Source organism: Elgaria multicarinata, chromosome 12, assembly GCF_023053635.1.
Source record: "Elgaria multicarinata webbii isolate HBS135686 ecotype San Diego chromosome 12, rElgMul1.1.pri, whole genome shotgun sequence".
Taxonomy (NCBI): Eukaryota; Metazoa; Chordata; class Lepidosauria; order Squamata; family Anguidae; genus Elgaria; species Elgaria multicarinata.
The window spans coordinates 37,483,148-37,623,179 of NC_086182.1; the positions used below are offsets into that span (position 1 = coordinate 37,483,148).

Genomic DNA, 140,032 nt, shown 5'->3' on the forward strand with positions numbered 1-140,032 from the left:
TCTCCCCTGCTAGGAAGTCACTTCCTCTTGGGGCAGACTTTGAGGGTGCCCACCCTGCCCACAGGATGGGGCTGCTGTCCCTGGGGAGAGATCGCAGGGGCTGCTGGTGGTGTAGCGCCCGCCCTGCTGCCCAGCAGCTGCCCGCCCTGAGCTGGCTGAGTTGACCTCGAGGGTGGTGTCAGAGGGGCTCTGGGCAGTACTTCTGGGTGACTTCAGTATCCTCACTGAGGTCGCCTCTGGATTAGAATCATAGAATCATAGAATAGCAGAGTTGGAAGGGGCCTACAAGGCCATCGAGTCCAACCCCCTGCTCGATGCAGGAATCCACCCTAAAGCATCCCTGACAGAGGGTTGTCCAGCTGCCTCTTGAATGCCTCTAGTGTGGGAGAGCCCACAACCTCCCTAGGTAACTGATTCCACCGTCGCACTGCTCTAACAGTCAGGAAGTTTTTCCCGATGTCCAGCTAGAATCTGGCTTCCTTTAACTTGAGCCTGTTATTCCGTGTCCTGCACTCTGGGAGGATCGAGAAGAGATCCTGGCCCTCCTCTGTGTGACAACCTTTTAAGTATTTGAAGAGTGCTCTCATGTCTCCCCTCTCTTCTCTTCTCCAGGCTAAACATGCCCAGTTCTTTCAGTCTCTCTTCATAGGGCTTTGTTTCCAGACCCCTGATCATCCTGGTTGCCCTCCTCTGAACACGCTCCAGCTTGTCTACATCCTTCTTGAATTGTGGAGCCCAGAACTGGACACAATACTCTAGATGAGGCCTAACCAGGGCCAAATAGAGAGGAACCAGTACTTCACATGATTTGGAAGCTATACTTCTATTAATGCAGCCCAAAATAGCATTTGCCTTTCTTGCAGCCATATTGCACTGTTGGCTCATATTCAGCTTGCGATCTACAACAATTCCAAGATCCTTCTCGTTTGTAGTATTGCTGAGCCAAGTGTCCCCCATCTTGTAACTGTGCATTTGGTTTCTATTCCCTAAATGTAGAACTTGGCATTTATCCCTATTAAATTTCATTCTGTTGTTTTCAGCCCAGCACTCCAGCCTATCAAGATCACTTTGAAGTTTGTTTCTGTCTTCCAGGGTATTAGCTATCCCACCCAATTTTGTGTCATCTGCAAATTTGATCAGCGTTCCCGGCACCTCCTCGTCCAAATCATTAATAAAAATGTTGAAGAGCACTGGGCCCAGGACTGAGCCTTGCGGCACCCCACTCGTTGCCTCTCCCCAGTTTGAGAAGGTTCCATTGATAAGTACTCTTTGAGTCCGATTCTGTAGCCAACTGTGAATCCACCTAATAGTTGTTCCATCTGGCCCACTTTTAGCTAGTTTGTTAATCAGAATGTCATGGGGTACTTTGTCGAAAGCTTTGCTGAAGTCAAGATATATGACGTCCACAGCATTCCCACAGTCCACAAGGGAGGTTATCCTATCAAAAAATGAGATCAAATTAGTCTGACAGGATTTGTTCCTGACAAATCCATGTTGGCTTCTAGTAATCACTGCATTGATTTCAAGGTGTTTACAGATTGACTTCTTTATAATCTGCTCCAGAATTTTCCCAGGGATGGATGTCAGACTGACTGGTCTGTAGTTCCCAGGTTCCTCCTTTTTGCCCTTTTTGAAGATAGGGACAACGTTAGCCCTCCTCCAGTCATCCGGCACCTCACCCGTCTTTCATGATTTTGCAAAGATAATAGACAAAGGTTCTGAGAGTTCTTCTGCTAGCTCCTTCATTACTCTAGGATGCAGTTCATCGGGCCCTGGAGTTTTAAACTCATTCAAGGAATTTAGGTGTTCTTTGACCATTTGTTTATCAATCTCAAACTGCAATCCTGCCCCCTCAACTTCTGTTTCAATTTTTCCAGGGGGGTCATAGACCCGCTTTTGGGAGAAGACCGAGGCAAAGTAGGAATTGAGCACTTCAGCCTTTTCTTTGTCGTCTGTTATCAATTTGTCATCCTCATTAAGCAGTTGAACCACCATTTCTTTCCTCTGTCTTTTACTACTCACGTATCTGAAGAAAGCCTTTTTATTGCTTTTAGCATCCCTCGCTAATCTCAGCTCATTCACAGCTTTAGCCTTCCTGACGCCATTTCGGCACTTCTGCGCCACTTGTCTGTACTCTTCTTTTGTAGCCTGGCCTTCCTTCCCAGCTCAGGACTCTGTGTGTGTGTGTGTGTGTGTGTGTGTGTGTGTGTGTGTGTTTGCTTGCCACTGAGCCGTAAGGCCAGCCCATTTCCTGTCTTGCCCTGCAGTGGGAGGGACCTCCTCAAATGCTCCGCCCCAGGAGAGGGATGGAATCCAATGGATCCTTCAGTCCTCTTGGGGATTTTCCACTGGAGAGAGCCGTGGACTTGACATGGGATGGCGAGATGCGGTGGGACCTCGACTAGATCACACCTGAGTGCCCTCTCCGGGGTTGTGGAGTCTGTCCTGCCCCTTGGCATACCAGGGAGCTTCAGACAATGAAAGGAGCCAGGCGAGGGTGCAAATGGCAAAAGACATGGGCTGAGGATGACCAAACAGGCGTGAAAGCCCATCCTTGCACGTGGCAGGGCAGGCGGCAAAGGGAGCTGAGTTGGCTGCCTCCATGACGTCCTCAGGTAGCCGCCCAGCGGAGCTGTTCGTAGAGGTTCAGAGGGTGATTAACGCACCCTCCTTCAAATGGCCCCTTCGCCTTCTTGAGAGCCCATTGTGATCTTTCTGCAGAGCACTTTGGGGATAGAAACCACTTGTCTTAACAGCAAGCCTGCTGCTGCTGCTGCTGTTGTATCATATCCTGTTGGCGTTTCTGATGCTTCCACCCGGCCATTCTTGTGCGATCAGTCTCAGTTGATGCAGCCTCGTGAAGTGGACTAGGTGCTTGCAGCCAGTGCAGAGGGGACAGGGTGGGGTGGGCCCAGAGGGTGATCGGCCCATCTTCACGTGAGGGAGTGGTGACTGCTGCGCTTAAGGAAGCTGCTGGGCAACCGCTCCTTTGGTTTGGGATAACTCTCTCCCCGTCCCCCTTTCGGCTAAGGCTTCCGAGAGGGGGGTGGGGACGGCAGGCCAGTTTCAGGTGCTCTGGGAGGGTACCAATGATCTCAATCCATTTCTGTTGGGTTTCAGGCCTGGTTTTGGGGCCGAATCAGCCTTGGTCACCCAAACAGATGCCCTTGACTGAGAAAGAGGAAGAATGTCCTGGCGTTTTCATTCTTCGATCTCCAATAGGCCTTTGATGGCATCAGCCATGGCACCTTCCTGGGCTGGCTTTGCAAGTCGGGCGTGGGAAGCAGGGCACTGCAGCGGTTCCACTCTTGCCCCCGTGGCCCATCGGGTGACTTTCCCTGGACCTGTTGGCTCTTCAGTCCTTGGGTCCCTCAGGCAGGCAGTCATGTCCCCATTGTTATTTAGCATCCATAGGAAGCCTTTGGGAGAGGCGGTTAAGTGCTTTGGACCAAAGTGTCACCAGTATTGCCATGTGACATCTGCATCAGGTGTGGCCATGTAACTGGTGCTTGGGCACAGGAATGGGCTGCTGGCCAGTGGACTGCCCTTGAACCTTTGTAAGACAGAGACAGTCCTGCACTCCCCGTGAAGGAGCAGGGGCTGCACAGGCTGGGAGTCCTCCGAGGTCCATTGCTGTCACTACAGGTCCAAGTACTTTGGCGGTTTGCAATGCCTGTTTCCAGCTTCCTCTTGGTACACCAGCTGTGCCCACTCCTGGATGGGGAGAGGGTTAGGAGGTGCAGGTGTTGTTAACCTCAAGGCGGGGTGACTTCCGTTTGCTCTATGAGGAGGGGCTGCTGCGCTTGAGGCTGAGCCGGAAGCTGCAGCCAGTGTGGAATGTGGCTGCCCAGCTGTTGCCAGGCGTCGCTCCGCATCTACGTGTCACAGCTTTGCTGAAGGCTCTGTGCAGCTCACCCACGTGCTGCTACTGGGCCGGTTTAAGGGTTCAGTGCTGGTCTACACCCCCGAGCCTGGGAGCAGCATACTTGAAGACGCGCCCTTCTCCCTTGGGCAGGGTGCCCAGTGGCTGAGGCCTTCCTGCAGAGGTGGGCCTGGTGCCACCCCCACCGCCTGTGCTGGAGAAGTACTTGGAAACCCCAGGGCCTGGAGGGCCTGGAGTGTCAGGATCAGGCATGCATCTACATGGCTTTGTTTGGGGCCTTTGCTGAATACTTTTTAGCAAGCACTTCCTGACTGAGGGGTAAAATTCCAGCCACTGTTTTATTGATGTATTTGTTTTTATCGTAACCTTTTTTTGTATTTATTTGTATTAATGTGTTGTAATCTGAAATCTTTTGAGGTGGAGTAGTTTATAAATCCTATAATATAAATGAATAAATGTTCTTGTACAGCTATGTAAAACCACAGTATACATTAAAGTATAATGTTTTTCCCCCAAGGAAGGCGAAAAACATGCCTATTCTCACCCCGTCTGGATGTCATGAAAAACTTCCTTCGTGGCCACCAGCAGCTGCCTAGATTAGATCTTACTCTAGGGGTGACCAACGCTTTTGTGTTGCCTGGGGGTTGGGAGGCTGCTGGGGTGTGCATGGTCCGTGTGCTCTCATGCAAGATCAGAGATAAGGAAAGGGTTTCCTTTCTAGCACTGCTAAGGGAAACCCTGGGCCTTCCCTAGGCAGCGCTTAGCTCTCATGGTCGGAATGTGGGGCGGGGCCCTTGCGGATCCCCAGGCTGCACTGCGCGTGGCTGTGGGGTGCAGGCCGCTCACCGTGGCCTTGCTGCAGGAGAGGGCAGGGACGTGGCTTGCTGGCTGAAGAATGGGGCACCTTAAAGACAAACAAAGGTATGGTGGCATAAGGCACTTCTGTGGACTCCAGATGACATGTCATCCTGTGCAGGCAGGCAGGCAGGCATGTATACGTATAATTGCAGAGGTAAAAAGACATAAACGGTGAGGTCAGCAGTCACGAAATGCAAAAAGCACAGCCTGTGCCCATTCAAATGAAGTTCAAAGCTATGCCACAGCAGTGCCATGGCTGTTCAGAACAGCCGTTCTTGGTGATTACTCCTTCGTCTTAGCCTTGGAGGGAGCAGTCAGCCGGTCGTCGTCCTCCTTTGTCATCACTGGCTCTGGCTCTGGCTCTGGAGCAGCCCCTGTTCCCTGCCCAAGAAGCCTCCGAGGGATGACTTCACCCTGGCTTGCTCCCCTTGTTCCTGGGACTGGGTTTCATTTCCATTCCTGCTGATGATTACATTCCCTGTTCAACCCTTCCCGCCGCCGCCTCCTCCTCCTCCTCCTCCTCCTCCTCCTCCTCCTTTCTTTTCTCTTCATGCCCCTTTTCATCTCCCTCTCTCAGAGAATCCATTTAAATGCAATTCCATTCTTCAACCCTCTCCTTCATGCATGTCTAATGAATGTCAGGGAAATGCTATTACAATGCAGCCGAGTAGGATCCAATCTTGCAGAGTGTCTACAAGTCATCTGGAGAAAACCCTGGGAGCGCTCCCAGTTTTATTACGGCGTAATTAGAAATAAAATCTCATTGCAAGAGTTGAATGAGAGATGGGTGTTAATCCTTTAACGGGGAAAGATAGAGCTGTACTTAGAGAAGAGATTAAGGGCAGGAGGGAAGAGAGGACACACACACACACACACACACACACACACACACACACACACACACACACACTCTTGGCGTTTGTGAGTTCAGGCTGCCTGTTCCTTGGCTTACAAAAGGGGAAACCCCGGGCAATGGGGTGGGGCGGGAATGACTTTGTGAATGGGGATCTCTTTTCCTTCCCTGGTTGGCTCTAAGGCTCTGTGTGTGTGTGTGTGTGTGTGTGTGTGTGTGTGTGTGTGTGTGTGTGTGGTGGTGGGTCATTTCTTTGCTGTTGCATTTTTTGCGGATTCCTGGGGAGCAAAGGGAGGCTGAGCATAGGGCCACACTGAGGCCTGTTACTGGCTCCTGGCTGGAGCTCAGTCCAGAGTGGAAGTCCAGGAGCGACAGCTGGAGATGCCCGGCGGGAGTTCTGTGCCGCTGGCCTGGAGAAGCCGCCCCGTCCCGCCGGCCTCAGAGCCCTGTCTGTGGGAAAGCAGGCGCTCTGTGTCCTGGCTGGAGCGCCCTTGTGGCTGGCTGCTCCCCCTTGCCATACAGCCAGGAGGCCCTCTGAGCAATTGCCACTTTCGCCCTCCGAGCCGGGAGATGCAGCCCCATGTTGATCCCCTCGCTGGTAAAAGGCGGACGTGTCAGGGAAGCTGCCCTCGGAGGGTCAAGGGGAACGGCCCCATTAGCCTGGTATTAACATTTAAAGCCCTAAACGGCTTGGGGCCAGGTTATCTGAAGGAACGCCTCCTCCCATATGTACCTGCCCGGACCCTAAGGTCATCTTCAGGGGTCCTTCTCCGTGAGCCCCTGCTAAAGGAAGTGAGGCAGGTGGCTACCAGGAGGAGGGCCTTCTCTGCTGTGGCACCCCGGCTGTGGAATGAGCTCCCTAAGGAGGTTCGCTTGGCACCTACATTATATGCTTTTAGACGCCAGGTGAAGACCTTTTTATTCTCCCAACATTTTAACAATCTATAAATTTTAAATAACATGGTTTAAATTTGTAATTTTGCATTGCTGCTGTTTTTATCTGGTTGAGCTTTTATATTGTATTTTATATTATGGTTTTATACTGTTGTATACTGTTGTTTTATACTTTGAATGGTTTTAATTTTTTGTGAACCGCCCAGAGAGCTCCGGCTATTGGGCAGTATAGAAATGTAATAAATAAATAAATAAATAAATAAATAAATAAATAATAGCCTTTGGAGCTGCAGAGCTCTCCTCCTGCAGCCGCTGCAATGCTGATCTCTGTTGGGGGAGCAGGCAAGCGGGCCACCCTTCTCGACAGCTCCGGGCAGGTGGGCGATGCCAGCATGTGGCCTCCTGCCATTGCGGCCAGGAGGTGCTCGATGGTGTGGCTGGCTGTGGTCCACGATGTGTCTCCTTGAGAGTTTGTGAACCCTGCCTCATTCTGCTCCTCTGCACCCTTCCGTGGCTCTGCTCCTTGCCGCTCCCTGCTGGGCCAGCAGTCAAGACCCATGAGAGAGTCACATGGGGGAAGCTGGAAGCCCAGCAACGGAGAGCACGTTTCGTTGCGTGAGGAATGCCAGCCCTGCCTTGCGCTAAAGCACACCTTGGGCCCATGGCAAGAGTGGCAGTCAGAGCAGTGCGAGAGTGGCAGCGGGACTGAACGGATGGGGTTTGCCTGGCTGAGTGCAAAGGACAGGCCCACGGGACCAGGAAACGATGTGCCTAGAGAGCGGGTTCCATTGCCAGGGTGGCACCACAGAAGAGCCACACCTCCCTCCACAGCTACCTGCCTAACGTCCAAAGATCTCAGTTGACAGGAAGGTTCGTGAGGCACATCGCCCAGGGCTACCTCTCGACAGATCCCGAAGCCCAGAGAGCCCGGCAGATCTCACAGGGCACAGGCTAGGCCAGGGGAAGAGATCTCCACCCCATTGTAGAGTTGTGGGAGCCGAGGGACACAGCAGAGGGTCTGGGGCCGCTGGCAGCCCTGTGGACCAGCCCTCTGTCGGATCTCTCCCGCTTGATGTGCTTCTGTGGCCCGGAGGAGGTGGCCCAGAGCCAGCCAGGCAGCCGAGTGCGTCTCCCAAACGGGATGCTCCGTTCACAGCCCGTGGGGCCACCTGCCTGCCTGCCAGGAGCCGTGGAACTCAGTTGGGCTGAGGGCATTTGCTTTGCGAACACTGACTCGCAGGAGGACCTGGAGGGGCCACGCGGCTGTGGAGTCCGACCTGGAGTGGGATCAGCAGGCCACCCTTGTTTCCTTCAGATTCGTGGCTGATCGATTTGCGGTGTTTCTCGTTTCCCCCACCCCACATCCCCTTACGTGCCCATTTTGGGTAGATGCAGTTTTGGCTGTGACTTTCTGGAAGGAGGACTTCACTGGGAAAATCACACACACCCTCTGCAGCCCCCAGCCGGGGGCTGGCAAAGTTCTCCCTTGAGCAGCAGCGGTGGCTTGCAAAGGCCTTTGAGACTTGATGCTTCTGAGAAGCACCATCAATTAAATGTGCACACAAATTGGGAAGGGGGAGGAGCAGCAATTTGCAAAGCAGCGGTTGCCTGTTGCCATAGCAACTGCAGCCCCTTTCCCTGCCCTTTCCTTAAAATCCCAGTTCAGCCAGGCCCCTGGGTACTTGATGGTGGGCGTCTCCCCCCTGCCCTGGGCACGATTTGTACTAGCTCACCCCTCTCCACACAGCTGCCCCTGGGGTGGCTGCTTCTCTGGCCTGCAGGGGACCACGAGAGAGCCTGGAGATTGCCCTTGCTAGCCACAGAGCCTTCTGGGTGGCCCCTGCCAACCCACCCATGGGCCTGGCCTTCTCCAAGCTCCCTGGGGCTTATTTGTTTCCACAGGCTTCTAAGTCATTTGAGCTAACGATCCACATCCTTTTCATTGTGAGGCGGTTGTTGCGGGGAGGCGCTGTGCTAGGTTGCAGCCAGACGCCAGCCCACATTTGGGGTGCTGCTTCTTCTTGGGTGGCTCTGTAGGTCTGTGGCGGCTTCCCTGAAGGCTCCGCTGTTGGCCTCCTTAGATGGGAGGACGGGAGGGGCCGTGGCCCTCATGCTGCTCTGTCGCCCCCTTGGAGGGCATTGACGAAGTAGCCCCCACCCCACCCCACCCCACCCCGTGGCAATCCCATCTGGCAAAATGTTAGTGCTCTGGAGCATCACTGCTGCATCACCTCTTCATCTGACCAAGGAGGCTCATGCCACTAGAACTGGGTTAGTCTCGAGGTGCCCCAAGACTCTCCAGGAAGGGTCTGCCAGGCCTTTGAGCGCCGTGTGGCCTGTCACGGGGAAGACCTTCGGCTGGCTTGTAGGGAGCATTTGGGGGCCTCCTTGAGGCTGAGCTGCCGGCCAAATGCATGCCCCCTCTCCCAGCCGCCTCTCTGCCTTTGCCATGGGGGCCTGGGCCTGCTCAGCCGCCCCTGCCCTTGGACAGCGGGGCTGACTCAGCCGTGCCCTCCGTCTTCCTTCAAGTGGTTCCTCAGGGCATGGGTGAGGCGGCTGACGTGGCTTCCTTCTCTTGTCCCTTCCAGAAAATAGGTTTTTCATTACTTTCTACGGTGGGTTGTACATATCAGACGTCCAGAAGGAAGATGCCTTGTCCACCTATCGCTGCATCACCAAGCACAAATACAGTGGCGAGACGCGGCAGAGCAACGGAGCCCGGCTGTCCGTCTCGGGTACGTGCTGCTGCTGCCATGGTGCTTCCCCGGAGGGGCCCAAGCGGGAGCCCAGCTGTGCCGCCTTCTTCCAAGGAGAGGACTGCACATGGCCTTCAGGGGTGGGAGGGGGCCTTGTCCTGGGCTCAGGCCCTCCCCCCTGCTGCTCCCCCCTCCGCCTCCTTCTCGAGTTCTGGACGGACCGGACCAAGGCGGGTGTGCCTGAGCTGTGCCTCCTGTTGCCACAGCTGTCCCACACCTAGTATTTGTCTTGGGAGGCACCTTGGTGAGGATCTTGACTCAAAAGATCCCACTTGGAGTGTCGTTGGGTGTGAACTCGTAAATGGATGCAAATCCATGGAAGAGCGCTGAAGAGGCTGGAGGGAAAGGGGATTAAGGGGAGGGAAGCCTAAATCCTTAAAAGGATTTGAGAATTACCAGCTTGCTTCACGTATTCCATTCAAGAGTTTGGGCTTGCTGATCCCTGGGCTTGCCTGAGCAGCCTGAACTCAGTCCCTTTTCCTGTTCTCAGACCCTGCAGAATCCATCCCCACCATCCTAGATGGCTTCCAGTCGCGGGAAGCAAAGGCAGGCCAGCTCGTGGAGTTGCCGTGCATCGCCTCCGGCTACCCGAATCCGGCCATCCGTTGGGTCAAGGATAGCCGGCCGCTGCCTGCGGACAGTCGGTGGACCAAACGCATCACAGGGCTGACCATCAGCGACCTGCGCGTGGAGGACAGCGGGACCTACATCTGCGAGGTCACCAACACCTTTGGCTCTGCTGAGGTTACAGGGACCCTCGCCGTCATAGGTAGGCGGGAGTGAGCCAGGCTGGGGGGGCTCTGTCTCGTGCCCAGCCAGTAGCTGGCAGCCCTGGCCCCGGAGGGAGGGAGGGAGGGGAGGTGGCCCGGAGCGGCACAGGATCCCGGCACAGGGAGGGCCCAGCAGACTGTCCCGGCTTCTGGCTCAGGGGCCGCTGGGGAGGGGGATGGGAGTTGCCTCTGCCAGATCTGCGCTGCCACCTCCAGATCACCAGCTCTAATCGTGGTGTGCGAGAGGACGGCTGCCCTCCCGGCCGGGCTGCTTTGCTGGCCGTTCCCCTCCCTCTGCATTCTGCCGGGGGAGGGTGGGGTGGGGGTGCTCCAGCCAAGCTAGCTAGTAGCCAGAGACGGGGCTTCCTTCCGCTTGCAGGCTTTTGTCCTGTCAGAACCCTCTTGGAGAAACCACACGCACGTCCTTGCAAGGCTCCTGCGCCTCTGGCCCTCTGAAAGGCCGTGCTTTTGTGCGGCTGCTCTCTGGAGATGGCCAGCCCCTCTCTGAAGCCCCTCTCCCTCTACCCCACCCCACCCCCCGGTGCCTGAGGGGCCAAAGGGCCGGGCGGGTGAGGCAGCGGTGTGTGTCCCCAGCCGATCCATCGCACCTTGTATGTCAGCCCCAGTGTGACGGCTCCGTCCTTCTGCATGCTGACAACTCCCTTGTAGCCTGAGAGGGAAAGTGATACACAGAGAAGGTGCTGCCGGCGCCCCGTGCTCTTGGCAGGCAGGTGCGAGAAGCAGAGTGTGCACCTGGGTTATTGTGCAGTGACATTTCCCTGCAGACGGGCGCAGTGGGTGTGCGCTGAGCCTCTGCTTCTCAGGCGTGCCCTCGGCTTGCCACCTCCTTGGCTGTAGGAGGCCCCCCCCCCGAGGGCCTCGGATGCTGGGGAGGCCCAGCCAAGGCCGCTGCACACGCCAGGTACAGGCTGTGGGAAGGGAGAGAAGTAGAAGATGAGGGCGCGCGATTTGATGCATTGGGGTGTGTGTGTGTGCACGTGTGTGATCCTTGTGGATTCTCCCCCTCCCCCAGCCCAGCCCTTGGTGCTGCGCCCAGTGGTTTCTAGCTCCAAGCCAGAGGCAGGAGGGGCGGCCTCTCGGGAGTGCCAGCTCTGGGGTCCTGCTGGGCCTTGGTGTCTCCGTGGGGTGAGGTCCTTTGTGTTCTGGGGCCTGCTGGAGGCCAGAGGGGTCTGCCCACACTCCCCAGATGGTGCCGGCCGGTGTGCGTGTGTGTCTGACTCCAGCCCATTCCCTCCCCCCTCCAGACCCTCTGCACGTCAGCCTCACGCCAAAGAAGCTGAAGACAGGCATTGGCAGCACGGTCATCCTCTCCTGCGCCCTTTCGGGCTCACCAGAATACACCATCCGCTGGTACCGCAACACAGAGCTGGTGGCGCCGGATGACTTCATCTCCATCCGGGGCATCAACAACGAGACGCTGCTCATCACGGCCGCCCAGAAGAGCCACTCTGGGGCCTATCAGTGCTTTGCCACCCGGAAGGCGCAGACGGCGCAAGACTTTGCGGTCATTGTGCTGGAGGGTGAGCCGATCTCCCTGACCCGGGTGGGGGAGCTTGAGGATCCTCGGCCCACTGGGGCGGGGCGGGGCGGTGTGTGTGTGTTCCTCCTGAAAGGCCCGCCCGCCCGCCAGGAGCCTCCCTCGCGCCCACCTCCCCCTGCCTCTTTCTAGTCAGGTGGACGAAAGAGAGACACGCTCTGGTGCCGTGTATAGATAAACGATGAACTTTTTATTTTTGTAATGATGTGAAAATGCTCTGATGTTTCGGATTCAGAGGAGTCCTTCCTCTGGAGCTAAAACAAATAGATTACAAAACCATTATTTAATATAAAAGGTTAAGAACAAGAACAATACCCATACAAATATAATTGAAATTTGGATATCTGTGATATTGTAATTTTTTGTTCTAGTAGCTACAATATTATGCATATCTATCGATCTTGGCTCCTACTGAGCAGATTCTTAACTAAAAAAACTTGATAAAAACTAGTTATCTACTGTCATTTATCTAAAAACTACATGTAGTATGTTTAAGAAACAAGTAATACACAACAAATTGAAAATCATAAACTACTGTTTTTCAAACATGTAATACATTCTGGTCCTTCTTTTAAACTGCTTCATTAGCTGTTAAGACCATAACAGGAAGTAAACTGTGGAAATTTAAATAGTTATACAAGAAGGCAGCATTTTCACATCATTACAAAAACAAAAAGTTCATTGTTTATCTATACACGGCACCAGAGCTCGTCTCTCTTTCGTCCACCTTCCTACAGGTGCCAATTCCCTTCACCTACCAGTCTCTCTAGTCAGGCCTTTGGCCCATCTCGCTGAGTCCTGCCCGCATGGTTACCGGGGCGCTCTAGGGCCAGGCCTCTGCCGCTGGGTCACAGCCCTTCCCCTCCAAGGCGTTCTCCTGGCCTGGCTGAGGAGATGGCTCGTCCAAATACCTCGGGTGGGGGACTCTAGCCTTGGTTTGAGCAGCCTGCCTCAGCAGTTTCTGGGGCGAGCACGAGGCGGGGAAAGGCAGAAGGGCAAGAGCAGGCAGGCTGGGCGCCTCTCCTGGCACTGGTGGGGCTTCCTGCTGTGAGTCCTGCTGCAGCCTGGGGCTCCAGGGAGCGCCAGACACCGTTGGGCACTGGAGAAGCCTTCGCTGGTAGCAGCGACGGGACCAGTGCGCCTGGGAAGTGCGCAGATTGGATTTATACCCCTTTCGCCCCCCAAAATGGCGCTCAAGGCGACTAACAGTGACGAAACCCTTTGCGTGAAGAATCCGCCCAGCCCCGGGGCCTGTTGGAGTTCAGCTCTTGTTCGCAGGCAGCTGGACGTGGCAGCTTGGTGCGGAAGGCAGCTGCTTCTAAAGGCCACGTTTGGCCTGTGGCCTGTGCAGCTTTCTGTGGCTGCGCTCAGGCATACACACGAAACATAACCAGGGCCCCCATGGGACGCCCATGGCCAGGGCAGGAGCGAAACAGCTCCCGCCGGCCCACCCTCTCGTGTGCAGAGCCTCCCCCCCCCCTCCATGAATTTGTCCAACGAGTGATCGACACCGTATTTATTTTATATCCCGAGATTCTGCTGAAATGATCTACTGCAGTAGTTTTTAAGGACTTGGGGCATTTTTAAGTTAGGAAGACGGGCTATTGGGGGAGCGGTTGACACAGCAGGAGGGTTTGAACCGATGCCTGGTTTTATTTATTTATTACATTTTTATACCGCCCAGTAGCCGAAGCTCTCTGGGCGGTTCACAAAAATTAAAACTGTTCGGAACACAATAAAACAGATCCAACAATCTAAAAACCCAAACACAAAATACAATATAAAAAGCACAACCAGGATAAAACCACACAGCAGAAATTGATATAGGATTAAAATACAGAATTAAAACAGCAAAGTTTAAATTTAGGTGTTAAAATACTGAGAAAATAAAAAGGTCTTCAGCTGGCGACGAAAAGAATACAGTGCAGACGCCACGCGGACCTCTCTGAGGAGCTCGTTCTACAGCCGGGGTGCTACAACGGAGGATGGCCAGCTGGGGTGCCACCGTAACTCTAGACCCCAACGGTCCTGATCCCATGAAGCTGAAGAGTGTGTGGGGGGGGTTCAGGACAGATGAAAGGAAGGACTTCTCAGAGAATGAATTTATGGAATGGGCTGTCCCAAGATGGAGTGGTGGCTTTAAAGTCAGGGGGGGTAGGAGGTGACTACTGGCCCTGATCCTTCTATGCGGCCACTGAGTCCCAGGGAGGGAGGGAGGCCGCTGGCCTGTGTGGCAGCTTCCGAGAAGCCCTTGAGGAGCCGCTGCGGGAGACAGCCGCGGATGGCTCTGACTGGCCCCTTGTGTCTGGTCCAGCAGGGCTTCCTGTTCCCCGCCTTTTGTTGTGAATTTAACAAAACAGAACAGAAAATAAATCCAAGAAAAGAAAGAATAAACATTACATACATAGGAATGATATAATTACCCCCTCAGGTACACCATTCTTAACCAAACACCCATGTATTTATCCACTCACAAGTGGCACCTGTATAACACTCATTCAAATGTCGAGAGCGTTGTTAAGTCCTCAGTCCACTGCATGATGGGAGGTGGACATTTATCCTTCCAACATCATAATAAGAGCCTTTCAGCTGTCATAAGGGCTCAGAAAATCCCTTTGCGCTGGCCGTGTGTTGACTTCCAAGAAACCGGCAGGTAGCTTAGGAGGACCTGAACATCGTTCCATATTAAAGACTGTTCCAGTACAAAGTTTTTCCTTATTATGACCTCCTCCCTAAAGGGGGCAATTACCGGGCATTGCAAAAACATACTTTGCCTGGTCCAGCCGGATTGCCGCCTGTATGTTCTTGCTGGGTGGAAAAGGGCATTTGGCGAGCAGGCTCTGCGTGTTTCCACAGCTGGTGATGGGCTGGACGTGGGTCCAGTCATCCAAAGACTCTTGTCCCTCCATGCTCTGGCAGGCTCAAGGTGGCGGGGGTGTGTGTGTGAGAAGGCCACGTTTGTTCCTGGGGGAGGACATGGGAGGTGTCCTGGCGCAACATTGGCCCCCTGCGTGGCCACTGCCTGAGCACCGTCATCATCATGGTGGGGGTGGGGGTGGGGAGGGCAGCGCCCCCTCCCTTCCACTGGCTCACCCTTCTTGTGGGCCTCTCCTAGATGGGACCCCCCGGATTATCTCCTCCTTCAGTGAGAAGGTGGTGAACCCCGGTGAGCAGTTCTCCCTGATGTGCGCTGCCAAAGGGGCCCCTCCGCCCACCGTCACCTGGGCCCTGGACGACGAGCCCATCCAGAGAGACAGCAGCCACCGGACCAACCAGTACACCATGTCGGACGGCACCACCGTGAGCCACATGAACGTGACGAGCCCGCAGATCAAGGACGGAGGGGTCTATCGCTGTGCCGCGCGGAACTCGGTGGGCAGCGCCGAATACCAAGCGCGAATAAACGTAAGAGGTGCCTGTCTACTTTTAAATATTGGCATCGGCTCTTCTTGCCCGGGGGTTTGGCTCTGGTTTGGTCGAGTGGCCCCCCACCCGCTTTTCCCTTCTGTGCATGTGGACCAGCAGCAGCTGATGGAGCCAAATGGGATCAGTCCCAGACTCGGATCGCCCCTTTGGCTCGGGCGCATGCGAGAAGCGCTGAGCAGCGTGGGAAGGGCGGCAGGCCAAGGGCAGCGGGGGACCTGCTTTCCAGCGAGCCTGTGGGCCACGAGTGGGGGATGAGGGCCATGGAGAATTCCCGGAACGAGACAACGTTCCTTCTCTGTTAGCTTTAAAAATAAGCGTCTGTCCTCAAACAGAGGGGTGTTTACAAATATAACTACTGGGAAAAGGTCTTTCACGTTGAGCTGAGGATACCAGAGGCCAAGTGTGGTTTCAGTCGAAGGAATGTGAGTTCTGTTGTCACCAGAGAGGCCAGAGGCCACTGTTGCAAGACAGAACTCGTGCCCCACAAGAGAGGTCAGAGCAGCCTGCAAGGTGGCTGATTCTGGAGGAGTGGGGTGGGGTGGGGTGGGGTGACGCAGGGTTTGGTCCTCCCCTCCACCTGCCACCTCGATCCCTGCAGTGCACCTCTGTCACAGCCTAATGTTTTACTGGACACGGCGATGACTCCTTCCAGGGAAATAAGCAGGGCCACGGCCCATCCCTCTTCCGGGTCTCCCAGCCCCAGCCAGCTCAACCAGCAATCACAGGCTGCTGTGCTTCAGAAGGGGAAACACCAAGGGGCAGCTGTTGCAGCTGGCCGGGCAGCTGCTCCGCTCGGACAGTTAAAAAGGGCTCCGCGCACGTGCTCGGTGCTCAGCCTCGGAAGGTCCAAACCAAACACCAGCACAAAACGGGAGTGCACAGGGCGGCGGCGGCGGCGGGGGGGGGGGGGCTCCTGCTCTGTCCCCTTCATGGCTGGGTAGTGGGGGCAAAAGGGGCCCTTCCCTAACAGCGAAGACCAGAGCGTGCATGTGCGCATCCCCCCCCGAAGAGGGTGTCCTGCAGGGTGTGTGAGCCCCCCTGGAGAAGAGGATCCTGGGAAAGTCTGGGTGCAGTACCGCCCCCCCCCTCCGTGTTCCCTTCTCCCCAAGGATGAGCAGCTGGAGCTCCGAGGCGCCGCTCCATTTTCCCTGTGCGCAGAGAGCCCCTTGCTCTTTGGAAGTGACCTAGCCTGCCCCCCCTGCTCCTTCCCCTCTTTAGGCCCCCCCAGCATCCGTGCCATGAGAAACATCACAGCCGTGGCGGGGCGGGACACCTTCATCAACTGCAGGGTGATTGGCTACCCCTATTACTCCATCAAGTGGTACAAGGATGCCCTTCTGCTGCCGGACAACCACCGGCAAGTGGTCTTTGAGAACGGCACCCTCAAGCTGACGGACGTCCAGAAGGGGATGGACGAAGGGGAGTACCTGTGCAGCGTCCTCATCCAGCCACAGCTCTCCATCAGCCAGAGCGTCCACGTCACGGTCAAAGGTGAGCCCTGGCCAGAGTCAGGAGCCCCGGCAGGCCCGGCCCGGCTCTTGGCCCTTGGCCGGCGCCCAGCTACCACCCCCTGCTTGGGCTTCTCTTCTGGTGGGCAGCAGTCATGGCCAGGAGTGGGGCCTCCAGCTGGCTGGCTGGCGTGGTGGGGAGCCCTTCCTGGGCCTTGGCTTCTGGGCCGTGGACGTGGCTCTGAGCACCGAGGGCGGGCTGCGGGCTTGCTGGGGCTTTGCAGCCCTCCTGGTGGGCTGTGTAAGGGCCAGGGTGGGTCGCGAGAGACCTGGGGCTCATCCCCCTCCATCTGTCCATCCACCCCAAGTGCCCGGGGCGGGGCGGGGCCCTGGCCGACAGGAGGCACGGGCTGGCTCCAAGAGGCTCCTCCCTGTGGCCATTTCCCGCCTTGAGGGATCGTTGTCCTGAGATGTGGCCTAGGAAAATGACCGCGGAATCCATCTGTTTGGCTCCTGTCTGTGGTGAAGCTGCAGCCCCAGCAGCGAGGATCCATTTCCCGTGACAAGCGGCGGAGCGGAAGGCGCGGTGTAAACATGCTGCATTAAAACATCTGACCTTTGCTCAGAGCACCTTTGTTGGTGGTTTTCCGCCGGTGTCGCTCTTTAAAAAATCATCCTCCTTGTCTTCCAAGCGCTCCGAACATCGTAAAAGCTTCCCCAGCCCATCAATTATTCAGCCCCATTCAGGGAGCCATCAGCCCTAATGAATTGCAGCGGAGGCTGGCCTTGTCTTTCCATCCCAGTGGCTGGCTGAGATTGAGCGCCGGGCCGGGCCCCCTCCTGCCTTCCGGACGCGCGTTTCGTGGGCCAAAGGGTGGCTTGTGGCTTCTGCCTCCCCTTCCCACGTGGCTGGTCCTGGAGAGGGGCTGCCTGGCGGGCTTGGCCTGGCCTTGGAAGCCCTCTGCCAGGACCTCGCTCAGCCTGGGCTCAGGGAAGGGAAGAGTCCTGGAGCTTTGGCCAGTTCCTTTGGCCTCGAGGCCAGCCGAAGGCTTTGCAGGTGCTTGTGCACAGGGACCCCAGCCCAAGCCCCCCCTCCCCAGTTTTATTTCTCGAGTTTCTTTCCCACGTTTCCTGCCAGCTGACTCCCGAGTAGCGGCCGCCCTTCACTTCTGCACCCCTTCATTGTGGCGAGTTTTGCTTGCTTGGGTGTCTTCTCCTGATGGCAGAAGAACGATGAGACGCAAGCCTTCCCCGTGCGCAGGCTCATGTTCTCGGGCGTCCCATCGCAGAGGCCTGTGAGTGCAGCTCTCCTCAGCACCGGGGCACAGAGGAGGCCCTCAGGTGACGGAGCGCTGCACGTCCTGCTGCGCGCTTGTGGCCCTGCGGCGCAGTGAAGGGACACCTGAGCAGGGTTGCTGTGGCAGGGGAAGAGTGTCTCTCTGGAGCCCAAGAGGCCCGTGGGCTCGGTGGCTTGGAGCAAGAGAGGCAGGCAGAAAAGCCTCCTGTCAGGCCCGGCAGGGCAGAGCGCCGCCTCAGCTGGGAGGCTTGAGTAGCAGAGGGCTCTGTCTGCCTAAGCCCGGGAGATCAAGCATGAGCTCACCAGCTTCAAGGCTCGAAGTATGGAATCTGCCATCCTTAGTTCAGCAGCGGTATTGTGGTCCATGCGGGTTCCAGCCTCCAGCGCTTGGGGTCTCTTTGGATCCAGGACTCCCCCTGGGGGCGGGGGGGGCACCAGTTCTACTGTGGTTCTGAGGCTTGGGAGCTTTGCTGATGGGAAGGGCTGGATGGTCCGCAGGCGGGGTGGGTGGGCTGCTGCCCCTGGGATGCTCTCGGCTGTGGGGGCAGAATGGGCCTTGGCCTCCGCTCTGCGCAGGGGGCAGGGGGAGGTGTCTGCGTGCCTGGTCCCCTCCCTGGCAAACACATTTCAAGAACCCTTGGTGAAGGGAAAGGGGGTATTTCTGGTGGATGGGCGAGTGGGGGCAGCCAGTTCTGGTCGGTGGAGGTGGGGCTGGTTCGCCCCAGGAAGGAACCCAGGAGAGTGAAGTCTCTTCCCAGTGCGGACGGGGGCAGGCCGAGGGTGAGGGAGGCCCGTAGCCGATGGCTCGATGGCGTGGCCTTTCGATGTTAGTGGCCCAGCAGCAAGGATGTGCAGAGCGTTCCTGCTCAGCTACCCTGACACGGGGGCAGTAGAGCAGCAGATAGCGAGGGTCGAGGGTCAAGGCGGGAAGCGAGCCACGTGGCGAAGCTTTGAGCTGGGGGGGGGCTTTCCCAGCGTGCTTCCGCTCTCCCTCGCTGTCACTCAGCACAGCCCACTGCCCGGGGCTGTGCTGGGTCGCCGTCCCGCCCCTCGCAGCCCTTCGGGGCCCCGCTCACTGCGCCCCTCTCCTTGGCAGTCCCTCCTCTGATCCAGCCCTTCGAGTTCCCTCCGGCCTCCATTGGGCAGCTCCTCTACATCCCCTGCGTGGTCTCCTCGGGGGACATGCCCATCCGCATCACCTGGCGGAAGGACGGGCAGGTGATCATTTCTGGCTCGGGCGTCACCATCGAGAGCAAGGAGTTCATGAGCTCCCTGCAGATCTCCAGCGTCTCCCTCAAGCACAATGGCAACTACACCTGCATCGCTACCAACGCCGCCGCCACCGTCAGCCGGGAGCGACAGCTCATTGTGCGAGGTGAGTGCGCCCGCGGGGAGCTGCTCAGAGAGGCTGGGGGAGGCGCGTGCCTGCTGGGCGGCCGGCCCACCCTCCCGGTTGCCCTCACAGGGCAGTGGTCGCTGGAGGGGGAGCCTGGTCTCGGGGGCTGGATGGAGGCAAAGCATGGCCAAGGGAGGCCGGGAGGCCCAGCGAGAGGCCTAACCTGTGAGCAGGCAGGCAGGCAGGCAGGCGTAAGCCACAGCTGAGTCCAAGGGGACGGGCCAAAGGTCCAGTCCAAGCCAGGTGGCCCATGGCCAACGTAATGAGTAGGCTGCAGGAGATGACTGGTGCACGTGAAGCCCGCCTGGGGCTGCCTGCGGGGCTGGCCAGATGAAGGGTCTTGTGGTGGGTGGGCCGGGAGGCTGCCAGGGCTGCTGTTTCTGGTGCTGCTCATGGGCTCCCTTCTCTACAGTCCCTCCTCGCTTCGTGGTCCAGCCCAACAATCAGGATGGGATCTATGGCAAAGCAGGAGTCTTGAACTGCTCCGTGGAAGGCTACCCCCCGCCCAAGGTCGTGTGGAAGCATGCTAAAGGTATGAGGGGCCCTCCTGGCCCCCTTCCTCCCGCTCCTGCTCCTGCTCCCAAGGCTGCATTTCGCCTCGAAGTGCCCGTTGCCAGCGCTCCTGGCCACGTCCCCTTGCAAAGCCTCCTGACCAGGAACCAGGGGGCCTTTCCAGAGGCGGCTGGTGCTTCCGCTGGGCCTGTCTAGGAGCAGAGCCTTTGGGCAGGGTCTCCTTGGCCCTGCGGGGTTCCGGAGGGGGGCTGCGCCCACACAGACAGCTCCCTCCAGGGGGTCCGGCGCCCTCGCACCCTTCCCAGGGCTCTCTCCGTTGCCTCCTCCCAGGCAGTGGGAACCCACAGCAGTACCATCCCGTCCCCCTCACTGGCCGCATCCAGATCCTGCCCAACAGCTCGCTGCTCATTCGGCACGTTTTGGAAGAGGATATCGGCTATTACCTGTGCCAGGCCAGCAACGGAGTCGGCACCGACATCAGCAAGTCCATGTTCCTCACGGTGAAAAGTGAGTAGCCGTCGGCCGACTGGGCCTGTTGCCCGCAATTGTCCCCCCCCCCCACTCACACACTCACATACCTCCCGCCTGGACCTTGGCTCGGTCCCCTTGCTTCTGTCACCCCAGCCCTGGCCTGCTGCCGCCCCTGCCAGTGTGCTCGGACTGTCTGGAGCCCTAACCTCGTTGCCCGGCCCCCTGGCCGTGGGCATTGCATGTGTCTTGGCAGGCTGAAGGCCTCTGTGCCGTCTGGGGGCTGCCTCCGTTGGCGTTGGGGGGTCCTTCAATGCTTGCAGAGCCTGAGCTCTCCTCTGCCGGACCCCAGCAGTCGACGTGCAAGGAGCGGCGCGCTGGATTGATTCCTGTTCCCTTGGGGATCTGATTCCGTCGCACGATCAAAAAACACTTTGTCTTTAATAAAAGCAAGCAATCAATCTACATTGCGGTGCTGTAGAGAGAGGCGGCAGGGCGGCTAATTCCACACACACTGGCCTGGAAGTGCTAGTCAACCTTGCTCATGATTGGATCCTGCTTGGGCCACCCACGGCAGGATCGATGCTTTCCAGCTTCTGCCGGAGCTGCTGCAGTGACCATGAGGGGCCCCCAAAGCTAGTGCAGCCTCCTGGGTGAGCTCTTGCTCCAGGCTGATGGGCGGGAAGCGGCCAGGCGTGTGCGGGGGATGAGGCAGGATCTGCACCTCAGCCGTGGCAGCCTGGCTCCAGCTAGAGGGAGATCCAGCCGCCTGTCCGGACGACTCCTGTGGGTGTCACAGGAGGGCCCCCCCGGATAGCCTTTCTCCTCCAGCCACAAAATGGGCTGAGCTGGCCCTCTGTCCACACGCCCCGAGAATGGGAGGGAGAAGCCGAGGCCTGCTGTGTGGATGAAAAGTCGAGTCCAGGGCAGGGAGCTGCATTTTCAGGGTGTCGTCTCTTTGCGTCAGGCGAGGCATTGATGGCACCGGGAAAGCGAGAGAGCAGCACCCTTTGCCGCCTGAATAGGCAGAGGCGGGAGGGCCACCGTGGCATGCGGCTGGCCAGCTGTTCCCTCTCGGCACGTGCTGCTGCTGTGCTCGCTGTGCTTCCAGGGGGGCTGGGAGATTTCAGCAGGCAGAATGCAGTTGCCCAGCGGCTTGTAGGTGCCCAGGTGGCCTGGTCCTGGCACACTGGTCCTGTGTCAGCTACACTGGCCGCCGGTTTGCCTCCCTGCTCAATTCAGAGCATTGGGCTTAACCTGTCAGGTCTCTGTGCTTTAGGACCAGCGTATCTGAAGCCAACTTGGACCTGAAGATCCAGCCGTGAGGAGAGGCTCCAGGAAGGCCAGGGACAGGGCCGTCTTGGTGGCCGGAATGGAGATGCCGCCTGCCCTCCCCCCCAGCCTTTCTGTGGTTCTGCTACTGCTTTTCATTTGTTTCCCTTGCTTTCGTCTGCTGCTGGTGTTCAGATTTATTATGCAGCTTTGCAGCGTTGTTTCGATTCATCTTGCATGCCAGCTCAGGAGGGCTTTCCCTTCATAGTGGCTTATAAATAACGCAGAGAGTCCTCTCGTTCCCACCTTTGGGCCGATGATCTCCAGAGCCGCCCGAGGCAGACCCTTCGGGTTGGGCCTGCCCAGATGGCACCGGATGCAAATTGCCCTAGATGGAGCTCCGAGCGGCGCAGAACTCTACCCTTCGGGCCCCTCCTTCTCGGGCAACGGCCCGGCCACTCCTGGGCTTGCACCCGGGGCTTGCTCGTGCCCTCCTTGCTTTCAGCAGGTGCAGCGAGGCTGGCCGGGGTGCCTCAGAGGCACCCTTGCCACTCCACCAGTGTGGCTGATTGCTTCCATGCAATTTGAATGAATCTCAGGCTTCAGGTGAAACACAGCTAATCAGGGTAGACAAGAAGCTGAAATGGGTGCAATCAAATTAACATCACAGAGCTGGCACTTCAGAAGCCAGCCCTCCCTGCTTCCCTCCCCCACCCCCCTGGCCTCCGCTCCTTCCTTGGTTGCTGCTGCCACCGCCGCCCGGGCTCGGAATGGAAGAGCAGCCGGCATCGCGAGAGTTGCCGCTGCCGCCGCCGCCGCCGCCGTATCTCTGCCTCCCAAACGGGATCAGCCTCTTGTCTGTGCGGTGTGAACAAGGCACCAAAGGCAGATCTTGAAAGGGGAACAGCGCTTGGCTGGGCGGGGAAGGTGCCTGTGGGCAGGGCTTCGGCAAGGAGAACTTTTCCCGAATGGATGGGAGGGAGGGGACTGGGGTGCTCCACTCCACCACAGACGTGGCAGGCAAGGATTGCTGTGTGTGGCACTGGGAGAGTTGGCTCAGCTTCAGGGTGCAGAGTGCTGGGAGTCCTGCTGCGCTCAGGTCTCCCCAAAACAGGTGGGGCAAAACCCCTGCAACACCAGGCAGCCTGTCCTGCTCCGCTCTAAAGGATGGCTCCCACCCATCCCGACATGGTCCGCTTCCCGGCAGGGGGCAGAATTCATGGCAAAGCCTTATCTCAGCCCACCAGGGCAAGGATTGGGCCTGTGCCGAGGGAGGCTGTGGTGGCGGCGCCCCTGTTGGCCCACCTGCTGTCGGCGGAGGCTTTGGACTGCGTTGAGGCTCCCTCCAAGAGGCAGGGATTGTGGCCCCCAGGCACTGCCATGTGGAGGAACAAGTTGAAAAGCGTTGGTCCCAATACAGGTCCCTGTGGGACCCCGCTGTTTACTCCCCTCCGTTGGGATCCACAAGACGGCGTCTCCTCTTATTCCATGACTGCTAAGTTTGCTCAGGAGTCTTTGGTGAAGGACTTTGTCAAAAGCCTGTTGACATGTTTATTAATACAGTCAGAGAAATCTGAAAAGTTAGTGAGACAGGAGTTACCTTTGCAGAAGCCATGTTGATTCTTTTCCAGCCTGTCCTTCTATATGCTGACTAATTTTATACTTAATAATGCTTTCAATCCGTTTACCCGGAACAGACGTTTAGCTAACTGTTCTGTAATTTCCTGGATCCCTTCCCTAGCCCTGGAATCCTTTTTAAGAAATTGGTGCTAAATTGCCCATTCTACAGTCCTCTGGTACAGATACAGATTTTGGGGAAATGCTATTATTATTGTTAGAAGAGGATCAGCAATTTCATATTTGAAGGTGTGTTTGAGCTTTTGTTTCGTTTTTTTGGTTTTTTTAAAAAGAATCCTAGGATGGATACCACCTGGGCCTGGTGATTTTATTGGTTTGTTTGTTTGTTTGTTTATTTATTTATTTATTACATTTTTATACCACCCAATAGCCGAAGCTCTTTATTAACTTTCATTTTGTCAATAAGGTTGAGAGCTTCATGTTTTGTCACCACTATTTGCCTCAGTTCTCCAGACTGCCTTCCTGAAAACATCTGTTCCGGCACAGGCATCGCTGCTATTTCCTGCGCAGGGGAGGGCCGCTGCTAAGAATCCGTTCAGCTTCTCTGCTATCAGTTTGTCCTCCTTTAGTACTCCTTTATCACCGTTATAGCCCAACAGTCAAACTGCCTCCCTCTCTGGTTTCCTGCTTCTGATATATTTAAAGAATTATTTCATTGTCGGCCTTGATATGATTAGCGATGTGCTCCTCAAAATGCTTTTTTGCATCTTTTATTGTCTGCTCGCATCTCCTTTGTGCCAGCCTTTTGCTTCCTTTTCTTTTTCTCCTCCTGCTCATTTTCTTGACTCCCCCTTTCAGCTCCCTTTTTACCAGTTCCCTCATTTTAGAAAGTTTCCTCTTTTGACGCTAAAAGTGACTATTGTACTTCCTTGGCAATTTCCTACTTAAATATATATTAAATCTGATAGCACTGTGGCCACCATACCAGTTGGTTCTACAGCACTCACACCTCATACTGTTGGGCCTCTTAAGAGCCCCCCCACCTTTGGTCCATGACCCATTGTTCTAGGGCATTGTCTTTTAGGGCTTTGAGAAATTTATCCTCTTTGCCATGGATGGAACACACACTTTGAAGTCACCATTATTAGAATGCTTCCTTGTTTGGAGGCCTCCCTGACTTTGTTTCCATCTCAAGGTCACCCTGATTCTGGTCTGGGGGCGATAGCACATTCCAGGTTCTAAATGACCTTTGGAGCTCGGTATTGTCACCCACAGAGCTTCTGTGGAGGATTCTGCCCTTACACACTGCTGTCTCTGACAGAGTCACACCGCCCCCTGTCCTTCCTGTAGAGTTTATATGTAGAGAGCACCCCACTGGTTCTTTCCATTCTAGGAAGTCTCCATTTTAAAGTAGGGTGAGGGTTAATCTTCAGGTCAGGGTTAGGGTCGAGAAGGCACAGCGCTCTGGGCAGGAATGAGGGCCAAGGAAGAGCCTAGCAGGACCAGGCAGACGCCATGGACCAGGTTTCCGTAGCATTTTCCTGCTTCCCTCTCCCAATCCAGGCCCCGTGACTGTGACTGCTTCTCTAGCACCCATGTCCCTTCAAGGCAAGCCTGGCACTTCCTCAAAGGGGGCTCCCTGAGAGCCTAAGAGGACCCCTGAGGCTGGATCAGGCCCGACTGAGCCCATCCAATCTAGCATCCATCCTGCTTTCAACAGTGGTCAGCCGGAGGCCCATGGGAAGCCTTCAAGCCGGGTACAAAAGCAGCAGCTCTCTCGTGCTGTGGCCCCTCAGCAGCTGGCATAGAGCAGCAGGGGCTCCAAACTCAACCAAGAGGCACGAGAGTTGACACCTCCTCCTCCTCCTCCTCCTCGAGTCTGTCCAATCCCATTTTAGCGGTGTACCAGTCAGTGGCCCTCACAAATGCCATTGCTTAGTGAGGTGGTTCATCAGTCTTGAACCATCAAACCAGCTTCATTGAATGCTCCAGTTTCTAACATTGCGAGAGAAACATCTCCCTACCCACCGTCTCCATGCCACGTGTGGTTGCGTACCCCTCTGTCATGTACCGCCTCCTGCAGTCACCTTTCCCTCCTAAACGATATCTGTTGAGAATTAGCTTCTGGTGGCCTACTTGAAGCGGCTTCTCCAGAGCTGTGGATCTGTGAGGGAACCAGAGCGCCCCCCCCCTCTTTTCTTCCTAGCACCACCTGCCACCATTCTCTATGGCAGGCACAGCACCGGGGGGAGGGGGTCCTGAATGGATAGGCCTGCTGGAGATTGTGCATCATTCTCCATGGAAAGTCTGTCCCAAATTCTTTTGACGGTTGAGCTGAAGTTAGTTCACCCGGTGAACAGCTCCACTTTAGGCATCTACGGTTTGGGGCTGGCTTTGCCCCAAACCGTAGGAGGTGGTGGGCCGGTTCTCTGCTCCTCCCACTTGCCTAACATCCTGGCGATGAGAAACCCCCCACCACCACCACCAGCAGCAGCAGTGGTGAAGGAAGCCTCGCCCTCGGCCATTTTGCATGATGCGGCTCCCCAACATGTCCTCCATTGTGTCCACACGTGCCGGCCGCCAACCGGAGTCACCGGAAAGCCAAGCTTCCCCCGGCTGCTAATTGAATTACATTGCTATGGAAAGCAGAGGAGCTGTAGCTCATTAAACCCTCTTGCGCCCCATTAGAACAGTGTGTGTTGCCTTTGTGGATTGCCATTACCATATATTATGGCACGGTTTGTGTATGCCATGCATTTTTTAATCCCTGCCCCCTGAGCCTGCTTGGCTGTATACTCAGCATCCTACCCTGGTACTCTTAGGATAAACCAGAGCCAGGATGAGGGTGCTTTCAGATGGCTGCGTTGCCTAGTGGGTGACTGCAAGAGCTCGATGTAGAAGCAGCCGTTGGACGGGTTGAAGAGGACGTGTGGTCGGAGCCTTCCCAGTGACGTCTGGGCCTCAGCTGGGGAAAGAGCCATGGAGAAGCCAGCTGGCGAACTGACAGCAGGCCACCCCCATAGGAGGAACAGTACAGCACTGGCTTTCGGCATCGTGGGAGCCGGGCCGGGAGTGAGACGGGCTGCCGGAGCTCAGTGGTGGAGTACCTGCTTTGAACGCAGAAGGTCCCAGGTTCGATCCCTGGCATTTCCAGGTAAGGCAGGAAAAACTCCTGCCTGGAACCCTGGGGAGCTGCTGCCAGTCAGTCGACAATGCTGGGCTACATGGACCAAGCTAGGTCCGGCTCCAGCAACTCCCTAGGTTCCTAGGAGGTGCCCATCAGAGCAGCCAGCCCAGGCCTGGCTTCCCATCCCAGGCCTGGCTTCCCATCCCAGGCCTGGCTTCCCATCCCAGGCCTGGCTTCCCATCCCAGGCCTGGCTTCCCATCCCAGGCCTGGCTTCCCATCCCAGGCCTGGCTTCCCATCCCAGGCCTGGCTTCCCATCCCAGGCCTGGCTTCCCATCCCAGGCCTGGCTTCCCATCCCAGGCCTGGCTTCCCATCCCAGGCCTGGCTTCCCATCCCAGGCCTGGCTTCCCATCCCAGGCCTGGCTTCCCATCCCAGGCCTGGCTTCCCATCCCAGGCCTGGCTTCCCATCCCAGGCCTGGCTTCCCATCCCAGGCCTGGCTTCCCATCCCGCCGGGGGCTCTGGCTGACCTGGCTGGCTTCTGCGTTCTTTGTGTACCTGAGGAGAGGAGGAAACTCATCCCTCATGCAAGTGCAGAGGCCTGCCTACGTGAAGGGTGGGGCTGCTGAGCCGTGCTGTTCTCACAGGCTGCCACGGTCTCTCTGGACTCTTGGCTCCTTTCCCAGAGGGCGGAAGGAGCGTTTGCCATGGATGGGAAACGGCGTCCAGGTGGGCGTGTTTGGGAACCCCGGTATTGATTGCGTCTCCGGTCAGAGTGCGGCATTCAGCGGTGTCTCCGCTTTGATTAACTGGAGCAGGAGGGGTCGTTTAAGGCTCGTTACTCTGGGCGGCCTGCCAGGGGCTCCACTCCTTGGCGGAACCTCTCCAAGATGGGTTTTGTGCTGCTGTGCCAGTGTCGCAGGCAGGTTCCTTTGCTAGTCAGAGCAGCGGGGAAAAGGTGTGGCCATCCAGTAGGGTGTCTGGGCATGTGCGTTGCCCCCTTGCGTGGACCAGCCCGGGTGACTCAAGGCTGCTTGTGGGCCGAAAAGCACGTCTTGAAAACAGCAATGAGCAGAAAGGAGAACTGGAGCCTTGCCTCCCCTTTCGTTCTTATGTTTCTGTTCCTGAGAGTGCTTTACTATTCTTGAGCAAGGTTAGGCTGAGAATGGCTGCTACTTAGGGAAGCGTGTGGCTGTGCTGGGCATTTGCATCTCCACCCACTGCACCACGCTACTGCACATGCACTTCGGCTTGAACAGTCCTTGTGTGTTTGGTGGCCTTGCATTTATTGCTGCCCCCCCCCCCGCCCTGCCCGGCCCTGGTTGGTTGCAGCAGCGCCATTGCGCGCTCGCCACCTGCCCGCTCCATGCGAGCCACCTGATCCCCCATCTCAGCTGACACTTTGAGGCTCCCCGTGCCATCGAGGGCTGCGTGCAGCAATGCTAGGGTGAGCCTCAGCGGCACGTGTGGATTCCCAGGTCCGAGTCCTGCCACGGCAGGAGAAGCAGCACTTGGCAGGGTTCCCTCTACTTGGCCAGAAGAGGCAAAGAGGGTGGCCTTTGGCCTTGCCTGGTGGAGGCTTCATGCCCGCAGGGCTGGGCGGGTCAGGGTGGGTCTCTTGCCACCCTTGGGCGCTCGTCCCAGTCCCCTCTTCCACCTCTGCATCTCAGGCGCTCCTCTGTAAACTTCCCTTGGTGGTATTGGAGGGGTGGAGCAGGTCAGGAAGGCCTCCTCCTCCTCTGGCTTTTGTTTAAAGAACGAGAGAGAGAGAGAGAGAGAGAGAGAGAGAGAGAGAGAGAGAGAGAGAGTGTGTGTGTGTGTGTGTGTGTGTGTGTGTGTGTGATCTCCAGCGTTTGCGATGCAAAACCAGGCTGGCTCGTTGATGTCAGCCCCCCCCCCCCCCCCGTATTCTGCCGAGGCTCCTCTGAGTGAATTATGCAAATCGCTGATGGAAAAATATTCCAGGGCGCATCCTTGAGAGTGTAAAGCCTTAGTCAATAATTCATACTCGCCTGTCTCTGGCTGTGGCTTTTTCTTCATTATAACTTGCGCCTGGTTATTTGTCTTTCACATTTTATTGTATATCCGGGTGTAATACTATGCATTATAAAATTTATCTGCTTCATTATTTTATGATCCTGAGTTGTATAACGCAAGGCAGCGTCTCCACTTCTGGCTGCAGAACCTGGCTGCTGATAGTCCCTGCCTGAGCAGGAGGCATTTGGCCACGGGGCCCGAGCTGCCGTTGTCACCAGGAGACTGAGGAGTGGGGCCCCGCCTGCCCCACCCCCCCACCCCGCCTGCCCCACCCCACCCTCTGGGCTGGGAAAAGGGATCAGATGGACATCTTAGAGGGCTGCCTGGGCACCTTCCGCAGAAACCCGCTCAGCTCTCCAGGAACACAATTGCCTTCCAGCCAAATGGATGCAATTTGTGCCGGGATGGGTGAGCCCTCTGCTGCCCACATTTGTTCCCTGGGTATTGCCTCTGGAGTGGTGACTCACACACATACACTGGGCCACATGGCGTCACAAGTGTCAGCCCGGTCTTGACTGCTAGAGAAACTGGACAGGTGTGTGGAGCCAGACACGGGGGCTGGAAGGGCCACGCTTCGGGCCAGCCAGGAAGGTGGGTCGGTGCTGGGCGGTGAGCAAAGGGCCTGGGAGCAGCCAGCTATTTTTCTTTTTGATTGATGTGTTTTTAACTTACTTATTTTTACGTTTTAAATATACTTTTGTATTTTATGCTCCATTTTCGTGTTGGTCACCCTGAGCAAGATTACTCCTGGAAAGGCAGGGCTGTGAATTCCATAAACCCATAATAAAAGAGTCCTCTTTGGGGCCCCTGCTGATGCCTCTGCCCTCCCAGGGCTCGTCTGCCATTAGTTCTCCTGTGGTTCCCAGGCGGCATTCCAGGGCATTTGGCAGAGCCCAGCCTCCCCACCCCACCCCAGAGCAGAAGGCAGGTCCAGTCCTGTCAGCCTAGTTTTCAGCGAGCTACTCAGAGCTCCCCCTTCCTTGCAATAAAAGAGAGAAGGGTTCTCCTGGTCTTTGCCCATTGCGCCTGGGCCAGGGCCCCCCACCTGCTAGACTAGGGACGGGTCCTCACCCCCTCACCCACCGCAGCCCATCAGGATCAGGTTGGGATGCTGCTGGGATGCCGCTGCCCTGCTCCTCCTGGGATTCAGGCAAGGAGGAGGAGGATCAAAGTGGGACAGGGCAGGGAGAAGAGCAGTTTCAGCACCACAGCCAGCACCACAGGCTTCCGCCCAGGCTGTGGAGAGCGTTCAGGACCACGGAGAGCGGCCCTGCAGTGGCCGGGACCACTGGCTGGGGTTGGAAGCCAGGCTAGAGGGGGCCCTTCTGGGAGCGCTGCTGCTGCTTCAGGCGCTGCGGCTGCTTATTTTTCAAAGGCTGGTAGGTGGAGTTTGGGGAGGGCTGGGCAGCCAGTTGGGGGAATGTCCCCCAGGGGCTCCTGCTCATGGGAGGCCTGACTGTGAGGGCAGCAGCGCCTCCTGCAGGTCAGGAGGAAGAGGGCGGGGGCCCAAGGCGGAGGGAACTGGAATGCCCGCCTCGGAGGGCTCTCGGGCCCAGGCCGCCCAGGCAGTAGCCGTGGGTCCACATTGGTCCCGTCAGCACAGCACGGGCTCTGCCTCTGCCGCTTCCAACTTCCTTCCCCGGCGGTGGCTTTGGGAGATGGTGGCGGTGGGTGGAGTGAGTGATTTGGGGACTCCCGGATCTCTGCATGGGATTCTTTAAGTGGGGAATGACTGCGACGTTGCATGCAGGAAAAGGGCCTGGGCCCCCCGCTTCAGAGGCCGGGCTGAGAGTGGCTCCCGGCGCAGATCCAGAGGCAAGTTCCTCATCCCGGGTTCTTGGAACCGGCTTTGCTCTCCCAAGGTCTGCAGGAGTTGCTTCCTGGTTTGCTCGGGCAGGATTTCGCCACGGGGTGCGGGCGGCAGTGGGCGGTTCTGGGGCGTCCCTTTGCTGGGCTCTCTTCCGTGAGCCCCCCTCTCATGGCATCCGGCCTGCTGCTGCTTCTTCTGCAGTCCCTGCCATGATCACCTCTCACCCCAACACCACCATCGCCATCAAGGGGCAGCCCAAGGAGCTGAACTGCACGGCCCGGGGTGAGCGGCCCATCATCATCCGCTGGGAGAAGGGCGACACCGTCATCGACCCCGACCGCAGCCTCCGATACACCATCGCCACCAAGGACAGCGGCGACGAGGTCATCTCGACGCTCAGGGTGAGAAGTGGCGCTGCAGCTCGGGGGCCTTCTCCGCGTGCAGAGGGCGGCGGTGGGGGGCTGCCGTGGGCAGCGCTGCCCTGGCCAGTGCGGTGGGCCCCAGGTGGTAGGGCAGGAAAGACACCCTCCGGGCGGCAGGGGGGCAGGGGGCAGGAGAACTTGATAATGTGACCGTTCCTTCTCCGGTGGTGAAAAGTCTCAGGGCCGGCCTGGACGAGTGGAGGGCTTGTCCTGAGGTGTTGTCTTGCCCACAGCTCAAGCCAGCTGACCGAGGGGACTCCGTTTTTTTCTCCTGCCATGCAATCAACTCCTATGGTGAAGACAGAGGACTCATTCAGCTTACTGTCCAAGGTATTGCATTTCCATGGGACTGTGTGTGTGTGTGTGTGTGTGTGTGTGTAAAAAAGTGCCGTTTTGGGGGAGACTCCAAAGAGCATCACTGGGAAATGATGTTGGTGTCTTTTCCAGCAGGCAGAGTTGCTGTGTTGGGAGGGAGGGTGAGGGGCTGCTGCGCTCCCCCCTCTGACTCCCTGTCCTTCCTGTCCTTCCTGTCCTTCCTGTGCTTAGAGCCGCCAGACCCTCCCGAGCTGGAGATCCGGGAAGTGAAGGCCCGCAGCATGAACCTACGCTGGACGCAGAGGTTTGACGGCAACAGCATCATCACCGGCTTCGATATCGAGTACAAGAACAAGTCCGGTGAGCCGCCCTGCAAGCAGCAGAGGTGTGGCCATGCTGGGCTGAAGGCGGAGCAGTGGCTGGGGGGCCTGTGGGGGGGGCGGCCGCACTTCCCTGGCAGGCGCTTGGGGACGCCTGCAGCAGCTCTGCAAGGACCTCCAGTGGCTGAGCCTGATGTCCATGATTTGCAGGGCGCGGGAGCTCGGGCTCAGGGGGGGGGGGGAGGAGGAGGAGGAGGGGGGTACCTTGAGGCCAGGTACAGAGTCCCTGGCAGGTGAGCAGTTTGCACTGGGGACGTCCTGCCTTGCAGGGCTGTTGTAAGTCACTGAATAAGGTGGGGATAAGTGAATAAGTGTCTGGCAGGGCAAAGTGCTCTGGGATCCTGCCGGCTCTGTGGCATGTCAAGGAAAGGGGCGCCTTGCTGAGGCGGCCCCAAACACGGCCCTCCAGCCCCAACACTTCCCGCACTTTGGAAACTGGCTCCTGCCTTCTCAATGTGGCATTTCTGTCTTATTGGAACTGCTGGCTCTCCACATGTGGACCAAGGACATTAGGGTGACCCTATGGAAAGGAGGACAGGGCTCCTGTATCTTTAACAGTTGCATAGGAAAGGGAGTTTCAGCAGGTGTCATTTGTATATATGGAGAACCTGGTGAAATCCCCTCTTCATCACAACAGTTAAAGCTGCAGGAGCTATACTAGAGTGACCAGATTTAAAAGAGGGCAGGGCACCTGCAGCTTTAACTGGTGTGATGAAGAGGGAATTTCACCAGGTTCTCCATATATACAAAGGACACTTGCTGAAATTCCCTTCTCAATACAACTGTTAAAGATACAGGAGCCCTGTCCGCCTTTTCACATGGTCACTCTAAAGGACGTGAATTGTTTGAGGCCTTGAGGAGGCGGCATGGGAGAACTCTGTTCGCACACCCTGCCCTGCCCCTGAGCACGAGGGCAGGCAGCCGGGGTGAGGATGAAGCTGCAGGCCGAGCGGGGGCTTTGTGCCAGTAGGGGAGGGGGGCAAAGGGTTGTCCTGAAAAGTTGAGGCTGGAGGGGGAGGAGGGAGCAAAGGGCGTGGCACTTCCAGGTGTGATAGCGGCAGTGGGGAGAGGGCCGTAGTCCTGCGGGGGTGGGGTGGGGTGGGGTGGGGTGGAGGAGCCGTGGTCTTGAGCAGGGGGTGCCTCTGGGTGTGAGGGCACAGAGAGAGAGTGAGAGAGACGGGCGTGGCCACGGAGGGCCTTGGAGGCGAGTGCTGGATCTGGGAGAAGGCAGGGAAGCAGGAGGGGTGCCCCGGCAGCGTCAGAGCAAAACGGGGGCAGATGATTTGGGCGGAGGTGACAAGGCCCCGGGGTGGCAGAGGGTGGCTGCGTCGGTGGCTACAGTGAAGGAGGGAAGACAAAGCGCCTCGGGTTTGAGCGCATGGAGAAGCTGCTCCGTGGAAATGCTGGGCCAGCAGTGGGGAATGCCGTGCTTCCTCTGAAGTAGGGCCTCGTGGCTGCTCCCGAGTGCCTCGTGGCAGGACGCCGTTTCCCTGAGCTGTTTCCTCTTCCTTCCAGATTCCTGGGATTTTAAACAATCCACCCGCAACATCTCCCCCACCATCAACCAAGCCAACATCGTGGATCTCCACCCGGCCTCTGTGTACAGCATCCGCATGTACTCCTTCAACAAGATCGGCCGCAGCGAGCCCAGCAAGGAGCTGACCATCAGCACGGAGGAGGCAGGTGCGTGGCCTTGGGGAGGGAGGGGGTCTGCCTGCGCTGCAGGGCCTCTCTCTCTCTCTCTCTCTCTCTCTGCGCATGTGTGTCCCCCCCATCCATGTGTCCCCCCCACGACCCACTGCTGCACTGCTTGTTGAGACCAAACAGGGGAACTTGGGGCCTGGCTCCACGCTTTGCTAAATACGTCACATGCATCTGATTTGCACCACTGAGCCCATGTTGGTTCACCGTGGGGGGAATCCGGCCTGGATTGTGACCAGCACACATGGGTAGGGGAAGTTTAACTCCTCCTCCCTACCCACCTGCCCCAAACTCACCCCCACCACCTGGGCAGGGGCTAAAAGAAGATGGAGCTGCGTAGCCGCCAGTGGAGGTTTGGGAGGGGAATGAATTTGGGGGTGGGGGTGGGGGGGAGTGGCTGGGGGGGAAGGTTGAAGCTTCCTTCCCCGCTCAGAATGGGAAAGTGGAAGAACGGATCACGCCTGGGCAGCAGGCAGGAGCTGCAGGAGGGGGCAGCCCTGGGAGACCGGCCCTCCCTGCTCTTGGCACCTGCCCTTGGTCCCGGGTGGATGGGAACGCCCACGCTCTGTTCTAGCAGCCCTCCTGCAGCCTGGTTCCCTCGTCAGCTCCATAGCGACCCTGCAGCACCCAGGCCCATGGGAGGGGCTGGAGCCATGTTGAAACGGTGTGCGGGCGCGTGGTTTACTGCAGCCGCAGCCACCGCTTTTGGCACACTTCTTCCATGTGGCAAAGATCCCCGTCGTCTCTCAAGGCAGGCTCCGGCATGCCAGCGCCCTTGTGCCCCATGATGCCCGGGCGAGTCGTAGTCGAGAGGGAGTCCTGCTGGTCAGCCATTTCCAGAGGCGCAGCGGCCGTGGCAGCAAGAGCAGCAGAGCGCCTGGTGGCACCTCAAAGCCAAACCCATTCCTTGGGGCAGAAGCTCCTGCAGGCTGGAGTCCGTCGGATGAAGCGAATCGTGCCCCAACAATTGGGTGGTCTTTAAGGTGCCGCAAGGCGCTCTCTCGTGCCCCCTAGTCCTTGGGCGTCCGCCTCCTCCTCGCGCACAGCTGGCGCTCTGGCGCCCTGTCCGGCCTGGCCTGGGAGCCCAGGAGCCCGGGGTTGGGGGCAAAAGGGGAGCCTGCCCTCTCCCTGGGGGTGGGGGGGCTTGTGCTTCCTCCAGCCCCTTGAGCCTCGGCCACTGGCCCTCGCCCCCAGCCATGGGTCCGGCAAGAGCATCCCCTGCTGAGGCCTGTTGGGCAAAGGGCTGCTGGTGTGTTTGAGTCCTGGGGATGACATGAGCAAGAGCAAAGCAGCAGCAGCAGAGGAAATGGCCTCGGAAGTGTCGTGGCGCTCCACTTCCACCCACCCACTGCTTTTCCCCGCCTCTCCTTGCGACGGGCAACGACGCCTCTTCTTTTGCAGCTCCCGATGGGCCCCCCATGGATGTCACCTTGCAACCGATGACGTCCCAGAGCATCCAGGTCACGTGGAAGGTAGAGGCGTGCAAAGTGTCTGCTCAGTGCTTGAGCCGGAGCGGTGGGTTGGGACAGTCGGTTCGAACCGTTTCTATGCCTCTTTCCTGTTGAGCAGGGGGTTGCACTCGATGGCCTTAGAGGCCCCTTCCAACTCTACTATTCCATGATTCTATGACTCTAAGGCAGCTGGCACTGAAGTCAAGCCAGGCCCATGTAGAACAGGCAAACGCTGCAACGGCCCCAAGTGGCAGCTACTGCTGCCTGCTGAAGGAAGCTGCGGCCACCTTTGGGAGGCGCTGGTGGCCCCCGGGATGGAAGGCCAGGCGTCCCTTGAAGAAGGACGCCCAGGAAGGGGGAGCTCTTGGCCTCGCCCGGGACATCCTGGGAATGGAGGGTGCCGGCACCCCCACCTCACTTCCCTGCGCCCCTTTCAGATTCTGTATTTGGCACCAGGGCGGCGGCGGCGGCTGAAAATGTCCACTTGACTCAGGGTAGGCTGGGATTGGGACCGTTCCCCCCACCCCACCCCGCCGGTGCCCCCAGAATCCTGTTCACAGTTCGAAAGTGAAGCCCAGCATTCGGCAAAAGGCGGGATACAAATAATAATAATAATAATAATAATAATAATAATAATAATAATAATAATAATAATAATAATAAAAGTCATGAGGAGTGACGCTGCTGCGTTCATTAAAAATGGGCTGTGTGTGTGCGTGGATCCTCAATTAATACCGCCCCCCGCTTGCATGTTTATCTTACACTTGTTCCAAGGTGCTCCAGGCAGAACCTGTGCTTCCCCCCTCCCTCCCCCTTCCCTTTGTCCTGATCACTTCAGCCCTGGGCATCGGGTTAAGCTGAGAGTGAATGACTGGCCAAGGTCTGGTGAAGGCTCTGCACCCAGGCCTCCTCGGCCATTCTCCAGCCACTGTCCCGTCACGCATTCTGCCAGCTAAGAAGAGCCGGACCTGTCCCATGCAGCGGCCCTCCTTCAGCCTCTTTTGCCAGGTCCTGGCCCCTTCATGGAATGCCGGTGTGCTTGGGATTGGGGCCCAGGGATGGTGAGAGTGTATACAGGAAGCGTCGAAGGGCTCGCTCTCAGCATGCCAGGCAAAGGTCGATAAAATTTAGCCCCTGATTTATTTTCCAGAAGCTGTATAATGAAAAATAAAATTGATTAGCGAGTTAGGAGTCAGAATGAAATGGCCAGTCGGTAAATTTAGGGTCCAGCGCGTCTTGCTGCTTCCGCCTCTGCAGCAGCTGATTCAGTGATGAAAAACAGATTAATGAAAAATAAGATTCACTTGAAACGTAAGTCACTCCGTTTTAAGGCTATCTCAGCAAGACGGATCACTCCAGCTTTGTAACATAAATTTGCAATCAGCCCTATTGATTTGTTAATGCTTCAAAGAAATATTGTTAAGATCGATTTAGACCTGGACTCCTGCATTTTTTAGGCTGGCAGTCTGGGTGTATTTTTGGGGTGGGTGGGTGGCTTTTAACCCCCAGCTTCATTCATCTGATTTTGGAACTATTTCTGACCCCTTCATTATCAATCACAGCCTCTTTACAAGCTAATCCCAGCCAATTACCTTCCTGGGCGGCTCCGGCCTTCCTATGATCAAACACGTGTGATTACTATCTGAGTGCAGCTCAGGCAGAATCTAAAACATAAAAGCATCCCTTCTCAAACCCGAGGCCGCCCCCGAGGCCACTGCCGGCCACGTGACAAAGGAGCGGCCACCCAAAAGCGTGAAGCAGAGAGACAGTCGCCAGGGTGCACCCCAAGGGCTCCCCTCCCTCTGCCATCCTTGGAGCTGTGTGTGCCGGATGCTGTCACGGCTCCAGGTGGGAAGAGGCAGAATGAAAAGCTCTGGGGGGCGGGAGGGGGGGGCAGCGGCAACCGCTTCTGCATCCCCCCCAACCCCTTCCCAAAGGAGTAAACAGGGCCTGGCTGCACTCTCCCCTGCTGTTTTGGCCAAGGGGGGGCAACCTCCAGCTGGGGCAGGGGGTCATATTGGTTCCATGGACCCAAGCGGGGGCTGCATCCCTGTGCCCATTTTCCCTGCCACCGCTGGGCTGAAATTCACCAGCTGTTCCACAAGGAAAATTATCAGTTTGCCACCACTTTTCAGCAGTGTGGTGGTGGTAGCAAAAAAAGGAGCTATTTTGCTTTAAAATCGCCCATTCTTGCTGCTGCTGCTGCTGCTGCTGCCGCCGCCGCCGTGCCACCAAAATTTGAAAGGGTCTTTCCCCTCTGCTCCCTCAGCCCCCAATTTCAGCAGCAGTGGGGCAGGTGGGGGCTGCAAAAGGCCAAGTGGGCTGCATGTGCCTGGGGAGGGGGCTCCCTGTGTTGCTGGCCTCTGCCCCAGGGACCCCTGATGGCAGTGCCGAAGAGAACGCCGGTGCAGCGCCCAGCTCCCCCTTGACCGTGGCGCAGCCGCCTTCCGCCCCCTGCAGAGGTGGTCTGGGACTCTGGCTCCCTCCTGACTGGCCGGCATGGCCAGAGGGAGGCCAAGGCCTCTGGCAGGCAGCAGGGTGGGGCAGGCTGGTGCAGGACGCTCCTGAGCTAGACAGTCCGTGGCCCCTGGCTGTGAGGGTGAGGCGACTCTCTTGACCGTCTTTAAAAACAAGTCTCTTTCCCCTTTTTAAAAAACCCTCACTCAGACAAAAGCATGCAAAGAGAGCTTCTCTCTCTCTCTCTGTCTCTCTCGTCCTCATGGAACCTGAAAGCACAAGGCTTGCAAGATGGTGGCAGTGCATTGTATTGTGGGAAGGGGGGGCGCAGGGAGGCCTTTGCTTCCATCTGCCCCTTTCCACTGGAGTGACATATCCCCGGAAGTGCTCTGCCTCAGAGGCCTTCATAGGGACGTCCCCTGGCGAGGGTGCCAGCACTCTTGCCCCCTCTGCTGGGACTGAGCCTGGGCTCCCCTGGCTGCAAGGCAAGCGCCCCTGCCGCCCAGCAAAGAGGGACCCCCCGATGTCCCCATCGGAGTCTGGCCATTCCCACATGTGCAGTCCAAGTGGCACTTGGGCCAGGTTGATGATGTGGGATGAGAACGGAGCGGTTCTGAATTTACCTAGCATGGTTATGATCGGATGAGTAACTCCCACTGGGGTTGGTCGGTTCGCCATCCTTCTATAGTCCAACCTGAGTCCTGGAAAGAGCCAGGATTTGCCACCTTCCAGTTGTCCTGGGACGCTCTTCTGCCCCATCTGGCTCCCCCTTGCCAGTGTCACGCAGCATTTCTATGTCTCTGCAGGCTCCAAAGAAGGAACTCCAGAATGGGGTGATCCGTGGCTACCAAATTGGCTATCGGGAGAACAGCCCTGGGAGCAACGGGCAGTACAGCATTGTGGAGATGAAGGCCACGGGAGACAGCGAGGTGTACACCCTGGACAACCTGAAGAAGTTTGCCCAGTACGGGGTGGTGGTGCAGGCCTTCAACCGGGCCGGCACGGGCCCCTCCTCCAGCGAGATCAACGCCACCACGCTGGAGGACGGTGAGTGCTGACAGGCACCTGGGCTGGGGCGAGGTTCTCTTGCTGCTGGGCTGGCAGTTCAGAATGTGGGGAGGGCCAGACGCCACGGCCCCCTGTCCAGCAGTGCTGCCTACCCAGAATGCTTGCTCTTCACGGTGCATGTCTTCCCCTCACGCGAGGGGACGTCAGAGTGCCAGCCAGGTGTGGGAGTGTCCGCCTCGGTGTCCGTTTTGTGCCTCTGCTGCCTCCGTGCCCCCCCCCCATGTCAGCCCTCGTCTTGCCAAGGCCCCCTCTCTCACCCCCAATGTGTTCAAGGCTTCTCTTTGCCCCGCTGTTAGACATGGAGAACCCCGTCTCTCTTCCTCAGTCAGTGAGCTTCTCAGGCTCCTGTGGCTGGCCATGTGGGTGGTTCCACGGCCGCACCTGTGGGGCTGGCCGCCCCGCCCTGTGGGGGCCGTTCTGCTGCTGCATGAGGGATCAAGGGGCTGCTCTTCCAAGCCGTGGGGTTGGCAGAGCGCCGTTCTTTGCTCTGAATGCACAAGCCGTGAGGTGGTTGGCAGGGCAGCTCTCCTGAACTCACATGGTGCTAATTCCAGAGGAGGAATGGCGTGGGCAGGCACGGGGGTGCTGGCACGGTTGCCGCCTGGCTTCCGATGGATGCCCTGCAGGCAGACAGGCAGTTCGGCATGGCTGCGGAGCGCCGTTGGTGGACGGTCTTCCTTAGCCCCCGAGCTCCTCTTCCTTAGACCTGCAGCAGCCTCAGTGACTGCTTGGGATCTGGCAGGCTGTGAGCGAGGCCAGTTTGGGCCAGCGAAGGCTTGAGCCCAGCGGCCTCCTGTGCCACCTTCGAGGGCTTCGCCGCTACTGTGGTAGCCCTGCCCCCATGTGCTCTGCCCACCTGCAAGAGGTGCAAGGAAGTTGGGGGGCTGTCGTTGGCCAGGCTGTGGCTGCTGCTGCTGCTGCTCCTCCTCCTCCTCCTCCTCCTCCTCTGTAGCCCAGAGTCTTGTCCCAGAGCGCCTCCTCCTAGCCTCCGTGGGGGAGAGATCAGCCCTGGCCTTGGAGTCGTGTTGGGAACAAAAGGCAAGATTCTTCCTCCATTTGCTCAGTAGTTTTTCATACTTAATTAAGGCCCTCGTTAGCCTGTCAGAGCACAATCATTTTCTGGCTGGATTAGCACTCCTCCTGGGGTATTCAAGGGCCCCTGTTTTAGCAATAGTGCCTTTCCCATAATTATATTACCTTCATTTTGTTCAAACGGACGCTCTATTCGTTTATAGCACCCGGCCCCTAATTACACAGTGCTTACAGCTTTACACCTAAGTAATATGAAACAATAATCATTTTCAAAGTGGATCATTAGGATGATGTATCATCATTTAAATGCTCATAAAAATTAGAGTTCTCTCTTTGGGGGCAGAGGGATCTCATTACCTTCATCCGTTCACTGGTTCGTTCAGCCTTCCTTTCCCTTGAAGCCATTCTGCAATGGCAGGTTCCTCTCGAAAGCGTGGGCAGGCAGAAGCGCCAGGGGACGGGCATCGGCACCGGTGCCCTCCTTGGGCTTTGGGCGTGTGGGTGCCGACGTTGCCAGCAAGTGGCTGGCTGGCTTGGAAGGGAGGAGGAGCCGGGTTCCAGCTGCCAACTCTCTCTGGAATTAGGCAGCCTGGAGGGACTGTCAGGAGGGAGTGGCTGGCAGAGGGGAGGGCGTTGTGACAGTGGGTGTTGCCAGGGCTGCCCTCCGCTCAAAGCACTTTCCCCTTCTCAGTGCCCAGCCAGCCACCGGAAAATGTGAGGGCCTTGTCTATCACCTCGGATGTAGGCGTGATCTCGTGGTCGGAGCCCCCACGGAGCACCCTCAACGGAGTCCTGAAGGGCTACCGGGTCATCTTCTGGTCTCTCTACATGGATGGCGGTGAGTTGGTAGCATGGTGCTTTCAGAGCCTAGCCAGGGCAGCGCCTCACGTACTGCAGGCAGGTCTGTCCTCCGTGGAGGACTTTCCCCCCACTGCCTTTGTTACAAGCACGGTGACCTGCCCACCACCACCACCACCTGCAGCCCGTGCACTTGAGCCTGAGCCAGTGTCACATCCTGTTGGCTTGTGACACGGGTGGTGCCATCCTCACTCCGTTTTGTGGACGTCTTCAATCTCCTGTGCTCATTTTATATTTTGCCCTTAGTTCTTGAGAGCGGAATACCACTCCAGTTAGGGAATGTTAGCGTAGAAAGCCCCATGCGTGGTGACCTTGTTTCCTTGCAGGAATGCCTCTGGCCGTTTTGCGAACCTCCACCTTGTCGTCGTCACACACACACACACACACACCCGGTGTACAAACACACTACCCCTGTTCAGACAACACACTAAGCCACAGTGGTTAAGCATTTTGCGCTAAACATTTTGGCTTAGCGTGTCATGTAAACCATGATTTAATGTGATGTGTGAACCATTCCTACCCATGGTAGCTACATAACCATGATTTAAACACACTCACTAACCATTTGCTGCAGAAGGGTTAGCTCATGGCTACTCATCGTTTGAGGGACTCTGACACACGCGGTGCTGCTTTTGCCTCCTATAGTTGCACAGCTGGTGTTGGATCAGGGCCGGCACGCCTGGAGCACCAAAAGGGGAATTTTCTGCACATCTGTAAAGTCACAAAGGCCCTCTCAGTCTGCGGTCTGTGTGCCACTGGGATTGGCCACGCTGAGACAGAGGAACTGGGGGGGGAGACCCCCGTGTCTGAAGCCCCCCAGCAAGGGGCTGGACAGCAAGGGGCTGCACTGCCCTGGCCAAGGCCCTAGCCTGCTCTGCTGCTGCGCTGAATGTGTGGCTGCCCTCCCCGCCCCGCCCCGCCAGCCCTGCAGGGGCGGTCTGCGTTGTGACCCGGGAGCCTGGCTGGGAGGTGGCGCCTGAGGGTTGGGGCAGTGGGCAGGCTGCCTCACCCACCCCCACCATGACTGTTCTTCTCTCCCCGCAGAGTGGGGTGAGATGCAGAATATCACCACCACCCGGGAACGAGCAGAGCTGCGGGGCCTGGAGAAGTTCACCAACTACAGTGTGCAGGTCCTGGCCTACACCCAGGCAGGGGACGGTGTTCGCAGCAGCGTGCTCCACATCCAGACCAAGGAAGACAGTGAGTGCGAGAAGCTGAGAGGCCTGTGTGCGGGGGGGGGGGGGGGGGGCGTGTCCCTACTGTGGCCGCCGTAGCAGACTGCCCTCCCTCCCTCTGGTGGGTGCTGCTGGCTCATGCAGCTGCGTGCTTGTCCATTGGTGCCGTGCTGTGCGGCCTTTGCTTGGATCTTGCCCCACAGCTGGGGCAACCCTGGATCAAGCTGGCTGATGGCTGGCACTGCCCTTCTCCTGCCCCTTGCAGTTCTCCTCTGTGGCAGAGCTTCCTCCCCTACCTAGCCAAGGTGGACCCCCCTCGCCCACTAATTGTGTGTCAGTCAGAAGGAAGAAGATGAAACACGGGTGCAAGTGGAATCCCGGGCAGTGGGGGTGGGCAGTGGGGGGGGGTGTTCCACCTTCCTTGTCCTTGTGGTGCTAAGAAGGATCGTCAGGGCGGCATGGGGCACTGACCGCCTTGTCACGCATTGCTTCTGCTTGTTCAGGGGAAGTCCTCGGGGGCAGAGAGTGAACACTGTGTGGCTTTCTTGCAGCGGCCCACAGGGCATAGGTGGGACAGCTGTGGTAGCCACAAGTGGTCAGAAAGGATCTTGCAGTTGTTGTAGCTCACAAGCTGAATATCAGCCAACAGTGTGATGTGGCTGCAAGAAAGGCAAATGCTATTTGGGGCTGCATTAATAGAAGTATAGCTTCCAAATCGGGTGAGGTACTGGTTCCCCTCTATTCGGTCCAGGTTAGGCCTCACCTTATTGTGTCCAATTCTGTGCTCCACACTTCAAGAAGGATGCAGACAAGGAGGGCAAAGAGGATGCTCAGGGGTCTGGAAACAAAGCCCTCTGAGGAGAATCTGAAAGAACTGGGCCTGTTTAGCCTGGAGAAGAGAAGATGGAAGGGAGACATGATAGCACTCTTCAAATACTCGAAAGGTTGTCACACAGATGAGGGCCAGGATCTCTTCTCGATCCCCCCAGAGTGCAGGAGACGGAATAACGGGCTCAAGTGATGGGATTGTGGCTGGACATCAGGAAAAACTTCCTGATTGTTTGAGCAGTATGACAATGGAACCAGTTACCAAGGGAGGTTGTGGGCTCTCCCACAATGGAGGCCTTCAAGAGGCAGCTGGACTGCCATTTGTCAGGGTTGGACTCGACAGCCTTAGAGGCCCCTTCCAATTCTACTCTTCTATGAGTCTATGATGCCATAGCTGGCAGCATTTGGAGAAGGGATGGCTCTCAGGGTAGCCACGCGCATGCCAGGTGGCTGCGATTTTGCAAGTGGCATCAGGGCTTCCTGAGCCTGGCACAACATTGGCTGGATCCCGGAAGGGCCACGTGGAGTCTGGCTGCACCCATGTACTGCCCTCCCCGGGGCAGGGTCCAAGCTATGTGCCCTGGCAAGTGGGCAGCGGCTTCCCATGCCTGGGTCTGGTCTGATGGGTGGGAGAAGGCCCCGGTGCCCTCCAGCGGGGTGGGGCCTCAACTCTATTCCACACCAGCAGGGGGCAGGTAGCTCAGCCCACCTGGAGGGAAGGCCCCCTCAAGCAGGCCGCTTCTGCCGCTCGCTGCGCTCAAGGGGAGGCAGGGCTGGCGGGGCTTCTGGCCTGGCCTGGCCACCCTCCAGCCTCTTGCTCCTTCCCAGCCCCACGGAGCGGGTGCCTGGCTTCTGAGCTGCCACTGCCTCACCGGCTGGATCCTCCCAAGTCAACTCGGGTCTCTCTGCCCTCATTTAAAATTGAAATCTGTCTCATTTAGACGGGAGGCGGGAGCGCCTGCTCCTGCTCCTGCCAGAAGCAATTGTGTCACTTGCTCCCCCTTTGCATGCAACTGCTCTGCCCCAGCCCTCTGGGGCCTTTCGCGGGGGCTGCTTTGCCTGCCTCCACTTAGCCACGGAGGCTGCTGTGCTCGAAGAACCGGGCCACGAGCGGCAGCGTTTGCCCCCTTTTGGAAACAGGAACTGCAAGAGGGCCCGTGGGGAGGAAATAGGGGGAGGGAAGCTTGGGATGGTGAGGGCAGGCAGCAGGGAGGGCGGGAGAGGCGGGGCGCTGCAGCTGCCGGCGGTGGCCTCATCCCCTGCCAGCCAAAGGTGGGTGGAACAGCCGCCCGCACTGCCCTGCGTGGGACTCGGGGAGACGCCCCTACACGCTCCGCATCCTCTGTGGCAGAGCGGTGAGTGCCAGGCCTGCCTGCTTCTTGCATAAAAAGGAGGAGGGCACCGTGTGCATGTGCCGCGGGGGGGGGGGGGGCATAGCAAATGCCCTTCCGTTGGGTTGCAGAGATCAGCACCAGTGTGTGCGGCACGCAGAGGTGTTCTTCCGTCCCCCTAGAAGCGTCCTTCGGCTGGGGCTTCAGGCGGACGTTCTCTCGGAAACCCCTTCAGTTGAGCTGCCAGGGAGGCAGGCCTGCGCCTCACTCCCGCATCCCCTGCGCAGCCTCGTTAAGGACCAAAAGAGTCAGTGAGGCAGAGTCAGGATGGCACCAGAGCCCCCGGGCCGCTGAAGCCACTGGCTCTGGCCCAGGAATGGCTCTGGAGGGACCCCACTACCCCTGGCCGCCCAGCACCACTGGCAGGGCCCAGTAGCTATTCCTCTGCCTCTGTGAAGAGGCTCTGGCTCATGGGCCAGTGTGTGTGTGTGGGGGTGGGCGTTGCTTCCCCAGCTGAAATATTTACACTGCCGGGAACATTGGCCTACTTTGGAGTCCATTAAGCTGCCGCTGCCGCCACCGCCGCCACTGCCAGAGAGCGTGCCCCAGGCCCCCTTGCCCTGTGGCGGGGGATGTGGCAGGCTGTGGCTCTTGAGCCCAGATGCCAGGAGAACCCTGCAGGGGTGGCGGGGAGAGAACCAGGCCCAGGAATGAAAGGCCAGCCGTGGTGCAAGCGTTCGCCCGTTGCCTTCTGGATCTTCCAAATGCTTTCCTGTGCAATCCTTGAAAACCCAAAGGGACTCTGCTCCAAGAGGGACCCAGAAGCCCGGCTGCCCAGTGGAGCCAGTTGTGCTTCCTCCGTGAGGCTTTGGCTCCTCTGGGAGGGCCCCGTTGGGCCGGCTCCTGCGTGGGAAGGCCGACAGTGCTGCCTTGCCCTGGGCCTCTCCTCTGGGAGTCATCCCCCCCTCTCCTTCTCTCTTGATCAGTTCCCGGGCCTCCTGCTGGGATCAAAGCTGTCCCTTCATCTGCCAGCAGCGTGGTGGTCTCTTGGCTTCCCCCCACCAAACCCAACGGGATCATCCGTAAATACACCATCTTCTGCTCCAGCCCAGGCTCTGGGCAGCCGGTGAGTGAGCCGCGGGGCGACCAATGGAAAGCGCGTGTGTCTCCTGAGCTGCTCCGCTTCGTGGGTCCGCAGTGGAATGGCGAGGTGCTGCCCATCCCGCTAAGACAGTGGCCCACCTGCCGTCCGGCCTGGCCTGGCTTGACTTGCTCCGGGCTCAGGGGGCTTTGACCAGGCCACTATGGCCCCTCTCCAGCCGCCTTTTGATTTATAGGCTAACGAGCTTCTGCTGTGGCCCGTCTGATGAAGGAAAGAGAACCTTATCATTAAATCATAAAAGCAAATCAGTTAAAACCCCATCAGTAAACTTAAGAAATAAACAGCACTTCCCAGTTAAAACCTACTACAGCCAGCAAGGCAGCCGAAAAGCCAAAGGCCTCTCTGAATGAACACATCTCTCTCTGCCAGTGGAAGGGCATTGAAGGCAGCGCCTGCCTTGGCAGGGAGTTCCAGAGCCCGGGAGCTGCCACCAAGGAGGCCCTGGCTTGCGCTTCTGCCACACGTGCCTTCGAGGGTGGCAGGACAGAAGAAAGGGCCTCTACGTGCCCGCCTTGAACCCTCTGGGTCCGTCTTGCGAACAGGGGCAGCAAGATGTTGCGGAGGCAGGACGTAGCCCTGAACAAGACGGAGACCCGTTTGCTCCCTGTCCCTCGTATCATAACGCAGCTGTAAAACCTTCCCATGGCAAGTGAGGAAGTGTCTCTTCGTTGCTCCGCAGGCCCATGGAAATGGTGGGTTTGGGAGCTCAGCAAGGAAGTGGGAGTCCCTTGGCTGTCCCCTCTGGATTCCTCCTGGGCAGGGAGGCTTGAACAGGCGAGGGATGGAATGGAAGGGCCTGCCTGCCTGCCTGCCTGCCTGCCTGCCTGCCTGCCTGCCTGCCTACCTGTGGGGGTGCAGAGCCTGGAAGGTCAGCAGTGTTGCGGCGCAGGGCTGCCGGTCTCCCCAAGCGGCATCTTCGGGCGCCTTCCTGAGCTCGGCTTTCACCCTCCGCAGCTCTGACCGTCACAGGTGAAGCCACTCTGCTGTCAGGCAGAGAGGTGTGCCAGGAGCGGAGGCTGCCAGGCCCAACTGTCTCTGCCGCTGGCTGGGGGCTGTGCCGTGGCAAGAGTGCAGAGCGGCTCGGCACCTCCTGGGCTGTCCTGCCAGGGAGCCAGGGGCAGCCGGCTCGGGAGCCACCAGGAGGCCGTCCCCAGCACCACAAGCAGATCTGCTGCAGGCTGTCCCCCCCCTGCCCCCCCCTCCCGGGAAGGCCCTTGCTGCTGGTAGAGGAGGAGGCTCGTGCGAGGAGGCCCTGCTGCCCGGCCTCCCCTGGGATGTCCTCCCTGGGTTGCCCTCCAGCTGCCAGCCTTGTGCCCACACTGCGGCACGGGCATGGGTGCGCTTTGCTCTCCTCGCAACCCCCTTTGCTATCCCCCACCCCAGACCCAGCAGTGGCAGCTAAAGCCACGGATAGTCCTCCAAAGTCCCCCGGAGACAACGCCACGTCCCAGGGAGGGAGGGGGGAAGGGTGGGCATGTGGGGGGGGGGTGCTTATCAAAATCTCCTCCTTAGGTTCATTTCAATATCTGAGCCGTTGGTTTCCAGGGCAACCTAATCTTTTCATCAAAGCAACTGGTAAAACCGCTGGGATCCGATATTGTTTCCTTGGCATCTTGTCAAGACTGTCATTTGGCTTAAAAATTATGTATGCAATGCAATATTTATGTTTGCATATTTAAGTATTGGTTAGATTTGAATACTCTGTGTGTGTGTGCATGCGTGCGCGTGTCTCTATCTGAATAGCAACTAGCATATACCACTCCTTGTGCCAAGCACAAGGGGCCACGTCTCTTGCCGTGGGCACAAGCGAAATGCAGGTGTGCCAGTCAGCACTGGTGCCAGTAACGGCGCAGAAGCACCCCTGCTCCAGGCCCAAATGCAAGAGAAAGCCAGGCTTGCGGTGGCAGTAGCGGCTGGACCTATGGCACCCGTTGGCGGGCCAGGGAAGGCCCTCCAGCCCCATAGCATTCACTGGCCCGGTGAGGTCTCTGCCTGCCCTGCTTTGGGGGATTGCGGGTCTGCTGCCCCATTGCCAAGGGGGTGGGATAACCTTCACCAGACCTGATGGCTCTGCCGCTCTAGCATGAGCTGCTTGGGGAGCGGGAGGCATGCTGGCAGGGCTTGGCATGGGCGGAGCCAGGCAGGACGTGCGTCTGGAGCAGCCCGAGCTGCACCTGGGGGGAGGAGGAGGAGGGGGTTCAAAGGCTATTCTTGGCTCCCACTGGCTATCCGTGGCCCCCGGGACCAGAGGGAGCACCCCCTCTGTGCCCCATTGGCTGGGGGCACAAGCGAGGGGGTGGGTGCTGTGGCGCTCATGTCCTGCTTGGGGCCTTTGCCCCCCGTGCGTGGTGGGTTGGCCCCTTTGAGAGCAGGAGCCTGGACTGGAGCGGCCTTTGCTGGCTCCTGCTGCAAGGCTGCGCGTCCGACGTGGTCCCGTTCCCCTCCAGGCTCCCAGTGAGTACGAGACAAGCCCTGAGCAGTTGTTCTATCGCATTGCACACCTGAACCGTGGGCAGCAGTACCTGCTCTGGGTCGCAGCTGTCACCTCAGCGGGACGCGGCAACATCAGCGAGAAGGTCACCATTGAGCCTGCTGGAAAAGGTTTGCAGTAGGAGGGGGAAGGGGCGGGCGCGGGGGGAGGGGAGCCCAGCTTGAGTTTGGGGCTGGGAGGGGGCAGGGAGGAGGGCGGCGCCTTCTCACCGTCCGCCCTGCTTACTGGGCCGCCCTGCTTGCAGCCCCAGCCAAGATCATTTCGTTTGGAGGCACTGTCACCACCCCATGGATGAAGGACGTGCGGCTGCCCTGCAGTTCGGTGGGGGAACCGGTCCCGGCCGTGAAGTGGACCAAGGACAGGTAAGGGTGGGCGGGGAACCGGACGCCCCTGGGCCTGTGTGTGTGGTGGTGGTGGGCAGTCCTGGCAGCTGGTGTGGCGTTCCTCACGGTCAGGGCTCCTCTTCCTTTGCAGCGATGATTCTGCCATCCCGGTGACCGTGGACGGGCAGCGCCAGATCCATGCCAATGGCACGCTCATCTTGCGCTCTGTGAAAGCGGAGGATTCTGGGTACTACACCTGCACGGCCACCAACACCTGGGGCTTTGACACCATCATTGTCAACTTGCTGGTCCAAGGTGAGCCAGAGGGAGGCTCAGGCGCCGGGCTGCCTTCAGGGCAGGGGCAGGGCCGCTGCTGCTGGCGCCTTGCCCAGGCTCTGTATGCAACAGGGCGCCCCCCTTCAGGCCTTCTCTTCCCTGGGGGCTGCCTCTGCCCAGACCGCCAGCTCCTCGGTGTTGTGTGAGCACCCAAGGGAGGGGAGCCTAACTCAACACTTGCTTCCCCTGGCCCAGTGCCCCCAGACCAGCCTCGGCTGACGGTGTCCAAGACCTCTGCTTCCTCCATCACCTTGGCCTGGATCCCGGGGGATAATGGCGGCAGCTCCATCCGAGGTACGTGCAGCTGGGGAGAGGGGAGTGGGGTGTCCCTAGGGTGTGTGAAGTGGTCATTCCTCTGCACTTTGCCCACGCCTGCTGGCCAGCTAGCCTGCAGGACCAGGCAGGACAAAGGAGCAGCAGCCTGGGCCTCTCCTCTACGGGTAGAAGGGCAGCCTTTGGGCTGCTTTGCCAGGGCCCCTCCTAGCCCGAGCCCACTCCCAATCTCTGGGCGCCTTGGGGGCGTCATTGCTGTTGTCCGTCAGCCCTGGCTTGCGGCCTGGCACTCTGGCACATCCGAAGGGCTGTCAGCCTCCTGGTCTTCTCTGGCCAGAGCCAAGCATACGGGAGGTGGTGCCGGGCGTCCGGCCTTCCTTGGGAGAGCTGAGCAGTGCTGGGGCAGAGGGAGGGGGCTGTGCCTCTCTTGCCCTTGGGGCACTCCTCGAAGGGAGGGGTGTGAGTCTGAGAGGAGGCAGGTGTCCTGGGTTCTGCCTGCACGGGGCTCTGGGAGGGCAGGGAGGTCCTAGCTGGCCAGGGCCAGGGGAGCCGGCGTGCCACCATCTCCCCTGGGCGCAAGGACCACGTTGGCCACTGTCCACGAGGGCTTCCCTGTGTCTGAGCGAGGGCTTTGATTAGGGATGGTTCTTGGTGCCTTCCGAAACCAAAAGGAGGAACAGCATCCAAGCCTGGTCAGAAAAAGGGAGAAACAGGCTCTCAGAATGCAAATCGTTTATTTTCACAAAGCCCTTTGTGAAAATGGATTATTTGCATCCTGAGAGCCTGTTTCTCCTTTTTTCTATTGGCACCTCCCCCCTGCCCTGCCCTGCCCTGCCCTGCAAGGAGCCCTTGCCCCATTGCCAGCTCATCCCCCTGAGGGCGTCTAGGCAGTGGTGAGGGGGGCAAGGGGCAGGCTTGAGGCCGGGCTGCCTCCCCGCAGTCTGCCTGGCTGCTGGGGGACCTCCTGGACTCTGCGCCTCCTTCTCCGTGTCCCATTTCCCTGCCCTCCGCCTGCTCCGGAGTGTTCCCAGGGAAACATCTGCAGACCCAGGAGGAGGAGTGGGAGAGGGATGGCGCTTTCACGCTGCAATTAATTAAAGGCATGGAAGTAATTACAGGCCGGTCTCCCCAGCCAGCAGCCCTGACTCCAGTGGCTGGAGACGTTTCCTTTTAATTGGATTAGAACAACGGAAAACAGCCAGCTCCACCCCAGGCCTGCTGCAAGGCAAGAACCACGTGCGAGGGGAGCCCAGGGCCTCTCCCTGCCAGGCAGGGGCTGCGCGGCCAGAGGCAGCTGGAGGGGTGGGCAGGCCTCCCGGTGCCAACTAGGAGGCGGGCACGCGCTGCTGCCTGCCTGAGTGGGGACCGCTCCGAGGAGCTGCAGGGCGGGGGTGGAGTCGGTGAGGGCCAGGTGGGGAGAAGCCAGGGGCAAATCCTTGCGGCTGTTGAGGGTGCAGGCTGCCAGCCCCTTGGTCCATCCAGCCCCGTATTGTCAACACTGGCGCCGGCGGCAGCGGCTCCCGACGTTTCCACACTGGCAGGCTTAGTCCCACTCAGTCCTCTGCCTTCTTTAGGCAGCGGAAGGTTTCAGCAGTCCACGCATTGAGCTGGACAAATTTGGAGAGGGAAAGCCCTGCGGGCTGTGGACACTGCTGCGTGCATCATGTGGGCATTCTCTGTGGGGCTGCAGGCAAGGGAGATCTCAGAGCAGCTGTACAGCAGCAGCCCCCACCCATCGCCGCCTGGGGGTGGCCCCAGCCCTCCCCAGGCTTGCCTGCTCCCCAGCATCCTGTGGGGCAGTCCCTTTGCCACATGTGCCCATTGAGCCTCCTCCTCCTCCATCCCTACAGGCTTTGTGCTCCAGTACTCCGTGGACAACAGTGAGGAGTGGAAGGATGTGTTCATCACTTCCACGGAGCGCTCCTTCAAGCTGGAGAGCCTGAAATGCGGGACTTGGTACAAGGTGAAGCTGGCGGCCAAGAACAGTGTTGGGGCCGGGCGCATCAGTGAGATCATTGAGGCCAAAACCCACGGCAGAGGTGATTCGGTGGCCCAGGGAGGCTGGGCAGGGGCAGGACTGCTGGTTTAGGCAAAGGCTGGAAAGGGAGGCCCTGGGAGGGGGCATGAAGACGTGGAGGCTTGGAGGTTCTTTTCAAAGAAGGATGGGAGGGTGGAAACCCAGGAGGAGCTGGGAAAGAGCCGGAGGGAGAGGTGCCTTGGCCAGGGCTTCTTGCACAAGAAATCAGGGCAAAGACACTTGTTTGAATACAGGTAGTGATGGGGCGAATATCCCCCTGGGCCTGCGAGGGCAGTGGACACCCCTGCATCCGGTCCTCCCAGGCCCTGACAGATGCATTCGGCGGATTTTCACCCCATCACTGCCTGGACGACACAGGGGCACAGCTCCGGGTGGAACTCAACTCACATCTGCCCTGAGCTGCGTGTGCCCTTTGTCCTTTCCCCTGCTGCGGTAATGGCCGCCACTGTGGAGGGAGAAAATACACATTTCCCCCAGCTTTCGGGCAATTGCGTATTTCTCTCCCCCCTCACCGCCCCTGCTGATGGGGGCCTTGAAGCCCCCACTAAGAGGACGTTTAAGGCCCCATCGGTGGGGGACAGGGAGAAATGCTTAGTAAAGCCCCCTCTTTGAGGGAAAATTGAAGCTTATTGCAGCATTTTATGTTTACTTAAGTGCATTTCTAGACCTCTTGAATGGGAAGACACATATGATTTTGAAAATTATGACAGCAAAACTTCCAAAGGAGCAAAAGCAAAAGGCCAGTAAGGGGACAATCACAGTTGCATGTTGTGTATTTCGCCCATAATGGCTTCCAGTCGGATACCGAGATTCCAAGGGGGAAAGACAGGTGACCCACGTCAGATCCATCGCAAGCAATCCTGGCCCGGCTCTTTCTGACCCCCACTTGCTGGCGGCCTCTGGCCTCACCAGGCAGCCTCCCGGACTGTGCACAGCTGTGGCTCTTGGTGAGCTGCTGCATGACCCAGCAGCCCCTGCTGCCCTCTCCTTCCCCCCCTCCAGAGCCTTCCTTCAACAAGGACCAGCACCTGTTCACCCACATCAACTCCACGCACGCCAGGCTGAGCCTGCAGGGCTGGAGCAGCGGGGGGTGCCCCATCCTGGCCATCCTCCTGGAGTTCCGGCCTAAGGGCACCTGGGTCTGGCAGAGCCTGCGGGCCAATTCTTCCCATGAAGTCTTCTTGACGGAGCTGCGGGAAGCTACGTGGTACGAGCTGCGCATGAAGGCGTGCAACAGTGCCGGCTGCGGCAACGAAACCATGCAGTTTGCCACCTTGGACTACGACGGCAGTGAGTGTGGAGGACGGGGCTGGGAGAGCGCAGGTGGGCTCAGGGAAGCTGGCCCAGGTTTGGGCCCAGGCGGGGAGCTGAGTGCCTGTTCTGTGCCAGGTACCATCCCACCCATCAAGTCAGCCCAGGGGGAGGGCGACGACGTGAAGAAGCTCTTCACCATTGCTTGCCCCGTCATCTTGGCCACGCTGGGAGTCGCGCTGCTCTTCGTCATCCGCAAGAAACGGAAGGAGAAGCGCCTGAAACGCTTGAGAGGTGAGCAGGCTATGGAGTTTCCCTTTGGAGCAGCCCTGGAGAGGAACTGCAGGGAGGGAGAGGAGGGCTGTGTGTGGGTGAGCCACAGGGCTTGTGGAAATCAGAATAGCAGAGTTGGAAGGGGCCTACAAGGCCATCGAGTCCAACCCCCTGCTCAATGCAGGGATCCACCCTAAAGCATCCCCGACAGAGGGTTGTCCAGCTGCCTCTTGAAGGCCTCTAGAGTGGGAGAGCCCACAACCTCCCTAGGTAACTGATTCCATTGTCATACTGCTCTAACGGTCAGGAAGTTTTTCCTGATGTCCAGCTGGAATCTGGCTTCCTTTAACTTGAGCCCGTTATTCCCTGTCCTGCACTCTGGGAGGATTGAGAAGAGATCCTGGCCCTCCTCTGTGTGACAACCTTTTAATTATTTGAAGAGTGCGGTCACGTCTTCCCTCAATCTCCTCTTCTCCAGGCTAAACATGGGAAAGGGAGCTGACTGCCAAAGTAGCTCTTTAGGGAAGAGCTGTGGTTTGAGAACTGAATTCCGACATCTGGGCTGTGAAGGCGCTGGGGGTGGTGCCCGTTCCAGAGTGTGCAGCTGCACCAGTGGTGCATGTAGGCTGGAGGTGGAGCCCTTTGCATGCTTGATGGAGTTTGCAGCCCTCTGTGGACAGTGTGGAAAGGGCTGGCGCAGAGGTGGCTTCTAGGCCGTTCTCCACGTTGAGCTGTCTCTTTGCACAGCCAACTCAAACGAGGCTGAGCCTGTAACCGCTCTTGTTTTTCTCAGCTTGGAGTTTAGAAATGGCTGCATAGTTCTGGGGGGGGGGGGGAGAAGGAGTAGTATGATGTCACTGCCCCCATAGCTGGTAGGGTGTTTGTCTGCATCCTTTTCAAAGTGTGGAGCCCAGAACTGGACGCAGCACTCAAGACAAGGAGTAACCAGGGCCGAATAGAGGGGAACCAGGACCTCATGCGATTTGGAAACTAGACTTCTATTAATGCAGCCCAAAATAGCATTTGTTTTTGCAGCCCTATCACACTGTTGGCTCATATTCATCTTGCGATCTACAACAATTCCAAGATCCTTCTCACTTGTGGTCTTGCTGAACCAAGTATTCCCCATCTTGCAACTGTGCATTGAACTTGGCATTTATCCCTATTAAATTTAATTATGTTGTTTTCAGCCCAGTGCTCCAGACTATCAAGTTTCTGTCTTCCCCCAGCCAAGCAGCTAAGGGCGAGAACCACTGGGTGTCCTGTATGTCCTCCCCAGCAGTTCAAGGCCTGGAGGCGCAGCCTGTCCAGGGGAGAGGGCAGGGTTTGCTTCGGCCACACAGCTGGGCTGCCCGCTTATCTGCTTCTGCTCTTTTTCCTTTGCAGATGCCAAGAGTTTAGCTGAAATGCTCATCAGGTGGGTAATGGCAGCACTCCTGCTCCCCAGGGCCCTCGGTGTGGGCTAGCATGAGAGTGAGCAACTGGTAGCCCTCCAGGTGCTTTGGCCTCAGCTCCCATCAGCTCTAGCCTGCAGAGGGAATAGTGAAGGGTGTTGGAGGCAGGGACATCTGGCAGGCCACAAGCTGCCCACTCCTGGCTGAGCAGCTGAATGTCGGACAGGCACACTGGGGGCCTTTAGCCAGAAATGCTTATGCAAACTGGGGGTGGGGGTGGGAATCCCCTAGATCCTGTTACATATATGGAGCCTTCGCAGTTGAGCTAGAGAAACCAAACACACACACACACACACACACACACACACACACAGTCTCTCTCTCCCTTTTCTGGCTGCTCATCCAGGCATCCCGGAGCAGAGTACAAGAGGCTGGAAGCGTTTGAGTGCTCTTGGCCCTGGTGGGGATGTGGGCTCCTCTGCCTCCATGGCATATGGGGGTGGGTGAGTCGTGCAGCTTGTGCCTCATCACTGATCTCTTTTGCCCTCCCATCTCCTTTATAGCAAGAATAACCGGAGCTTCGACACGCCCGTGAAGGGCCCCCCGCAAGGCCCTCGGCTGCATATCGACATCCCCCGGGTCCAGCTCCTCATCGAGGACAAGGAAGGGATCAAGCAGATTGGTGAGGTGTCTCCCAGGTCCTGGGCAGGAGCCAAATGCTCATTGCCACCCTCACAGGCTTCCCCAGGGTGTCTTCTTGAAGGGCTGCAGCCTAAGGAGGGGGGCCACAGAACATCCGCCCGCCCTGCCCGCGTCTCACTGAAGTGCTGCTCTCCCTGGTCAGAGCCGGTCCCCCTCCAAAGCGTGGTTCCCTCGTGTCCACAGAGCGGCTGCAGCTCAGGGTAGAGCAAGCCGTGTGTTTCCGTTCTTTCAAATAGCAGCGCTGCCAGGCCCATGGGGATGGGAGTAGAAGAGCCCTGGACCCTTGGATGAAAAGCCCACTGTGAGGCTTGGACGGTTGAGAGCAGGCGAGCTCCCAGAAACGGCTTTCTCACAGTCTTATTGCAATGCAAAGTTTCTGACCTTCTGCCCTACAGGAGATGACAAAGCAACCATCCCAGTGACTGACACAGAATTCAACCAGGCTGTGAATCCCCAGAGCTTCTGCACAGGCGTTTCCCTGCATCATCCGGCACTCATCCAGAACACAGGCCCCCTGATAGACATGTCCGATATCCGTCCCGGCACCAGTAAGTGCTGCAAGAGGATCTCAGCAGCCAAGGCCTCTGCTCCAGCCAGGGCCGGCCCAAACAGGAGAGAGGCCGCAGGCCACCCGTTTCCAGAGCAAAGACCTCGGAGCTCCAGGTTCACTGGACCTGGGCTGATATCAGGAGCAGGGAAGCGCCTTCCCAGTGTTTTTCACATGGGTGCTCCAGGAAGGCACAACAGATGCACAGGGCTGGAGTGGGCACAGCAGTCCCAGAGGGCCGAAAGGCTTCGGTTAGTTCCTTCTCCCCAGCCCAAATCATGTGTGAGGGAACGTACAAGAAGAGAAGCACTTTGGAAATGCCAGAGGCGGGCTGAGAGAAGTACGTTTAGCCAGGAGTGTGCAGATGCACATGCAAAAAAAGCAGAGGGGCTGCAGCCAGGAGGTAGAGATCAATGTTCCCCCACCCCACCTTAAGCATACTTACTTCTTTATTGGTGTATTTATGTTACTGCACCATTAGAGAAGTTCCCTGGGTTGCTCACAAAGAAATAGAACATTATAAAGCAAAAGTGATTACATCTAAACGAAGATTAAAAACTCCCAGGCTAATGTTCCTGGAACCTAGGATCATCCAATGCAGCTCGGTGGTGGGAGATTCAGAAAGACAAAACTTTATACACTACTTAAATTCGCTACCGCATGATGTAATGGTGGTCACCAACTTGGATGGGTTTTAAGGGGGTTTAGACGAATTCATAGAGGTGAAGGCTGACAATGGCTACATGCTACCCTCAGCATTGCAGGCAGCCTGCCTGCCTCTTGAGTACCGGCTGTGGAAGAACATGAGCTGGAGGGTGGCTTGCAGGCTTCCCAGGAGCACCAGGTTAGCCGCTGTGGGAGCACGATGCTGGACAGCGGAGGCCTGGTGATGGTCTGCAGCACTGGGGAAATGGAAGGAACAGCAGCGAGAGGCGGGAGCTGCGCCTGGGCTGAGGCGAGGATCGGAGGTTCTCGCCTGGGAGTGCTCATGTCTGTTCCCAAAGCCCAAGTGGCCTTGACCCTCTCTCCTCTCCCAGATCCAGTTTCCAGAAAAAGTGTGAAGTCTGCACACAGTACCAGGAACCGATACTCCAGCCAATGGACTCTCACCAAGTGCCAGGCCTCCACCCCAGCACGGACCCTCACCTCTGACTGGAGGACCGTTGGGTCACAGCATGGCATCACTGTGACAGAAAGCGACAGCTACAGCGCAAGCTTGTCCCAGGATACAGGCGAGTGGCGCTGAGATGATGGGCCTCAGAGCACGCCGCGTCTTCCCGGGCTGCTGAGCAATACACACCCTCCTGGTGTTGTGCCCACACAATGTCCTGCTGCCTCCCCCCCCCCCCCCGGTTGCCTTGACCACATCAAGGAAGAGGCGACTGGAGTGCCCTGGCAGGGTTCAAGCGGTAGGCAGGCTCTGTAACGCCGTGCTCTCTCCTTGCTTCCGCAGACAAAGGGCGGAACAGCATGGTGTCCACGGAGAGCGCCTCCTCCACCTACGAGGAGCTGGCACGAGCCTATGAACACGCCAAGCTGGAAGAGCAGCTGCAGCATGCCAAGTTTGAAATCACCGAGTGCTTCATCTCCGACAGCTCCTCCGACCAGATGACCACAGGCACCAACGAGAATGCCGACAGCATGACGTCCATGAGCACCCCTTCAGAGCCAGGCATCTGCCGCTTCACTGCCTCTCCTCCCAAACCACAAGACAGCGACCGCGGCAAGGGCGTCGCTGTGCCTATCCCTCACCGAGCAAATAAAAGTGAGTCTTTGGCAGCCGCTCGCTGCCTGCCTGCGTTCCCCTCCTGGTCCCAAAGACCACAGCAGCGCCTGTACATGCTAGACCCGCCACTGGCGAGGGTCTCTGAGAAAAAGCTGCCCTCCTTGCGCCCAGTGGCAAAGAGCTGGCTTCTGAATGGGCAGTCCTCTGGCACAGGATGCCTCAGGGGAATACCTTTTTCTTTCTTTAGCATGTCATTTCCTGGAGAAGTTTGTGGGAGAGTTTGAGTACTTGCAAGGTCTAACACGTCCTTCCCCCAGGGCGGTGGTGGTGGTGGTGGTGCAGTCTCAGGGGGAGCACGCTGTGGCTTGCGAGGGGGGAGGGAGGGGAGTCACGGCGGAAGCTGCCAACATGCCCCTCTCTTTCTGCCTTCTGCAGGCGATTATTGCAACCTGCCTTTATACATGAAATCCGAAACGTTCTTCCGCAAGCCTGACCTTCACGAGCCCTGCCCGGTGGTGCCGCCCCGCGAGGCCTCCATCCGAAATCTGGCTCGGGCCTACCACACTCAAGCCAGGCACCTGACCTTGGACGCCAGCAGCAAAGCGGCAGCGCCTGGGCCCCATGTGAGTGCGGCGGCCACAACGACCTTACCTCAGAGAACTCTCGCCATGCCCAGCTCGGCAGGTGCGGCCCCTGCCGCTGCCGCCGCTCCTGCCCCCATCCCTTCTGCCCCTGCGCCAGGCACTGAGGCCCCACCTGCCGCCACTGCTGAGCCACGCCTGCCCCCCCATACCAAAATGGGGGGGTCCAGAGACTCGCTCCTAGAAATGAGCACGTCTGGTATAGGGAGGTCGCAGAAGCAGGGAGCCGGCGCCTATTCAAAGTCCTATACGCTGGTGTAGCAGTGGACACAAGACGACAGAGACTTTGCTCTTTTCCTGAATTATTTATATTGAAATAAAAGACGCTCTTGTACAGAATGGACTTTTTTTGTATAAATCAAACTATTTTCTTCTTCTCCAAACTTGAGGGTAAAAACCAACCATGGGGCAAAGCGTTGAGGAGTTCTTTTTTCCGAAGCTTTTGCTCTCTGTTTCACAACGTCTCGGAAGAGGGCACCGTACTCAAGGGTGTGCCCGCCCGCCCGCCCCCGCCCACTTTCCCTGATGAAGCAACCCCTGTAGGTTTTGAAGAGACTACTTTGAGACAATGCATGTTGTTTTACTGTTTGGAAAACCACGGGACTTGCTTTAAGTTGCATCTGCCTCTGTGTTAATACCTTTTTCTATAAAAACAAAAAGCCAGCGCAGTGTGCAATAAAAGTTATGTTTCTATAACAACAGAGCCCTTTGTGTGGGGTGGGCCAGACCTAGAAGAGAATGAACATGACCGTAATGCGGTCAGCCACATCCTGAAGACAGATTCCATGTTCCCACCGACCAGGTGGAACGTGGAAAAAGATCTGACGAAAAGCACAATTTCACCCGACAGTTAAGCCTGAGCAACAACTGCCCATTACTTAGCAAGACAGATGCAGCGCCTAGAAAAGAGCAGGGACATGCCAGGACTCGAAGGCTTTATAGGCCCCTTCCAACTCTACTCTTCTATGATTCTCTGATAGGGGCACACTAGGGCAATGAAACAGAGACTCCACTCTCTCAGCTTTCTGCTGGAGTTTCTCAGAGTCTGTCGCCCCCCCGAGGCGCATCCTGTAATCACACATTTCATTGTGAAGTATCCTGCAGGTCACATGTCACACGTTAAGCTGTTCATAATTTTATACATAAACTTCTTAAACACCAAACATTTTAAAATTCTCTATGTATAATGTGTCCTTCTGAAGTGCCATTTTTCTTTCTAAAACACAAAGCAAGTAAAATCGGAATTGTCTCCTGGAGATTGGGGCAGAGAGGCCATGGGCTGCAACTCGCCTCTTGCAAGCAGAGCCAGCTCTTCCAATTGAAGAGGGTCGTTTTTACTGAGGGTGGGGCAGAGGCCCCCAAGTCTTCGGCTAGCTCTGTGTGCCAGCACTGAGTCTGTGCATGGCACAGCACACCCAGAGACAGCTGCGGTGGGGTGGAGGGGCAGGAAGAACGTGCAGAAAAAAGCAGCGCAAGTGAGTGGGGCTCCTTTCCCAAAGAAAGGTTCCAGCACAGGAGTTCCTCTTCATTAAATAGCACCTGGAGGCCTACCCCCTGCGCTATGCCTTACCTTCCTTCTGGAAACTTCTGTGTCAAAGCACGCCAAAGCATTTAGCCTCACCTGCTATCGCTGTACTATACACCTCTTCCCCCGACCCCCAACGCCATTGATAGGGCTCTGTGCATAAGCACCCATTTGCATCGAAACCCCAACCCTCATCCAAGACTGAGCCAAAAGTTCCCACTGAAAGATTGCCTGAGCCCCAGCCACTAGCAGTAGCCCATCTTGCCTCCTCCCCACAGTGCTCGTCAGGTGCGCAGGGCCTCCGGAAGCCAATTTAGAAATCTCAAAACATGTGCAAATGATGGTGGGGAAAGTCCAAGAGACTCTCCTACACAAGAGAGCTGCCCCCAAAGACTGCTGAGCTGGCCATGGGGCGAGCCCAACCGCACCAGCGGTATGCGAGAAGAGCGCCGCTCTGCTGTTCCACCTTGAACGAGCCATGCAGTCCTTGATTTCAAAGCAGCCAGGAGTTGGGATTGGTTCTACTTTCCATGCTTGTGCTGCTGGTATTTACGATAGTGAGTCTGGATAGTCACCGCTGCCCTCTGGGTGGGATCACTCAGCTCCTCGCTCCCACTGCTGGGCACAGGGCTGGAGTCACCTAGGAAGGCACGGAGAAAGCGACTCACTAGGGCAGCAGGGCGCCCCCAGCGAAGCCCAAGCGCCCCCTCCTGTTCAGAAGCCTCCCTGGGCTGAAACCAGGCCAGACCTGAGGGAGAAAGCGGCGCCCGCCCTGCAGCCACTCCCCCTGCCACACTGCCCAGGCGGCTCACCCTCTCTCATCCGATTACTGTGCAAGAGGCAGCGAGAACAGCCGCTGCAAAAGCCTATTTGCTCAGGACGTGACTTTGAACAGGCGCTGAGACTCCCAAGGGCAGGGGAAATCGGCCCACGGGAGAGGCCTGTGCATGGCTGGAGTGCCACATTGGCTACAAGAAGAGCCAACGTGGCACTCAGATGGGGCGCCTGCTAAAGGGGAGGAACCCTGCCCCCGTCCCCACGCATGCTGTGTCGAAATGCCACGTGCAGAACCCTCACCTCTTCGCCCAGTGATCCCGTAGATACTGTTGTGCCGAGAACTCACCCCTTTCTAAAAAGATCAAGAAGCAGAGTTAATACAGAGCCCCATAGAAGCCACGCCGGCGCCAGCACAGCAAGCCCGCCACTGGCTGGGCGATGCTCCAGGAGAAGCCAGGAGCAGAGCAGAGGGGGGGCAGCCCCACCCCTTTTAATTTATTTATTATTTATTTCATTTATTACATTTATATACTGCCCCATAGCCGAAGCTCTCTGAGCGGTTTACAAAGCGGGCGACAGCTGCCTCAGACCGCAGAGGCGTCCGGCTGCTGTCATGGCTAACGGCTTCTGGGAAGACTTGCCCATGAATGAATCCAGGGATAGGCGACCCCCGACCCCCCAACATTTATGCCGGCAGTAACAAACTGCTGATCCCCCCTCCCCTACCCAAATTCAGCAGAGCAGCCACAAGAGTGCAGCCCACAGGGGAGCCACCAAACCCTGCAATGTTGCCCACGTCCTAAGCCAATCATTTTACAAAGGCAGCCTGAGAGACAGGCCTCTGGTGGGAATGATTTCCGTTTGTGAAGTACAGGGTGTGTAACGCTGACCCATCATCGAGTTCTCAGTGCAAGGCTCAAGGCTCAGTGCAATTCACCTCCCCCCCACCCCGCTCATAGCCAAAGACCCCAGCGGCAGCAGACAGAGCAAGGAGAGGAACCTACCCCGCTGTCTCGGCTGGCACGACGGCTTGGGGTCACATACTGGACTTGCCACGGCAGGGGCTGTTGGATGAGGTAGGGCAGCGGCTCCTCCTGGAACAGGTGGTTGCCAAGCTGTGCAGAAGGCAAGGAAATGCCGGTTCGTCAGCAAAGCCAGGACTGCTGGCACGAGACACACCCAGGCACTGACACATGGATCAGGCGGTCCATGTTGCCACCAGCCACCACAGGGCCCCTTCCCAGAACCTGCCTCTCCCACAGGCAAGGAGAGGCAGCCCTGCCATCTATGCAGCAAGGCAGTCCGTGCCAGTAACACTCCAGGACAAGGAATACGGAGGACAGAAGGGCTCCTGCATGGCTTGCTCAGGCCCCCGCCCTCTAGCAGAGCCCTCTTGGCCTCAGGAGCAGCTCATCTGCAGTGGGCAAAAACCTGAGCGACCAAAGGAACCTCAAGGGCAAGGCAGCCTCACACTGCAAGTGAGCTAGCCACATGGGACGCACAAGGCCACCACCCCCACCGGGATAGACCATGCCTCTTGGGATGGACAGTGGCTTGAACCATGGCAGACCAGGCTAGTGCCACAGCAAGGTGGCAGAGGAGCTGACACAGCGCTGCCATGCCAAGCAGCAGCCCCAAGCCCTGCTGGCTCCTCTGCTGGCATCAGGCTGGCAGTGCTGTGCAACACCCAGCGGGAGCTGGGCAAAGGCCCTAACGGAAGCCCTGGAGGGCTCCTTCCCAGGAGCGTTGCCCTGGCAGGCACTGGTGCGCTCAGGAGCCCCATCAGAGCCAGTGCCCCCCCCCCCCCGCAATCGCAGCGAAGGAAAAGCAGCCCTCCACCACCCTGACGGTGAGCGGCCTTGCTTGCACATCCCAAAGGTACTGACCTGCCCCAATGCTTTCACCATGAAGTAGAGCGCAGTCATCAGCGTTGCCAGCATGGTGGGTAACGTCAGGAAGCCCCACGAGAGGCTCACTCTCCTCAGATCAGCCTGGGATGAGACCTGCGTTGTGCTGCAACAGGGCAAACTGGTGCCAAATGGCCTAATAAGCTTAGGCAGGCAGCCTGTACTGCCTACAAAATCTGCTGTCCTTTGGAGCCTCTAATCTTCCACACTTGTGCCCAGAGACGTCACATTCCTCTCTCTCTCTCTCTCTCTCTCTCTCACACACACACACACACACAGTGCGCCAGGCGGGAGGAGACGTGCAGATCAGGGGATTAGGAGCAGAGAGGGTTCACTTGCTTTCCTGGGGATTATATTCTGCGCAAGGGGCCATCTGTAGCTCCACTAAAAATGGGGAAAGAGCCTCTCTGCGTGCTGTTTGTCAAAAGCCAAATTCCCACAGCCAACCAACGTGCAAGGTGGTTGGCATTGCATTCGATTTGGTAGACATCTGCCAGCATGGTAGGAGGCAATACAGACCCCCCTCCCCCTCACCGCCCAAACCCCAGCCTCTGTCTATTTGCAGAACAGGGATCTGGCAAAAGGCTCTTGAAAGCATGGTTGCGGGGAGCCGGGGCAAAGTGAGATCATGTGCACGAGATTCTCAGGCAGGAACCAAACTATGAACACGCAGGAGGGGGGAAAGCGACGACACCACCAGAGATGTACCAAAGAGTAAAATTTAATGGGTATACAAAAATACAGCTCTGCCCGTTCTTGCCATAACATACCCTTTAACACAGGCCAAGAGTAGAAACGCTTTGCTCATACAGAGGCCCAGCTGAGTGGTGAAAACTGAGAGAGCTGTTGGAAGCTGTCAAGCATGGCGGGGGGACACTCTAAGGGAGACTGCCCCCCCTCCGCCCCCCAGTGCCTGGGAAGCCAGAGCCAGGCGCCACCTCAGGGGTGGGACCGGGTACATCAGCCAGAGGCCTGGCTTCAGAAGGTGGGAAAAGCTAAGAAGGAAATGAAGAGTGAAATTAAACCTTCTAGAAGCAGCTCTGGCAAGAGCGTGCCTCCACAATGCAGACGTGCATGGATGTGCACGTGTAGCCCCCGCCCCCCACTCCACCCACCCAGTTCCTCCAGGCAACTGGCACTCTTTCAAGTGGCGGCTGCTGCAAGCATCCAGCTCTGGGACCAGCTGAGTGAACACAGCGCAAAGAAATGCGCTGAAGCATCAGCCCAACCGGCTCTGCCACCGCAAACACAACAGTCCCCAAGCTCTGAGAGGAGCCTCCATTTCTCAGAAAAGCCTGGAGGATCAGGCCAATGACGGCTTCCTAGAAGATTTTAGCCTGGCGCTCTCCTGCCGCCCTGCCTCGGCCTGTGGGTGGCCAGCCTGGCACCGGAAGAGCTGCTGCACAAAGCCAAGATGGCCCACGAGTCACCCAACGGGCAGCCGACCCGCACGGAGAAATCTGGGGAGGTCGAGGGGTGTGTGGTGACTGTGGGAGGCAACCCTGACTGCAGAGGAACCCTTGCAGGGCGGGACCACGGGCTGCCACTTTGACGTTGGGAGCAGCGGAGGCGATGGCATCAGTCCAGGCGCTCACGGCTTCCGAGGGTTCGCTTCAGGCCGCCCTGTGGCTGCCCATGCTCTCAGGTGCCCGTAGTACATGGGAAAAGATGCCCACCAGCCTCCTCTCAGAACTCACCTCCTACCCCAAGAAGCAACATCACCTGCTGGGCATTTTCCTGCCTAATGGAACGCTAACAGGGAAGCAACTAGTTAGGGACACTCGGATGACTTCCCAAATGCACGAATGGCCTTCTCTTTAGGAGCCAGGCGCCGTGGCCCTGCCCAAGAGAGCACGCACGGAGGCTGCTGGGGGCGGGGGGTAAAGACGTGTATTGCCATCGGGGGAAGACCAAAGCTCTGCCGTGAGGAACTCGGGCCGGGGATCTGCTTTCCAAAAGGGCTTCTCCCAGTTGCCTAGAAGTGGTAGACCTTGATTTGGTTGTTCTCATCCAGTCCAAGCTGCACAAAACCCGAGCCACTGGCAGAGGACTTGGGTGCAACTGGCAAGAGAGGGCTGGAAGTTTAGGTGAAAGAAAATCCAAAGAACATGGCTGGGTTCCAGACACAAGAACACAAGGAGAGTCAGACAGAATCCGTCCAAAAGTCTAGCTCGGCCAGGAGCTTGTTCCCACAACAGCCAACCAAATGCCCAACTGGAAAAGCCCGCAAGGAGGACACGAGTGCGATGCCACTCTCCCTCCCACTCACGTTTCCCAGCATGACTGGTATACAAAATCACATACGGAATGACCTCCATGCATCTGCCTAATTCCCTGTTAAAGCCATCCAAATTGGATGCCAATCACTACATCTTGTGGACGTGAATTCCAGTTTAAACCCTTCCCTTAATCTGTCCTGAGTCTCCTACCAATGAGCTTCATGAGCTGATCCGACTGGGGTTATAGTATTATGGAAGACAGAAGGAAATGTCTGTCTCTGTACACAATGCATACTTTTGTATACCTCTCTGTCTCCCCCTTACTCACCTTTTTTCTAAGCTAAACTATATCAGCTGGGGAAAACAAACCATTTTTTCCTGCTCTTTGCTTTCTGTTCTTCCACCAGCTACCGACCCATAAGAGGATCTCTCCTCTTATCTCATGACTGCTAAGCTTGCTCAGGGGTCTTCGTCAAAGGCTGTTCTGTAGTCCAAGCAAACAATGTCTACCAATCCATACAAGGAAAGGTGAAAGGCCTCTGAATTGCTACAGGGGTGGTTCCACCAGTGGGTGTACTGGAGACACCACAGAGCACCAGAGGCAACGTTCGTTCAGACTGCACCATGTGCTAGCAGCTAGTGCCCCTCTACATGCCAGGTGCGCACATCAAATTCAGACAGATCCAGAACTCATTTGAAGTAACACAATGCTCCTCCAAATAGCCACAAACCTTTGGGAAACCATCGGAGAGACGCAGACCCGGTGCCTGCAAAGAACAGATCCCTTTCCCCCAAGCTAGAGGACCAGCCAGGTTGGGCAGAGGGGAAGGGGTGCAGCCGTGTTGTTCCCTGACTCTTGCTCCCAGCCAGGGAATAACCTTACTTTTCTTGGGGCTTCCACAGTGCCCTTTCAGTGCCTTGGGAACAAAGGAATTTGCCAACGTTACATGCTGGTCTGTGCTGTCCTTGGGAGAGAGGTAATGCCTGGGCAAAAGGATACACTTTGGATTCCTGCTTGACACTCTCCAGCCACTTCTTGTTGGCATCAATCATGCCCTGGATATTCGGCCTCTCTGTCGCAGGGCCCTGTGTGTGGGGGCGCTGGAACAGGCGGATTTGCTCGCTGTTGAGAAGCAGAAGGGGTGGGGCCAGTCAACCAGGAGATCCGCCTTCAAAGTGCCTTTGGGAGGTACAGCAGCAGCAGCAGCTGCTCCATCGCCCCTGCAAAAGAGATGGGGCAGCAGCAGGCGAGACCGGGGGGCGGGGGCAGAGGCACTGGCCAGGAAGCCCCTGGCCCAGCCCCTGCAGGGAAGCAGCTAACAGGAGCTGCCACTGCTGCTTGAAAGGATGGAGGGGCCAAAGCTTTGAACCTGACAGGAGAATCAGGCACCTACGGACCGCTCGGGCAAAAGTGCAGTTTGTTCTCTCTGGGGGCATCTAGGACTCTTCAGATGTGAGGAGGGCTTCCCTCTTTCCCTGGTTACAAGCATCTTGCCTGAACAGCCAGCTGCAGGCAGTGCAAAGGTGCCTTACCCAGAGGTCATGTAGCTAAGCTTGCTGTCCGTAGGGCCAGGACTTCTGCAGGGTAACGGGAACCCACCTGGAACAGAAGAGAGTCAACTCGCAAGCCCAGCGTGGGGTTTCCTGGCCCTACCACCGCCCTGCCATTTGCTCTAAACCTGGAAGGGCCAGAAACCGCTCCCCACAACAGGGAACACCGTGGTCATTGGGCGGCTGTTCACAGCTTCCACCAGGCCCCTGACTACCTCCAGAGGCTAGGGCTGACGGGGTAGGAGGCCCAGCGTCTGTCCACCAGTGGCCGGGAGACATACAGCGAGAGCTGTGAGGGGACAAGGAGCCCACAGAGCTTCTCACCTGGGAAGTACTTGTGCCACTTCTCCATTAACATGCTGTCCACAGACTGGCTGGCCAAAGCAGAGGGGCTGGGACTGGAGCTGGGACCCCAGGCCCACTGAGGCCCAGCAGAAGGCACAAACGGAGCAGCGGAACGGACACGGGCCAAAGAGGTATAAGTAGCCAGAGGAATGCCCTCCCTGGACCCTGGGGACGCCTGGCCCTGGGTGGACGCGAAGAGCAGAGGCTGCTGGTTGCTGAAGTGGCTCAGGAGGCCGAGGACACTGTTCAGGTCACTGGTGATGCGCTGCAGGGAGTCGGTCAGGTATTGGATCTTGTCCAAGGGGGGGAATTGGAGGTCCGGTTTCAAGTCCACTACCATGGGGAAAGGGACAAAGAGAGGGGGTGATGACCGCGACCGACAAGGGGAGATGGGCCTACAGATCTAAAACCATCCCACAGCTGCCTCGGAGGAAAGGCTTCTTCTGGAAGCGAAAAGCTCTTCTGACGGACCGTTTCCCAACCCTGGAGAACTGGGGACGAGGACAGGCGCAAAGGGCCCTGGGGGCGGACTGGAGGGCTGAACCCAACTCTTACCTTTGTGGGGAGACTCTGCGCTGCTCGTCATGCTGCTTGCGTCATCAGAGTCACTGAGGTCAAAGGTCACCACCTTCTTGCAGGCCGCTCCCCTCAGTGTATCTTCATCAGAGAGCTTGGCGAGAGAGGAAGGGGAAACGGTCCTCCATGCTGCTTATGGAGTGGGCGCTTCCCTGCCTCCACAGCCCCAGAGCATGGAGGGCCAGAAGGCCAGAGCACCGCCCAACGGAGCAGTGGTGAGAGGGGCCGCTGGCCGAAGTGAGGCCAAGCAGCCGAGGAAGGCCGCCGATCAGGCATTCGCCGTGACGCCTCCCTGTCCTCATGCCACTCACCTCCAATGAGGCGGAGGCAGCAGCAGCAGCAGCAGCGGGTGGGGGGGTGGGGGGAGCCCTATTTATTTATTTATTTATTACATAGCTGAAGCTCTCTGGGCGGTTCACAAAAATTAAAACCATAATAAAACCAAGCAGCAAAATTGATATAAGATTAAAATACAGAGTTAAAACAGCAAGATTTAAATTTAAGTTAAAATTAAATGTTAAAATACTGAGAGAATAAAAAGGTCTTCAGCTGGCGACGAAAGGAGTACAGTGTAGGCACCAGGCGGACCTATCTGGGGAGCTTATTCCACAACCGGGGTGCCGCAGTGGAGAAAGCCCTAGAAGCCTCCCACCCACCCCCCCGCCACACACAGCACCTTTCCCAGCACGCGGTCATGGGAAGCCCAAAAGCCAATGCCAGCCGAGGCATCCCAGCTTGGAGCAGCGAGACAGAAAGGGCTGCCTGAGGACAGCAGAAGCTCCCACCCCACCCCTGCCCCTTTCCCCTGAGTTGGAAGAGGACAACGAAATCCACGCGGAATTGCTCTCAGGACTGCACAGCCCTTTCCTTCCGCTCCAGCCTGGCAAGGCCCAGCACCTTCCTCACTAAGGCTGCTGTTCCTCTCTGGGCTGCTGCTGGCAAGAGTGCAGACACACACACCCGCCCGCCCGCCCCACCACAAGCCCTCTTCCCCACGCCGGTTCACAAGGCCGGGCCCCCCTCGGGCAGGACGGAGCCCCCACCTCGTCCAGCAGCGAGGACTCCAGCTGGCTCAACCGCTCCGCTTTCTTCTTCAGCAGGGCCTGGCCCCTTTGCATGGCAGACTTCATTTCATCCAGCTGCCTGCCTTCCTGTGGGGGAAAAAGGCACTGCGTCACTTTTCAGCGTCATTCTGACTCTTGAAGGTGAGGGAGAAGCAAGGCCCGGTGGACTTTTCCTTTCCCCAGGCTTTTAAAAGGCGTTTTGTGGTTTTAATTTGTTTCTATAGTTGATTCTGTCCTCGTATTGTTTGTGAGCTGTCCTGGGAGTGGGCCCCCGAAAAGACCCCTGGGCCCCCAAGGCCAGCATGCACCCACTGCCACCAAGCCCCTCCCGGGATATGCCTGACTGGCCACCGGAAGCAGAGGTGTCAAGCCTCTCTGCCGCCACTTGCTTCCTGCTCTGGCCAAAGAGCAGCCCTGGCTCCCCCAGGAGAACAATGCCTGGGCTGCCCCCAGGGCTCAGGCAGGCAGCGACCCAGACGCTCTGGGGGAAGCCCGGGGTTCTCAGGGCAACGGAACAAGCCCAGCTGCTCCCTCACAAGCCCAGCACCCCAGCGGGGCACTTCAGCTCAGAGGCGCTGCCTTGTGTTGCCCTGTTGGCCCCTCACCTCTTCCAGGTTCCTGCGCACGCCTTCCAACACCTGGGAACGGCCTGGCTCCTGAGTGGCCTCATGTGCCCTCTGCAGGTCATGGCGCCAGTGCTGCTTGGCAGCGCGCAAAGCCGTTTGCCTCTTCCTCATGGAGCGTGTCTGGCGCACCAAGAACTCCTTGGCGGTCTTCAGGGAGGCTCCTTCGGCCGAAATGTAGTGCCGGACCCTGCAGGCAGGGAAGCAGGCCCACCGAATGCCGAGCGATCCCCGAAGCCCTGGGACATGCACAGCAAGTGCCACCAGGGGCTCCCGCCATGCCAGTGGCCTCCCATAAGGCAGGCAGGTAGGCAGGCAGGCAGGCAGGCGGGCAGGCAGGCGGGAAGGAAGGAAGGAAGGAAGGAAGGAAGGAAGGAAGGAAGGAAGGAAATGTTGGGGGGCCCAACCAGGCCCATTCCCCCGCTCTGTGCCCAACCTTTGTCGGCGTTCACTTACTGATCCAGGAGGAGGCTGCTTTCTTCGTTGCTCTTTGGAGTCTCGGATGCCATCTCTCTCGAGGGGGGCTTGAGGGTTTAATCAATTTTAAAGTCTGTTAAAGTCTGCAGGCAAAGACTGAATCCCATCCCCAGGGTAATTATGGCACTTGGACAATGGCTTCAGTCAAAGGAATCCTAGTGTTAGGTTGAAATGGACAACACTCTGCATTGTCTCTCCTCAGGATTACCCTGCCATCCAGAGGGTCTCTCCCGTACACACATGTACGTCCACCCCCACCCCCCACCCATGAAGCTGCCTAGGACAGGCAAAGCCGCCAGGCACGGGCCTGTCTGCACCGAGGGCTAGCAGTCCTTCCAGCCCCACTGCCAGAGATGCAGGTCACTCAACGTGGGACCTTGTCCACACAAATCACCTCCTTTTTCTCTCTGAGCACTACAGGCACAATCCCCTAGTCTCATTCCAAGTGGAAACCTGAAGTTAACTTGGGGTGAAGTTAATGGCTCCAAAGACGGCACTCCAGTGCCTGAAAACGTGGCCCATCTTCCCCACCCTCCAATCCCTTGGCCCTCTGGCCATCCCTGCATTTGTAAGCGGCATTTTGGCCTCTGTTTCAGGGTCTGGCTTGAAGAGTGAGCAAAAGGGATCCCCCTTCTTCACCGTTACTGCTTTGTGGGGTCACATGGAATCTTCCTGTCTCTCTCTCCGTGCACGCGCACACTTTTTAAAAAGAGTTCTGTAATCACTGAAGATTTCCCAGTCATGCCTGATGTTCACAGTCAGCAGTTTGTCATGGATTTTGCTGGCGGCGTGGGGAGGGGGTTGACAAAAAGCCATCCTGGCACGTCCCCACTCTCTGGAGAGGCTGCTGCCATGTAGCCCCCATATAAATTCCAGCCAGAGCCCTGACACCAACACAGGAAGACCGGCTCTCTGATGCCCTGTCCCACCCCCTGCCCCCAGAACCCAGCAATGCTCCGGCTCTTCCCCCCGCCCCCGCCCCCCCCACTGACCGCCAGCCTGCTCTCTTGCAGGTCTTCCACTCGGAGCGCTTCCTCCTTCCCTCCTGGGGATTCTTCCTCCAGCTTCTTCAGCAGCTCTTGCTTATTCTTCATGGCCTCCTCCAGGTCACTACAAATGACACAGGGAAGGAGAGATAGGGCGCAGCCCACGAGCAGCGCACCCCAGCTGGCACTGCCTGCTCCTCCGCTTGGCTTCGAGCTGTAGCAGACGGGGGCAGGGGTGAAGCTTGGGTACACAGCACTCCTTCGCTTTGATTGAACTCCTGATGGGTTTGCAGTTACTGAATTTTATTATCTCTATTGTATGATTTTTGTCTGGCACGCTGCCTTGAGAGGGCTTTACCCTTAAAGACAGCTTAAAAATAATTTCAGATAAATAAACCCAAGTGCAGTGGAAACCGTGTACCCTGACGAGAGCTCTGCCCAGGTCAGGCAGGGACTAGCCTCTTGGCTAGTGCCCTCCTTAAGTGAGAAAGCCAATACGCTACCCCAAACTTCCAGCTTCCAAAACCACAAATGCCCTCTATGAGAAATGGGGGGCGGGGACACGCACGCGAGGAAAGGGCTCGCTACCACTCATGGATGCCCTCGGGACCGTGGTTTACAACACGGCAGCCACCCCAGTCCAGCCGAGCCACGGAACTGCTGCCAGCGGAAATGCACCTGACCCGCTGCAGCAGCTGCTGACTCTGCAACTGCAACCGCTCCACCTGGGATTCCAGCTCTGTTTTCTGGCCCTGAAGCTTCCCCAGAGCTCCACGCAGCTGCCGTGTCGCCTCTGCAAGATCTTTCTGCTCTTTTCGGGCCTCCTCAAGACAGAGCCGAGCTGCCAAAGCGGCTTCCTGGGGGGAAAGGGTCAAGGCATGAGGGTCATTATATGCCAGGATAGGATTCCCTGAAGGTGGGGAGAATGCCACTCTCACAGCTTTGACGTTACGATCATTGATGCCTGTTCTCCCAATCCGGAGACCCTTTTGGAGCTCGGCACAAGCCCTTTTTGTTTTAACCACCCTAAAGCATTTGTTGTCATCAGCAAACATGACTACTACACTGCTCACCCCTAACGCCAGATCATTCACAAACTAGTTGAATAGCACTGATCCCAGGATGGATCCCTGTGGGACCCCAGTATTTACATCCCTCCATGTCAAGAGTTTACCTTTTATTCCTCCTTTCTGCTTTCTGTTCTTTCCTGTTACCAATCCATAAGAGGACCTCTCCTCTTATTCCATGATGACTGAGCTTGCTCAAGAGTCCTTGGTGAAGGACAGTTAAGCTCCCTTTCAGGGCCCCTGCCATTGCCAAGGGCAGCTGAAGGGAAGGAGGGTGGTTAACGGTCATCACAGCCTTCATGCAGGCAGACAGTGGCCCCACCTCTTGCTTCCTGGCAAACCTCTGGAGCAGTCTTGCTCTGAACTGGGCCCAGCAGAGACGACCCTCCGTGGCTGGCTGGCTAGCCAAACCCTTAGGTCTCTCGCAGAGGGCTCGCTTAGTCCTGAAAAGAGCACAGGCTTCGGTCTAGTCCATGGAAGAGGAGGTGCCCTGCCACGGAGGTACAAAGTGGCACCTGTGTCCCACCTGAACTCTGGGCAGGAGCTGTTCCTATGTCCACGCATGGGGTAGGAGCCATAGCTCAGTGCTAGAGCACATACTTAGTACGCAGAAGGTCCCAGATTAGGGTTGTCAACAATACCGGGCTTGCTGGAACCAGGGTCGAATTTGGCAGAAGAACAGTTTTGTACTGACAGTACGTGGAACCTGCACGTAGAACCTTGCTGCTCCTTCCCCATTGGCCGATGCATTTCACAAAGGATAATTATGGGAGCCACACATTCTCTTGGCGGCACACACCTCCCTCTCTTGATCCAGCTGCTTCTCTTCCTCCAGGAGCTGCTGCCTTTTCTTCCTCCAGGCCTCTTCCTGCGGGTGAACAGAGTGTCAAGGAGGTGGTAGGGGGTGGTGGAAGGCTGCCTGCTCTGGCAGGCTCGGCAGCCGACACCCCCTTGGGGCAGGCTGCAAGGGGCTCCCAACTGCCAGCCCTGCCCTGGTACTTAACGGTGCGCTCCAGAACAATCCTCCCAGCAGCCCGCTTGCCTCTAGTCCACCCTTTGCAACGAGGGCACAGGCTCCTGCATGAGAGAAGGCCTGTTAAGGCTTCTCCGCCAGCCACAAGTGCCACAGGCCTGGCAGCCAGCTGGGGTGCCCATTCGAATGGCTGGAGACAGAGCACAGCAAAGGTTCACAAGGAGCACAAGGAGCAAAGGTTCAAAGGTTCACTGAGCCCAGCACATGCTGGAATTTTATCTCAGCCTGTAGGCAGCCTAATTGAGGACGGAGCCAGTGCAATGTTCTTCCTCCAGAGGAGCAGCGAGCGAGCCAATAGGAATGGAACAGAAAATGCACACACACGCAGGAAGTGGCGTTAAGGCAGAATCCCGGTGGTGGAACATTCCTAACAAAATCCACACACGCTCCCCATGGGACTCTGCAAACATTTCTGTTGGACTTGCCCTCTGGAAGGCCATTAGTGCATGCACACACACGGCACTCACCTGAGCATGGAGCTGGGCTGCTCTGGCCTGTGCATCCTTGGCTCGGAGATCGAGCTCCAGCGCCGTGTGCTGAGCCTTCCGCTCCTGCGCAAAGAGAGCCGTCAGACCAACCGGCAAAGTTTCTGAAGCTGGACGTGCTTGGCACAGCCTTTGCCGAGACACAGGCAGCATGGTGGCCACCAGGAAGAGTCTCTGCTAGCCAAGGATGGAGGCGGAGAAGGTGGATGCTTTGAACTGGGCAGGCCTGAAGGGAAGGCGGCGCTCCACAGGGCCTAGGAGCAGCCGCAGCCTCCTCCTCCTCTCCTGGGCCCTCTCTCATGCCAGGGAGGCCACGTTGGCCCTTTCAATGTGGCCCTGGCCAACAGGGAGTCGCCTGCTGGCGAGCAGCTTCCACACAGCCGGCTTGACAGCGTGGGTCGACCCCAGGGAAGCAGCGGTCTTTGCCTGCTGGGGTGGGCAGCCGCCTCATCAGGTCATTCCATGGATACTCCAGCTGCTGGTGGGGCAGCGGAGTTACACCTCCGTGATGGGCAGAGAGAGCACCTTGCCCCACAAAGGAGCGCCCCCTTCCTTACCTGCTCCTGCCAGTGCTCCAGCTGCTCCAGCTGCTGCTTCTGTATGGCCTCCAGCTCCGCCTGGTGGAGCCGCCTCAGGCGCTCCTGCTCCACTTGCAGCGACGCGCTCATCTCCGCCCTCTGCTCCCTTTCCTGCCGCAGAGTCAGAGTCCGCCAGAGGGAAGCCCACCCGTGGCAAGGAGGGAGATGCCCCCATTCCGCCCGCCCTCAGATCGCTCCATTCCACGCAGGCCCCCCAGGGAGAACCCCCCACCCCGCGCCTCCTTCTGGCAGTCCGTGCTGCCGCTTCCTCCAAGGGTCTCCTCCCCCCCACCCCCAGCAGGCTCAGCTGCCAGCTTACCTCGGCCTCGTGCTGCGCCTGCATCCCAGCAAGGACCTCCCGGTGTGCCTCCTGCACCTTCTCCATCTGCTTCGCATGCTCTCGCTCAACTTCTTGCCGCTTCTCCTTCAGGAGGTCACTGAGCTGTAGTCGTGGCAAAGGCATCCTTGCTTAGGCTACCATTCCCTGGCCACTGGGGATAGGGCCCCGCCAGATGGCCAGTGAACCCACCCCCACACACTGCAGCTAACGTACCATGCCAAGGTTCACATCTCCATAGCTGCACATCTCTCGTGTGTGTGTGCGCGCATGCGTACAGAAGGGAGAGGGAGGGAAGAGGCACTCGTCCTCCTGTTCCCCCAACCCTGGCTTCTGGCAAAGGGGAGAGGACAGGCGCGGCCCTTGCCAGAGAGGTGGTCTTAGCACAGGTCTGTGTCTGGAACAACTGCTGTGCTATCTGCCTTGCCAGCTCAGTGGGCCCTGGGGTTGGAAGCCCTCCTCTACTCCTCAAATAGTGGCTCACTTGCTAATAGGAACACTGGGGACCCTGCCATAGTGAGTAATCTGAGGCGTTTATCTTCAGTCCCTTCCCACCACATTTGGCACAGGGGGGTGGGGGAGACTGATGGACTTCGCCCCATAAACTGTGATGATTAGAAACTGTTAAAGCAGTCTCTGAAAGAGGAAGAACGAACCCTGGCCTAAAAGGCTGCAGAAGCCTTTGCTCCCATATCACTCCTGCAAGAAGCCAGGTGTTCTCTCTGCAGGGTGGGGTTGATACTTCCCTCTTTGTTTCCCTCTGCTTCTGGCAGAGATGTTTGCTGTTCCCGCCTGCCTTCCTCACTGGATCTGCAGCACAAGCGACCCTTGAGGCCCTGTCCAGACCCCATGGCAGCACGCAAGGAGGCCTTGTTGGCCCTGGGGGCTGAGGACACCATCGTGTGCAGAACGTCCTCCAGCTCTATTATAGATCTTTGGCAAATGTGTGTTTGCTTTGCTTTGCTTGTATAGGTCTAGTTTCTACTCTGCATTGTTATATTTTATGGACTCTGTTCAGATGACATGCTAAACCACGGTGGTTAAGCATTTTGAGCTAAACATTATGGCTTAGCATGTTGTGTTAACCACTCCTAACCATGGTGACTACCTAACCACTTGCTCACTAACCATTTGCTGCAAAAGGGTAGCCGGTTAATCATGGCTTAGCGTGCTGTTTGGACAGGGCCACAGCACTGAATTTTGTCACGGCTGCTGTGCCACAGACAAATACATGCAATCCATCCCTTGCTCCTCACCTCTCGCTCGTACTCAAGGACCTGATGCCTCTTCTGCTGGACCTTTTGCTCTGCGCCCTCCAATTCCTTCTGTAACTCGGCCTCTTCCCTTCTCTGGGCCTCTGCAATCCAAGCCTGAAAGGCTGAGACAACCTGCCAGGAAAGGGAAACGCTTCAGGTGCCCTCGTTCAGAGTGGGCAGTGGGCAACCTGCTGCTCTTTGCTGACTGGCAGGAGAGGCAAGTGGCCTGCCTGGAAGTGTAGCTCTTCCGGTGGTCACCTGTGCAGTTACACCTACAGGCCCTGTGCTTGTGCAGAGCCTAATTTGAGAAACTTCTAAAGCTAGAGAAAGGTTTTGGTGAAGATCATTCCCTTGAGTGCACACTCACAAGGCACTGCTCCTCCTGCTGAGTTCCAAGCTTCCAGCAGCTATATCAAAGGAAGCGAAGTAGAAGCTGCTGCACAAAAGCATCCATGGCAGCAGCAACAGGGTAGGAAGAGCAGCCCTGCAACTGTACAGACGACCACTCAAAGAACTACCAATACAGGTAAGCCTGCACGTGTGCAGTCCCACAAGCTTGCTTCCTGCAGGTTGGCAGGTGCTAAAAAGCCAGATAGCTGAGCAAGGCACTTTGAAAAGGGAAATCTGACCTAGCCCAGACATCCAAGCAACAATGCAAAGGTAGAAGGCAGAGTTCACGTAGCAGCGTACCAAAGCCCCCCTTGCTGCAACTCCTGGAAGGAAGGCTGTTGATGTTGCAATGGTTCTGGGGAAATGATCCCGAGTGGTCTGTGAAATGGGGAGTTTAGCCAGCTAATAGGACAGGTGGACAATCAAGGAGATCCAGTAGGAAAATAGCTGCAGATTGGCGTTCCTGTTGTGGGACTGTGCTATGTAGCCTCTTCCCTTGGGCTCTGAGCTACAGAGCTACGTGCACTTCAGCGCCCCCAGCATGATAGCTGCTTGTCCAATCTCTCCTCAGAGGCCGGAGTGAAGGGGAGGGATTGCCTGGGTAGCACCTGGCACTGCACTGGATGCCCCTTGTTTATCTCTGACAGGTCTTATGGCAGTCACTCCACTTGCGCTGCTATCCAAGAGGCTGTTGCAGAATTGCTCCCACCCTCTGGACCGCCCCCTCAAATATGCTGACCTTGCAGTCCAGAGTAGGCAGGGTATCAAAGGAGTGAGCAGACGCTTGCAGCTTGGTCCAAAGAGCACATTTTCACTTACTGGTACCACCATAGAGGATGGTGTCTGATGCTTCCTGGCAGGGTTGAGGGTTGGCCGACAGACTGCTGCCCCTCCCAATAGGAATGATGACCAGGGTCACCCTCTGCAGAACGTACCAGTCCCAGATTTATGGCGCCAGGTGCAGGCAGGCATATCACCTTATTATTATTATTATTATTATTTATTTATATAGCACCATCAATGTACATGGTGCTGTACAGATAACACAGTAAATAGCAAGACCCTGCCGCATAGGCTTACAATCTAATAAGTTGTAGTTAACAATAAAGAGGGAAGGAGAATGCAAACAGGCACAGGGAAGTGTAAACAGGCACCGGGTAGGGTAAAGCTAATAGTATAGAGTCAGAACAAACTCAATATTTGAAGGCTATAGGGAAAAGAAAAGTTTTTAGCTGAGTTTTAAAAGCAGTGATTGAGTTTGTAGTTCTCAAGTGTTCTGGAAGAGCGTTCCAGGCGTAAGGGGCAGCAGAAGAAAAAGGACGAAGCCGAGTAAGGGAAGTGGAGGTCCTTGGGCAGGCGAGAAGCATGGCATCAGAGGAGCGGAGAGCCCGGGCGGGGCGATAGTGTGAGATGAGAGAGGAGAGATAGGGAGGAGCTAGACCGTGAAGAGCCTTGAAGGTCAGCAGGAGAAGTTTATATTGGATTCTGGAGTGAATTGGAAGCCAATGAAGAGATTTCAGAAGTGGAGTGACATGGTCAGAGCGGCGGGCCAGGAAGATGATCTTAGCGGCAGAGTGGTGGACAGAGACCAGCGGACTGATGTGAGACGAAGGAAGGCCAGAGAGAAGAAGGTTGCAGTAGTCCAGCCGAGAGATAACCAGTGCGTGAACGAGAGTCTTGGCAGAAGAGACAGACAAAAATGGTCGAATCCTGGCAATATTATATAGGAAGAAACGACAGGATTTAGCTGCAGCCTCGATGTGAGGAGTAAAGGAGAGCGAGGAGTCAAATATAAAGCCAAGACTACGAGCTTCCTTGACCGGAGTAAGCGTGACATTGTTGACAGTAAGAGAGAATGAGAGGTGAGGAGAAGGTTTAGGAGGAAAAACAAGCAATTCAGTCTTTGCCATGTTAAGTTTCAAACGACGATGAAGCAGCCAGGCTGAGATATCTGAAAGACATGCTGAGATACGATCGTGAACATCTGGAGAAAGTTCCGGAGATGAAAGATATAATTGTGTATCATCGGCATACAGGTGATATTGGAGGCCGTGAGATTGAATAAGCTTGCCCAAGGGCAGCATGTATAGAGAGAACAACAACGGGCCAAGCACCGAGCCTTGCGGAACCCCAACTGAAAGGGGAAAAGAGGAGGACGAGCTGCCGTTAGCCGACACGCTGAAAGAGCGACCCTCTAGATAGGAGGCGAACCAGTTATAGACAGAGCCACAGAGTCCAAGGTCATGGAGGGAATCTAAGAGAAGATCGTGATCAACCGTGTCAAAGGCTGCGGTTAGATCAAGGAGAATAAGAATGGAATAATGGCCTTTAGACTTGGCAGTAAGGAGATCATTGGTGATCTTGGTAAGGGCTGTTTCAGTGGAATGCAAAGGACGGAAGCCAGATTGAAAGGGATCCAGAGCAGAGTTATTAGAGAGAAAGTCAAGACAACGAGAGTAGACCAGACGTTCCAGGATCTTTGAGACAAAGGGCAGGAGGGAGACAGGTCGGTAGTTAGACAGTGATAGTCGATCAAGAGTGGGTTTTTTGAGAATGGGAGAGACTGTAGCATGTTCAAAAGCAGAAGGAAATGAACCAGAGGACAGAGAAGAATTAATGATGTGAAGCAAGGACGGGAGAATAGCGGGGATAAGATTAATAAAGACGCGAGAGGGAATCGGATCACGGGAACAAGTGGAAGGCTTCGATGAGCGCAGTATTTTAGACAGTTCATCAGCTGAGACCGAAGGGAACGCCGAGAGAGTTGAAGGAGGAACTGACAGGTGAGGGGCAGGAGCTGGAAGCGGAGCAGAGTTGGCTAGATCTGAGCGTATAGTTTGGATTTTAGCATTGAAGAAAGAGGCAAAGTCGTTGGCAGACAGAGAGGCGGGGAGAGATGGCGGATTAGGCTTCAGAAGAGAATTGAAGGACGCGAAGAGCCGCTGAGGGTGCTTAGCATTTGACTGGATCAACGTTGAGTAGTGCTGCTGTTTGGCCAGTGTAATGGCAGAAGAGAAGGAGGAGAGAACAAATTTGTAGTGGACAAAGTCCGCCCAGTCCTTGGTCTTACGCCACAGGCGTTCGGCTGCCCGGGAACAAGAGCGAAGGTAGCGGAGGAAAGAGGTGAGCCACGGTTGGGGTTGAGAGGGGCGAACTATCCGAGTTGTAGATGGAGCAAGATTATCAAGAGTTGAAGATAAGGAGGAGTTAAAGGAGGAGACGGCTGAGTCCAAGGAGACGGCTGTGTAGACAGAAGGGAGAGAGGAGGCTAAAGACTGAGAAAAAGCCTCGTAGTTGATAGAATGCAGGTCACGACAAGGGCGTGAAGCGGGACGTGAAGGAGGGGGATTGTGAGTGATATTGAAAGAGACTAGATGATGATCTGACAGAGGAAAGTCAGCAATAGAAAAGTCCAGGACAGAGCAGTTCCGAGTGAGGACAAGATCCAGACAGTGTCCAAGGGAATGAGTGGGTGCTTCAGAGCAGAGCTTAAGATCGTAAGAGGAAGATAAGGAGCGAAATCGTAGAGCTGCAGCATCGTGAGGGTCATCCACATGGATATTGAAGTCACCCAAGATCAGAGTAGGAGAGTTGTCAGAGAGGAGAAAGGACAGCCATGAGTCGAGATCAGAGAGAAATTTAGAGGATGAGCCAGGGGGGCGGTAGAGAACTGCAACACGCAGTCGCAGCGGAGTGAAGAGTCTCACCACATGTGCCTCAAAGGAGGAGAAGCAGTGTGAAGGTGGAATGGAAAGAGGTTGGAACTGGCACAAACTCGATAATAAAAGACCCACACCACCACCTCGACCCTCTGGGCGACTCGAGTGAGAGAAAGAGAGTCCTCCAAGAGAGAGGGCAGCAGAGGTGGCGGTATCATGGGCAGGAAGCCAGGTTTCAGTAAGAGCAAGGAGGTGGAGAGATCTAGAGAAGAACAAGTCCTGGATGACAGGGGCCTTGGAAGCAATAGAGCGACAGTTCCATAAGGAGCATGAGAAAGGCAGCTGTGAGGGGGGGAGACACCGAATAGGAACTAAGTTGGGAGAGATGAGCTTGGAGCGAGCCATAGGGAACAGATATGAGGAGAAAGGAATTAGGAGAAGAAATGGGGAGAGAGATAGCAAGTAGGCAGGGAAGTAAGACATGCGCAGGACGGGATTAGCCAGAGCTAGCCTCACCCCGGCTGGCTCATGCAGCATATAGTGGTCACGGCAAACGCTCGTAAGGCTTGGGGCAGTTCTAATGCATTTATATGGCGCCTTCTCTCCACAGGAAGCCAGGGGGGTTGATCAGCGTTCCCTGCACTTCCTCGTGCAAATCATTAATAAAAATGTTGAAGAGCACTGGGCCCAGGACTGAGTGTTACCTCCCCCAGTTTGAGAAGGCTCCATTGATAAGCACTCTTTGAGTCCGATTCTGTAGCCAACTGTGAATCCACCTAATAGTTGTTCCATCTAGCCCACTTTTAGTTAGTTTGTTAATCATAGAATCATAGAATAGCAGAGTTGGTAGGGGCCTACAAAGCCATCGAGTCCAACCCCCTGTTCAATGCAGGAATCCACCCTAAAGCATCCCTGACAGATGGTTGTCCAGCTGCCTCTTGAATGTCTCTAGTGTGGGAGAGCCCACAACCTCCCTAGTTAACTGATTCCATCAGTTAACTAGTTAATCAGTTAATCAGAATATCATGGGGCACTTTGTCAAAAGCTTTGCTGAAGTCAAGATATATGACGTCCACAGCATTCCCACAGTCCACAAGGGAGGTTATCCTATCAAAAAATGAGATCAAATTAGTCTGACAGGATTTGTTCCTGACAAATCCATGTTGACTTCTAGTAATCACTGCATTAATTTCAAGGTGTTTACAGATTGATTTCTTTATAATCTGCTCCAGAATTTTCCCAGGGATGGATGTCAGACTGACTGGTCTGTAGTTCTCAGGTTCCTCCTTTTTGCCCTTTTTGAAGATAGGAACAACGTTAGCCCTCCTCCAGTCGTCCGGCACCTCACCTGTCTTCCATGATTTTGCAAAGATAATAGACAGTGGTTCTGAGAGTTCTTCTGCTAGCTCCTTCATTACTCTAGGATGCAGTTCATAGGGACTTGGAGATTTGAACTCATTCAAAGAAAGTATGTGTTCCTTGACCATTTGTTTATCAATCTCAAACTGCAATCCTGCCCCCTCAACTTGGGCTTCACTTTTTCCAGGGGGTCATAAACCAGCTTTTGGGAGAAGACTGAGCCAAAGTAGGAATTGAGCACTTCAGCCTTTTCTTTGTCATCTATTATCAATTTGCCATCCTCATTAAGCAGCTGAACCACCTTTTCTTTCCTGTCTTTTACTACTCACATATCCGAAGGCCTTTTTATTGCTTTTAGCATCCCTCGCTAATCTCAGCTCATTCTCAGCTTTAGCCTTCTTGATGCCATTTCGGCACTTCTGTGCCTCCTGTCTGTATTCTTCTTTTGTAGCCAGGCCTTCCTTCCACTTCCTATATGTATCCTTTTTTGTTTTCAGGTCATCTCTAAGCTTTTTGTAGAGCCACATTGGTTTCTTCTGTTCTCTTTTATCTTTTTTGGAATTGTTTGTAATTGTGCCTTTAAAATTTCCTTTTTTAAATACTCCCACCCATCCTGCACTCCTTTTCTCATTAGGTGCACTTGCCATGGGACCTTACTTATCAAAGTTCTGAGTTTATTAAAATCAGCTTTCCTAAAATCCAGAGTACGTGTATGGCTACACTCAGCTTTTGCTTCCTTTACAATCAAGAATTCAAGTATCACGTGGTCACTTCCCCCCCCCCCCCCCGAGTTCCAGTAACTGCCGTTTTATCCACTAAGTCATCCCTATTGGTCAATATCAAGTCAAGGATTGCCAATTCTCTAGTTCCTTCCCCCACTTTCTGTAGGAGGAAGTTATCACCCACACGTCAGGAATTTCTTGGAAGGGCCGCTTTTGGCAGTATTTGTCTCCCAACAGATATCAGGGTAATTGAAGTCCCCCATCACTACTTCACACTTCCTTGAAACACTGGCAATTTGTTTCTCAAAGGTTTCATCCTCGTCTTCTCCTTGATTGGGTGGTCCGTAGTAGACTCCGACTATCATGTTCTTTTTATTCCTTGCCCCATTAATTTTAATCTAGATGCTCTCGAAGGGGCTCCCAGCCTCATCCACCTGTATTTCCGTGCAGGGATAGGCATTTTTAAACATATAGTGCAACTCCACCTCCCTTTCTATTTCTTCTGTTCTTTTTGAACAAGTTATATCCTTCCAGTCATGGGAGTCATCCCACCAAGTTTCAGTTATACCTATGAAGTCATATTTGCTTTCATGTAATAAGAGTTCAAGTTCGTTCTGTTTGTTTCCCATACTCTGGGCATTAGTATATAGGCATCGAAGACCATGTGTTTTATAGTCTGGCTTTGTTCCTACACTGTTGCGGACACTATTTTTGGGCACTATTGGAGCTGTTCTCTGTACTGTAGTGCATTGGCCTTCATCCATTGTTGCCTAGAAGTTTACGTCTCCTGCCCCCGTAGAATTCAGTTTAAAGCCCTCCTGATCAAGTTCTTCACGCTGTGGCCAAACACATTCTTTCCAGCCCTTGTGAGGTGCAACCCATCCCTTGCCAGCAGTCCATCTTCCAAGTAGCGTAGCCCATGGTCCCAGAATTCAAAACACTTGCGTTGGCACCACCTTTGTAGCCAGTTGTTCACCCAGAGTATTTTTCTTTCCCTTTCTAATCCTCTTCCAAGAACCAGGAGGATGGATGAGAAAACTACCTGGGCCCCAAAGCTCTTCAGTTTCTTTCCCAGAGCTTCGAAGTCTGACCTGATTTCTTCGTAGCTCCGCTTGGTGACATCATTGGTTCCCACGTGGATGAGAAGAAAAGGGTATGTGTCCGTGGGCTTTATGAGCTTCGGTAACCCTACCCAGAGACCGTAAAGAGGGGCAACTCTGTGCTCCCGGCAGAGGGAGCTGGAAGACCCTTTCATGTGAGGGGCTGAAGACAGTGCTGCAGGGGCAGGAAAAGGCACGGCAGAGCTCCTTCCCTGCACCTGGCTTTTACCTTTCGGTGCTCTTCTTCTGCTCCGGATTTGTGCTGCTGGATCTCCACTGCAAACTGCATCTCCAATTCCTGCATGGCCTGCAAAAGCATCAAGCGATCAATCAACCAACCAACCATTTCTTTGGGCTTCTAAAAGGCTTTTGACAAAGTCCCTCAGCAAAGACTCCTGAGCAAACTTAGCAGTCATGGAATAAAAGGACTAGTTAAAGAACAGAAAGCAGAGAGTAGAAATCAATGATAAATTCTCCCAATGAAGGGAAATAAACAGTGGGGTCCCACATGGATCTGTACTGGGATGCTTTTCAACTTGTTCATAAATGATCTGGAATTAGGAGTGAGCATTGAAGTGGCCAGGTTTGCTAAAGACACCAAAAAGAAATTGTGAGGAGCTCCCAAAAGGATCTCTCTCCAAACTGGGAGAACGAGCATCAAAAGGACAAAGCAGTTCATTGTAAGCAAGTGTAAAATGATGCACATTGGGGCAAAAAAGCTAGCAGTGACCCAGCAAGAAAGAGATCTTGGGGTTGTGGTGGACAGTTGTCAACCCAGTGTGCGGCAGCGGTCCAAAAGGGAACTTCCATGTTAGGTGTAATTAGGAAAGTAACTGAAAACAGAACTGCCAATCTCTTACTCTCTTCATACAAATCAGTGGTGCGAAAATAGAATACTGTGCACAGTTCTGGTGACCACCAATAAAAGGATATTGTCGTTGGAGTATAAAATGATAAAGCGGCTGGAGCAATTCCCCTATAAGGAAAGGTTAAAAGAGCCAGGGTTGTGTAGCTCAGAAAAAAGGTGAGTTAAGGGGACGCAGGATAGAGGTGTACAAAATTATGCATGGTGTGGAGAAGGGGGAATAGAGAGGCATTTTTCTCCCTCTCTCATAATGCTAGAACCCAGCAGGGCCACCATCCTATGAAGCTGATGGGTGGGCGATTCAGGACGGATAAAAACAAGGGCTTCTCCACACAGCACAGTAGCTTATTTTTGAAAGTAAGCTACTGTTATCCTCCACACATTTGGATCAAGAAACTACTCACATGAGCTTATTAAGGTATTGCACATAATCTGAGTCATCCCCTTGCCCATTGACAACCTCGCAGCAACCTGTTTTAACTTTGCACAATATCCCAATGAGGGGGGAGGCTAATTCAGCGCTTCCAGCATCACTCTGACAAGGGGACAGTGGCTCTAAAGCGCCCAGAGAGCTTCAGCTATTGGGCAGTATAAAAATGTAATAAATAAATAAATAAATAAATAAATAAATAAATAATAAGATTGGGTCCAAACTTCACACACAGCCTCTCCTAGACAGGAGGCACCCGCTGCACCCTGCATGATTACACACTGAGGAGCGAAACCCCCAAGTGCACCAAAAAGGGGGAGTTGCAAATAAGCCCTTGGAAGTTTACAGGATCAGAACCAAACTTCAGGCACAGCCTCTCCCCTCGCAGGGACGCACGCGAGGCCCACTGAAAACCCTGCACACTGACAAAGCCACGGGAGCAGAAGCATCTTTTTTCCCAATAGGCGTTGCAGCTCTACCTGCATGGAAGTTTGTAGGAGCAGGAGAAAACTTCATGCCCGGCATGCCCTGGCAAGGGTGTGCGCGCGAGGCACAAGGACTGCCCTGCACAACTGCCGCCACCCAGCAGAACCAGTATTTGGGGAGGCTGCAGAAGGCAGAGCTGGGGTCGGGTGGGGTGGGGTCAGGCAACAAGCACCATCAGCCTCAAGTCAGATCCCAGAGACAGAAAGCGGCAGCTGGAGGAAGGCAGCGGCCATGTAGGAGGCCAAAATAACCCACTGCGGCCACCACAGGACACAATAACCCATGACGGGTTCCATCACCCACTCTGCAGACCATGGGTTATCAGGGTGGGCTATTTTGGCCAAAGAAGCTATTGTGGGTTGAAACACTCCAGACTGGCGACATAACCCAGGACAGGCTCCGTGTGCTTATTTAACCCGCCGTGCTTCATCCTGACATCCGAGCCCAGAGACACAGTCCAGAACCTGCGGAGCCTCACCGCTTCCTTTTCTCGGCCCAGCTTCTCCCTCAGCGTGCTCAGGGCTCTCTTGCTCTCTTGCTCCAGCTCCGTCCGCTCCGCCTGCCAAACGGCTTCTGCTTCTTTCTTGATTTTTTCCAGAGAAAACAGCTTCTGCTTCTCCAGTTGGTCCTCCTCAGACCGCTGAAAGGATTCCAGCTCCTCTCTGTGTCTGTGCAGCACAGCCGCCTGTGTCAGCCTGAAAAGTAGCCCGCGAGAGCCAGTCAGAAGCAGGCCCTTCCCACTTCGCCTCTTGGTAGCCAGCGGAGAGCAGGGAGCAGAGCCCAAAGGCCCAAGCCAAGACCGGGCTGCGCGGGGGCCTCAGGCTGCCCCCCCCCCTTTGAATTGGCTGAGGCATCTGCAGGGTGCATGCCTGGTGGACCGGTGCAGCAGTAACTCCCCCATCAGCAGCAGCCCGGGCGAAGTGCATGGCTGTCAACACTGGGTGGTGGGGTGAATTGGGGCCGCTGCCTGGGATTAGGGCCCTTTGGGAGTCCGCCTCAGATAGTTCCCAGGCAGACTCAGGGTGCGACCCTCATCAGCCTCCACCCCCCTGCTCCTACTAGGCCCGCTTCGGCCTGTGCTTTGACAGTGTCGGGGGGAGTCTTATGCAGGCAGACAAACCCTGTGGCGCTCCTATGGGTTCCAGAAAAGAGTTGCCCGACATTCCAGGGCTACCTTGGAGGCAAAACCAGGTGTTATGGGTGCAGGCCTGGTCCCCGCTGCAATTAGAAAAGCTCTTAACTCTGAAAAGAGTGGGAAAGGGGTTTTGCTTCTTTTCTTTTTAAACTAAAGGAGAACGTAGATCAGGATAGAGAGGAAGAAGGAAGTCGGTCAACTTGTAGCCGTAAAGGGCTTGAGAGATGGAGGAGCTACTCCAGTGACCTCCTGAGGGCCGAGGCAGGAAATGAAACTCGACGTAGGCTGCTCTCCGACGTGACAGGATAAGCCTGTTAATTTGCATGTGCCTGCCTAGCGGAGCGAGCGGGAGGAGCCACCCATATAAAGGGGTCCTCCTCCACGACACCTTCAGCGCTGGGCCTCACCTTGCTCCTCCAATCCCACCGCAGAGACAGGATTTCACATGTGCAGAAGAGCCCGTGGATGTCCCCGCGGTGAGAACTTTGTGGCATGGCCATGTGGAAGGGTACGATCACAAGGGAGAGAGGAGGAAGGGTACAGAGCCCAACAAAGAGCAGCAGCTGTAATGGCAGGTAACCCTCAGGGGCTGAGCAGAATATTAGTGCACCCTTCTTTGGCTCAGCCCGTTAGCTGTGACCATTTGCACCAGGGATTTTCTGCATTCGCTGAACTCTACTGAAGTGTGGTGAAACGGGAGAAGCAACACTGCCCTGCACATAACTCCAGAGGAATCAGTCCAGGACCCAAAGCTACTTGGCTGAAAGACATTGACTTTCCTTCCCATAGTTTTCAGGAAGACTTGGAATCACTGTACCTTCTCATCAAATGCTTCCCAGGCTAGGAAGGGTGCACAAGACACATAAGGCAGTTCCCTGAGCGCCACAGAGTTATCAGTCCCAAGTTCACACCAATGTTTCCTTCCCTGGCAGGGAACAATACCCAGACTCTCCCCACTCAAGCTGGTACCTGATTCTCTCCTTTTCAGCCTCTGTTTCAGAATGGATCTGGGTTTGGAGTTTCTGGAGTTCGTCTTGTGACTCCTCCCTCAACCGCAGCTCCTCCTCTTGCCTGGCCTTCTCCAACTCAGTTTTGAGCGACCTAAGAGGCAAGCAGAAAGTGGCTTGGGCATGAAGCCATTCCTTTGCAGCAACGGGAGCACTGCTAACATCTGGGACACGGCCTCTGTGGGGTGCAGCAGGGGCAAGTCAGCCCATGGGATGGTTTCCAAGCAAGCAGGACCTGAGATTGATCCAAGTTACTGGAGTTTTGCAGAAAGATGAAAAGAACCTCCCACAAGTTAAAAAAAATCAGCCTCCTCAACACTCTCACTTCCATATCTGTCAGGCTAGACCAAGCACTGCTGTAGTTTTAAAGTCAGGATCCGATTTCAGAAGTGGATCCAGATGGTTTAAAAACCAGTTCAGTTGTGAGAAGCCAAAGAGCCTAATTTCTCATCTTAGAACAGGTGGGCTGGGGGCGGGCTGGGGGCTGGTTTGGGCCAGCTCAGGTTGTGCAATGTTAGGATGGTGGGAGCCTGGCTCCCATCTGAGTATGTGCCGAAGTAGAGCGAAACTCCTTTTCAGCCACAAGCTGTCAGATGAGGCTCTAAGGTCAAACCTTTGATTTACAGCCTGAGATGGTAGGAACCAGCAGGAGGAAGACTCTAAAGCGGAGGGAGTTTTCAGGGGTGTCATGGCAATTCAAGAGGGTAGAAAAGAAGCACCCTGTTTGGCAGAGGGCTTATTCATGTGCTAGATTCCCCTGTCAGGGCATCAGAAGGGCTCTATAGCAGCCCCTCCCTTGCATTTAAGCTGGTGCTGAGGCCAGAGAGCTGTTGCTGGGCACATCCGTCTTTATTGCCTAAAAGCCATTTTGCTCAGACTTTTTACTGTCTGAACTGCTCACAACATTTTCTTACCTGGACTCTCCATTAAATATGGACCCTTGTTTGAACCTTGCATAGCTGAAAATCTACAGTAGAATATAAAGCTGGACTTTTCACAAGCCCTACGGTTCTTGCTTGTCAGGAACCGTCATCTACATTACATAGAATGAGCGATGTGTGACAATTAGATTGTTGTCTGCCTTGACACATATAAATTGAAGATTCCAAGACAGAATCTATTGCTAGACCTGATCTCTCTGTGTGTGCAAATTTCTAGTCTTGAAGTGGTCTCTTAGACCACATCTGGAATTGCCTGGAATGTTTTCTTGCTTGTTTTATCGTGAACCTTGACCTGTATTCTGAACTGTAGAAATCCTGACTGGGAAAATATAGTTGGACTGATCTCCAACAGAGTTGCAATTATTAGCTTTCAACTGTTTCTTAAACTAAGCAATCTGCCTACACCTTTTGCCTTAGCTGCATAATTTATGAGGATTTGTAACTGTTAAGCTTTTGCTGTGCGATTTACTACAACAAAGAATCTCACTAATTTTGGTGTTCTCTGTCAAAGTGCCAGAGCGTCTGCCAGAGAAACAAGCCGTGACAATATCTGGCTTCACCTTTTAGTCATTTGGAAGTCAAGTGAGGATGAGTGATGCTCAAGCTCCCCTTAGAATCCCTTGCAGCAGCTCTCAGAGGTCTACAGAGGATGGTGTTCAATGAAGAGAGGACAGGAAGCACCCTTCCCAGAACACCTGCAGGAAGCACTGGGCAGCGTTCAGCCATGGAAACTGAATGCCCAGCTGTCATTGCAGGCACTAGCCCAGGGTTCTGACCAAATGTCCCAAAGGATCTCCTCCCACGGTTCTCATCTTGCTTTTGCCCCAAACGCTCTTCTTCAGAATTCTCCACCACCATCCACCACCTTCTTTTCTTTAATAAAATGCATTAAATTTTACAGTTTGAGTAGATGTTTTAAGTTTCTATTTAATCTGGGTGAATGCAAACATTCTGTCTTGAGTCTTCAAGCGCACCTCACCTACAACACTTGGGCCAAACCAGGGCTATTTGAGAAGGGTGTGCCTCTGGAATGTTAGCCTTTTAGTTTTCCCCCTACAGATGGAACTCACCGGAGGGCATCTTCTTTCTGCTGATGCAGCATCTGGATCTCCTCTTCCTCCTCTTGCCGCAGCTGTTCCTTCTGATTTTGGATTGGAACCTGCTTTTCTTCTCGCAAATTCATTTTTGCTTGTTCCAGGGAAGTGTGCTTCGCTTTGCTCATTTCCTCCAGGGAATCTCCAGCATGCATCTTAAATAGTTCTGTTTGCTTAACCTCAACTTCACAATTCCTGCCATAAAAAGGAACAGGTTCACCCTAATTGCTACTGGAAATTGCTTAGCCACAGAAGAACACCAAGACATCACCCTCTGGAAAGGTCTCTCTCCCCACCCCCACCCACCCCAAGTTCAAAAGCTCTCTGCAAAAGGAAGAAGCTTGACAGGAGAGAACGACAACTTTTCAGGAACAGTCAGCTAGAATTTCTCTGGCCATCCAAGCCAGCTCCTTGGTATACACCTGAGCTGAGGGCAATGAAGCAAGAAGGGAGACAGCTATTACGCAGGTGGAGGAAAACTCGTGCTGAGTCTGGTCGAACACGGGTTAGCGCTCACTATCGAGCCTATTCTGTGGCAGTGAGGGTGGCAAAGAGACAGTTCTTTTCCACCAGCATTGCATCTTGTCAGTGTCATCCGGCTGAGCTTTTCCATGTGGTTCATGGCCTGTTACACTCTGGGCCAGGGCGAGAGATGGTGGAACCCTCGGTAGCACGCTGTGACAAATTTGCACGGCACTTTGAAGATAAAGTCGCTCAGATTCGTCATGAATTGGACACCACACTTAATGCAGCTCCACTAGTAGAGGCGTTCAGAGTGCCGTCCGGTTCAGTTTTATTGGATGAGTTTCAGTTATTGAGGCCCAAGGATGTGGACAAGGTGCTTGGCCAAGTCCGGTCGACCACCTGTATGCTTGCCCCTTGCCCCTCATGGCTCATTATATCAAATAAGGAGGGGATCGCCGGCTGGGTCCAGGAGGTTGTAAATGCCTCCTTGAGAGAGGGAGTGGTGCCGGCCTCTTTAAAAGAGGCGGTAATTAGACCACTCCTGAAGAAGCCTAACCTGGACCCAGAGGATGTTAACAACTACAGGCCGGTGGCTAATATCCCCTTCCTGGGCAAGGTGCTTGAGCGGGTGGTTGCAGGACAACTCCAGGCACTCGTGAATGAAACAGATTATCTAGATTCATTTCAATCGGGTTTCAGGCCTGGTTTTGGAACGGAAACTGCCTTGGTCGTGCTGTGGGATGACCTTTGCCGGGAGAGAGACGGGGGGGTGCGACCCTGTTGGTTCTCCTGGACTTTTCAGCGGCTTTCGATACCATTGACCATGGTATCCTTCTGGATAGGTTGTCTGAGCTGGGAGTTGGCGGTACTGCATTGCAGTGGTTCCGCTCCTACTTGGATGGCCGATTCCAGAAGGTGGTGCTAGGGGATTATTGCTCTGTGCTGTGGCACCTAAGCCATGGGGTTCCACAGGGCTCTATTTTATCCCCCATGCTGTTTAACATATACATGAAGCCGCTGGGGGAGGTTATCCAGAGATGTGGACTGAGGTGTCATCAATATGCGGATGATACCCAGCTCTACCTTTCCTTTTCATCAAACCCAGGTGAGGCACTGGCTGTTCCGAACCAGTGCCTGGGCACGGTAATGGACTGGATGAGGGCTAACAAACTGAGACTCAATCCAGACAAGATGGAGGTACTGTTAGCGGGTGGTTCATCTGTCCAGCGAGGTGATGTTTACCCTGTCCTGGATGGGGTTGCACTCTCCCTAAAGGATCGGGTCAATAGTTTGGGGGTGCTCTTGGATCCAGAACTGTCACCTGAGGCATCAGCTTAGGCTGATATACCAACTGTGCCCTTATCTGGGCGGAGATAGCCTAGCTACAGTTATCAATGCTCTGATAACCTCTCGTTTGGATTACTGTAATGTGTTATACGTGGGGCTGCCTCTGAAAACGGTCCGTAAACTTCAACTGGTACAAAACAGAGCAGCAGAGTTACTAACAGGGACTGGCCGACGAGACCACATCACGCCAGTCCTTTTCCAGCTTCATTGGCTGCCAGTCCAGGTCCGGGCCCGATTCAAAGTGCTGGTATTAACATTTAAAGCCCTAAACGGCTTGGGGCCAGGCTATCTGAAGGAACGTCTCCTCCCATATGTACCTGCCCGGACCCTAAGGTCATCCTCAGGGTCCTTCTCCGCGAGCCCCTGCCAAAGGAAGTGAGGCAGGTGGCTACCAGGAGGAGGGCCTTCTCTGCTGTGGCACCCCAGCTGTGGAATGAGCTCCCTAAGGAGGTTCGCTTGACACGTACTTTATATGCTTTTAGACACCAGGTGAAGACCTTTTTATTCTCCCAGCATTTTTACAGTCTATAATTTTTTTTAACTTGTTTTAAATTTGTATTTTTGCATTGCTGCTGTTTTTATCTGGTTGAGCTTTTATATTGTATTTTATATTATGGTTTTATACTGTTGTTTTATACTTTGAATGGTTTTAATTTTTGTGAACCGCCCAGAGAGCTCTGGCTGTTGGGGGGCATAGAAATGTAATAAATAAATAAATAAATAATTAAGCCTGGCACAGAAGCGCCTGGCCAGTCACCACAGCGCAGTCCGCTCCATGTAGAGGGGGAGTTTCAAGGACATGTAGCAAAGCAAATAGGCCAGGGAGCCTTTTCAGAGTGGAAATGTCTTTTCATTCATTTATATTTTAAAGGAACTTAAATACTGCTTTTCCAATAACTTGTTCAACATAAAGTATCAAATGCAAACCATTTTAAGTATTCAACACTAACCGAAATGCCAGCAAAAATAATCAGCCAGTAAAAGCACAGAATTATGATCACACCCACCCCACTCCTTACTTTGCACTGGTAAATAGGAGAAAGGCGGGACTCTCCTTGTGCTTCCTGAGCCCCTGTGCCTCTGGCATGCCCCACCCACTTCACCACAACCTCTTGTGCAAATCTTCTAGCAGACACAAAAAATCCCTCCTGACCTTCCCGTTCACACCTCCCTCACCACTTGCCACCAAAGGAGTGGTTGACCTTGAATTCGGAGCAATGACTTGGGCAGGAGAGTGACCGGATCCAAGAGAGGAGGAGGATGCCTCCGAGTCCCCCCTTCCCTCCCATGGGGAGAGCCCCACCACCGGCATGCTGCAGCTCTCCTAAGACTTGGCTCTTACTCCGGGCAAGGCGGCTCTTGCTCGTCAAGGTTCCTCTGCTGCTGGGCAGCTCTCGTCTTCTTTGCCTGCAGAGCATGAGCATCTGCCACAGCTGCCATCTCTTCGGCTGTTTCGGAAGCACTGGGACATCTTTTGCTCCTCTCCCTTGGCAGCAATCCAAATGCAAAAGAACAAAGGTTAACAAGAAGCAGGATCCATAGCTAGGCCAATGATGGAGGGAATGGGAAAAGCCAGAAGCTACAAGCAGCAACCTTGGAGCATACCTGTTCAAGAAAGTACAGCTCTCTTCCAAGTGAAAACAGAGAAGTGATGTGGTACAGTCAGCACGGGGTGCCAGGACTCTTTGTTGCAACCACAGGGGAAGGGGGAGGATTAGAGGAGCTCAGCCCCATGCCATCCTGCTCTAAGCAGATCCCGAATTTTCACCAATATTCTTCCTGGCAGTTTGACATGTCATGACAAGAACCAGAATATCTTGATGCTGACAGCCTGTTCCATCTCTCTAAAACTTGCCTACGATTGACGGTGTGGCATTCTAGCTCTGTATCAGTCACACACAAGCAAATGTTTAATTCTTTGTGTCTGACTTCAGAATATTTCCACAAGGAAGGGAGCCAGGCATGGGCTGTGGGCACAAGAAACAGGTAAGGGAGGGAAGATCCTGAACTGTATGGGCGCACTGGAGAAAAGGATGATGCCTTGATAATCTCAGGAAACCAAGTTCAGCACTTGGTTCTAGGTTTCATGCTATAGCGCAAGAAAACCTGGCTAACTGTATAATGGAGAGAGGGCTGGATCCAGATGTAGGCATGCACAAACAGACTGGCTTCCCCGCCCCCTCCTCCCCACAGCAGCCCCGCCCCCACAGCCCATGAATATGCTACACAGAGGGCTGGGGGGGGGGCATGTTAGCTTGTGGTTCAGGGGCATTTCTCAGAGTCAAGCAGAGGCAGAACTTTGAATAAAACAGTATCTGGCTGCATTCCTCAAGACGGCACCAATCATTCCTTTTCAAGATCCATGAATTAATAACAACAACAACAACAACAACAACAACAATTTATTTGTTACCCGCCTCTCCCTTTGGATCAAGGCGGGGAACAACATTAGTACAGGAATCAACACATCTTAAAAATTCGTGATTTTACATTGATCTGGGTAGGCCTGCCGGAAAAGGCTAGTCTTCAAAGCTGCCTTAAAATCACAGAGAGTTAATATTATGAATCTCCTCCGGCAGGCCATTCCACAATCTGGGGGCGACAGAAGAAAAGGTCCTCTGGGAAACTGATGTCAGCCTAGTCTAGAAGGAACGGAGCTAACAAATGGGGGCGGGGGTGGGGTGGTAGGGAGGGAGGGAGGGATATTGCTGTACACCAGGGAACTTACCCAAAACACAGTTATGACCAACCACTGATCAGTTCAAGTTAACAGGCAAAATGAATATCATTTTGGTATATAATATGCTGAAGACATATTGTATATTATATAGACCGCGAACAACTTCATTCACACATGAAATCTTTAAAAAAAATTCCATGGCTAACTTACAGATTTTCTCTGTATGTTTTACATCTTTCCAGTGATGCTCCCAATAATTATTTCAATACTTTATGGATTTTGTTCTTATCAATTTGAGCCATCTCATGCCCTAATTGGAGAAAAGGTGCCCAACTTATCGGCACAAAGAAGTATTACATATTTTGGCTGTTTCTTTACACAATGGCTAATGAGTAAACTACACATTAGCGATGGCCAGTGTGACAAATAATTTTACTAGGGTCATAGACTATCAGTCCCATTGCCAAGAGACTGATCAGGCACAAAAAACTGCTGTCCAATTCTACTGGAGAGAGGGCAGGAAAGGAAGGAAGGAAAGGAAGGCAGAGTGTGCTGCATAGACCCAGGTGGCATTTTGCTGGCTGGATCTTTGGTAGTGGATGTCCTGGACATGGGAAGATCCAGAAGCGCATGGGAACCTTGTTGCTGTACCTCTTGGTTGCTTCTGCTGACCCCTGGCTTTGCTCCTCTTCTAAGCTGCCTTTGCTTGTATCCTTCTCCTGTGCCAACCAGCCAGGGTCCTTTAAGAGAAAGCAAGGAGTGGACATTTTAGTAAGAAGGCAGAGGCAGCCAAAGGCATGACTGTAGAAGAGGCTGTTTCCACTCCGGAATCCCCCCCCCCGGGGTTGTCCCTGGGTGCTCCCTGTGTGTCCAAATGACACACAGGAACTCCAGGGGGCAGGGAACGGGTTTTTCCATGGATAAAAAAAAACCTGGGAAAAAACCTAATTCTTCCAGTGGTCCCGGGACAATCCCGAGGACCGCGGGTGGTGTGGGTGCCCGTCCCGGCTTCTTCCCTCCTCCCCGTGAGTAGCAGGGTTCAGCAGAGGGAAGAAGCTTGGTTGGGGGCAGTCCAGGGACATCAGGGGTGGGGAGGGGAGCAGGACCGGGCCTTTTTTTAAAAAAACTTACTATTCGCTGGAGCTCAAGTGCCACTTGGACGCAGGGCAATGATCCCGGAAGCTGGAAATCCTGGGATTGCCTCCCCTGCGCCCCTCTACACCCTTAGGTGTAGAAAGGGCCAGAGTCTATTGAGCCCAGCTTAGAAAAGCTGCTGCTGTACACTGGACAATCCCAGAGCCCAAGCAAGATGGTGAAGCCTCTTGATTTGCCTTCCAGGGCCTGGGATGCCTTCACTGGGCCAGGCTATCATAATGCTTCAAACATGTTTCAACAGCAGCTCTCAGATACAATGGCAGGGATGTTGGGCTGCTGGAAGCATCTTTGATCAACTGCCAGATCAGAGGAAGGCTACATACCGGCAGCATGCACTCCTCCTGGCCATTTCTGAGCTCCTGAGCTGCTCCGCCCCCCCACTGACTTGCTCCAGTGGCAAAAGGAGTGGCGATTTGGAAGGGGGAAAACGAAGAGCAACCAGAATGATCACAGGTCTGGAAACAAAGCCCTATGAAGAGAGACTGAAAGAACTGGGCATGTTTAGCCTGGAGAAGAGAAGATTGAGGGGAGACATGGGAGCACTCTTCAAATACTTAAAAGGTTGTCACACAGAGGAGGGCCAGGATCTCTTCTCGATCCTCCCAGAGTGCAGGACACGGAATAACGGGCTCAAGTTAAAGGAAGCCAGATTCCAGCTGGACATCAGGAAAAACTTCCTGACTGTTAGAGCAGTACGACAATGGAATCAGTGACCTAGGGGGGTTGTGGTCTCTCCCACACTAGAGGCCTTCAAGAGGCAGCTGGACAAGCATCTGTCAGGGATGCTTTAGGGTGGATCCCTGCATCGAGCAGGGGGTTGGACTTGATGGCCTTGTAGGCCCCTTCCAACTCTGCTATTCTATGATTCCATGAAAGAGAGAAGCCCTTTCTGGAGGAATCCTCCCACCCACCTCTTAAATCCCCAAAGGTTGCATGGTTCATCTTCCTCTCTCCAAACAGAGGAACATCTGTACTTCTGTATGTGAAGCGAAGGCCGTGGTTGTAACTTCCACCCATTTTCCTGCCAGAAGCCCCAAACCATCTGTGTCCACCTGAATGAAGAACAGACCTGAATTCACAGCTGATTTTCTTGCATCGCAAAATAAACCAGCGGCATTGTCTCTGTTGTTCTGTATCGTGTGTGTATGTGTGCATCTGAATTTCAGAAGATGGTAACCAAGCCAGACCCTGCATGGGACCTGACCTACCTCTTGGCTGGCTGGCTGGCTAAGTTTACAGGTTACACAAGATAACGCCGGGACTGTACATGTTTCGGTGATGAGCTTCCAGTCTGCAGATATGCCCCCGCCAGCTTCCTAGAAGACCAAAAGCACGTTGCTTCTTGCTACACTTCCATTCAGCAAGCTCCAAGAGGAAGCCACACAGCTCACCCATGCCACTCACCTCCTCCTTACGAGTGCTTTCAACAGCAGCTCTGCTCACCCCAAAGTTTGGGCTGTCCAAGACCGGAGATAATGCTGCCACATCCAGAACATTCTCCAAGACTGGCCTCTGGGAACAAGAAGGAGAGATCGGCATCCCCAGAGACCTCCCCGTCTCTCCACCCCAGAAACCCCAGAACGCTGGAAGGATCATCAGCCAAAGAGGCAGAGCGGAATTCATGGGCAATGGGTGGGCTGACTGCCCATCAGCTGTCTGTCTCAGAAGGAACCAACATTAACAAGGCTGGACCCCCTCCTTCTCAGACTTGGCCAACGGGTCCTTGAATGCTGGCTGTGAGGAACTGGCCACCTGGCAGGCAGCCCTCCAGACTTCTGCTCAACTCTCCAGAGTTTGTTCAGCAACTTCAGCAGTCTTCTCCAGAGGCAGCTGCCTCCACTTCCAGCCCAATCAGTCAGCAGGCAAGAGGCAGACATTCTCCAGTACACTCCCTCCTCCAAGCAATTCAGGGCCACATAAAACAAAGCCACCTATTTTATCTTCTCAATATCCCTATGAAGTAGATCAGGCTCAAAGACTGACATACCCAAGGCTGCTTCGTGGCCTCCAAGCCAGGTTTGAAACCTAGTTCCCCACAACCAAGTCCACTATTCTGCCTACTCATCTACGTAGCCCATCTGTGTTCCACCAGCAACCACCCACAGCACATATAAATAAATAATAATAATAATAATAATAATAACACTGATGGCCAAAGACTATTAAAAGCCAGTTGCTGAGGTACCAGTTCGATCAAGAGGCATGTACTGCATTGAGCAGGGGGTTGGACTCGATGGCCTTATAGGCCCCTTCCAACTCTACTATTCTATGATTCTATGCATGCCAAGCACCATTTTATGTGCACGTGTGTTCCTGGAGAGGCCAGATGTTCTGGCTTCCTTCCTTTTCTCTGCCTACCACCCTCATTCAGTGCAGGCTCACCTGTGTGTCCTGTGGCTCAGGGTCCAAGGGGTCAGAAATGTGCCATTCCTTCAGGTGACTGCTACCTTCAGAAGCCTTTGGAAAGCAAAGAACACACATCATCTGCATGGCACTGCCCTGCGACTCCCGCCACCACTATCTTTAGGGCAAACAAACCCAGAGGCCAAGAACAAGCACCCCAGCTGTGGCACCCCGGCTGTGGAATGAGCTCCCCAAAGAGGTCTGCCTGGTGCCTACACTGTAATCCTTTCGTTGCCAGCTGAAGACCTTTTTATTTTCTCAGTATTTTAACACCTAAATTTAAACTTAGCTGTTTTAATTCTGTATTTTAATCCTATATCAATTTCTGCTGTGTGGTTTTATCCTGGTTGTGCTTTTTATACTGCATTTTGTATTTGTGTTTTTAGACTATTGGTTGTTTTATTATGATTTTAATTCTTGTGAACCGCCCAGAGAGCTTTGGCTATTGGGTGGTATAAAAATGTAATAAATAAATAAATAAATAAATAAATAAATAAATAACAAGAGCAACCCCTAAAGCCAAAGCTTCAAGACAGGAGTGGCCGACTCACAGTGTTCGAATGCCTCCAAGAACATAGGAAGAGCCGTGCTGGATCAGACCACAGGCCTATCTCAGGGGTGGGCAACTTGTGGCACTTCAGATATTTTGGCCTACAACTGCCACGAGCTCCAGCCAGCAGAGTCAGCAGCGAGGGATGATGGGAGTTGTCCGCCAAGCTGCCCACCCCTGGTCTAACTAATTCCCTATGTTGCTCCCACAATAGCAAACCAGCTGCCTCAATGAGAAGCCCAGAGCCAGGACAGGAGCACCCTCTTTTTCACGCATCTCAGCAACTTGTGTTGAGAGGCATACTGCCTCCGATACTGGGGGTAATATGTAACCATCATGTTGTTGTTTATTCGTTCAGTTGCTTCCGACTCTTCGTGACTTCGTGGACCAGCCCACGCCAGAGCTTTCTGTCGGCTGTCGCCACCCCTAGCTCCCCCAAGGTCAAGTCTGTCACCTCCTGAATATCATCCATCCATCTTGCCTTTGGTCGGCCCCTCTTCCTTTTGCCTTCCACTTGCCCTAGCATCAGCCTCTTCTCCAGGGTATCCTGTCTTCTCATTATGTGGCCAAAGTACTTCAGTTTTGCCTTTAGTATCATTCCCTCAAGTGAGCAGTCTGGCTTTATTTCCTGGAGTATGGACTGGTTTGATCTTCTTGCAGTCCAAGGCACTCTCAGAATTTTCCTCCAACACCCCAGTTCAAAAGCATCTATCTTCCTTCGCTCAGCTTTCCTTATGGTCCAGCTCTCGCAGCCATAGGTTACTACGGGGAATACCATTGCTTTAACTATGCGGACCTTTGTTGTCAGTGTGGTGTCTCTGCTCTTAACTATTTTATCAAGCTTTGTCATTGCTCTCCTCCCAAGAAGTAAACATCTTCTGATTTCCTGGCTGCAGTCAGCGTCTGCAGTAATCTTTGCGCCCAGAAATACAAATTCTGTCACTGCCTCCACGTTTTCTCCCTCTATTTGCCAGTTGTCAATCAGGCTGGTTGCCATAATCTTGGTTTTTTTGAGGTTTAACTGCAACCCAGCTTTTGCACTTTCTTCTTTCACCTTTGTCATAAGGCTCCTCAGCTCCTCCTCGCTTTCAGCCATCAAAGTGGTGTCATCTGCATATCTGAGATTGTTAATGTTTCTTCCTGCGATTTTAACTCCAGCCTTGGATTCGTCAAGCCCAGCACGTCGCATGATGTGTTCTGCATACAAGTTGAATAGGTAAGGTGAGAGTATACAACCCTGCCGTACTCCTTTCCCAATCTTAAACCAGTCCGTTGTTCCGTGGTCTGTTCTTACCGTTGCTACTTGGTTGCTATACAGATTCCTCAGGATGCAGACAAGATGACTTGGTATCCCCATACCACCAAGAACTTGCCACAGTTTGTTATGATCCACACAGTCAAAGGCTTTAGAATAGTTAATAAAACAGAAATAGATGTTTTTCTGGAACTCCCTGGCTTTCTCCATTATCCAGCGGATATTGGCAATTTGGTCTCTAGTTCCTCTGCCTTTTCTAAACCCAGCTTGTACATCTGGCAATTCTCGCTCCATGAATTGCTGGAGTCTACCTTGCAGGATCTTGAGCATTACCTTGCTGGCATGTGAAATAAGTGCCACTGTCCGATAGTTGGAACATTCTTTAGTGTTTCCCTTTTTTGGTATGGGGATATAAGTTGATTTTTTCCAGTCTGATGGCCATTCTTGTGTTTTCCAAATTTGCTGGCATATGGCATGTATCACCTTGACAGCATCATCTTGCAATATTTTAAACAGTTCAGCTGGGATACCGTCATCTCCTGCTGCCTTGTAATTAGCAATGCTTCTTAAGGCCCATTCAACCTCACTCTTCAGGATGTCTGGCTCTAATTCACTGACCACACCATCTGAGCTATCCCCGATATTATTATCCTTCCTATACAGATCTTCCGTATATTCTTGCCACCTTTTCTTGATCTCTTCTGTTTCTGTTAGGTCCTTGCCATCTTTATTTCTGATCATACCCATTTTTGCCTGGAATTTACCTCCGATGTTTCTAATTTTCTGGAAGAGGTCTCTTGTCCTTCCTATTCTATTGTCTTCTTCCACTTCGGCGCATTGCTTGTTTAAAAATAATTCCTTATCTCTTCTGGCTAACCTCTGGAATTTTGCATTTAATTGGGCATATCTCCCCCTATCACTGTTGCCTTTTGCTTTCCTTCTTTCTTGGGCTACTTCCAGCGTCTCAGCAGACAGCCATCTTGCCTTCTTGTTTTTCTTTTTCTTTGGGACGTTTTTTGTTGCCACCTCTTGGACAATGTTGCGAACTTCTGTCCATAGTTCTTCAGGGACCCTATCTACTAAATCTAGTCCCTTAAATCTATTCTTCACTTCCACTGCATATTCATTAGGAATATTAGTGAGCTCATTACAGCCCACAAACACACACAAAGCCCCAGTGGAGAGGAAGGCACACTTTGCAGAGGACGTATCTGGGAAAGCCAAGTGCTCCTAAAAATCCCCCAGTTCTCTCTTAGGGAATGTATTCCAGGGCCTTCTAATCCCCCACTCCCTCTCCGTCCTTCGCCACTCTCTGCATCTCTCTTCGTGCAGTCTACACCTAACAAATGAAACAATTCTGGATCTCTCACAATTCTAAGCTCCACACAGCTCAACTGGTTGCCTTTGGCATGCCAAACCCTATCACCACATGGAGAAAGAAAGCGTAGGGGTAGTGTTGGTGTCCAGTGTATGTTGCAGGTAAACGGATTCAAACAGAACGGTCAAGCATACTGAATGAGGTGGTGCTCCAGACATTGGGGCCTATAAGTCTCATGTCCCCATTGGCTAGGCTGGCTAGGGCTGATGAGTGCTGCACACCAAAACATCTGGAGGGCTACAACGTGTGCCCACTCCTTCCTGAGAGAGGGAATGGGGCTCAGTGGGATAAGAGCTCCTGCTTTGCACGCAGGAAGTCCCGGGTTCAATCCCCGGCAGCATCTCCAGGGAGGGCTCGGAAACAATTGTGCTTTAGCTGCTGCTGCCAGTCAGTGCCAATGATACTAGGCTAGATGGGCCCAGGGCCTGACTCAGGAGAAGGCAGCTCCCAACATGCCCTGGGTCAGAAACATGTAAATCAGGAAGGAGGGTCTTCTTTTCCACACCAAGGGCTGCATTCTCTTTTGATGACCAGCCCTCTGGGTGAGCCACATGCCACAGTGGGAGGGCCAAAGCCACACATGCTCCCATTCATGCTGTGGCACCCCAGCTGTGGAATGAGCTCCCTAAGGAGGGTCGCTTGGCACCTACATTATATGCTTTTAGACACCAGGTGAAGACCTTTTTATTCTCCCAGCATTTTAACAGTCTGTAAATAAATTTTAACTTGGTGTTTTAAATTTGTAATTTTGCATTGCTGCTGTTTTTATCTGGTTGAGCTTTTATATTGTATTTATATTATGGTTTTATACCGTTGTTTTATACTTTGAATGGTTTTAATTTTTGTGAACCGCCCAGAGAGCTCTGGCTGTTGGGCAGTATAGAAATGTAATAAATAAATAAATAAATTCACAAAGGTGGCCCCCATTCGGCAATTAGGCTTTTAAAAAGCCCAGCAATTCACCTTGCATGAAGGCTTCCATAGGTTCCTGATGTCAAGAGCGAGGGTGAGTATATCAACCTAAGTGCCACAAACAGCAATTTGGGGGTGGGGGATCACAGCACATAGGGAGGGTAGAGTTAACTCTCACCCCCTCCCCACCCCACCAGTCACTGCCTACATGATGCAATTAGACTCACTGCTGGTTCCAATGAAAGGCTAATTGTTGTAAACTGTCCAGAGAGCTTCAGCTATGGGGCGGTATAGAGAGGAGGATGGTAATAATAACAACACTTTTCCCCTTAGCAACATCAGTCACCGGCATCACATCCAAAAACTATACAGAAACTCTTCAGAAACCATGCCTACCAAAATACATCCACACCAACATCTAGAAAGCAGTCATACCTAAAACATGTTCAACAATCAGGAAATCACTGAATCAGTAAAAGTCAGCATGACGTGGCAAAGCCCGCCATGTCTGTCTAGAAAAACTGCCACAAAGCGAGAAAAGGGAGATAATAAAAATAATTGCTGTGCAGGAGGGGTGAAGCATGTGGGAAAGCCTCCACTTCCACCCAAAGCTGTAACCCTTCCCCAAACCACTACTGCGCTGAATTTAGGCTTGGAAAAAGCCCTTGGTTGGCTCCAACGGGAGGCCTTTTCCAGGCCTAAGTGCTGCACAGGACAGGGCAGGCCTCATCGAGTCTATACATGGGCAGTTCCCCATCGCTGATGTAAATTCTGGTGACCTGGTGGACATTATACACTTGGGGGCTTCAAAACACTTTTGACAAAATCCTTGCAATTCTCCTAAGTAGACTTAAGCAGTAAGGGGATAAGAACATAGCTCCTCTTTTGCATTGGTTATCAAACAGGAGAATAAATACAGAGTTCTTACCAATGGGAGGGATGGGTTCCCCTGCCCCCCCCCCCCAAGATCTGTATTAAGACTGGCACTATTTCATTTGCTTATTAATGATTTGTAGTTTGAGAAGTACAGAGAAATGGCAGGGTTTGTTGATGACACCCTATTATTCAGGATGGTGAAGAGCCCCAGAACCCTAACCCCAAAGGATGGACAGGCAAGAAACAGCCAAAGCAGTTCAGTGTAAGCAAGTGTAAAGTGACGCACATTGGGGCAAAAACGCCGAACTTCCCATGTAGACTGATGGGGTCAGAGTCGTCAATGGCTGACCAAGAAAAATTCCTTATGGACATGACAGTGAATAGCTCAACGTAAAACAGCAACTCAAGTGTGCAGCAGTGGGAAAAGAGCAATTTCATGCTAGATATGACAAGGAAAGGGACCAAAAATATACACTCCAGTATTGCAGTGCCTTGATACAAATCAAGGTAAGTCTCTGAGGCCTGGCAAGGAGTTTCACAGCCTGTGTGTCACAGCCACAAGAAGAGAGGGACATGTGTGTATGCATGTCTCTCTGTGTGCATGGTGATACATGGGTGCTTGTGTTTGTGAGAATGGATGAACGATGGCTGTGCGAGTACGCAAGCGTGCATGCGTGCGTGTGAGAGAGAGAGAGAGAGAGAGAGAGAGAGTCAGTCAGTCGGTCAGTCAGTCAGTCTCTGGGTGGTGAGCCAGAGTAAGAGGAAAAAAGAAATAGGGGAAAAGAAGTGAGGCAGGAAGAGAAGAAGAGCTTGTCCTCTGTAAAATAGGTTTCAGTTGGTGCTGAAAACGGTGGGTCCAGAGGAGTTATTTAGCGCATTGCGCTCAGTCTTGTACTCAGCCTTTGGGGCAGGTTACTTGTCCTTTGAGACTGGCCATTTCATGGTGATGTCCAGGACAATTTCTCAAAGTGCGAAATGCGCCCACAGCCCCCAAAAGGTTTCTTAGTGCTGAGCTACAGAATGATCACCCCTTTGTATATATGGCTGTTTGGTTCTGCTATGTGTGCCCCTTTTTGACATGATCCAAGGACTGGCTCTGCCTGGGAAACTACGGCAATAGTAAGGACATACCTCATTGTCAAAGCTGGCAGAAAGAGCACTAACACCCACATGCAGATTCTTGAGAAGCCCGGCTGTCCCACAGGGACTCTGAACATGCAACGACAAGCAGAGAAGAGGTTCAGTCATGCTTGAAGAACTGACATTGGGGACAAACGAGGCAAAAGTGGCCCTGATCTGTTCCCCTCCCCTCCCCACTGCTGGGCAATGCAGGGATCTTTCTGGGGGCTCTGGGAAAATACTGCAATGGTGGATCTGGATTTGTATATCCCTGAGCTGCCCCCTTCCGAAGTACTGAATTGCCTGGACCAGGTGAGCAAACCAATGAAGCCAGAGGCTGATTGCAGCACCAAGAGTTGTACCCTTCTGTGAAGGAAAAGTATTATTACAATTGCACAAGGATCACTGCACATACAAATTCATGCTGTGCCTTCTAGTAAAATAGGCATCACACAGTTGCCATGGTTTTTTTCCTGTTTAGGAAATGCACAACACTTGAAACGGTTAGGACTTTTTCCAGCCTCTTTCTCTCATTACACAGCAAAAGCCTCTATGGTGCTCTTTCTCCTATTTAGGTTTCTTGAAAACCAGCAATGTGGGAGGTTGCAATTATGACCTGGGCAGTAACACAACCCATGCTGGGGAACAAATATCAGACGCCCAAATCGGAAGAGCATGTGGATCCCCAGGCAAATATGACTCATTGTTAAATTGAGGCACAATCTGCAGATTGGGATCTCAAAAAGAACCCACCCACCCCGCCATGCCCCCGAACAGTTCATTCTTCCAATCAGGTCGTGCAGCTACTAGTTGCACTTCATGCATTGTGTGAAGATATTCCATTTTTATCAATCCAGGGAATGTCTTTGCATGGGAGCATAGGAACGTACTCAGCGCTCGTTGGACAATTTCGGCTTCCCTTCTTCCTTCTGAGCTGGCCCATAAAAACCCTCACAAAAGCAAAGTAGCAAAGAAAAATGCAAGCCCCCTGACTGAGAGGTTGAAGTAAAGTCTGTCAGTTATTGGGCAGACAAACAGTGACATGGGTTTTCTGAAAAAAAATCTTAATTTTCCTATGCAAGTTAGACTAATTTGCATAGAGTCATTTACACGGGGAATTTCTTAGTTCGCATTGGAAAACCAATAAAAAGTGACCTAATTTAGCATATTTACTAAATACAAGTAAAATAAACAACAAAGCTGAAAAGTAACCAAATCTATCTCCTGATGTACCACCAGTATTTGACCTGACATATTTGAGGGGGGAAATTAAACACACTTAATGTCATTTCAATGTTATATTATGTAGGCTTCTTGCTGTGGTAAACAATTTAAAGACAACAGCATGTACTTCTCCTTTTAGTGTTTAAATCTTAGAAAGAAACAAGTGCACTGAAACCCATTCAGTTTTCCCCAGCCTGATGCTCTCCAGGTATGTTGTACTACAACCCCCAGCAGTCTTCAGTCAGCATGGCTGGCTGAAGATGCTGAGTGTTGTAGCCAACACATGTGGAGGACACCAGGTTGGGAAAAGCAGCACTAACTGATTTTAGCAACCCAAAGAACGGCGCCTGATATGCCAGCCCTCATGCCTCTCTTTGGACAGTGTTCAACTCTCTTCCGTGAAGGGTAGTTGAGGACCCTTCCATTCCACTGACATAGTTTTCAAATGTATCAACAACCCACTGGTAAAAAATCCAATGGGTTGCTATGGCTTTGGTCAAACACAACTACCTCATTGCTGCCTTCTTCCTTTTCTGCCCCATCGAGAATCAGCTGGTTCAAGGAGGCTGCTGCCACTGCTTCTTCTTCATCACCACCACCACCACCATCATCATCCATAGATTCAAAGAGACTCTTCCTGCAGCTGTCAGGCTACAGAAGGAAAATACATACATACATACATTAGAGTGCACATTAAGATGAGAATATGGGGGAAAGGAGGCAGAAAGCTGCTTCAGTTATCTGAATGTGCCAATGCACAGCAACGCGGCTGGGACTTGAGCTATTTACCATTGCCCATGTTTGGGCCGGTGCCTTTGGTTCCACAAAACTTCTTCCATTCCTACTTCGTGTGTCACAGAGAGCAGCTGCTGGAGCATCTACAAAGCCACGCAGTGGAGCAAGACTCCCTAGGGCAGCTTGGGGAGGGGCTAGTGCAGGCCCTGGAGACTGCGGGGAGGGGAAAGAGAGCAGAAACAAGATGGGCGAAGGTGGCTGTGACTATGCAAGATGTTCAAAAGGCTTCCACCCCAGAAGGGGAAGAGAACACCAGAACTGCCTTGCTGGATTAGCACAAGGCGGGCCCCATCTCGTCCAGCACAGCCACCTGTTACAGCAGCCAGGCTGATGCTTCTGGGAGGAGGACATGAATGCAAAGTCCCTCTATTGGTCCTCAGCACCAGATATTCAGAAGAAGCCTGACTCTGTGCACGGAGGATCCATGCACTTTCCATGACTAAGAGCCATAGATCTACTTATTTATTTACTACATTTAAATCCTGCCTTTTGTTGTTCCAGGAACCTAAGGCAGCATACATAATCCTCCTCTTCCTCCTCCTCTCCATTTATCCTCCCAACAACAACCCTGTGACGTAGTTTAGGCTGAGAGTCTGTGACTGGCCCAACATCACCCTGTGAGCGTCCATGCCCAAGTGGGGAGTACAGGCCGGAACTCTCGACTCCCGATTCAACACTCTAACCACTACGGCACACTGCCTCTCCCCTACACCAAACTGACCCTCCCCAAATCTGCCTGTACAAGACAAGCTTCTGATAGTATTTTACAACTGAGCGAAGTCTGCAGTGCTGACATGCGCTGCATTGTCACCTGGGGAAGTACGTGTGGCTCGCGGTCTGAGGAAAGTTCCACTTGCTCACCCCCACCCTCAAACACTGCAGTGTTTACAGTGCCCTTCCAAAGACTCCTGACCGACAGGTCAAGATGATCCACTCCGACATCAGGAGCCCTGCTTTTGGGCTTCCCTGGCTGGTCTCTGTGGGAAACATAAAGCTGGACTAGGAAGGTCTTTGGTCTGATGAGCCAGCTTCAGGGCTCTCCTTACTCTCTGGCATTTAGCGAAGGCAGTCACCCAATCTGAGGACTTCCAGACCGAGGTCAATCAGCAAAGCTTCTGACCGCAAGTGATTAAGCCATCAAGTTGAATGTTCAGCATTGCAGAGGCCAGAGAAACCATTCCCACTGGAATGGGAAGGCAATCTCTATGGTCATTTCAATTAGAATTCCCAAGTACGAGGGCTGTGGAAGAGAACATTATAGACAGGATCCATTCAAATCCAAAAACCAGACCCTGGGAGCACTATAATACTGGCTCGCATAACCCTGACAGGTTATTTAAAGTGGGTTGTGCCCGCTGCAGTGCCATCGACTCTTGCTTATTGCCTCTCAGAGGCTGGAGACACAACTAGTACACCAGCATAACGGAAGAGGGAGAACATCAAGCACCGGCTGCGTCTCTAAACGAAGCAAGAGTCAATGAAACGTTTTTGCGTCAACTAGTTGCTTTCCTTCGATAGGTTGCATCCAATGAATCTGTATGTCACATATGCCAATCATCAGCGGCCTAATTTAATCAGCCGTTCGGCTAATTAAAATCCTCTGGGCAGCCTACCTTTGATCTGCCCAGTTTTACGCGTGCTTTGGCCACATCCGGATTCAACTCCTGCAGTGCACTCTGGAGCTGTCTTTGAGCAGCATTCAGGAATTTGGGCTGGTGCAGAATGGAGCAGCTCTTGGACTGACTGGGGCCCACAGTTTTATTGCATATGGTGATGCGGAGCGGATTTTTTTCCTTGTACATGATTTTTCTGCAAAAAATGTCCTATTTCATTAGTTGATGGTAACAATGTATGTATGTATGTATGTCTCAGCATGAATTGGAGGTAGTAAGTCATGGTAGCAAAGCTCAAAGTGCTCCAACAATCATAGTGGAAGAGAGAGGAAATCTGTTGAAATAGGACGAGTGGTTGCAGCACCTCATGCAGAGTTCTTTGGGTTGCTAAAATAAATTAGCACAGCTTTCCCCCTTCTGGGGCCCTCAAGTTGCATTGGGTGGAACTGGAAGATGCTTGGAATTGAAGTCCGGCCATTCTGGAGGGCACCACGTTGTGTGAAGCTGAATTAGGGTCAATAGTTTTCAGTACCTTTGGTTTATTCTTACATTTAAGCTATGTAAGAGAAGTACTTACTATTGTCTTCCAATTTTTACAAGTACTCCAATTAAAAATAACAGCGAAGTTACTAAAAGTGTGTTTTAATTCCCCCCTCAAATATTTCAGTTCAATACTTGAATTTTAGCTTTGTTTGCTAAATACAAATCAAATAAACATGCCAAATTAGATTACTCTCTGATGAAAACTGAAATTTTTCTAATGCAAACGACCCAAATTTGCATAGGAATTTCCTCCAGAAAAAAATTCAATTCAACATTTTCTAGAGAACCCACAACACTTATCACATAACAATATTATATCATCTTCACCAGCACTCACTCTGTCTGCATGGCCAATTTAAAGTGATCTTGGTGTTCAAAGCTCTAACCACTTTTAGACCTTGGTATGTGATTAAGGAGCAGCAGGCAGGGCATTCTTGATTTCAGACTATTTATTTTGTTCAGCCTCCCCTCCATCTCTGCAGACACCAGATAAAGACACACTTTGCTTTTTGCTAGCTGGTGCTTTATTTGCAACTATGACGGGGGCATTTTATCATCTGTTTTGTTCTGTGCTGTCAGTAGTTACTAGTTACCAATGCAGCTTCTAATATTGGTAGAAAGCCAAGAACGTTGGTGGGTTGGTGGGGAGGTGTGTGGATGTGCCAGTGCCCCACAGAAGCAACTGGACTGCTTGGAATGAGCCACACGGTGGACAGGGAAATCTGCCATCCCCACCCCCCACCAATGGCTAGGAATAATTTGGGAAGCAGAGATGGAAAAAGTGGTGATTTCAAAACAACAACCCCCCCTAAAATCGATCTAGCTCAGCAGGCTCTGTACATCAAGTGCCATCCCAAACCTCGGCCCACCGCAAAATCCCAAAACCTTCATTCAGATTATGCCAACATCAGGCCCCTTCTATGCTGTCCTTCTACCTTGCAGTGCCTCTTAGAGACAACCACAGTGCTTCTGTCATCCAAGCCAGGGCTTAGAGGTGGCTACAAGTGGGACACAAGGCAGGAAGGCCAGGGCTGAAATGCCGGCCCAGCCACAAAGCTCATGGGGTGACCTTGGGCCAATCACAGTTTCTCAGCCTAGCCCACCTTGCAGGGTTCTTGCAAGGATAAAGGGACTGGGCTATAAAAATAGCCACTCGCAGAAACTCATAACAAGGGCAGATACGATGCCATCAATAAATAAAGCTGCCTACCTCTTTGCCTCTGTCTCCCGCTGGTGAGAGCTCAGGCCCGCTGTCATTCTGTGCTTGTGCTCCGCTCTGCACTGGCTCTCCTTCTGCCTGCCCGTTTTCAATGCTGCCTCCCTGTCCCTCGCCTGGGCTCTGCAGTCTCCCAGTCTGAAAGCCTGCAGCTCCTTGGCTAGGTCTAGCCTCCACTGCCATGGCCCCATACCGAGTCACATCAGGCTCTCCGTCCTGGCCAGTGCCAGGTTCTTTGGTGCCACCTTGTCGCTGCTTGAGGGGTTTGGGCTCAGACAGCTCTGCTCCTCTGGATCGCTTCACCATATGGAGCACATGCTGGTAGAACTTCTGGTCCTCCGAGTAACACTCACTTTCTGACCGTTCGTCAGGAGAGCTTTGCGTCTGAGGGGTATGCAGAGCTTCTAGAAAAGGCCTCTTGCTGGCAGCCAGGTGTTCCGTGGGATGGTCAGACTCACGAGAGCTTTGTAAGTCCCAGGAAAAGTTATCTACTTCACCCAAGATCTGGGAAGCAAGATGGTCAGCCAAGCTGCTAGTCACACTGCTCCCGCCGCCACCATCTGGCCTCGCACCTTGTTTCTTTTCATCCCTTGGTTGAACTGGAACAGCAGCACCTGCCAGCAGAGGGCTAGCATCCCCACTTGTTCCAGCCACTGCTCCCAGCACAGAGAACACCTGCAGCTGGGGGTCAGGCACAGGACAGACAGTCCCCACTGCCCCCTCTCCTGGGGAGAGATGAACAGGTGGCTGGCCTTCCACCTGTCTGCCCCCTTTGTCCTTGCCTAGCTTTTCACCCTCTGAGAACAGGCTTCTCTCCTTAGGCGTCCCCAGAACTACCACCATTTTAGCATTCTCCACGGCTTGAGAAGGTTCCTTCAGTGTTTGGAAAAGGGGCTTTGCAACACTGATGCTATCCAAATCCTCAGGCTCAGAGTCTGAAAAGGCGTGAGCAGCAGCTGCACACCTGATTTCCGCAGTCACATCTTGGCGTGACTGGAGAGCAGAGTCCAGTCTGTTGGAAGACGAAGCCCTTCCAAGAATCTTCTCCACATCTGCAAGGATCTGGCGACTCCTACTTGGCTTGGCTGGCCCCAGAGGCTGCAGCTTAGCTGGAGCAGGACCTGAGAGCAGCCCAGGCATCCCCGATGCTTTCCCCCCTGTGTGGGTCTTCAGGAAAGGCTCATTCCTTGTGATCAGGCTGCCCTGCTGCTCTAGATCAGGACTCACATGCCCGGACGACAGGACAGGGGATGAAACTTTATAAAAGGATGTTGAAGGAACAATCCCCGGCTCTGACTGCACCTCCTAAGCAGACAAATGCCATCAGATAACTTATACATTCACTTAGTTTGTACGTGCGTAGATGGATGCTAGTCTTTCTCCCCAGGACAGAGCCCCATAAGGAAGTCAAGCTACATGGGGGTATATTTACGGCAGCATTCTGAATGGCATGGCCCCTGCATTCCCCACTGAGGTGGGTCTTCTGAGAGCTTTAAGGGGACCAGCTATGCTGGTTGACAGACAGCCTATGTTTTCCAGCTTGGGCCCAACAATCAGCTGCCATGGCAATGAAGGGTACGTAATTAGACATACTACCATTACAGTGCAAGTTATAAGAGAAAACACCTGGTAATTGAGTTGGATTTGAACCCTACAAATCCTCCTCCAGCACCTGAGGTTGGGGAAAACATACACACAAAACATGGACTGGTTCCTCAGCCAAATTTGGCCTCCAGCTTTCAGACAGTTACCTTGAACAAGGTGTACAAGAGCAGTATCTTGAGAGAAAAAGGGTGTTGAGCTCTCAGCTCAAAAACAATCTGCTCAGCTGTGTCTTGAAAGGTGCAGATAAAACAAGGGACTGAAAAAGCCTGTCAGCCTTGACTATGCAGACATATCTACTGGAGACCTCAGGACAAATCCCGACTCAGTCATGAAACTCACTGAGGGACCTTGGGCCAGTCATTCTCAGCTGAAGCAATTTCAGAACGTTGCTGTGGGGGTGGGGGGTGGGGGGGTGCTGGGGAGGGAGTCCATACAGCACCCTGTGCTCCTTCGAAGAATGGCAGATTAACAATGTAATTAGTAAGACAGGCATTGGGAGACTAAATCATTCTTGTTATGCTAGAAGAGGGACGGTGGGACTCTTTTGCCTCATCAAACGTTTGATGAAGAGAGCTCTATATGGCAAACGACGGTTGAGCTTTCATATTACGCAAAACAGACACTGGAGTGGAAGGGATCAGGAACAGCAGGGAATGCATGACAAGCCAGAATTTCCCCCAAGGCCTGCTGGCAGCTAGCCCCTCCCTCCAATTAGGATACTCACACCTGGGCGTTTCAGCAGCTCGCTCGCTCTCTTCTCTTTCTTCTTCTCTTTCTTTTTCTTCTTGTCTTTCTTCTTGAGGCCTTCTTGATCCAGGAGCTTCTCTCTCTCCTGGACCACGAGCTGTCGGTAGCGCTCATCACATGGATGGTCCCACGTTGACTGACCGTTGGCAAAGTTGAAGTAATAGATGTCTCCGGTAATGTCTTGGCTGAAGATAGACATGGGATCTAGGCAGCCACATACACAGGAGTACACACACACACACACACACACACACACACACACACTTGAGCACAACCCTGCCCAACATATGAGCCCCCTACAAAGGCATCACCGAGTCTTGAAAACCCACTCATAATTGGAAAGGGGACCTTGCAGTGTGAAGTAGGAACAGGTGGTGGGGCTGGACCCACAGTTCCCTTGTGTGGAAGCCTGGCTTGAAGAGGCCCTCCATTCCTACTAAACATGCTTACTGAGATGGGGGATTGGTAGGCATCACTCGTGACATGATTACTATTTTCCTGTGGAAGTGATGGAGGAAGGAAATAGAGACGCCATCCAGAAGCAGTGTATGCATGGAACATGCTTCAGAAAGGTAGGCAGAAGACTTATTCAAAAAGGGTTCTCATGTCTTTTGACGGTCCACCAGAATAACCGCGAGAGCCAAAATTGGAGAAGTCCAATGAGCATCACCCTTTCCCATCAGTTGCCCAAGCCCTTCTAGACATGGAAGCTATGGGTTAAGTTCAGTGGGTTGGAAGGCTGGCTGACCTAGGCAGTGGTGTACAACCTTTCTTGGATGGGACTAAACTTCCCCTGAAAGACCAGCTATGCAACTTGGGGGTGCTCCTGGGTTCATCATTGTCTGGAGAGGCACAGGTGTGCTTTTTACAAGCTCCAGCATGTATGTCAGCTGCACCCCATCTGGAGCAGTCAAACCTGGCCATGGTTACGATGCTCTGGTCACCTCCAAACTAAACTATAGCCTCTGAAGACAGTCCAAAAGTGGTGAAGAAGGCAGTCACCGGGGTGTCTGGTGGGGACCAGAAAACCTGAACGCAACTCCAATCTTATGTCCGTAACGGTAGCTACCAGCACCCCACTGCTGCAAACATTCCGGCTGCAAGTCTTTGCCTTTGCCAGTGAGATCACACCAGATATAACACCATCTGCAAAACTGGGACTACTATCTTTTTATATAGGCCCTAATGTATTGAATTATTTGTTTATTAAAACTTTTGTATCCCGCCCTGCATCTCAGGGCGGTGTACAAATAAGATCAGTTCAAGGAGTGTAAAACAAATAATTTTCACAGCTAAAATGCATGAAACTATCAGCAACCAAATGCCAGCAAAAATTTTGGAAGTTAAAGTATGTGCAGCTTTAGGCAAATCTTGCTCTCAAAGGCTTTGATAAAAAGCCACGCTTAACTTGGCACCTAAACGAAGCCAGCATCTGCGCCCATCAGAGCACACCCAGACAAGAGCTGAGGAGGCCCTGGCTTTTTCCGGACAGCAACCTGGGACGGTGACAGGTGCTAACTGGGGATCAGCCCATGAACCTTCTCTTACCAAGGCTTCCATTCGGCAGGCAAGCGGGCCACGATGCCTTCTCGGGCCAGCCACATCAGCTCCGGCTCGTTCTCAGGGTCGATCCCAATCACTCGCGCAAACTCATGGATTTCTGTGGTGGGGACGGGGGACGGGGACACACACACCATCAGAGCTAGGAGGGGGCTCGGAGGCGACGAGGAAGCCTCCGCTTGCTTGCCTGCCTGCCCCCCCGCCGCGCCCCCTCCTCCGTGGCTTCGCGCCCCGCAGTCCCCAGCCCAGCCCACCCCACCCCCAGCGCGGGAAGAGAGCGCCTGACGACGACGCCTACCCTGCTCGCTCGGCATGTAGGTCTCGTCGTAGTCCTCCTCCAGAATGAGCTGGTCCCCGATGCGTATGGCCGGGCCGGCCATGGCCATCCCCGGAGCGGAGCCGGCCTGCGCCTGCGGAGCGCCGGCCTGGACGGTCACAATTGACCCGTGGGAGCCAGCCAGGCCGGCCGCCCCCCGCCAGACCGCGCAGAGACCCACCGACCCACGCGCCGGCGCCGCCCCCCACCGGGAAGCAGCCAGACGCGGGCGCCCAGGGCCGGCCTTGCCCTTAAGGCGCCTCGGGGTGCCGCCGCCCTTCGCCTCAGGCTGCAGAGGGCCCTGGGCCGGCGCCGCCCTTGCGCCCAAGCAGGCCCCCGTACCCGGCCGGCTCTTCCTCCGGCCTCCGCTGGCCACCGGGACGAGGCCGGCTCGGGTCGGGACGCGCCGCGGGCCGGGCGGTTGCCATGGGCACGCGGCAGTTGATCCGCGCCGGCGCAGTCGGCCGCCTGGCGCAGCCCCAGGTCTCGCGACGCTCCATTGGCCGAGCGGGGCCGCGGGTGCTTTCGGGAGTTGCCGTCTGCAGTCTCCCTCCCACACATAAGGTGGTGGCGGCGGCGGCAGTAGCTTCATCAACGCCGCGGCTCCCCACGGCCCCGTCCGAGGAGAGCCCGGTGGGAGCGAAGGCTCTCCAGGGCCACCAGCCTCGAGGGCAACTTGCCCCCTCCGCAGAGCGCCCGTGGACGACCCCTGAGGCCGGGGGCACCTGGCTGGGCTGGCGGGACCGGATTCTGCCGCCGAGCGAGCGAGCGAGTTCGCTTGGTGCGCGGAGGGCCCGCGGCCAGTGCTTCGCTCCCAGCAGGGCGCGTGGGTCCGGCACGTTCAGCTCAGTCCCCCCGCCCTCCCAGCACCGAAACCTAAGGGCTCGCAATGGGGCCTTACGTCGGAGGCTAAAGCTGCGTTTTATGACTACTTCGAGAGGTGGGGGAAATGCTCCAGATCGCCTAGTTGGGTGAGGGACCACCCCCACCCCCACCCCCACCCCCCTTAAATTCTTGCCCAGACCATTGGGTGGTGTCCCCTCCCTTCTACTCCAACCCATCTTGAGTTTTTCCATTTTTATCCTATGGTGCGGGAGTTTGATAGCTGTCAAACTCCAGCTCAGCTGGTGGAAATTGCGGCGGGGAGGGGGATTGGAACTGCTTGAAGACCTTTTCACTTCCACAAAATGTAGTGATCCAGTGAATGGCTTTAAAAATGGCTACTAGCCCTGATGACCATATGCTTACCTGCAGTATCAGAGGCAGTAAGCCTATGTACACCATTTGCTGCGGGCTGTGGCTGCGAGGGGGCTGTTTATTTATTTATTTAATTACATTTATATACCGCCCCACAGCCGAAGCTCTCTGGGCGGTTTACAACAATTAAAAATGGTAAACATTAAAAGTATACAAAATTTAAAAACCATCAAAAACAGTATAAAAACAACATGAGTGCTGTTGCACTCATGTTATTATTAATTACATTTATATCCCACCTTTCCGGCCCCCTTTTGCAAAGCACCCAAGGCGGCTTACATGGGCCTCCTCTCACTTTGTCATCTTTCCCAGGAGGCTAAGGGGAGACAGGATAGAGGTGTACAAAATTATGCGTGGTGTGGAGAATGAGCTGGACACCAGCCCATTTCAGTCACCAAAATGCCTCAGCTGCAAATTGTTTCTAAACTGTTTGATGCAAAAGCAGCTTGGGCTTGTTGGGAGAACAAAGGTGGCATCAGGCATTGCTGGGATGTTGAGCCCAAAGCAGCAAACACTGCCCCTGCACAGGCAGCAACACAGTGTGTGTGTGGGGGGGGGGGGGGAGGAGGCACATAGGCCACCTCACTGGCTCCCCTGAATTGGAGGTGTCAGGCCTTAGGCCTGCAGGTCTCTTGGGGTCCCACAGGTGGCCACGCCCCCTTCCCCTCTCCCACCCGTTTCCTCCATTCTGTGAGGCTGAGATGCCTCTGGCCAGGCGTTGCAAGTGGCCTCCAGCACTTGTAAGCTAACGAGGTATTTTGAGGAGAAAAATCCCTTTGAGGACTTGCTCCACTTACACAAGGTCCTGCTTCAGATATCTGGAATTCGCCTCTGGCCAAAAAAAATCCCACCCTAGGCTGAAAATCTAGTTTAAAAACAATTCCCTCTTGGGTTACAAAAATGAAGGCGTGTTTATTTTTTGTAGCCCTAACAACCTTGTGAGGTAGTTCAATATTACTTAATTCACTCATTATAATGATATGGCGGGCAGGGGGGACCTTAGGAAAGAAATGTGTGAGACTTTTACTGACGGCAGACTTTGGGGAGGTCGTGCCTGGGAGGGAAGAAGGGTTGTTTTCATGGGCTCTGTTCAGCTAAAGGTGTTGTGACCCTGCAGCCTCTGAATAACGCTGTTTACCTGTTCTCCAGAAGTCTGCTGTGGTGAATGGTCTCGAATGAGAGAAGTGCAATCATGTGAATAATCGCACAAGGCCCCCACGCAAGAATACTACACATACATTTCCGAGTTTGCCCCTTCCTACATTTTTCTAAGCCATAGTCCCTTTTTTCATTTTCAAGCATGGTGTCCAAACATTCCTCTTTTCCCCATAAGTCTTGCATTTGGCTGATGATTTTCTTGAGCTTTTCTCCCCTTTCACTGTTTGTCACTAATGGTTTTATTTTTTCATAAAAGTCCAAATAGGCATATGTTTTCGTTTGCTTTTGTGTGGAGGGGTTAATCATCGGCCTCTCTACTGAAACAGGTCCCTTTGCGGGGGAACGGTTTTTCTCTGTTTGTTCCTTTGCTTGAGTGTTTAAAACACTCTGTGCTGTTTGTTTTTCTGCTTCTTCCTTTGCCTGCATAGCTAGGCCTTCCCTATTTACAGTTTGTTTCTTTATTCCTGTAGGGCGTGGCACTTCTATTCCCTTATCTTCTTGCTTTGGAAATTCCCTCTGGTTTCCCCCATACTCTGGGCTAGTTTCCCCTTCAGTTTGAAAGACCCCCTCACTATCTGTGGGGCTGGAAATCCTTTGGCCTTGTAATAAATTCGGGCCTACCTTCTCAGTAGCAATAATAGATGCAGCAGCCATTTCCTCTTTCATTGTTTTCTTGAGTTTCCTGGGGGGGGGGCGCCTTCTTCAAAGTTTGTTGGGGGAACCCCTTCAGTTTGGAGGTCCATTCTTGCATCAAAAGATGCCTGAGAATCTACTCCGGCAACCCTCATTATTTGGGTTCCGGCATCTCCGCTGGATTTCTGGTTAGGAATCGTTGTTTGAAATCTCACTCTGGAGCTTCAGTGAGACACACCCTGCTCCTTCGGAAGTTAAGGTTTTTGTGATGCTTCAATACATTGTATTCTATTACCATCAGGTATGTTTTTTTCTGTGTTTTTTCCTTGAATATTCACAGTGAAAGGTCCTAGAGGAGTAAAAGTAGTCTTATCTAATAGGAAATTGTATAAAGAATCCAAAAAACATGTCGTATTTAGTATAGGTATACTGACAAGAACAGAATATTATGAAATTCAGTATTAGCAACTGCGCATATATGCCCCCCCAAAAATGGCGTCCTACAAAATTTATGCCCGGGTTGCCAGATGTCTACCCAAGATTTTACCCTTCCCTCAGGCATGCCCTAACAGCATTTGAAGAGAAAACTTGTCCACCTCAAAATTCCTCCGGGTCTTTTGGTCAGTGACTGTTAGAAGGGCTGTGAGAGGCAACAGCCTCTTCCAGTCAGTCAGTGCAGACCGGACCGAGCTCCCTGGACTGTGCTCAACACAGCTCCCTAAGTCGTTCTTTGGTTCATCTCCTTGTTTAGAACCAGGAGGAACAGAAGCTACTTTGCCTTTGAGGGAAGGCTGGGGCAGATCATGCGTCAGGAGAGGTGCCTGGAAGGAGACTGCAGTCTAGGGAGGAAAAGACCCTCGGAGCACTGCTCACCGGGGAGCAAGTAAGTCTCTTTTTTTTTTTATAATTTTTATTTATTTTCTACACTATATAAACATACATAAAACATTACAATAATAATAATAATAAAAAGAAACATCAAACAACTGCTGCATACATATTGAATAAATGTTGAGTACATATATGTTGAATAACTATTACCTATACATTATCATACTACAACATAATCATTCTTAACATAAAAGTGCACCCCCCACCTCGGGATCATTCCTGAGTCCAAAATCTGATCGTTTCTTCTGCTGGCGGTTTCCCACTTCCCTTAGTAAACACAAATATTAGGAACTGTTTCCAGATTCCTTCAAATTCATTTATTTTAGTTACGCCTTTTCTCCACTTAATATTTTGTCAATTTATCATTAATGGCTATATCCCATACTTCTTTGTACCATTCTTCAATAGAATATTCCCCTTGAATCTTCCAGTTCCTAGCTACCATCAATCGTGCTGCAACCAGCAAACTCGATATCAGCTCTATAGTTCCTTTTCCACACTTTATATCTTCAAATAGTGACAGCAATGCAATCTTTGGTGTTTGTTCTATTTTCATTCCCACTATTTCTTCAATTTCTGAAAACACCATCTTCCATAATCTTTGTACATATTTGCATTGCCACCACATATGTAAATACGTTCCTTTTTCCCCACAACCTCTCCAACAATTTGCTGAATGCTGATCATTTATCTTATTCAATCTAATCGGGGTTAGGTACCACCTCCATAAAATTTTAAAATAGTTCTCCTTTATTCTCACTGATAAACTTCTCAACACTCTTTGTTTCCATAGTCCCTCCCAGCTCTGTCGCCCTATTTGTACCTTCAAATCTGACTCCCATACCATTTTCTCTGGGTTCTCTCTAAACTCCTTCTCTAACAATATTTTATATATTTCACTCATTAACCCTTTTAAAACTATACTACCTCCTTTCCCTTTTTCCTTATTTACTATTAACTCTTCAAACTTCGTCATCTTTCTACAAACTCTATTATCTTTAATCCACTTTTTATTCCATTGTTCTAATTGCCCATATTCTAACCAAGATAATTTTTTCTCCTTTAACAATTTTTCCATATCCTCTCTTGTTTTTATATCTCTTAACCAATCCTTTAATTTCATTTTACTTTTCTCTTTTAATATTTTACATAATCTACCTTTCAGATCCTCTGGGAAATTCTTTAACATTATTATCGGTGCTAAGGGAGAGTTGCTCGGAAGCAGCTTCCCTTTAAATTTACTCCAAATTTCCCATTGAGTCCTCAGGAGTGGATTATCTATACTTCCAACCCACTTTCTCCCTCCATCTTTAAAAAAAACATTGTCCAAGTTCATCTCTACGTTACTTATAATTTTTTCTTCCATCCAATATAAATCTCCTACTCCTATAATTGCTTCTACAATATGTCTTAATCTATTTGCTACGTAGTATAATTTTATATTTGGGAGACCCAATCCACCCTTTTTTTGGCTTAGATACCAATTATTTTTATTCACTCTTGCTCTCTTTTCTCCGTTACAATATTTATTAATAATATTTTGCCAACTTTTTATCTCAGTTTCTGATATTTTTATTGGTAACATCCTAAACACAAAATTAATTTTAGCTAATATCTTCATTTTTATTAAGGCTATTCTTCCAAACCAAGATAAATTTAATCTTTTATATTTCTCCAATTTCTCTAATACCTCCTTCTTTAACCTCGTTAAATTTTCCCTTTCAAGATTCTCTAGATTTTTTGTAATTTTAATTCCCAAATATTTAATCTCCTCCTTAACTTTCATTTCTATTCCCTTATGTTCCCAATCCTTTTCTTCCTTCTTAGTATAATTAAACAACATCATCTCTGATTTAGACCAATTTATTTTTAACCCTGTAATTTCTTCAAATTCCCTCAACTGATATTTAATTCTTTCTAATTTTCTTATTGGGTTCTTAATGGTCAATAAAGTATCATCCGCAAACATGTTTAACTTTATTTCCCTTACCTCTCCAATTCCTTCTAACTCTTCATCCTCCCTTAGTGCCTTCGCCAAAACTTCCATAACCATTACAAACAGGACAGGCGAGAGCGGACATCCTTGTCTTGTTCCTCTGGCTAGTCGTATCTTTTCAGTGAGTCCGTCATTTACCACCACTACAGCTGTATTTTGGGAATATAACTGTTCTATTACACTTTTAAATTTATTTCCAAATCCCAATTTATCTATAATAATCTTTAATGCCTGCCAGCTCACACAATCAAAAGCTTTAAAAATGTCCAATGCCATAATTCCTGCCTTGATATTTGATTTTTTATTACATTTATTACATTTAAAACTCTTCCCACTAAATTATGCATCTGTCTTCCTACCACAAACCCACATTGATCTTCTCCTATATATTCTGATATAAATTTATTTAACCGTTTAGCCATAATAGATGTGAAAATTTTAGCATCCTGATTTATTAACGAAATAGGCCTGTAAGAATCGGGATTAGTCAAATCTTTATCTGGTTTTGGGATCAGAATTATCAATGAATGTTCCCATGATTCAGGTATCTTCTCTCCTAATAATATCCTATTATAAAGTTCCATTAATTTTGGAACTAAAAATTCTTTGAAGACCTTATAATATTCTGGTCCTAAACCATCTGCTCCCGGTGATTTACCAACTTTTAAATTATCAATAACCTCTTCAACTTCTCTTTGAGTTATTACTTTTTCCATTAACTCTTTATATTCTGATTTTATTCCATTCTTTATAAACCTTCCAATATACTCCTCCACCTTTTCTTGTTGAGTTTCTTTACCCTTATATAATTCCTGAAATTTTTTTATTTTATCTTTCATTGTATGACAGTAGTTCCCTCGATTATCTTTCAATGTTTCTATCGCATTCCTCCCTTTTTCTTTTTGTGTGAGTCTGGCAAGCAACCTAGAATTCTTATTACTATTTTCAAAATATTCCCTTTTCATATACATTAAATTCTTTTGAACCTCCTCTATATTTAAATTTTCTAATTGTTTCTTCTTAGCTTGTATTTCTACTAATTTATATTTATCTTTACCTCGCCAATATTCTTCCTCCAAATTTTTAATTTCTATCTCTAACTTTTCCTGCTCTGCACGTTGTTGTCTTTTTAAGCTGCACGTTTCTCTAATACAAATTCCTCTTACTACAGCCTTCATGGTGTCCCAAACGACTGACCCAACTGTTCCTGCCTTTTCGTTAATTTCCCATGACTCCGACAATTCCTTCTGAATTTTCTCTACCACTTTATTATATTTCAATATTTTTGTATTCAACTTCCATCTATATGCTTCTTTATAATTCTTCTTAACTGTAAATTCTAAGCTTAACAAGGCATGATCAGTTACTTTTATTACCCCCCTTTCCATTTTACAAATCTTCGTTACAAAATCTTTTGAGACAAATATATAGTCTATCCTGGAGTATGTATGATGAACTGGGGAATAATATGAAAACCCAGGCTTAGTCCCATTGAGTAAACGCCACGAATCTGAATAATCATTTTCTTTTACTAGTTTATTCAATATAGTTATATTATTCCTCTTTTCAACATTAGTGGGATTTGACCTGTCCCATCTATTATCCATAACCATATTAAAGTCCCCAGCTAATATGACATACCCCTCCTTGAATTCTTCTATTTCTTTAAATAGCTTTATAAAAAACTCTCTCTATCTCTCATTTGGGGCATACACATTGATTAGCGTATATACCTTTCCTTCAATTTTACCTTTTAACATAAGATATCTGCCATTATCATCCTTTTTTGTTTCTTCTAATATAAACCCACTTTTTTTTTAAATCAAAGTGGCCACTCCATTTTTTTTGGGGGGGAGCAAGTAAGTCTCACAAGAGAGCAGCAAACAAAGCTGAGCGCTAGTTAAGAGCGAGTAAAATATAAATCCTTTGCGCCATTGATTAAATTTCAGTGCCCCCCCAAATAGTCACCCAACCTGTTGTTTTGCAACATGTCTCTGCTATGCTACAAATAAGGAGGATGAGGCAGGAGGGGAAGAAACCTTCCTGTGGCCCTTTTTTTTATTGGTTATTGGCTGGACGTCCAGTCGGCAGATCCTTGTCCACAGCAGAATCGGGGAACAAATACCAGGAGAGCAATCCTTGCAGTTGGAGGTGGCATCATCCAGAGTATGGAGGTGTTTAATGGGAAGAACGTCATGTCCCCCTTTACTGGTGGAAGAGGAAGGACATGTCTACTGGGCAGTTGCGGGGTGGGTGGGGAGAAAAGTTTCCTCACTGAGGCTTAGTAACTTGACATTTTACAGTGCCTGGAATTTCCCGTCCACCAGATTGTACACACCCAGCTCTGTCCCTTTTGCCAGAAACAAAATGAAACAATTTCCCAAATGCAACATTGACAGCACCCTGAAAACAAACTGAAAAACACAGATGTTGTTTTAAAGTGGTTTAATGTTATCTAAAAACAATTGGAGAATGTGTTTACCTACGGTGGGATGGTAGGTGGCAGCACTTGGCCTAGGACGGGTCACCGCCCAGCCTGCAACGGAGGCAGGTCAGGTTCACTTTCAGCAGGAGCCATTATGGGGACAGCGAAGGGGATTTAGGGTTCCCTGCTGTGTCCAAAGCAGCTCAATTCACAGCATTCCTAAGCAGGTGTGTGAGGAAATAGACACACACACCCAGAGCAGAGAGGCTGGTCTGTTTCTCCCCTGCCAGGAAAGCCACCTCACTGTTGCACTGGAGGGTTCTGCACTCATCCTGTGAGAAGCTGGCAGGGTAGGTGAGGCACCAAGGAATACCAATGCCCCCACGCATGTATTCCGGTCTGGCAGGTGGCTGGAAGCCCTCCACACTCCCTGTCCCCTGTGGCAAGGCCAACCCCTTCCCCTCAAACGCATTTGCAAAACTGGATCCACTGTAGTGCTGAAAACAAACATTCAAGGCTGTTTCTCTCCTTCATCACAAGCTGAAAGATTCGGGACAATTCCATCTTCATCCCTCCAAGCACACTTTCACAAGCTAAGGCGTCCAAGGAAATCAGGCTTTTTCTACAATCACATGCATGTGATTTTCTACAATCCATTCACAAGCTCAGTAAAAGGTTTTTAAAATGTTTTGGCCAAAAGTGGACTCACCCAGATGGGTGGTGTGGAGACGGCAATCCTCATCACGATCCGGAACATTAACGCCAGGACAATCCTCAATGATGCAGATTCCTACACTTTGCTGTTTAGTTTTTAACTATACTTGTATCTTAATTTTCAGGCTCTCATTGGGCCACACAAGGTAGCCCAATGTAAACAATAAAGACTAGATCAACCAGCCCAGAAAGAGCTAAACCCCAGAAGCAGGATATCAAAGCCGGGGAAGGAAGAGGACGAAGGGTTGGGCAGCCGCGTGCCAGACCCCGCCCCATCAAGAGCCACCGCAGCCCAGAGGCCTCCTGCCTTAACCAGTCTGCCAGGCGCCTGATGGCAGGGGACCTAGCAAGATGACTGCCACGGTGCATGTGCAGGCTCACAGCGGGAGACGGCAGCCTGGGCTGGGCCCTCCAGAGGTTTTGGCCTACAATTCTCATCAGCCCATTGGAGGATGATTGGAGTTATAGGCCGAAATACCTGGAGGACCACATCTCCCCACCTCCCCCGTTGGATTGCACCAGAGGCACTTTTACTGCGCTCAGGAACTAGACGCATTAAAGAACCAGCCAGCCGGCCTCTTTTCAGTGCTCCGCAGCTTGATGAATCCTAACTGTGCAGCAACGGTAGTGGAACCTACAGTTAATGGATATGACGAGTTTGCCCAATTTTTTGTTGATAAGATTAATGGAATTGGAGCTGGTTTTCCTCCAGGCTTACCGTCTGAGCCGCCGCTGGAGGAGAGGATTTTCGGTCAGGTTAGACCAACCACCTGTGGCCTGGATCCATGTCCAACTTGGTTGATCCTCCCCACTTGGTTGGTGGTGGGTCCACTTTTAAAGGCAGTGGTGAATGCATCCTTGATGGAGGCTAGGGTGCCCACCTGCCTAAAATTGGCTAGTGTGCAGCCGCTCCTTAAGAAACCAACTCTTGATCCATCGCCGCTGACAAACTACCGACCGGTCTCTAACCTTCCTTTTCTTGGTAAGGTGGTAGAGAAAGTGGTATTGGAGCAGGTTCAAGAGTTTTTTCATGACTCTGATTTTCTAGATCCTTTTCAATTGGGTTTTAGACCTGGTCACAGCACGGAGACTGCCCTTGCCGCAGTCTGTGACGATCTTCTTTTAGCAATGGACAAAGGTCATCTGTCCATCCTGCTGTTATTGGACCTTTCAGCAGCCTTCGATACAGTGGACCATTAATTGTTGATTAGACGGTTGAACACCCAGGTGGGACTGGAGGGCCTGCCTCTTGCCTGGTTCCAGTCCTACTTGGATGGAAGGGCTCAGGTGGTTACCGTGGGCACCTGTACATCTACCCCCACAGCCCTCCCCTGTGGAGTTCCACAGGGTTCCACCCTCTCACCTTTCATGTTCAATGTATATGTGAGGCTGCCGGCAGAGTTAATTAGAGCCCATGGGCTGAGGTACCATATGTATGCTGATGATACCCAGTTTTACATCTCGGTGGGGTCTGACCTCGGCGAGGCAGTTGCTACTCTGTCTTGGTGCCTGGCTGAGATCTGTAACTGGATGTCTAGGAGTAAACTAAAGCTTAACCCGGAGAAGACTGAGCTGATGGTGATTGGCCGAGGTCAGCGGCTGGCAGATTTGAGGCAGGAGCTTGTAGATCTGCCTATTTCAGGAATCCGACCAAGGATTGTGACTGAGGATCTGCATGTTATTCTTGACCAATGTGGACCGTGGGAATGCTGTGGACGTCCTATATCTTGACTTCAGCAAAGCTTTTGACAAAGTACCACATGACATTCTGATTAACAAACTAGCTAAAAGTGGGCTAGATGGAACAACTATTAAGTGGATTCACAGTTGGCTACAGAATCGGACTCAAAGAGTACTTATCAATGGAACCTTCTCAAACTGGGGAGAGGCAACGAGTGGGGTACCGCAGGGCTCAGTCCTGGGCCCAGTGCTCTTCAACATTTTTATTAATGATTTGGATGAGGAGGTGCAGGGAACGCTTATCAAATTTGCAGATGACACCAAATTGGGTGGGATAGCTAATACCTTGGAAGACAGAAACAAACTTCAAAGTGATCTTGATAGGCTGGAGTGCTGGGCTGAAAACAGCAGGATGAAATTTAATAGGGATAAATACCAAGTTCTACATTTAGGAAATCGAAACCAAATGCACAGTTACAAGATGGGGGATACTTGGCTCAACAATACTACAAACGAGAAGGATCTTGGAATTGTTGTAGATCACAAGCTGAATATGAGCCAACAGTGCGATAGGGCTGCAAGAAAGGCAACTGCTATTTTGGGCTGCATTAATAGAAGTAGAGCTTCCAAATCACGTGAGGTACTGGTTCCTCTCTATTCGGCCCTGGTTAGGCCTCATCTAGAGTATTGCGTCCAGTTCTGGGCTCCACAATTCAAGAAGGACGCAGACAAGCTGGAGCGTGTTCAGAGGAGGGCAACCAGGATGATCAGGGGTCTGGAAACAAAGCCCTATGAAGAGAGACTGAAAGAACTGGGCATGTTTAGCCTGGAGAAGAGAAGATGGAGGGGATGCCATAGGGCATTATGTCGCACATTGCTGTAGGGAATGATGGAACATGGGAAGAGTACAACCACCTTACAAACAAGAAATCATTATCAGAAAAAGCAAAGAAATAATTTGTGATCTCATGATTTACAGCACATGAAAAAGACCAAGGGATTACTGAACCTGAACCATCCTGAAGTTGACATTGCAAGTATCACTTTACTGAAAAGTTTATGTTTTGACTTAGTTGTCAATAGTAAAATATGAGAGTTTCTAGAAGACTTATCTTTACTCAGTGTGGAGAATTACAAGAGATTTCTTTATTCAATGTTAACATAAATATTTATTTTCTATACAGTGACTTTACATGATTTTTTTCTCATTCACCACACTGCACCTAAGGGTATGTTGTTTCACACTACAGGATGCGGCACAAAACTCGGGGTTTGCGGCACAAAAGTGGCACCAGTTTGGAGGTTCTATGACAAAGTTCATTTTTTGGTGTGTTAACTACGAACCCCTGCTTGAAGTATCAATACACAGCTGTTGGTAGCGGCATAAAACTCAGGGTTTGCAGCACAAAACTAGCACAAAACTTTGGCATATGTTTGGAAAAGATTCTAGGTTGGGGGGTTCCAAGTTAACAGAGCCCAAAACATGTGATGTGTTGGACTTCCCGTCCTAACAGCTAACATCGTTAACATTGGGTTTTAAGTACCAAGTTCCCTGATTTATTGCTGATTGGACTACTCGGTGGACAGGCACACAGGGCATAACTTTTCTTCTAATACGCAGCTCCTGCATTCTACAACTACCACCTATTTATAGTTTTTATATGCTCACGCCCTGGAACAGATGATGATGATGATGATCATCATCATCATCATCATCACCACCTCTTTCTGGCTCATGGCGGTTTTTCTCTAGATGGACACGAAGGCCATTGCCAACTCATGCTGTCTTTTACAGATTCAGGTATTTCCTGACGATTGTGCATGTTTTCAGTATGACTGATTTCTGGATCTTGGTGTGGATGTATTTTGGTAGGCCCGGTTTCTGAAAGTTTTCTGTATATTTTTTTCATGTGATGTGAGTGACTGATGTGAGTAATGGAATAACTGCGCCCTTGTATTAATTGTATTTATTACATTTATATACCGCCCCATAGCTGAAGCTCTCTTGGTGGTTTACAAAAAACAAAACAGTGAACGTTTAAAACAAATATAATTTAAAAGCAGAAAATGCATAAAAACAGTCAATATCCATTGAAAACAACCATTTTAGGGTCAGTTAAAAAACTCTGCATATGCTGTCCAATGAATTATAGAGATGACTTATACCGATGAGGCCTCTGCAGCTGGCTCAGATCAAGCACCACAGATTACAAAGGTGTTCTATTTCTCAGGCTTTTTCTACAATTACAGGGGCCCATTCATGAAAGGCTCCATTCACAAATCCAGTATAAGGGTTAACTCATCTTTTGGCCAAAAGTGGACTCACACGGATGGGTGCAGGCGGGTGGGTGGTGTTGAAACCACGTGCTTCATCCAGATCTCAAACGACAACGGGACAGTCCTCAGCAACATATAGGGGTGTGGGCCAGTCGTGTCCTTTCAGAAAGTTCTCCCTCAAACAATAAAAATAATAGCGACAACAATAATAATAGAAAGGAAGTTATTGAACGGTACATAACAGCACGATCAGCAAGAGCACCGTTTCGTCCTTAACGTACAAACAGGCGTCGCTTGCCTGCTCCCCTCCACCCTCCCCGCCGGAGCTGGCCTCTTACCCGCGGGCGGGCGGGCGACCTCCTCTCTATCCCACGGCGAGGGCTCGCGGCTGGCAAGGGGCAGGAGCACAGGCCGGAGGGGGGCGGCTCCCTCTCTGAAGGCGCCCAACCACCCTTCACCCGGCTGCCCTCGTTGCCTCCGCGGCGGGTCTTTAAAGCTAGCGGCGCTGACGGAAGCCAGGCAGAGAACCACAGGCCGCCCCCCCTCCGCCCCCCCCTCAGGCCTCCAAAGGGTCCAAATGGTCCCTCCTGTCAGGAACACCTTCCAGCTGGATTGGGAGGGGGGGTGGAACCCGACCCCCTCTCCCGCAGGGCAGAGCTCCTCTTTCACGCAGCCCGGCCTCCGGGGAGGGAAGAGGCTCCGCCGCAGTGCTCAGAAGGAGCCTCTCCCTCCCTCTGCCCCCTGCGCTCCGGCCACAGTCCTCGCGGGTGGGGGGTGGGGGCAGCCCCGCGGGCGGTGGTGCGTGGCGATGCCTCCCCGGCAGGCAGGCAGCGACGGAGAAGGGGCGGCGCGGCTCTCTCGGCTCATCCAGGACCAGCGGGGCAGCAAGCGAGGTCTTCGAGGTCGCGCAAGTCCGAGGAAACCACGGAGCGCAACAGCGAGCCCAGCGGCAGCGGCATGCTCCTCGAGCGCCGAAACCAGACGCAGGCAGGACCGAACCCGCTCCGGCGCAAGCCCAGTGGAAGGGAAGGAAAAGGCGGAGCGTCCACTGAAGGCGGCCATGTTGGGTGTGAGGAGGGAAGACGGTACTTCCGGGCAGGAAGGGAAGGAAAAGGCGGGACGTCGTCCGACTGCGGCCATGTTGGGTGTGAGGAAGGAAGACGGTACTTCCGGGCAGGAAGGGAAGGAAAAGGCGGAGCGTCCACTGAAGGCGGCCATGTTGGGAGTGAGGAGGGAAGACGGTACTTCCGGGCAGGAAGGGAAGGAAAAGGCGGAGCGTCCACTGAAGGCGGCCATGTTGGGTGTGAGGAGGGAAGACGGTACTTCCGGGCAGGAAGGGAAGGAAAAGGCGGGACGTCGTCCGACTGCGGCCATGTTGGGTGTGAGGAAGGAAGACGGTACTTCCGGGCAGGAAGGGAAGGAAAAGGCGGAGCGTCAACTGAAGGCGGCCATGTTGGGTGTGAGGAGGAAGGCGGTACTTTCTCTTAATAATAATAGAAAGGAAGTTATTGAACGATACATAACAGCACGATCAGCAAGAGCAGCGTTTCGTCCTTAACGTACAAACAGGCGTCGCTTGCCAGCTCCCCTCCACCCTCCCGCCGGAGCTGGCCTCTTACCGGCGGGCGGGCAACCTCCTCTCTATCCCACGGCGAGGGCTCGCGGCTGGCAAGGGGCAGAAGCCCGAGGGGGGCGGCTCCCTCTCTGAAGGCGCCCAACCACCCTTCACCCGGCTGCCCTCGTTGCCTCCGCGGCGGGTCTTTAAAGCTAGCGGCGCTGGCGGAAGCCAGGCAGAGAACCACAGGCCGCCCCCCCTCCGGCCTCCAAAGGGTCCAAACGGTCCCTCCTGGCAGGAACACCTTCCAGCTGCATTGGGAGGGGGGGTGGAACCCGACCCCCTCTCCCGCAGGGCAGAGCTCCTCTTTCACGCAGCCCGGCCTCCGGGGAGGGAAGAGGCTCCGCCGCAGTGCTCAGGAGGAGCCTCTGCCCCCTGCGCTCCGGCCACAGTCCTCGCGGGTGGGGGGGAAGGCGGAACTTCCGGGCAGGAAGGGAAGAAAAAAGCGGAGCGTCCACTGAAGGCGGCCATGTTGGGTGTGAGGGCGAAGGCGGTACTTCCGGGCAGGAAAGGAAGGAAAAGGCGGAGCGTCGCCCGACCACGGCCATGTTGGGTGTGAGGGCGAAGGCGGTACTTCCGGGCAGGAAGGGAAGGAAAAGGCGGAGCGTCGCCCGACCGCGGCCATGTTGGGTGTGAGGGGAAAGGCGGTACTTCCGAGCAGGGAGGGAAGGAAAAGGCGGAGCGTCCACTGAAGGCGGCCATGTTGGGTGTGAGGGCGAAGGCGGTATTTCCGGGCAGTAAGGGAAGGAAAAGGCGGAGCGTCCACTGAAGGCGGCCATGTTGGGTGTGAGGGGGAAGGCGGTACTTCCGGGCAGGAAGGAAAGGAAAAGGCGGGACGTCGCCCGACCGCGCCAATGTTGGGTGTGAGGATGGACCCCACAGGCCCCTACGAAAGCCCCTTGGCACTCTTTATTTCCTGGGCTGAGGCAGGAAGACGCCCTGTGTTCTTTCAGGGCAGGGGAGGCGACAGCCCCCCGCCCCCCCCCTTTAGGCAGGCAAAGGAAGCTGGCCGTGGTAGAAACCGCTGAGGCCGCGCGGAGGAGCAGCGCCTGACCTCTCCAGCCTGGCTCGGCAGTGTGGGAGCTGCTGCCGCCGCCGCTGCCGCTGCCGCTGCCGCCGCCGCCTCCGTCTGCGCTCTCGCAGGGCGCGCGCGCGCGTGGGGGTTGCAAGGGGTAGCCAGGGACTTCTGGATGTAAACAGTGGCTGCTGGGCCCCTTCCAACCCAAGGGACAAATGTCCTTTCGGAGAAGGCTAGCCATGGCTACTAGCCCTGCTGGCTATGTGCTACCAGTTGCTGGGGAACATGGGTGGGAAGGTGCTGTTGCACCCTGTCCTGCTTTGTTGGTCCCTGGCTGACAGCTGGGCGGCCGCTGTGTGAACAGTGTTCTGTATGAAAATGCACTTGAACTACTTTTTTAAAGAGTCGTTTGGCGGGGGGGGGGAGAGGAAGAGCAGGAAGAAGACCCCCACACACACACATGGGTAGGAAGACCCACACGGCAGAACTCTTGTTCTCTTCTATCCCCAGGCCTGGCTGGAGCACCAGAGGGACCAGTTCCAAATCCATGAGAACAACTTCCTGGCCTTTGATGCCATGTGGCACGCAGCGCAGGGCATGGGCCGGGTGATCCAGGGCAAGACCGACTATGGCCTCATGGCCTTTGCTGACAAGGTGTGTCAAGGGGCAAATCATGATGGATGAAGGAGGGACGGGAGCTGCGGGGCGGGGGGTGGGTTTGACCTCTGTGGTAAGAGGTGGGTTGGTGAATGGCTGCTCCCCATGCCAGCACCATTCACACGGCTCCCCTGTAATCCTCAGCAGCGTTTCGCCTGGGCTGACAAGCGAGGCAGCTGGGGATTACGTGGCTGCAAGACAAGAATTATGGAAAAATACACCGTTAGCTAGGCAAAAAGTGGATCCCGATGTTAAGGGATAAGATGTGATCCGTGCAGCTTTAATATTTAAGCCAGCCTTCCCCAAATTGGTGCTCTTCCAAGATTTTGGACCACAATCCCCAGCTTTCCATTGGCCCTTCAGGCTGGAATTGATGGGTGCTGAACTCCAAAACATCTGGAGGGCACCAGGTTGGGGCAGGCTGATCTAAACCTACGATTATAGACAAATATACCGGTTTCTAGACCACAGCTTCCTATTCCTTGATACTCAAAATTTTCAGCGTAGAATGAGCCAAAAGAGAAATGCCACTTCAAACAAGTAGAAATTCAGATTACAATCTTCTCTTACTCATTTATTAGAATCATAGAATCATAGAATAGCAGAGTTGGAAGGGGCCTACAAGGCCATCGAGTCCAACCCCCTGCTCAATGCAGGAATCCACCCTAAAGCATCCCTGACAGATGCTTGTCCAGCTGCCTCTTGAAGGCCTCTAGTGTGGGAGAGCCCACAACCTCCCTAGGTAGCTGATTCCACTGTCGCACTGCTCTAACAGTCAGGAAGTTTTTCCTGATGTCCAGCCGGAATCTGGCTTCCTTTAACTTGAGCCCGTTATTCCGTGTCCTGCACTCTGGGAGAATCGAGAAGAGATCCTGGCCCTCCTCTGTGTGACAACCTTTCAAGTATTTGAAGAGTGCTATCATGTCTCCCCTCAATCTTCTCTTCTCCAGGCTAAACATGCCCAGTTCTTTCAGTCTCTCTTCATAGGGCTTTGTTTCTAGACCTCTGATCATCCTGGTTGCCCTCTTCTGAACACGCTCCAGCTTGTCTGCGTCCTTCTTGAATTGTGGAGCCCAGAACTGGACGCAATACTCTAGATGAGGCCTAACCAGGGCCGAATAGAGAGGAACCAGTACCTCACGTGATTTGGAAGCTATACTTCTATTAATGCAGCCCAAAATAGCATTTGCCTTTCTTGCAGCCATATCGCACTGTTGGCTCATATTCAGCTTGTGATCTACAACAATTCCAAGATCTTTCTCATTTGTAGTATTGCTGAGCCAAGTGTCCCCCATCTTGTAACTGTGCATTTGGTTTCTATTCCCTAAATGTAGAACTTGGCATTTATCCCTATTAAATTTCATTCTGTTGTTTTCAGCCCAGCACTCCAGCCTATCAAGATCACTTTGAAGTTTGTTTCTGTCTTCCAGGGTATTAGCTATCCCACCCAATTTTGTGTCATCTGCAAATTTGATCAGCGTTCCCTGCACCTCCTCGTCCAAATCATTAATAAAAATGTTGAAGAGCACTGGGCCCAGGACTGAGCCCTGCGGCACCCCACTCGTTGCCTCTCCCCAGTTTGAAAAGGTTCCATTGATAAGTTCTCTTTGAGTCCGATTCTGTAGCCAACTGTGGATCCACCTAATAGTTGTTCCATCTAGCCCACTTTTAGCTAGTTTGTTAATCAGAATGTCATGTGGTACTTTGTCAAAAGCTTTGCTGAAGTCAAGATATATGACATCCACAGCATTCCCACAGTCCACAAGGGAGGTTATCCTATCAAAAAATGAGATCAAATTAGTCTGACAGGATTTGTTCCTGACAAATCCATGTTGGCTTCTAGTAATCACTGCATTGATTTCAAGGTGTTTACAGATTGACTTCTTTATAATCTGCTCCAGAATTTTCCCAGGGATGGATGTCAGGCTGACTGGTCTGTAGTTCCCAGGTTCCTCCTTTTTGCCCTTTTTGAAGATAGGGACAACGTTAGCCCTCCTCCAGTCGTCCGGCACCTCACCCGTCTTCCATGATTTTGCAAAGATAATAGACAAAGGTTCTGAGAGTTCTTCCGCTAGCTCCTTCATTACTCTTGGATGCAGTTCATCGGGCCCTGGGGATTTGAACTCATTCAAGGAAATTAGGTGTTCTTTGACCATTTGTTTATCAATCTCAAACTGCAATCCTGCCCCCTCAACTTCTGCTTCACTTTTTCCAGGGGGGTCATAGATCCACTTTTGGGAGAAGACCGAGGCAAAGTAGGAATTGAGCACTTCAGCCTTTTGTTTGTCGTCTGTTATCAATTTGCCATCCTCATTAAGCAGTTGAACCACCATTTCTTTCCTCTGTCTTTTACTACTCACGTATCTGAAGAAAGCCTTTTTATTGCTTTTAGCATCCCTCGCTAATCTCAGCTCATTCACAGCTTTAGCCTTCCTGACGCCATTTCGGCACTTCTGCGCCACTTGTCTGTACTCTTCTTTTGTAGCCTGGCCTTCCTTCCACTTCCTATATGTATCCCTTTTTGTTTTCAGTTCATCAATAAGCTTTTTGTGGAGCCACATTGGTTTCCTCTGTTGTCTTCTATCTTTTCTCCTTGTTGGAATTGTTTGTAACTGTGCCTTTAAAATTTCATTTTTTAGATACTCCCACCCATCCTGCACTCCTTTTCTTTTTAGGCTCCCTTGCCACGGGACCTTACTTATTATAGTTCTGAGTTTATTAAAATCAGCTTTCCTAAAATCCAGAGTACGTGTATGGCTACGCTTGACTTTTGTCTCCTTCATAATCAAGAATTCAAGTATGACGTGGTCACTTTCCCCCAGAGTTCCCGTAACTGCCACTTTATCCACTAAGTCATCCCTATTGGTCAATAACAAGTCAAGGATTGCTGGCCCTCTAGTTCCTTCCACCACTTTCTGTAGGAGAAAGTTATCACCCATACATGTCAGGAATTTCTTGGAAGGGCCGCTTTTGGCAGTAATGGTCTCCCAACAGATATCAGGGTAATTGAAGTCCCCCATCACTACTACATCACACTTCCTTGAAACACTGGCAATTTGTTTCTCAAAAGTTTCGTCCTCGTCTTCTCCTTGATTGGGTGGTCGGTAGTAGACTCCGATTATCATATTCTTTTTATTCCTAGCCCCATTTATTTTAATCCAGACGCTCTCGATGGGGCTCCCAATCTCATCCGCCTGTATTTCTGTGCAGGGATAGGTATTTTTAACATATAGTGCAACTCCACCTCCCTTTCTATTTCTTCTGTTCTTTTTGAACAAGTTATATCCTTCAATTGCTATATTCCAGTCATGGGAGTCATCCCACCAAGTTTCAGTTATACCTATCAAGTCGTATTTGCCTTCATGTAATAAGAGTTCAAGTTCATTCTGTTTGTTTCCCATGCTCTGGGCATTAGTATATAGACATCGAAGACCATGTGTTTTATAGTCTGGCTTTGTTCCTACCTTGTTGCAGACACTATTTTGGGACTCTGTTGGAGCTGTTCTCTGTACTGTGGTGCATTGGCCTTCATCCATTGTTGCCTCAAAATTTACGTCTCCCACCCCCACAAGATTCAGTTTAAAGCCCTCCTGATGAAGTTCTTCATGCTGTGGCCGAACTTGCTTAAGGCAAAAAAGAGTCTAGAAGAGACTGGCAAAAAAACCCTAGTTGCTGTCTAGGAAAAACACAAGCAAAGTTGAGTACCATCCCAACGTACAAGAGAAGCGCAATAGCGCCAGCAACCCTCAGTGGCTTTCAAAAAGAACACTGATACTGCAATCGCTGAATCAGCCCACTATGACCAGGTTGGCATGATCGCAAGCTGCAGCTCATGCCTCATCATCCGTGTGGGCAGGGCTTGTTTTGTCATCTGAATCCAGGTGGCAAGGTTGTTAGAGAGGGAGATGAAATTCCAGAGACCCAACAACCCATGGGTTATTGTTGTTTTTATGTTTCTGATGATTTTTGAATTTTGTACGCTTTTTTTAATGTTTGCTGTTTTAAACCTTTGTAAACCGCCCAGAGAGCTTCAGGTTTGGGGCGGCATATAAATGTAACAAATAAATTATTGGAGGATTTTTTCCCCATCCAACAAGCCAAGACCGCCTGGGCTCCGACCACACGACAAGCGCAGGATGGGGGATTAGGCAACCGGTACCCAGCATGAGCCGCTGCATAAACAAAGCACCCACCATGGCTTGTTGAAGTGATGGTGATCGTGCGAACTGGCTCAATGGCTTGGATCCTAAAGATCACTTATGGAAGTTAACAGTCCTTTGCTCTCTCCCCCCCCCCCCCCCGCAGCCATCTGTGCCCCTAACAAAAAGCTCTCCCCAAAATTGTTGGATATGGTACAGGGGGGCGTCACACAAGTATCAGTGATACGGCTAAGTCCCCTCTGCTTCAGGCAGCCTCCCACATTTTTTTCAGGAGTCCCCACCCTCCAGAAAGGCTTTTCAGGAGTACAGGTGGGTGCAGAATAAAACCAGTGTATTTTGCCAAGCACTCAGCTGGCCCAGCCAAGCAGGGCTTGGAGAACCTGCAGGGCGAGCGCCTTGCACGGTCTGCAATCGCAAGTGGCATCTGCCAGGTGCTTCTCAGGGCAGTGGGCTGATGATGGCTGTACCCTGAAACCAAGGGTCAGGTTCAAGGCCTTTCTGATTTCTTCTGATTTGATGTAATGACATGGGGCCCCAGCTAGGCCCATGCCTGTGTTGGTGGTGGGTAGAACTTGATGATCCGTGATGTTTGGGACCAAAAACAGGCAAGGCCAGGGTTAGGGGTTAAGATATATTTTGGTGGGTGGGGGGGGGGAAAGATAATTTTTTTTATTTAAAAATATACTACCAGATCATATTACAAAAATTATACAAAAACACGTACAAAGCATATACATTTCACATGCAATAATTTCTAAAAAATTACGCATAAAGCATTTGTTTAACTTTTACGTTATGTATACAAACTACAATGTGTTAAACTGAAAACCAACCTTTATTAACTTTAATTTCCTTTTATTGGCTATTTTCACTTTTATTGAATCATGCGATCCCTGGTGTTGTCCTTTTTTTCCAGGGCCAGAATTTTTGCCACTGTGCGCTACTCATTCTTTCTCGTTCTACCATGGCTAAAGTATCTATTTTATTTATAATAAATCCTACTGTGTGTTGTATATTTTGTTCTGACTTTTTTGTTCTTTGTACAGATAAGGCGAGGATAACCATAAGTTTAATTAATCTTATTGTCGTCTATGGTACATTCCTCCATTCTACCCCTTTTTTGAGCTGAGTTTTATAGGGCCCTTGATTGCATTTGGAGGGGGGAGGCCAGACACCATAGTCTCCCAATGTTGGTCCTTTAGAGAAGGCCATTGTAGCACCACCGATAATTGTTCCCATGTTCTCCTAGCTGACGGACATTGTTTTACAAAATGCTCTACTGTTTCTTTACAGGGACGGTCAGCAAAAGTGACTCGTTTCCTGCATTCAAGCCTTGGACAAAGTTGTTCAATTTCTTTAAACCACGGGTTAGCTGCGTTTACGTTTAAAACCTGATGATACGCTCTCCATCTGCTTTCCCACAAATGGTACGGCACCCTTTTATCAATAAAAGTCAGGAGAGGATATTGTGGCTTTTTTAGATAAAGCGACGAAGACTGTTTTTGTTGTTTTTTCCCTTCTTCTTGCTTATAGAGGTTAGAGGAAGAGTTAGGTTGAATATTTTTTTAGGTTGAATTTTTTTATTAAATTAAAATCTTTCTACATATAATTTTACAACTACATTCAAGATACCATCACAAACATGATACTCTCTCTTGACTTTTGGTTTTACTCATACACTTGCTCAGTCCCTAAAGTTACCACTAATATATCATTCAAGTTATATTCACTAATGACATTTCTGTATAACCTTAAGTAATCAGTGCATCGGCATTGGATAAACAAGGCCAAAGTTTCCTCCATTGAACTGGGGAAATCCTTCCTTTCTCTTCTCTACTAATGTTTTTAATTTTTGTCTGAACAAAAGTTACAGCACTTACTTCATTCACCAAATACTTTTCCTTAATCTCCCTTTGTCTTTGGTAAACTAATGCCGTAATTATAAACAGGTTAATCAACCTTATTATTATTATTTATTTATATAGCACCATCAATGTACATGGTGCTGTACAGAGTAAAACAGTAAATAGAAAGACTCTGCCGCATAGGCTTACAATCTAATAAAATCATAGTAAAACAATAAGGAGGGGAAGAGAATGCAAACAGGCACAGGGTAGGGTAAGCAGGCACAGGGTAGGGTAAAACTAACAGTATAAAGTCTGCACAACATCAAGTTTTAAAAGCTTTAGGAAAAAGAAAAGTTTTTAGTTGAGCTTTAAAAGCTGTGATTGAACTTGTAGTTCTCAAATGTTCTGGAAGAGCGTTCCAGGCGTAAGGGGCAGCAGAAGAAAATGGACGGAGCCGAGCAAGGGAAGTAGAGGCCCTTGGGCAGGCGAGAAAAATGGCTGTTGTAACATCTCGCATACGTCAGGTCGGCGGACTTCGGGCTTGTAGAATCGGCTTTCTTTCCTGGAAGAAACCTGGGACCCAACACTCAGAGCCAGGTGCAAACTAGACATACCCTAAGAAAATGGGAGCAGGGCGTCCCCGAGCAGCTCCTCGGGCCCGGACCCAGTGGAGATCCCTATCACAACCGAGCCCGTCAGCTTCATTGGCCAACGGCTGGCAGAGTGCGATGGCATTGGCCGGGCCTACTTACTGATCTAGCTGCCCCGTTGAGACCAGATGAACTTCTGTATCATGTGGAAACGCAGCCCTGGGCTTTGTCACCCGATAGGTCAACCAGGGCCAGCAGAAGGATGGGGGCGTGGCGTGCCACCCCGTGGACTCCCTTGGACCTCTGACGCTGTCCTTCTGGGAAGGCTGCCTTGAAGTTGCGTATTACAACGGTTCCACTCCCGCCTAGAATGCCTCTTAGACAAAGTGGGCGTAGGGGAGAATGGATCTCTCCTAGGGCACCATTTCACCCCATGCTTTTCGACAGCTACATGAAACCGCCGGGAGAGGTTCTCCAGGGGAGCGGGCTGAGGCAGCAACCAGGACACCTCGCTTCGCCTCTCCTTCTCAGCTCAGAGAGCTGAGGCCGTGGAAGCTCTGAACCAGCGCCTGGGCAGGAGAGTGGGCTGGATGAGGGCCCGTGAACCGAGACTCAAGCCAGATGTAAGTGCTATTTGTGGGCGGTTCATCGATCCGGTTAAGTGACAGTCGCCCTGCTCTGGAAGGGGGATTACAGGCCTTCTAAAGAGTGAGGTAAGCCGTGCGGAGATGATGGCGGATCCGTCCTCGCCTGCAGAGGCACAGGCTCCCTCGGGGGCTCAGAGCACCACCTGTTCAAGGAATCCTTTTTTACTTCTGATTAGTAGTTATTTTAATTATTATTAGACACTTAGTGATTTTCTCTCCTGTTGCTTTTAGTTTAGTGAATTTATTTCCATTGTCTTGGCCAGTTTTATTCTGTATTAGCTGTATTCTCTTTTAATTTCTTATTCTTTTAAATATTTTTGTACACCAACTTTGGGCTTGGGGGGACTTAAAGTGCAGTTAAAAAAAAATTAGAACTAAATTAAAATAAGCTACAACTGAAATACAAAGGGAAATAAAAAAAACTGTGACCCCCATTGAAAGCTGCTCTGAGCCACTGTGGGAGCCTGTGCTTCTACGGACAACGGCGGAACCGTGACCATCCCCACCACAGACGTCACCCTTTAGGAAGTGTGTAACTCCTCCCTTTCCAGAATAGGGTGAATGTCACTAAGCCGGAACGATGACCCACCTGCAAACAGTACGTCTGTTCTGTCTGGATTGAATCTGAGTTTCTTGGCCCTCATCCAGTCCATTCTCCTGCCCGTGAGCCTGTTCAGAGCTTCCACTGCCTCAACCCTATGAGCTGAGAAGAAGAGGCACTGGTGAGGCCTCAGGCCGCGGCCCCGGTTAAAGTCTCCTGGCAGTTTGATGTAGATGTTGGGAAGAATGGGGGTCAAAAAGATCCTTGAGGCCCCCTGTAGCAAGACTGGCGTAGGACAGAGCCATCATCTCCTAACACCGCCACCTTCAGTATTCTAGGCAAGAGCAGAAGCCTCGCAACACACGACTTCCCACCCCCACTCAAGACAGCCGTCCCAGGTGGAGAGCATAAGAGGACCAAGAGAGTCCACGGGTTGCAGGTCCCCTATCCTGCCGGCAAAGAGACAGGGACAGCAGCAGGGTTGCACCCCCCCATCCCTCTCTTGGCACAGGTCGACCCAAGAATGACCCCCTTCTCTAAAACAGGAACAGATGACTCATGACTGTGGCCCCCTTGGAGCTGCCTCCCATAAAGCTTCAAAGATTATTAAGGTATTTCTAATTCTCAGTTGTTCTCTGCAGTCATAGATTTTATTCATTTATTTATTAAAGTTTTATACTGCCCAATAGCCGAAGTTCTCAGGGCAGTTCAAATGTGCATGCACGCAATAATCCATTCGCATGTGCAGTTCAAGGTGAACCAATCTTCTGGCCAAAAGTAGACTCACACGGATGGGTGCGGACGAGTGGCGTTGAAATGACGTTCCTTGTCATGATCCAGAACACGAAGGCCAGGACCGTCCTCAGCAACACGTAGGGGCGCGAGCAGTCTTGTTCCTCCTGGAACTTCTCCCTCAGGGGAAAAAAGGCAGGAACTTATTTAACAATCCATCACAGCGAGACAGGCAAGAATACCTTTTTGTCCGTTACATAGCCAAATAAACACCTGACAAACAGAAGTTGCCTCCCTAAAAATATCCCCCCCTGGCTGCCTGAACTGGCTTCTCAGAAATAAAATTCTGCCCACCTCACGGCATGCCTTTAAAGTTAGAAGAGCTAGTTGCAGCGTGGCAACAATCCCAGTCACCGCTGGCAAAGGGGAAGAGAGCCGAAGTGGGGCAAGAACAGAACCCAAGGAGTGAGGAAGTGCAGGAGAAGCCAGAGCAACTTTAAGGACGTGCCGTTGACATGGCGGGCTACCGAAAGAGAGGCTGTGCGAATTCACAGGCGTACCATGTGCGAATTCAAGAGCGTATGTAACCTACCCTCCTTAACTTTTTTGCGTAGCCCTCTGCTGCCTAAAAATCCTTCCACCCACGCTTAGCTTGACCTTGTATGGCACCAGACACCAGAAAAAGTAACTTAGCTGTTTTACTCGATCTGACGACCTGTCCGCCTCCTGCTGTGTCAGCTGGAAAGGGAAACCGTCGTCTTACTGCTGGTGAAAGGGTGCCGTCCGTGAGAAAGCCGAGTTGTTGCAGCTTCTCGTAGATCTGGGTTAGAGAACATCAGGCCTGCAGGATCCGCTCTCCTTCTGAGAAAAACCCTGCGAACCACCACCCAGGACGAGTTGCAAAATAGGAGTGCAGGAAACTAAGAATATGAGGCCTCTGCAGCTGGCTCGGACCAAGCATCAGAGGTTATGAAGGCGTTTCTATTTCTCGGGCTTTTTCTACAATCGCATGCGTGCAATAGTCCGTTCACAAATTCAGTACAATGTTTAACAAACCGATTGGCCGAAAGTAGACTTCCACGGATGGGTGGTGTGGAGACGGCATTCCTCATCAGGATCCGGAACATTGACGCCAGGACAATCCTCAGCGACGCAGAGAGACCTGGGCCAGCCGTGATCCTTCTGGATTTCGCCTTCCAACAAAACGAGGGGAAGGTTTTGAACGGCACTGCAAGACACACAAGGATACTGTTTCCATGCTCAAACGAATGCACGCCACACAGTATTTGTCTTCTGAAACCATCCACTCCACTGGCTTCTCTGAGATGGAACCCTCCGTCCCCCGTGGCACGCCCTCAAAGTTAGCGGAGCTTGTGGAAGCGTGGCGGCAATCCCAGTCACCGGGGGCGAAGGGGAAGAAGCCCCCACGGGTGCAAGGACAGAACCCAAGGAGTGTGGAGGTGCAGGAGAAGCTAGAGCAACTTTGAGGGCGTGTCCTTGACACGGCAGGCCACTGAAAGGGACCTGAGCGAATTCACGAGGGGCATGATACTTTTTGGTATCTACACTCGTCACCTTTCATGCATGGCCCTCGGTAATCCAAAAGCCCCCCCCCCCCCCGCACACACGGAGCCAGATGTTCTAGAGCACCTCCCCCAGAAGTCATGACTTAGCTTTTGTAGTCCATCTGAGGAGCTACCGGCCTCCTGCAGCCTGGGCCGGAAAGGGAGACCACGGATTTATCTCTGGTGGAGCAGTGCCATCCAGGAGGAAGCGGAGCTGTTGTAACATCTCGCATACGTCAGGTCGGCGGACTTCGGGCTTGTAGAATCGGCTTTCTTTCCTGGAAGAAACCTGGGACCCAACACTCAGAGCCAGGTGCAAACTAGACATACCCTAAGAAAATGGGAGCAGGGCGTCCCCGAGCAGCTCCTCAGGCCCGGACCCAGTGGAGATCCCTATCACAACCGAGCCCGTCAGCTTCATTGGCCAACGGCTGGCAGAGTGCGATGGCATTGGCCGGGCCTACTTACTGATCTAGCTGCCCCGTTGAGACCAGATGAACTTCTGTATCATGTGGAAACGCAGCCCTGGGCTTTGTCACCCGATAGGTCAACCAGGGCCAGCAGAAGGATGGGGGCGTGGCGTGCCACCCCGTGGACTCCCTTGGACCTCTGACGCTGTCCTTCTGGGAAGGCTGCCTTGAAGTTGCGTATTACAACGGTTCCACTCCCGCCTAGAATGCCTCTTAGACAAAGTGGGCGTAGGGGAGAATGGATCTCTCCTAGGGCACCATTTCACCCCATGCTTTTCGACAGCTACATGAAAGCGCCGGGAGAGGTTCTCCAGGGGAGCGGGCTGAGGCAGCAACCAGGACACCTCGCTTCGCCTCTCCTTCTCAGCTCAGAGAGCTGAGGCCGTGGAAGCTCTGAACCAGCGCCTGGGCAGGAGAGTGGGCTGGATGAGGGCCCGTGAACCGAGACTCAAGCCAGATGTAAGTGCTATTTGTGGGCGGTTCATCGATCCGGTTAAGTGACAGTCGCCCTGCTCTGGAAGGGGGATTACAGGCCTTCTAAAGAGTGAGGTAAGCCGTGCGGAGATGATGGCGGATCCGTCCTCGCCTGCAGAGGCACAGGCTCCCTCGGGGGCTCAGAGCACCACCTGTTCAAGGAATCCTTTTTTACTTCTGATTAGTAGTTATTTTAATTATTATTAGACACTTAGTGATTTTCTCTCCTGTTGCTTTTAGTTTAGTGAATTTATTTCCATTGTCTTGGCCAGTTTTATTCTGTATTAGCTGTATTCTCTTTTAATTTCTTATTCTTTTAAATATTTTTGTACACCAACTTTGGGCTTGGGGGGACTTAAAGTGCAGTTAAAAAAAAATTAGAACTAAATTAAAATAAGCTACAACTGAAATACAAAGGGAAATAAAAAAAACTGTGACCCCCATTGAAAGCTGCTCTGAGCCACTGTGGGAGCCTGTGCTTCTACGGACAACGGTGGAACCGTGACCATCCCCACCACAGACGTCACCCTTTAGGAAGTGTGTAACTCCTCCCTTTCCAGAATAGGGTGAATGTCACTAAGCCGGAACGATGACCCACCTGCAAACAGTACGTCTGTTCTGACTGGATTGAATCTGAGTTTCTTGGCCCTCATCCAGTCCATTCTCCTGCCCGTGAGCCTGTTCAGAGCTTCCACTGCCTCAACCCTATGAGCTGAGAAGGAGAAGCACTGGTGAGGCCTCAGGCCGTGGCCCCGGTTAACGTCTCCTGGCGGTTTGATGTAGATGTTGAGAAGAATGGGAGTCAAATACAATGCTGCAGCACCCTGTAGCAAGTCTTCCGTAGGACAGAGCCATCATCCCCTAACACCTCAGTATTCTAGACGAGAGCAGAAGCCTCGCAACACACGACTTCCCACCCCCACTCAAGACAGCCTTCCCAGATGGGGAGCATAAGAGGACCAAGAGAGTCCACGGGGTTGCAGGTCCCCTATCCTTCTGCCGGCAAAGGGACGGGGACACCGGCAGAGTTGCACGCCCCCCCCATCCCTCTCTTGGCACAGGTCGACCCAAGAGTGACCCCCCCCTTCTCTAAAACAGGAACAGATGACTCATGCCTATGACCCCCGTGGAGCTGGATCAATTATTAAGGCATTTCTACTTCTCAGTTGTTTTCTGCAATTACAGGTGTCCGTACAGGCAATAATCCTGTCGCACATCCAGTTTAAGTTGAACCAATCTTCTGGCCAAACGTAGACTCTCACAGACGGGTGGCTTTGAAATGACGTTCCTCGTCTTGATGTATAACACGAAGGCCAGGACAATCCTCAGCAACACGTAGGGGCGCGAGCAGTCTTGTTCCTCCTAGAACTTACACATGGGGAGGGGGGGGGGGAAAGGCAGGAACTTATTTAACAATCCATCACAGTGAAACACGCAAGAATACCTTTTTGTCCGTTACATAGCCAAATAAACACCTGACAAACAGTAGTTGCCTCCCTAAAGCTATCCCCCCGTGGCTGTCTGAACCGGCTTCTCAGAAATAAAATTCTGCCCACCTCACGGCATGCCTTTAAAGTTAGCTGAGCTAGTGGCAGCGTGGCAACAATCCCAGTCACCGCTGGCAAAGGGGAAGAGAGCCGAAGTGGGGCAAGAACAGAACCCAAGGAGTGAGGAAGTGCAGGAGAAGCCAGAGCAACTTTAAGGGCGTGCCGTTGACACGGTAGGCTACCGAAAGAGAGGCTGTGCGAATTCACAGGCGTACCATGTGCGAATTCAAGAGCGTATGTAACCTACCCTCCTTAACTTTTTTGCGTAGCCCTCTGCTGCCTAAAAATCCTTCCACCCACGCTTAGCTTGACCTTGTATGGCACCACACACCAGAAAAAGTAACTTAGCTGTTTTACTCGATCTGACGACCTGTCCGCCTCCTGCTGTGTCAGCTGGAAAGGGAAACTGTCGTCTTACTGCTGGTGAAAGGGTGCCGTCCGTGAGAAAGCCGAGTTGTTGCAGCTTCTCGTAGATCTGGGTTAGAGAACATCAGGCCTGCAGGATCCGCTCTCCTTCTGAGAAAAACCTGCGAACCACCACCCAGGACGAGTTGCAAAATAGGAGTGCAGGAAACTAAGAATATGAGGCCTCTGCAGCTGGCTCGGACCAAGCATCAGAGGTTATGAAGGCGTTTCTATTTCTCGGGCTTTTTCTACAATCGCATGCGTGCAATAGTCCGTTCACAAATTCAGTACAATGTTTAACAAACCGATTGGCCGAAAGTAGACTTCCACGGATGGGTGGTGTGGAGACGGCATTCCTCATCAGGATCCGGAACATTGACGCCAGGACAATCCTCAGCGACGCAGAGAGACCTGGGCCAGCCGTGATCCTTCTGGATTTCGCCTTCCAACAAAACGAGGGGAAGGTTTTGAACGGCACTGCAAGACACACAAGGATACTGTTTCCATGCTCAAACGAATGCACGCCACACAGTATTTGTCTTCTGAAACCATCCACTCCACTGGCTTCTCTGAGATGGAACCCTCCGTCCCCCGCGGCACGCCCTCAAAGTTAGCGGAGCTTGTGGAAGCGTGGCGGCAATCCCAGTCACCGGGGGCGAAGGGGAAGAAGCCCCCACGGGTGCAAGGACAGAACCCAAGGAGTGTGGAGGTGCAGGAGAAGCTAGAGCAACTTTGAGGGCGTGTCCTTGACACGGCAGGCCACTGAAAGGGACCTGAGCGAATTCACGAGGGGCATGATACTTTTTGGTATCTACACTCGTCACCTTTCATGCATGGCCCTCGGTAATCCAAAAGCCCCCCC

At 53.1% G+C, this 140,032-nt stretch overlaps 2 protein-coding genes across 7 annotated transcripts; one reads left to right on the forward strand and one right to left on the reverse strand.

The window, feature by feature from the left end:
• The first annotated feature begins 6,805 nt into the window (after window positions 1–6,805).
• Window positions 6,806–56,724, forward strand: DSCAML1 (DS cell adhesion molecule like 1). Its single transcript, XM_063139036.1, has 32 exons — window positions 6,806–6,919; window positions 8,858–9,035; window positions 9,077–9,223; window positions 9,735–10,013; window positions 11,280–11,555; window positions 14,688–14,984; window positions 16,217–16,489; window positions 18,840–19,118; window positions 19,552–19,671; window positions 19,983–20,159; window positions 30,145–30,344; window positions 30,599–30,695; window positions 30,912–31,040; window positions 32,576–32,743; window positions 34,163–34,233; window positions 37,476–37,716; window positions 39,461–39,607; window positions 40,672–40,827; window positions 43,948–44,087; window positions 46,571–46,724; window positions 46,859–46,976; window positions 47,089–47,252; window positions 47,469–47,567; window positions 49,397–49,585; window positions 50,587–50,874; window positions 50,974–51,129; window positions 52,495–52,525; window positions 53,066–53,184; window positions 53,600–53,752; window positions 54,789–54,983; window positions 55,205–55,516; window positions 55,913–56,724. The coding sequence occupies exons 1-32, from the start codon at window positions 6,806–6,808 to the stop codon at window positions 56,377–56,379; spliced, it is 5,934 nt and encodes a 1,977-aa protein (XP_062995106.1). The 3' UTR covers window positions 56,380–56,724.
• CEP164 (centrosomal protein 164) lies at window positions 56,724–109,950 on the reverse strand. Of its 6 annotated transcripts, none has more exons than XM_063139141.1 (33): window positions 109,854–109,950; window positions 109,544–109,655; window positions 107,973–108,180; window positions 105,638–106,948; window positions 102,266–102,424; window positions 101,987–102,127; window positions 100,265–100,342; window positions 94,142–94,216; window positions 93,164–93,271; window positions 91,256–91,344; window positions 89,267–89,410; window positions 86,089–86,307; window positions 84,040–84,171; window positions 82,414–82,630; window positions 80,384–80,461; window positions 72,925–73,056; window positions 71,651–71,773; window positions 71,311–71,442; window positions 70,736–70,819; window positions 70,035–70,103; window positions 68,847–69,025; window positions 68,175–68,292; window positions 67,162–67,229; window positions 66,688–66,895; window positions 66,062–66,169; window positions 64,998–65,112; window positions 64,422–64,775; window positions 64,080–64,146; window positions 63,547–63,669; window positions 60,307–62,402; window positions 59,425–59,535; window positions 58,721–58,772; window positions 56,724–58,283 (listed from the first exon to the last, which is right to left on the reverse strand). In XM_063139141.1, exons 1-30 carry the CDS (start codon window positions 109,939–109,941, stop codon window positions 62,303–62,305), a joined length of 5,139 nt encoding a protein of 1,712 aa, XP_062995211.1. In that variant the 5' UTR covers window positions 109,942–109,950; the 3' UTR covers window positions 56,724–58,283; window positions 58,721–58,772; window positions 59,425–59,535; window positions 60,307–62,302. The 6 variants fall into 6 exon arrangements, with proteins under 6 accessions (XP_062995211.1, XP_062995209.1, XP_062995214.1 ...); XM_063139139.1 differs by having other exon boundaries at window positions 101,984–102,127; XM_063139144.1 differs by lacking the exon at window positions 102,266–102,424 and having other exon boundaries at window positions 101,984–102,127.
• Window positions 109,951–140,032: the final 30,082 nt, after the last annotated feature.

Bases quoted from the DNA above. Each gene is read 5' to 3' on its own strand.
- DSCAML1 (XM_063139036.1), top strand. From the start codon at position 6,806: ATGCTGATCTCTGTTGGGGGAGCAGGCAAGCGGGCCACCCTTCTCGAC. The intron at 11,556-14,687 runs GTGAGCCGATCT...GGCCTCTCCTAG, and splicing joins TGCGGTCATTGTGCTGGAGG to ATGGGACCCCCCGGATTATC. The intron at 46,725-46,858 runs GTTTGCAGTAGG...CCCTGCTTGCAG, and splicing joins CATTGAGCCTGCTGGAAAAG to CCCCAGCCAAGATCATTTCG.
- CEP164 (XM_063139139.1), bottom strand. From the start codon at position 109,941: ATGGCCATGGCCGGCCCGGCCATACGCATCGGGGACCAGCTCATTCTG. The intron at 89,411-91,255 runs GTACAGCAACAA...ATTGCTGCCAAG, and splicing joins TCAGCAGAAGCAACCAAGAG to GGAGAGGAGCAAAAGATGTC. The intron at 73,057-80,383 runs GTAAAAGCCAGG...CTTTCCTGGCAG, and splicing joins CAGAAGAAGAGCACCGAAAG to GTTGTCTCAGCCTTTCAGGC.